At 50.4% G+C, this 142245-nt stretch overlaps 3 protein-coding genes across 5 annotated transcripts; 1 reads left to right on the top strand and 2 right to left on the bottom strand.

Moving 5' to 3' along the window:
- Positions 1-23867: 23867 nt before the first annotated feature.
- On the bottom strand, positions 23868-32518 carry IRAK1 (interleukin 1 receptor associated kinase 1). 2 transcript variants are annotated; one of them, XM_032620386.1, is made up of 14 exons: positions 32296-32518; positions 32045-32212; positions 31771-31902; positions 31548-31651; positions 31211-31396; positions 30996-31060; positions 30674-30788; positions 29893-30011; positions 29205-29412; positions 28800-28865; positions 27371-27607; positions 26425-26860; positions 25781-25924; positions 23868-25392 (listed from the first exon to the last, which is right to left on the bottom strand). In XM_032620386.1, the coding sequence occupies exons 1-14, from the start codon at positions 32429-32431 to the stop codon at positions 25331-25333; spliced, it is 2178 nt and encodes a 725-aa protein (XP_032476277.1). In that variant the 5' UTR covers positions 32432-32518; the 3' UTR covers positions 23868-25330. The 2 variants fall into 2 exon arrangements, with proteins under 2 accessions (XP_032476277.1, XP_032476276.1); XM_032620385.1 differs by having other exon boundaries at positions 30996-31396.
- Positions 32519-35076: 2558 nt separating this feature from the next.
- Positions 35077-95642, bottom strand: MECP2 (methyl-CpG binding protein 2). 2 transcript variants are annotated; one of them, XM_032619272.1, is made up of 4 exons: positions 95509-95642; positions 90216-90339; positions 46060-46410; positions 35077-44803 (listed from the first exon to the last, which is right to left on the bottom strand). In XM_032619272.1, exons 2-4 carry the CDS (start codon positions 90239-90241, stop codon positions 43720-43722), a joined length of 1461 nt encoding a protein of 486 aa, XP_032475163.1. In that variant the 5' UTR covers positions 90242-90339; positions 95509-95642; the 3' UTR covers positions 35077-43719. The 2 variants fall into 2 exon arrangements, with proteins under 2 accessions (XP_032475163.1, XP_032475162.1); XM_032619271.1 differs by lacking the exon at positions 90216-90339 and having other exon boundaries at positions 95509-95637.
- Positions 95643-125573: 29931 nt separating this feature from the next.
- OPN1LW (opsin 1, long wave sensitive) lies at positions 125574-136479 on the top strand. The gene is made up of 6 exons (XM_032619988.1): positions 125574-125752; positions 128628-128924; positions 131283-131451; positions 132476-132641; positions 133891-134130; positions 136258-136479. The coding sequence occupies exons 1-6, from the start codon at positions 125641-125643 to the stop codon at positions 136366-136368; spliced, it is 1095 nt and encodes a 364-aa protein (XP_032475879.1). The 5' UTR covers positions 125574-125640; the 3' UTR covers positions 136369-136479.
- The last annotated feature ends 5766 nt before the right edge of the window (positions 136480-142245 follow it).

Genomic DNA, 142245 nt, shown 5'->3' on the forward strand with positions numbered 1-142245 from the left:
GTGACTGCCAAGCTGACAGCAGGTCAAATGGAAGTCACGTCACCTCAGATCCTCTGTGGAACAACACCCACAAATGTCAAAAGGTGAATCCTCAAGCCGGGTCTTCCCTCAGAGCCAGGGTATAGCTTAGATGTCCTCAGCAGCTAGGGTTACTGAAGTGTCAAGTGTCTGTCACCCACGGAGAAACCTGGGTCCTTAGGAACCATGATCCCCTGATGGCATCCCAGCATAGGGCCATGGAGTTGGCATCTCTCAACCCCCTGGGTGGGGGGTACACTGAGGCCCAAGAGACGCTGAGCATTCTGCCTTTGGGTTGCCCGCTTGTTAACGTGTTCTTTAGACCCCTGTTTCATCCCCCGTCACGGGAAAGGCATCTGGTCTCTGAAGACAAAGGCAAGGGCAGAAGGGAGAGCATGTCCTGTCCCTGCCGAATGGCGTCTCAGGACGGGCAGCCCACAGGCATCTGTTCAGTGTCCCCTGAGGCCCCTCTCCCTGGAGCCTCGAGGGTTGGCATGTGGACCGTTGCCATGACTACCAAGGTGCTTTTGAAACCGGGTACCTGGGCAGGATGTTCTGTTCTGGGCACACCTCCAGTGGGTGGCGGGTCTCAACCAGGCTGTTGCCTGAAGAATCCTGTCGGTGATCATTGCCTCTGCCCCTCCCCTGAGGACTGGGGCCCGCGGCGGGGCCTGCCGGCTTTGAAGAGCACGGCCAGCATTTGCTTCGGGAAGCAGCTTTGTTCCACTACAGTTAGCTCGAAGGCTTTATGTGTCCTAGAAGAGGAAAAAGGCTATGGGCATCTCCTCGAAGAGGCCAGAGAGAGGGAGGGGAAAGACATGATTTCTCGGGTGGCTCAGTTAGAGACGGAGGTGGCAGTGTGGAGGAATGGGGGAGGACCAGGGTCTGATGTGGGGTGGGCTCTGATTCCCCCCTGCTTGGCAGAGTGGATCCCCTGAGAATTGGGGCTTTGCATAGCCTCGTTCATTCCATGCCTTTGGGCCGCAAGCACTCATAACTTATTTTGTTGTTTTTATTTTATTTTATTTTTACCAATACCTATTTAATAAATAACCCTGGGAACCTCCTGGGTTTCATTCCACTCGTGTGTCAGGCTGGGTCCCCACAGGAAACAGATGTCACGCTGAGATCAGGGTGATTCAGGACTGTTTCATGAAGAACTACGAACACCACTGTGCCACGGGGAGGGAGGAAAGGGGGGAACCGCAGGGGGTCTTTCCCACTCTGGGGCCTGGGGAGACCCTGGGTGGGGTGGACTCCACACAAAGGAGAGACTCGTGTGGAAGGGACACCTCGGATGCGGCGGAAACCTCCGGAAGCCCAAGGTTTTAGTACCGGTGCGTCCCCAATGTGTCATGAGATGTGCTTATACTAAAAAAGTGTTCATTGTTTATCTGAAATTCAGGTTTCACTGCGTGTTCTGTCGTTATTTGCTAAATCAGACGACCCTATATTGAACCCATCCAACCAAAGCCAGAGGCCTGGAACCTTCTCTCTCTGCCCCCTGTTTTTGATCAGCGTTTCTCGAAGTGTGGCCAGCCTTAGCCACGCAGCTTCCTGCGTCCCCTGCAGCCCTGGTGAGTCCTGGCTTCCGGGGCCGGGGCCTCAGCCAGCCTCAGCCCTGCCCCAGGCCGCGAGGGCGCCCGCGATGTCTGAGGTGCCAGAGGACGGAGGCTGGCGGCCGGGCCCCCTCTGGGCTCTGCTCTTTCCTCTGCAACTTGCCCCCGGAAAGCAGAGAAGCCAATGGTTACAAGACGGGCCCTCCCCCTGCGTCTGGCCTAACGGCTTAGAGGCTCCGAAGCTGGGAGGGATCTCAGAAACCATCTGCGCAGCGCCCTCCTTTCGCAGAAACTGAAACTATACATGTGCAACTTTGCTGAAGGTTTCAACACTGAGCATCCGAAAGGCAGGCGGCGGCCTCCAGGCCCTTCTGCTGTGATGCCCCACCTCTCCCGGGAAGCGTACAGGCTCACGGTGGGGACGACGAGCCACCTGAGAGCGCCATCAGGGTTGCGGTGGCCCCAGCATGGGACACACACCCCTGCACCTGTCTTTCCCGCTCACGGTGCTGGGCCCAGATGCCGCCCCCGGCCCCGCGCTGCCACAGTGGCGTCTATACCGGCCACCCTCACCCCAACATCCTGTACCTGCCCCTTCGCCCCAGAGCTCGCCTTCCTCTGGGTCAGGATCAGGGGCACCCGGGTTGCCTTTCCCACTGACATTATGGTTCAGTTTCTAACGGCGATGAGAGAGGCTGGGCAAGGCGTCAGGGGGCTTTTCCATTTTGTGCCAATCTGATGGGGGCAAAGCAAGACCTCGTTGTGACTTTAACTCGTGCCCCTCCACACACACGCACGCACACTTGTGCACAACTGGTGCTTGTGCCCCTGTCTGTTGGAAGTTAGGATTTATTCTTCTGTAGGTTGTTGGTTTATATCCTTTCCTCATTATTGGACTTTTCTTCCAAAAGTTTGCAGGGGCTTGTTTTACATTATAAACATTAACCATTCATCTGTCATACAGATGATACGTACGTTTTGTTAATCTCATTTGTCTTTTGCCTTTGTGGGCATCTTAAAGGAACGTGGTTGAAGGTTTCCCCAGTCATGGATGTCTAAACGTCTGTCTTTTTCTTTGTAGCTTTTGGGTGTCTTGTCTATACATCAGGTAGCTTTGTCGAATCTTAACATCTCCTATAGCTGCTTCAGGTAGTTTTCATTATAAAAAGTTAATTATAAAATTATTGAGACTAATACTCATAAAATAGTTGCAAGTTACATTCAGAAACAAAGCAGCGCAGCTGTCATCACTGTTAACAGGACAGTTCACCAAACCGTACTTGCCGGAGCCCTTCACGGTCACGTTCCATGGCGGAGAGGAAATGCCCAAACCCCGTGGAGCATGTTTCATCGCAGCCTGGGGAACAAAGGAGATTTTGTTTCTCGGCACTTAAAATTGGGCACGTCCCACAGGTAAACATTTCCCTCTCACCTCCGAAAGCCTCCATGAGTAGAAATCTTTGGGTAAATATAAACTAGGCAATTTCTGTTCCCGAGCGAGTCCCCAAATAGCTATGAAATTGGAGAGCGCCTCTTCCCCTTCTAAGTGGGTCTTGCTTTTCCGGTGTTTTCAGCTGCCAGGTGCCCCTGGAGCCCTGGCTGCCTCTCTGCTAAGCGCTGAATTCTGGGGCCTGGCGCCCGCAGGCCAGAAAAGCTCCTTGCAGCCCGCGCCCTGCTAGCCCAGCAGGCCCTTCTAACCGTTTTCGTGTGTTTCTAGTCTTTTCTTCCGTTTCCTGCCTTTCACTTGGATCTTCAGAACCGCTGACTTGTGGTTTTACTTCTGCCTCTCCTTTCTCATGCAGCCTAACAGATCACACAGGGGCCTGACCCTACTCTCCTGCCCCAGAGGAAACCACCGTCCGGAGTTGGGTGGAGTCCACTCCCCAACACGTTCCGAGCCCTTTCCCACAGGGGAGCCGTCTCGCACGTGCTGTAACCTTCCCTAGGTGCACCACGTGGCCCTGATCCGTCTCCCACCGGCTTCGGAACGGGAACTGTGGGTGTTTTTCCCCAGGTCTCCTGGCTGCCCATCAGGGTACTTCCTCCTTTGGTGCTGCTGTCCGGGCCTCTCTGCCTACATGTGAGCACGTCGCCCAGCAGAGTTCCCGTTGCTCCGTGACCTCACCAGCACGTGGTACTGGGAGAGGAGTTACTGTCTGCTGCTCTCCTTATGGTTTGCCTTTCCCGGCTTAAAATTGAGGTAGCCTGGAAAAATCAAACACAGGATCCAGCAATTCCACTTCTGGGTATCTCCCCAACAGAAGAGAAAGCAGAAAAACAGAAATATAGATCAATGGAACAGGATAGGAAGCCCAGAGATAAACCCACGCACCTATGCTCAACGAATCTATGACAAGGGAGACAAGGATATACAATGGAGAAAAGACAGCCTCTTCAATAAGTGGTGCTGGGAAAACTGGACAGCTACATGTAAAAGGATGAAATTAGAACACTCCCTAACACCATACACAAAAATCAACTCCAAATGGATTAAAGACCTAAATGTAAGACCGGACACTATCAAACTCTCAGAGGAAAACATAGGCAGAACACTCTTATGACATAAATCACAGCAAGATCCTTTTTGACCCACCTCCTAGAGAAATGGAAATAAAAAGAAAAATAAACAAATGGGACCTAATGAAATTTAAAAGCTTTCGCAAAGCAAAGGAAACTACAAACAAGATGAAAAGACAACCCTCAGAACGGGAGAAAATATTTGCAAACGAATCAACGGACAAAGGATTCATCTCCAAAATATATAAACAGCTCACGCAGCTCCGTATTAAAAAAACAAACAACCGAATCCAAAAATGGGCAGAAGACGTAAATAGACATTTCTCCAAAGAAGACATACAGGTGGCCAAGAAGCACATGAAAAGCTGCTCAGCATCACTAATTATTAGAGAAATGCAAATCAAAACTACAATGAGGTATCACCTCACACCAGTCAGAATGGACGTCATCAGAAAATCTAGAAACAACAAATGCTGGAGAGGGTGTGGAGAAAAGGGAACCCTCTTGCACTCTTGGTGGGAATGTGAATTGATACAGCCACTGTGGAGAACAGTATGGAGTTTCCTCAAAAAGCTAAAAATAGAACTACCATATGACCCAGCAATCCCACTACTGGGCATATACCCAGAGAAAACCAGAATTCCAAAAGACACATGCACCCCAGTGTTCATTGCAGCACTGTTTACAATAGCCAGGTCGTGGAAGCAACCTAAATGCCCATCGACAGACAAATGGATAAAGAAGATGTGGCACATATATACAATGGAATATTACTCAGCCATAAAAAGGAACAAAATTGGGTCATCTGTAGAGACGTGGATGAATCTAGAGACTGTCATACAGAGTGAAGTAAGTCAGAAAGAGAAAAACAAATATCGTGTATCAACGCATATATGTGGAACCTAGAAAAATGGTACAGATGAACCGGTTTGCAGGGCAGAAATAGAGACACAGATGTAGAGCACAAACGTATGGACACCAAGGGGGGAAAGCAGCGGGGGGGGGGTGGTGTGATGAATTGGGCGATTGGGATTGACATATGTACACTGATATGTATAAAATGGATAACTAATAAGAACCTGCCGTATAAAAAACATAAAATAAAATTCAAAAAAAAAGAAAAAGGAAGGGAAAGCAGGGTCTTGAAGAGATACTTGTACACCTGTGTTCACAGCAGCGTTATTCACAATAAATAAAACATGAAAGCAACCCAAGTGTCCATCAGTGGATGAATGGACAAACAAGATGTGGTCCCTCCAACCAGTGGAATGTTATTCAGCCTTAAAAAGGAAGGTCGCTCCGACACCTGCTGCAACATGGCTGGACCTACAAGGCATCATGGTCAGGGAAATCAGCCAGACACAGAGGACGGATACTGTAGGACTCCACTTGTACGAGCTGCTTAGAGCCGTCGGGTTCCTAGGGACAGAAAGTAGGATGGGGGGGCACGGGCTGGGGGAGGGGGAGGAAGGGCACGGGCTGGGGGAGGGGGAGGGGGGCTAGTGTCTAATGGGGACAGGGTTTCCCTTGGGGAAGATGAACAGTTCTAGAGATGGATGGTGGGGATGGCTGCACACCAACCTGAATGTACTTAATGCCGCCCAGCTGGGCGCTGAAAAATGGTTAACGTGGTAAACTTGATGTTATCTGCATTTAACTACACTTTAAAAATCGACATTGATCTCTGCAGTTCACTAGCTGAGACACCTTGAATACGTTTTGTCAGCCCTCTGTGCCTCAGTTTCCCCTCTCATACGGCATGGCTGGTTGTGAGTACTGGTCGAGGTGACCCATAAAAGCAGTTCAGGACAAAGTGTCTGCTCAGAACCAGCTGTGGGTCCTGGCCGCTCTCCCCAGCCCGGAGCTGCATCTCTTGGGCTGCACTGTAGATGAGGAAACACGAATCATACTGGGAGTAGCTAATGGTTACTGAGGGCTTACTGTCGAGGAAAGTAAGTTTAGAGAAGTTGAATAACCTTCAAGTTTGTGGAGGTAGGAAGTGGCCAAGGTGGAGTTGGCCCTGGGGCTTCAGAATTCCCTCTCTGCTCTCGGCTGCTACGTTGTTATTTGTAAATAGAGTCCTTGCCACCATGGCTTGGGAGCCAAATTTCATTTTGAAAATACGTTTAAAAACTGAGGGATTTCCCTGGTGGTCCAGTGAGTAAGACTCTGCGCTCCCAATGCAGGGAGCCTGGGTTCGATCCCTGGTCGGGGAGCTAGATCCCGCATGCATGCCGCAACTAAACGATCTCGCATGCCGCAGCTAAGACTCGTTGCAGGCTAAATAAATAAATAAAACAAACAAATACATAAATAAATAATTGAGCTAGGACTCCCATACCATACAATTCACGTTTCTAAAGTGTACGTTCGGGCTTCCCCGGTGGCGCAGCGGTTGAGAGACCGCCTGCCGATGCGGGGGACGCGGGTTCCTGCCCCGGTCCGGGAGGGTCCCACGTGCCGCGGAGCGGCCGGGCCCGTGAGCCATGGCCGCTGAGCCTGCGCGTCCGGAGCCTGTGCTCCGCAACGGGAGAGGCCACAGCGGTGAGAGGCCCGCGTACCGCAAAATAAATAAATAAATAGAAAACTAAAGCGTACGTTCCGGTGTTGTTTAGTATACTCTGTGCGACCATCACCGCGAATTCCAGAACACCGTTGTCAGCCCAGAAGTAACCGCAGGCCCGCTAGCAGTCTTCCCACGCTGCCACTCAGTCCCTGGCAGCCACTCAGCTGCTTGCCGCCACTCTGGCTTTGCCTCTTCCGGGCCTTTCGTATAAACGGACTGATACACCATGTGGCCTTTTGCGTCACGTTCCCGAGGTTCGTCCGTGTTGCAGCATCTATCAGTACTGCGTTCCCTCTGACGGCCATGTAGTCCTCCACGGTGCGGTTAGACCACCTTTCGCTTATCCAGTCATCAGGTGGACATTCGGGTTGTTTGTACCTTTGGCTCTTATGAGTAATGCTGCTCTGCACATTTGTGCCTAAGTTTCTGTGCGGACAGGGTGTTTTCCTTTCTCTTGGGTCGGTAGCTGGGAGTGGCCATGCTGGGACGGGGGCTGATTCCACGCGGTCCGGGAGCGGCCGGACCGTTCCCACCGCAGCACACAAAGCTTGTTACTGATTTTTGATTATGAGCATCCTCGTGGGTGTGACGTGGGATCTCATTATGCTTTGAACATATATTCTTAATTTTCAAAACCCTCTCATCGGCACTGCACGGGCACACGCACCTGGCTGTGTCATGGGGCGACTCAGCTTCCCCAGAGAGCGCCCTGCCCTTGCCGGGCAGCCATTCGGAAACGTTTTCCATTTGAAACTATTTGTCCTTGCCACTCAGATGGGCTTTCTTTCCAGACTGTTCTTTATAGTGTACAACCCAAACAGGTGGTGGAGCTGAGCCTGTGACACCCACAAGGAGCTGAGCCAGCCCCACTAGCGGGGCTTCTGGGGTGGCTGACACAACAAACAACAGATGTCACCTCTGAGAGGACTTCAGATCGGGGAACTGTCAGAGATTACAGAGATCGTCACGCTGCATCAAAACCACAACCTCCAGGCATATGCTGTTTACTAGACACTCACCTAAAACATATGTCTGCGGAAAGATCACACGTGAAAGAAGGAGAAAAAAGATATACTCGGCACCTCCTAACCAAGAGGGAGCTGGCATGGTTATATTAATATCAGACAAAACAAGAACATGTTAGGAATAATGTTAAAATAGCTTCAAAATATATAAAGCGAAAATTGACAGAACTCCAGGGAGAAATAGACAAATCTAGCACCGTAGAGGGAGGTTTCCATGGGCTTTCCTCGAAGGTATTTAGGTCAAGCAGACAACAGTTCTGTGAAGATTCAGAAAACGTGAAGGAGCGAGTGACTAAGGGCACCCTGACTGCCCCCGTGGCCGCAAGTGGTGTCTGAAGATGAGGGCAAGTTGGAAGCTTGGTGTCAGACCACTGTATTTGAAGACAGTGTGATTAGGTTAGAAGTCGGTGCACGCATGTGCACACACACGGACAGGCACACAATTGCCACACGTTGCGAAGTTAAAAAAAAAGTGACGAGAATTTTAAAATCCTTAGAACTACAGTAATAAAAAGAACGAAATAATAAAAGTGGTGGGTGATAACTGAAAATGTTATTTAAAGTAAAATTTACAGCTTTAGGGGCTCACATATCCGCATTATTTTTATTGACCCAAAACATATTAAGTGTAATCACTTGGACTTTCCATACACACAGCGGAGGCGCCATCAAACCAAACCCCAAACTAAATGTTACTGTGACCTCTATCACCCCCGATTGGTTTTGCACGTTCTAGAAGTTCATATAAATGGAAGCTTACAGCGTGTGACATTCATACACATATCAGCACACTGATTCCTTTTTATTACCGAGTAGTGGTGGGCGATGTGGATATCCGACAGCTCTGTCGATCTGTTAGCCTGTTGATGGGCATTTAGCTGGGGGTTCATATAAAGAAAGCTGCTGTGGACACGCAGGTACAAGCCTTTGTATGGACGTGCTCATTCATTTCTTCTTGGTACACACCTAGAGCGGAATGGCTTCCTGAGGGTAGGTGAAGTTCAAGTTCATAAGAACCCGGCCAGCGGTCATCTGAAGTGGCTGGCCCACTTTGCACCGCGGCTGGCTCCACTCCCTTGACGACACTTGGTGTGACCAGTCTTTTTGGTGTTAGTCATCCCGGTGTGTGTGCACAGCCCTGTCACTGCGGTTTTCTCTTGCGTTTCCCCGCGACCGACGAGGCTGTGCAGGAGGCGGGGGCGGGGCTGTTGGAGGAGGGGGGAGGGCGGGGGAGTGGGCAGGGCCCCGCAGTGGGGAGCTGGGGCCCCCGCAGGGCCAGCTCCTCATTCCTGAACCGCTAGACCCCGAGGCCAGCTGCCTTCTGGTTCCGAGCTGTGGCCTCGCCTCGCCCAGCTTCTCTGCGGCTTGGCAGCTGGGAGGCGGGGAAACCCACGTCGCCGACCTTGACCCCACAAAGTAAAGACAAGCTTCCAAGTGTGTTTAATGAAACCGAAGGAACCTTCTCCCAGAAGCTCAAGAGCAGCACACAGGCAGACTCCCTGCGGCTCCCTGTCCGGGCTCCGCTCCGGAGGTCCAGGCCGGTGTCTGGTGCCCAGTGGGCGCTTCTGGCCTGAGTAACTGTATGATCTGGTTTCCAGACTTGACAAAGATAACACACACACACACACACACACAGAGCACATTTCAAAAATTAAAAATTAGCTCAGACAATCCAAAAGCAGATTAAGAAATGAATATACCACAACCAAGTGGAGTTCATTCCAAGAGTGCAGAGATGATCCAGTCAGGAATGATGTTACTATAATTAGTAACATTAATACGTCCAAGGAGGAAAACACGACATCAATAGTTGTCAAAAGGTATTTGAAGCAATCCCACTTGTGGGTATCCACCCAAAAGAATTGAAAGCAGGCATTGGGACAGATATTTGTACACCACTCTTCACAGCAGCATTACAACAGCCAGAAGGTGGAAGCAACCTGACTGTCCATCAACTGATGAATGGACAAAGCGTGGTAGAGACACACAGTGGAATGTCATTCGGCCTTAAAAAGGAAGGAAATTCTGATGCATGTTTCAACATATGGACAAACCTTGAAAACACTGTGCTGAGTGACATAAAACAAGACACAATTGGACGGAGTGTATGATTCCATTCTATCAGGTGCCTAGAATAGCACCCAGCTCGTAGAGACAGAAAGTAGGATGGTGGGTGTCAGGGCCTGAGGGATGGGAGGGGGAACTATTGTTTAACGGGGACAGAGTTTCAGTTGGGAAGATGGAAGGAGTTCTGCGGATGGATGGTGGTGATGGCTGCACACCGCTGAACTCGCAGTTAAAAGTGGTCAAGATGGTAAATTTTATACATATTTTTACCACAATAAAAAAATGAAGGGAGGGCCTCCCTGGCGGCGCAGCGGTTGGGAGTCCGCCTGCCGATGCAGGGGACGCGGGTTCGTGCCCCGGTCCGGGGGGATCCCACGTGCCGCGGAGCGGCTGGGCCCGTGAGCCGTGGCCGCTGAGCCTGCGCGTCCGGAGCCTGTGCTCTGCAACGGGAGAGGCGGCGGCGGTGAGGGGCCCGCGTACCGCAAGAAAGAAAGAGAAAAAAAAGGGGAAAAGGTATTTGGTAAAATTCAATTCACTTAATAAGAGAGGAATTGGAATAGATGACATTCCAGTTCACTACGGCTGCGCAGCAGACTACCCCAAAACGGTGGCTTAAGGGACTTCTCTGGCGGTCCAGTGGTTACGATCCCTGGTTGGGGAACTAGGATCCCACATGCCACGCGGTGCGGCCCAAAATGAAAAAGCAAAACAAAACAAAAAAACGGTGGCTTGAAACAATGCCAAGTGTCCATTTTGCTGGTGGATCTGCAGCGTGGGCAGGGCTCATCTCTGCTCTATGTGGTGTCGGCCGGGGCCAGCCCACCAAGAGCAAGTGGGTGCTGGATGGCAGCTGGGCGCTCAGCTGGGGTGACAGAGGCACTGATTCCTTTGCACACATGACCTCCGCGTCACCTTCCTCACCGCTCGACACCTGGTTCCAAGGGTGCTGAGCCACTCGAGAGACGGACCTAGCCTTGGATGTCACTAGTCCCTTCTGCCAGACTCCATGCTCAAGGGGACTCTACTTCTTGATGGGGGGGTGGAAACGTTCTGGAAGAACAAGTGGGATGGGAAGTATTACTCCACCCAATTTTGGACAGTGAAATCCGTAAACAGATGCTAGTCGCTTCAGAAGCTGACGTATATGTCTCTCAAGCCAAAAGGCCACGCTATGCTTCGTGGTGAAAGACGACATCCCACGATCGATCAGCATTATTATTTCACATTGGAAAAGATACAAGGGATATGTGTTGGAAACGACAAAGTTCTCATTATTTGTAAATAAGATGATTGTACAACTGAAAGGTCCAAGATAATCAACTGAAAAAAGAATTCTAAAACATAAGGAAACGCAGTCAGTTGGCTGGTTAGAAAATTAACACCGCACCGAAAAAGGGGCGGGTTTCTACGAAAAAAGAAGTTAGGAAACGTTGCGGGGTATCCCGTTCCATCCCCATTTCCTAAAGCCACACCAAGAACGAGAAAACTTGACAGTCTCGAGTCTCCTTTGCTGGGGGTCACTGCTCCTTTCGGCAACCGGGCCCCGCATCACTCAGGGAGGTGTGTTTCTGGTCCGGGCTAATGAGATGGCACGTGAGGCAGGCCTCGCCAGCCCGGATTCTGGCGTTCTGTGCTGGTTCTGATCTGAGACCGGGCATGGTTTTCTCTTTGGGCTTGTCTGGTTTTAGGATCGGGCTTCATGCCTTTAATCAGCCTTCACAGGTAGTCTCAACTCCTTGGAAGCATATGCATGAAAATGGTTTTATTTTTACCGGCAATTGCCCCCTCCATTGGGCTGCAGTAAATCCCCCTTAAGAAATGGGAGGCCGAGTCCGTCACTTTTCATTGTAGTCAGTCTCATTCTGGGTCTTAAATCCAACGGTGTTCACTTCCAAACATCCCCCTTGTACCCGATTCAAATCCCTCCCCTGCCCAGGAGTCCGTCCGCCTCGGGCTCGCCTTCTCCCTCGCCTCTCAACCCTGCCCACCCCACGGCTCTTGCTGCTGGGGGGGGGGGGGGTCCCTCAGCAGGACATCCTTGTGGGTAGAAGTCAGCGAGACAGCCCACTTGAAACGCACCATCTCCTCACTATGCCGGACGGTGGCGGGGCAGGCCGCCCTGGCTCACCCGGGTCCCCCAGCACCAGGAGCTCCGCCACTTCCAGATGAGATGGGGATGACTCGAGCACCTCTGGTCTCCAGGGTTGGTTCTCTGGGGGCACACCCCTCCCTGGGCTTTGCAGAGGGCAAGCCGCCCATGCGTTCCCCTCCCATACTACGGCACCGCCACCGGTGGCCCTCGTTGCCTGGTCGTGGGAGGGCCGTTTGTGCTGGAAGGTGCCTCTCAGCCAGCCCCAGGGAGAGGTGGCTTCCCCCACCACCAGGGCAGCTTCTGACCCGCTCAGGTGAGAACTGAAACCACGATCGCCCAGCCCTTAGCTCCTGGTGCCTGTACTACGCCCGGAAATTCTTGTCTAGGACACGGAAGTTGCAAATAACTCTACCGCTGATTTCGGGAGCTTCCTCAAAAGCCATTTATCCAAACATTAGCTTATTCAACCGGCCCTCATCAGGGCAACAGCCTCCAGCCACGAACCACAGCAGGCTCGGCGGGGCTTTTCAGAGGGCCCTTTATTCTTCCAGTTACCTTCAAAGCCTTCCTGAGCTGGGTTTGCTCCATCGCAATCAGACCCCCTGGTTGAAAGACCTGCCTTACACCAGGCTGGAAAAACCTAATTAGAAACACCTCACCCTTGACCTCGCCCCTCCAAGAAGCCTCTAAGGCTCCGTCAAGGTCGTGGTCTCTCTTACTGCAGGCTGCAATGACCTTGGCCTTTTTTGACCAACAAGTCATCTTGGTGGCCTCCCAGGGGAGCGAGTGGGGGCCGACAGTGGCCGAGGGGGGTCTTACTTGTGAAATCTGACACCAGTACCCTCTCCTAGTCCTGTGTTAAGCCGCACTGGGAAAAAACAGGCCACCCTGTCCCCACGACGAACAATTCTGGGACTGGGCATCCTTTCCCATTGCCTTGTCAAACGGGGAACGGAGCAGAGTACACCAGCGTCTGGCTTCAGGACGGACTTGCCCTAGGAAGGTAAGACTGTAACCCAACCCCGGGTGGAGCCCCGCCCCTAGGCTGTGTCCACCAATCCAAAGCCCCGTCCCCAGGTTCCCACCTGGAAATCACTGCACGGCTCCAAGGCCCTGAGCCTTTTCTCTAGGTTCCTCTGATCACAGGCTTTTCTGGTGGTCATTTTGGGGAGTCTGCCCCCTCGGTCACCTCTAGTGGCTCTGGCGGCTGCACACAGGTAGCAAGGGACCACGCACACATCCTCAGCATAGGCGGCGTTAGGTTCCCAGGTTAATTAGCCGAAGATGCAGAATGGTCCGAAGCCAGATGGCCACACGGGGTATGGGGAGGGGGTGCAGACGCGGCCTCAGCCCCCAACAGGCCTCAGCCGGGGAGGGTCCCCGAGTCTCATTTCTGCTTACACTCGGGGATCCCTGGGCTTGTCCCACCGCGGGAATGCCTCTGTGAAAGGTGAGAACAATTTGCTGAACACGGGCCCTTTTCATATGATTCCGTATCATATGTGATTTTTGTTGTACTCAGTTTTTCTACTTTTTGAGACAATTTTGGAGATTTTTATTTTTCGAAGAAAATCATTCATTTAATCTAGAATTTCAAATGTACCGCCAGCATAGGGACTTCCCTTCCCTGGTGGTCCAGTGGGTAAGACTCTGCGCTCCCAATGCAGGGGGCCCAGGTTCGATCCTTGCTTGGGGAACTGGATTCAACAAGCCGCAACTAAGAGTCCTCATGCTGTAGCTAAAGATCCCATATGCCGCAACGAAGAGCCCGTGTGCCGCCACTGAGACCCAGTGCAGCCAAAATAAATAAATGTTAAAAAAAATAAGCTATTATTCCAAATGTACTGGCATAAGGTTACATTTGGTATTTAGTATTTTAAAAGATTTAAATTTCCTCCTTAACCCACGAGTAGTATTCCACTGTATACATATACCGCATCTTTTTTTATCCGTTCGTCTGTCGGACACTTAGGTAGCTTCCTTATCTTGCCCATCGCAAATGACGCTGCTGTGAACATTGGGCTGTACGAAACTTTTCAAATTAGTGTTTTCGTTTTCTCTGGATATGTACCCAGGAATGGAATTGCTGGATCACATGGTAGCTCTATTTTTAGTTTTTAGAGAAACCTCCATACTGTTTTCCGTAGTGGCTGTACGAATTTACATTCCCACCAACAGTGCACGAGGGTTCCCTTTTCTCCACACCCTTGCCAACATTTGTTATTTGTGGTCTTTTTGATGATGGCCATTCTGACAGGTGAAGATTAGTACATTTTTGAATGGAAAGTACCAGGAACAAAGTTAAAGACACATCACAAATGAGGATAGAATACTTGTAACGCATATGATCTCGATTATGGAAAGAACTCTCCGTACCAATGAGAAAAAGACCCGTAGCCCAGTGGAATCTAACCATGAATATGACTAGATAGCTCACGTGAGAAGAAATTCAAAAGGCCAATGCAGGCAAACCAGTGAAGAACGTCCAACCTCACTTATACTCAAACGAAAATAAAAAGCAAGATATGCCTTCTCACCGATTAGATTTGCAAAGGTGGGGAGTTCCCTGGGGGTCCAGTGGGTAAGACTCCATACTCCCAGTGCAGGGGGCCCAGGTTCGATCCCTGGCTGGGGAACTAGATCCCACACACATGCCGCAACTAAGAAGCCCACATGCTGCAACTAAGAGTCCGCATACAGCAACGAAGATCCCGCACGCGGCAGGGAAGATCCCACGTGCCGCAACTAAGACCCGGCACTGGCTAAATAAATAAATAAACATTAAAAAACCCAAAAAGATTGCAAAGGTAAAACTTTTGCCAATACCTGGTGCTTTGGAAGCCAGGTGGGCTACATGTACCAAAGCGACCTAGCCATCCAGCTCCTGAGGGCCTCACCTAAAAAATACCCTTGCCTAAAAAAGTACCCTTGCCTAAGTGTGTAAAAATACACATGCGAGGATGCAGGATTGTTTATGGTGGCAAAAGCACAAACAGAAGAAAGAACTAGAAACAACCTGACTCTCCGCAGAGGACCACTTACGTCACTTGATAGTACATCCAGACAGTGTGCGCAACAGGGCACAGCCTTTGGGGGCCCAGCTGGGTGCAGGGGGGCGAGCGTGGTCTGGGTCTCAGGATGTGGACCACTGAGGCTTGCGCGGCTGCCCTCTGCTCTCGGGGGGGAGATGCAGGCGGGGAAAGTGGGAAGGGGTTTGTCTTCCTTTGTACACTACACTCATGTACTGCTTGGGATTCTTCATAAAAAGCAGGTATTTTTAAAAGGCAGTGTTCTGGCTAGGAAAAAATGACCACGTGGTGGCCAGGAATGGGACTCCTGATCCCAGGTTGGCTTTGCTCCCAGCCTGCTCACTGGTTGCCTTAGAAACAGGCTAAGAGAGGGGGAGCCAGTTATCTTGGGGAGCCATTAAGGCAGTGACTCAGCGGAAAACCCAACCCAGGAGGGAGGTCTCCATTCACTGTGCCTGCTGACTTTCTCTTCTAGAAAAACAACAGCGAGGGAGTATTTCTGATGTCACATTTGCAACCTGGTGAGATGATAAAAAATGAAGGTGATAGGACAAGTCGACCGTCTCTTCTAATTTGTCACTAGCTGAGCGGTGTCTCTCTGCTCTCCTGTCCCTAGGAGACCACGGGTCCCCTGCCCTCTGCCAGCCTGGACGCTCCCGCTGACGGTGCAAAGAGAGCTTCCTTTCGCAAGTGTTTACTCCAGGTTGCCACAGCAACTGATGGCCCGTAGAGCACAAGCAAACCAAAAAAACCACCCAGCATTAGTGGTGGAACTTAGTACGGCTCGTACCTTCAACGGAGAGAAAAGTGAAGGGACGCAGGTTTGCTTGGACTTCGCTCTGGCTTGCCTGGGCACAGACCTGTCTTGACTGACAGCACAGTTTAACCTCTGAGTTTTGTGAAGAGACCCGACTGGTAGGAGAGAAGGCTGGAGGGCCAGGCAGGGGCAGGGTCCCCGCAGCAGGACGCGGGACGCTGCAGCCAGCCGTGACAGAGCTGACGGCGGTTTGGCCAAGGCAGGGCTATGGAGATGGAACGAGGCAGAAGGGAGAAATCTACAGTGTGGAAGGAGATAAGACGTGCTGGTGACTTCTTCTGATTCTGGCCACGACTGATAGAGTATATCAGACCAACTGTCACTGCAACAGAGAAGCTGGACAAAATGTATATTTTTAAAGAACCATTTGACGGCACCAGAGAACAAGCGGGCAGCAAAGGCCTGACTTGAGGGGCTGCAGTCCTTGAGATGAGGGTGCATGCGAGAGTCACCCTGGCTGGTTCTCAAGCAGCAGAGGAAAGAGGACAGAAGCAACATATTTGAAGAGATGGTGGCCGGGAATTTTCCAAAAGTGACAGAAAGACACCAAACCCCAGGTTCAAGGAGGTTACAAACATTAAGCAACACAGACGCCAAGAAAATCACAGCTAGGCACGAAGCACGTCACAAAGTCAGACCGTTGAACATCCAGGACAGAGAAGAAGTACCGAAAGCACCTGGAGGGAAAGAACACATCGACTGCGGAGGCACTGTGGTAAGACTGATGATGGCTTTTCAACGGAAACAATGAAGGGTGATGGGATAATATAGTTAAAAGTGCTGAAAGAGAAAAACTGCCAACCTGGAGTTCTATACCGAGCAAAATAGCCTTTAAAGGTGAAGGCAAAATAGATACATTTCGGGCAAACGTTGGGGCAACTCAACGCCAGCCTACCTGTCCTGTAAGAAGTATTGCAGGTGGTTCTTCAGGCTGAAGGAAAACGACCCTGCCCGTGAAAGGACGTTAAACGTCATTAGTCACTAAGGAAGTAGAAACCCAAACTTCAATGCACTTCACACCTACTAGAGCGGCCGTCACTGAAAGGACAGACGATCACGTGGCGCTGCTGACGACGTGGACAAATTAGAGCCCCCACAGGTTGCCGGTGTGGCTGTAAAATGGGGCAGCAAAATGTTACACATACGTTACCGTATCACCTAGCAACTCCGCTCCCAGAGAAATGAAACACAGCCACGGGAAAACTTATACGCAAACGTTCATAGCGGCACTCTTCATAGCAGCCCCGAAGTGGAAACAACCCACATTTCCATCTATGGAAGAATGGATAAACAAAGTGTGGTCTCGGGACTTTGCTGGTGGCGCAGTGGTTAAGAATCCGCCTGCCAGTGCAGGGGACACGGGTTCGAGCCCTGGTCCGGGAAGAGCCCACAGCCCGCGCGCCACAACTGCTGAGCCTGCGCTCTAGAGCCCGCGAACCACAACTACTGAAGCCCGCGCGCCTAGAGCCCGTGCTCCGCAACAAGAGAAGCCACCGCAACGAGAAGCCCGTGCACCGCAACGAAGAGTAGCCCCCGCTCGCCGCAACTAGAGAACGCCCGCGCGCTGCAACAATGACCCAATGCGGCCAAAAATAAATAAAAGAAATAAATTTATAAAAAAATTTTAAAAATGAAGTGTTATTCCAAAGGTACTGAGGTCTAGGCCATGGGATCCATAGAGGGGTTTTGGTGGTTTGCAGTAGTCAAGGTCATAAAACATCTGAGGATGGGTCATGCTCGTTAATGCCTCCTATGGTGATGTTATCCTCCGATTATTTTCTTGACCTTATTTTCGGTCAAGAGATGAAATCATCTGAGAAAGAAAGCAAGGGAGGGAAGGAGGGATCCAGGGTGGAAGACCAGAGCTGCGGGAAGGCATGCAGAGTGTTAGAAGGGGACTCTACGAGGTAAACACAGCATTAGTCAAACCACGCCGACGTGAAGACAGCAGCACCAGGGCAAGGGGGACCCAAGAAGGATGACACAAGTGACACTGAAAGAAGGTGAGAAAGGAAAAAGGAAGGAACAAAGAGCAGATGGGACAACACGGCCATCTCAGGAGGGAGAATGGGGCGTCACTGGTTAGTGGGCACAGGGTTTATGCTGGAGATGATGAAAAAGTTTGGGGGTTTCGCTAGTGGTGATGGTTACGCAACACTGTGAATGTATCCAGCGCAACTGAATCGGATCCAAATGGTTCACACGATAAATACTATGTCGTGTGTATTTTACCACAACAAATACACACACAACCATATGAGCAATTACGTTAAAATGCCAATGAATAAACAATGATTGCCAGGCTGGATTAAATGGAAAACCCCCCCCCCCCCCCCCGACAATATGTTGCTTAAAAGAGTCACGTTGTATTTTGAAGAAACAGCTATACCGAGGTAAAACTGACATAAAATCAACTGCACGTAGTTTAAAGCCTAGTCCTTGAAAGTTCTATCTGTGAAACCGTCACCACAATTGAGAGAATGGCCACATCCGTGACCTCCGAAAGTTTCCTCTCGCTCCTGGTGACCCTTCCCTCCCGCCCAGCCCTAGGCAGCCGCCTATCAGCCTCTGTCAGGAGAGAGAAGTTTGCATTTCCTAGAATTGTATATAAATGGGTTCATCCAGTGTGCGTGATCCTTTCACTCTGTAGTTATTCTGAGTCCAACAGTTTGTTCCTTTTTATTGCTAAGTTTTCTTCTGTTGTGTGAACACACAATTTGTTTATCCCGTCACCTGATGGCCGTTTGGATTGCTCCCACTGTCTGGCTGTTGTGACTAGAGCAGCTGTGAGCACTCGTGAACAGGTTTTCGTGTGGACATAGAATTCGTTTCTCTCAGATCGATGTTGGCGGGGGAAGAGCTGTATCATGGTATACGTGGATGATAACGTTTTAAGACACTGCCACACCATTTTCCAAAGTGGCTGACCCATTTTACATTCCCACCGGCAGTGGAGGAGAGTTCCAACTGCTCTACAATTTGTATGGAAGTGCAAAGGGCCCAGAAAAACTACGACAATCTGGAAGAACAAACCCGAGGGCTCACCACTCACAGCAATTGACACTTCCTCTAAGGCTGCAGCGATGGAGCTGGGGTGGTGCTGGTAGAGGGACACCAGAGAGCCTGGTGTCATGGAACAGAGGTCACATCTGGCTAGCAGATTGGTGGCAGAGTCCCCACTTTGATTCAGTGGGGAAGGATGGTCTTTTTACTAACTGGTGTGGGACAGACTGGATGTCCATGTGGGAAAAAAGGACAGCCTGAGGCAGAGACAAAAATCAATTTGAGATATAGCGTGGACCTAAATAGGAGATGTAAAGCAATGAAGTGTCTAGAAGTCTAAGGAGAATATCCTCATGGCCCTGAACAGAGCACAGAAAGCAGTAACCCAAACAGAAAAGACCAACATGTTGAACTTCACTAAAATTAAGAACTGTTAATCAAAGACGTCATTAAGAGAGCGAACAGGTGAACTCCAGAGTGGCCAAGACCAATCCTCTGAACGGACACCGAAGCACCGCACATCAGCGAGGACAAGGGCCTCATCCCCCAATGTGCCTTTCCCAGGAGATGACCTCCAGATGGCCAATAAGCCAACGAACTCACGTCCATCGTGAGTCGTCGGGGAAATGCGAACTCAAACCACGAGTCTAACCCCTGTCAGAATGATTCCAGTGAAAACGTGCTGAGAACACCAAGTGCTGGGGAAGGGGGCAAACTGGCACAGCCACTCGGGAAAACGTCTGTTAGGAACCTGCTAAAACCGACCGCGCGCATCCCGCGTGACCCAGAAGTCCTGCCCCGAGTACTATGCTTGGGCTACTCTGCTCCCGCGTCACTCTAGCTGAACCGAAACAACGTTTCCCAGAGTCCCGCTCGCCGTGTGGTCCCAGGTCAGCGTTGGCCGCAGGAGAAATCTGCATGGGATCTGGCAGCTGGGGGGCAGCAAGCCCCAGCAGCACCTCCCACGGGTCCAAATTCCAGGCCAGCTGCGCGCGTGACTTTGTGCTGTGGGGTGCCTGCTTGTCTGTAGGCCACCTGCATCGCCAGCACTTGGATACAGCGAGAAAGACGCAGGCTCCATTTGGGTTTGCTCTCCCACGAACGGCTGTCTCTCCCTTCCAGAGGCCAGGGCTGCTGACCTGAGGCCCAGCGCCAGAGGCAGAAGCCACAGCCTCATGGAGATTTGCAGGGTCTAACCGTATCTGTAACGATTCTTCTCTTACCAATAGTCGCTCTGCCTCTCGGCCTAAACCCTAACGGATGTAACATCCAAGAGGAAGGGGGGCATCCGTAACCAAGACATGCAGGAAAATGTCCAGGGAAGCTTTATTTATACCAGCACCAAACTGAAAACAACCCAGACGTCCGTGAAGGGGAGAAGGGACGAAACGCGGTCTGTTTCTACAACAGAACACCCCTCGGGCGTGAAAGCCCGTCAGCTACTGCTGCTCGCAATAGCACGGCTGCATCTCAAAACTACGGGCCGAGTGAAAGGAGCTGGGCACGAAAGGGCCCGTGCTACACGGTTCCGTTTACGCGAGGTTCAAGAACACAGCAGACTCGTCTACGTGTTTGAAGCCAGTCTAGCGCTCCTCTCGCAAGAGGGACCTTTGCAGGGTGACGGAAATGCCCTTGGGCTGCTTTTCAACCCGTCCATGAATCTTGACGCTCCTCCCATCAAAAGGTGGACTGTAATTCCTTTCCCCTCAAGGGTGCAGCAGAAAGCAGACCATGAAAGGTGACACAGCCTCCAGCAGGCTGTCTCAAGAGGTTCGGTCTTAGAAGCCAGCCCCGCGCTGGAAAGAAGCCACATGGCCACAAGGGAGAGGTATGTGTAGGTGTCCTAGTCCCAGCAGGGTCCCTGGCTAACCACCAGACACGCGTGGGAGCCTCCGGATGGTCCCAGCAACCAGCCTTCTGGTCACTCCGGCTGACACTGAGTTGTCCCATCGGAGCCCCGCCCAGGTTGCAAGTTCACAGGCAAAGTTCATGTCATCGTTTTAGCCCCTCAGCTTCGAGGTGGTTTGGAACAACAGATAACTGGTACCGACTTAGATCTCAGCAGTGGCTGGCACCTGGCTGTTTACAGCTATACAAAGTCAGTGAGCTGATGAAAGCAGATCCAGGAGGGAGGAGGAGAGGGATCCTGCAGGAGAAAGATGGGGTGATCTCAGGATTGAAGAATTCCTCAGAAAAGAGGGGAAAGTTCTGCTTCTGGCCAGAATAGCCCTCTCGGCGTGAACAACTAGGAAACCAGTCAAAGTATTTGAAACAACTATTTTCAGATATCGGCCAACAGGCAGCGCGCGACTGTGATCAGGAGGAAGACAAATGTGGACACGGCTCCGAGCAGCCTGCATCTCTGCCTGGAGGTACTTTCCAGAATATGGTGCAGGAAGAGGGGGCTCCCGAGCAGAACCAGTGGCCTCAGTTATCAGAGCTAACAAACCAACCAACAGCAGAGAAAAAACAGAACGCCAGAAATATCTGATTAATCCAAAGAAACCAGGGATAGAGGAGAAAAGGAACAAAGAACAGATGGGACAAATAGAAAATAAATAGCAAGATGATAGACTTAAACCTAACCATCACGTGTGAATGGATTAAACAGACCAATTAAAAGGCAGAGATTATGAGAGGGGTTAAAAAAGTAAGACTGAGGGACTTCCCTGGTGGCGCAGTGGTTAAGAATCTGCTTGCCTATGCAGGGGACACGGGTTCAAGCCCTGGTCCGGGAAGATCCCACATGCTGCGGAGCAACTAGGCCCGTGTGCCACAACTACTGAGCCTGTGCTCTGGAGCCCGCGAGCCACAACTACTGAGCCCGCGTGCTACAGCTACTGAAGCCCGTGCGCCTAGAGTCGGTGCTCTGCAACAAGAGAAGCCACCGCAAGGAGAAGCCCACGCACCGCAAAGTAGAGTGGCCCCCGCTCGCCACAACTAGAGAAAGCCTGCGTGCAGCAACAAAGACCCAACACAACCCAAAACAAACAAATAAATAAAATTGATTCTAAAAAAAAAAAAAAGTAAGACTGAAAAAGAAACAAACAGACAAAAAACAAAACAAAACAAAAAGTCACACCAAACCATATGTGTCTATAACTGCACTTTAAATACAAAGACACAGGGAGGTTAAAAGAACAGAACCGAAAAAGTTATACCACGGAACAAATTAGGCATAAGGAAGTTGGGAGTAGCCACTCATATTCATACCAGATAAAGCAGGCGTCAAAAGAAAGAACATTATCGGAGATAAACAGGGGCATTAAATGATGATAAAAGGGCCAATTTATCAAGAACACAACAATCCTAAATGTGTATGCACCCAATGATAGCTTCAAAATACATGCAGCAAAATCTGACAGAACTGAAAGGAGAAAGGCAAATTCACAATTACAGCTGGAGACTGCAGGCCTTTTCTCTCAGTCCGCCAGACACTCGAACACTGTCTACCGCCTTGACCTAACTGACGTTTACAGAACACTCCACCCAACTGCGGAATATATACCCTTTCCAAATACACATGGAACATTCACCAAGCTAAACCATAGATTAAGCCATAAAACAAGTCTCGACAATCGTAGAAGAAATGCAGCTCTATGGAGTAAATTTTCTGAGCACGACAGAATTAAAAACACATAACGAAAAGATGTCTGCAAGATTCTCAAATATCTGGAAACTAAATACACTTCTAAGTAAGATATCGGTTAAAGAAATAATCACAAGGAAAATGAGAAAACATTATAAACTGAACGATAATGAAAAGAGAACTTATCCAAATGAGTAGAACGCAGCTAAAGGTGTCCTCAAAGGGAATTTATAGCTTTAAATGCTTATGTCAGAAAAAGCAAGGTTTAAAATCAGTGATTTAAGGTTATGCTTTAAGAAGCTGAAAAAAGATGAGCAAAATAAGATTTATTACTCCAAAACAAGTAAAAGAAAGGAAATGATAAAGAGTGGAAAATCAAGAAAACAGAAAACGGGCAAACAATGGAGAAAAATCAGTGAAACCAAACTTGCTTCTTTGAAATGATCGATAAAATTGATAAGCCTCTATTCAAGCTGATCAAAAAGAAGGAAAGACAAAAATTACCAATACTGGGGATGAAAGAGGGGCTATTGCTATAGATCCTACAGACATAAAAGGGTAAGGGGGGATTATTAAGTTTATACCAACTGAGACAAAATGGGCAAATTCCTTGAAAGACACAAGTTATGAAAACTGACCCACGAAGAAACAAAATCTGAAGGGCCTCATATCTAATTAAAGAAATTGAACTTATAATGAAAAACCTTCCCACAAAGAAAACTCCAGGTGCAGATGACTTCACTGGTGAATCCATCAAACATTTAAAGAAGTAACACTGGGGACTTCCCTGGTGGCGCGGTGGCTAAGACTCTGAACTCCCAATGCAGGGGGCCCGGATTCGATCTCTGGTCAGGGAACTAGATCCCACATGCATTCCACAACTAAGGAGCCTGCCTGCTGCAACTAAGACTCGGAGCAACCAAATAAATAAATATTGAAGAAAAAAAAAAAAAAAGAAGTAACACGAAGGATACACAAGCCCTTTAAGAACACGGGAGGAGAAGGAGACACTTTCCAACTTATTTTATGAGTCCCTGACACCAAAACCAGATAAAGATATTACCAGACAACTACAGATCAATACCCCTCATGAACACAGATGCAAAAATTCTCAAGAGATATTAGCAAATGGAATTCAGCAATATATAAAAGGATAACACATCATGACCGAGTGCTGTTTTTATCTAAGGAATACAAAGTTGGTTTAATATTGGAAAATCAATTTATGGGGTTTACCACATTGACAAAGTACATCTCTGACAATCCTATAGGTAGCATCATACTTAATGGTGAAAAGCCGACACTTTGCCCCCTAACATTGACAACAAGGCAAGGATGTCCACTTTCACCGCTTCTATTCAACGTTTAACCAGAGGCCCTAGCCAAGTGTTAACAAGGCAAGAAAAATAAATGAGGGAATTCCCTGGCAGTCCAGTGGTTAGGACTCCGCGCTTGCACTGCCATGGGCCCAGGTTCGATCCCCGGTCAGGGAACCACGATCCCGCAAGCTGCGCGGTACAGCCAAATTAATTAATTAACTAATTAATTAGAAAAGAAAAAGAACTGAAAGGCATACAGACGGAAAGGAAGAGGTGAGACTGTCTTTATTTGCAGATGAAACGATTGTGTGCATAAACTATCCCAAGGTATTCACCAAAAAACTAGAGCTAAGGTGTGAGTTAGAACCAAGGCCACAGAATGCAAAGCCAATATACAAAACTCAGTTGTGTTTCTATACACTGTCAATGATCAACTAGAAAACGAAATAAAAATACCATTTACAATAGCGTCAAAATCCATAAAATAGGGAAGACTTAACAACCTGTGAAAGTACTGCTGGGTCGTAGTGTTGGGGATCTGCCGCCAGCATGGTGGCTTAACGGGAATGGGAACAAGAACCTCCAGAGGACCTGGGGGTGGGAGGCTAGGGTCTGGGTTTGGACAGTCAAGAACACCGAGATGAGAAGCACTGGAAGAGCTCAAGGCTTTCAGGGCCACAAAGCCTACAAGTACGGCCAGCGATCAAAGTGTATGTATTTATTACTCCAGGACAACTTGGACTTCACCAGTGCCCAGCTTCGTGGGGCATGTAGTGTGACTCACGGTCGCAGACACAAAATCATTGGAAGCCTGTGCCACAGCCCTGGGCGACTTTCAGAGACGCTCAGCTACACCAACGCTGACTCGCTTCTACAAACGTGAGTCCCATTTTCATTTTCCTTCCTCTCCGTCTTGCTGCCAACCTCCTGCTGTCTTGGGGCTTCTCACTGTCTGGGTAACACAAGGCTTGGGCCTAGCCAAACCTGGGGTAGTGGCCCCTCTGTCACAAGCAGTGCCCAGGCCTGAGGCTGAGCCTGTGGCCTCTGGAGCCCGACCTGGCTCGGTGGCCTGTTAGGCTGGCTCCCGGCTCCCTAGGGAAGCCTGCGGACGCTGGCCTGACGGGAGGCGCTGCTGTACTCGCTGGGGCCTCTCAGAACTCCCGCTTCTAGCTAGTGGACTGAACCACGGGACAGCCACAGCTCACTTTCCCCTTCCCAGCTACAAGCAGCTGGGAGGGCCCCGGCCTCATCGGTTCCCATCATCAGAGTGGCTGCTTTTCCCCAGGGCTTCAGCAAGGTCGGAAAAGAAGGGCTAAAGGCTGCTGCTGTAGGCCTGGGCTGCAGAGGCCCCGCCCAACTCTCAGGGGAGCTGGCGCCCCGCTGGTTCCACTGGACCACTCACCTCTCCTCCTTGGCCTGTGTGGCCAGCAGCCTTCAGACCTGCCCTCCTCCCCGCCACCGGCCCCTCCAACGACATCGGCTTTCCTCTCCCGCGAACGCTGGCCTCAAGGCAGGCTGTTGAGATGTCCCGCCCTACTGACAGCCGGCCGCAGCCGGCCTGGGGGGCCCTGAGCCCTGCCTGTAACAACGCCCCAAGAGCAGCAGGGCCACCACCTGCCCTCCTCCGTGAGGACGGAGCCCCCAAGGCTGCCGAGGGTTCGCGAGCTGTGAGAACTTCCAACCGTGAGAACTTTGACTTCTGGGTTTAGGGATCTGAACAGGCGGCAGTTCAGCTCTGAAACTCATCACTCTCTTCGGGCCCCTGCCTGTCCCGGTGCTCCAGGCCCAAGTCTGCAGAGGGGGGAAGAAACGCCAGTCGGTTAGCAAACAGGGGGAGGCACTCGAGGGCTGGGCTGCGCTTCCCCCTTGCTCCCGGGGTGCTCTCTGGAACGGAACGTAGCTGTGGGGGCTGCCTGTGTTCTGGGAGCACGGGGGCTGCTGGCACCCCCAGGCTAAGGGAAGGTGCGTGTCGTCAGGAGGAGGAGAGCGAGCCGGGACAGGGCTGTACCCAGAATACACGATGTCCCAAAGGAGGCGTGGGGGCCGGCCGGCCTCCTGGCCGCCGTTCGAGGGGGTGACGGGCTCGGGGAGCGGTGGCCCTATCTGGGCCCCAGCAGAACGAAGGCTCCGAGTGGCCCAGAGGCCAGCCGCCCGGCCGCAGAGCACAGTCCTGGGGTACCTGGGAGGGAGCTAGATGACAGCAGCTGCAGGCTGTCTAGGACCCCATCCTCGTACAAGGCCAGCTTCTGCAGCATCTTCCGTCGCGCCGGGTTGATGACAATCTGGGGGGGTAGTGACGACATGGAGCCGCCCAGGAGCGGTCCTGGCGTGGAGAGAGGGCCCACTGAGCCACAGGGGCCGATGGTCCTGGAACTCCCTGCTGACACTTCTGGCCCCATGAGCCTTCCCGGTCCCCAGCCCAGCTCCCTGCCCTTCGGAAGGACAGAGGCCCTCGGCGCTCTGAGAGCGGGGGCCTGGAAGGGGCCGTGCTAGGGCCCTGGCTAGCTGCTGGGCCTGGAGCCGGGTCCCGGACTGGGCCTTCCTTGCCCCCAGCTTTCGGGGAGCAAGGTCCTGGCCTCTCCTCAGCCGGCTGAGGCCGCGGTCTGGGGAGACGAGACGGCACGGGGCCGTCCTCTGTGGGCCTTTCCAAGGCCGGGTGGGGGGCCTCCCCGAGACAGTGGCCTGGAACTTGCTAAGGACACAGGGAGATTAACGGCAGGCCCCACCCAGTTCTCTCCTCCCAGAAGGCCGGGGGTGGGGAAGATGGGGACTGCCACCAAAGGAGGCCGCTGGTCCCTCTTCTGGGCACGTGTCCCCAGGTACCTTCCACAGCTGTGGGCTGGAGCCCCGGGCTGCTCCCCCAGCTCGACTGTCTGGTGGCATCCCCTTGAATACAGTCAGCCTGTCCGAGGGGTGCTGGCGCCCGCACGGCGGCCCCTGGGCCAGGGCTGCCTGGCCGGGCTGGGCCCGGGGGGCAGCTCGGGGTCAGGTGCCAGGAATGCAGGGCAGCAGATAGGCCGGACATGCTCTCGTCGCTCTCCACGGGCTGGTTGGCGCCTTTCGGCAGCCGCTCTGTAGCCTGGGCCAGGGCTCCCGAGGGCGCCGCCAGGGGCTGCCATGGGCTGGCACCGCTCAGGGTACTGCCAGCGGTGGACACGTAGGAGTTCTCCTGAGGGGAAGGGGGACTGCGGCTGGCGGCCTCTGGCTCCAGAGACGGCCCTGCCACTGCCGCCTGCAGCGTCTCCAGCTTCTGGTACACCTGCGAGGAGGGAGAGGGGCTCTCAGGGCAAGTGGTCCTCACAGAAGGTGGTCAAACTGCACAGCGGCTCCGGGTCAGGGATGAAGAAGAGAGTTGTAGCCACCAAAGCTAAGGACTTAGAATGGCTTCTCTCTGTCTTCTAGGAAGCGAACCTCGCTGCCCTGGTGCCCTCGAATGGGGCTTCTTCCTTTTCTCAGAGACAGGTGGGTGATGGGGAGGGGACTCAAAAAGGTAGGTGCAGTGGCGCAGCACAGCCAGAAGGGGGCGCAGTAAAAGCCTCTTGCCTCCCTCTGTGTACCAGGCGGGGTTCAGTGGAGCTCCGGCCACTCCTAGCAGAAGCACAGGCAGGCAAGGCACATTTGGAGACTTCCCCCAGAAAGAGGGCTGCGAGGGGCTGTGTCTGGCTCCCTACACGGCAGTGCCAGGAATGTGGCATTTCCAGCAGGCCACGGTCTCCCACGGGTGGCTGGCATCTCAGCTGCTTCCCTTCCCCCTGCCTCACAGGCCTACCTGGGTCATGGGGGGTCTCCTCTTGGCCCGGCGGTGCAGGCAGCAGCAAGCCAGCTGGCCCAGGGCCAGGCCCAGCTCTGGCGGGCACGGCCCAGGCCTGGGGTCCACGTGCTTCTTGTAGATCTGGGTGGCGATCGGGGCGGCCCAGGCGTCTGCAGCCAGACCTGCTTGGAGTGTGGTCTGGGTGCTTTTCAGGGCCAAACCAGCCTCCTCGGCTTCCTCTTCAACCAGGTCTTTCTGCGGGACACGTAACGTGAGCGTGGTCACCGGGGGCCATGCCTTCTGCTGCGACCCCCAGACCCTCGTCGCTGGTGCCCCAGGCCCCAGGGATCCAGCTACACACACAGCACCCGGGCCCGCTTTCACAGAGCTGACTTCCTGGGAGGGGAGAGGCGCCGACATGCCACTTAACCAATGGAAACTGCGGCAGGGAGGCCCAAGCAAGTGACACTTCAGCAGGGATCTAAAGGGATGAACTAGCCGGAGAGGGCGGAGCCGAGAGGGCTGGGAACAGGACCAGAGGCCACCTTGAGTTCTGAGAGGGGAGGGACTGGCAGGAAAGACTGGGCTTGGGGCGGGGGGGTTGGCCTTTCAGGCAGAGGGAAAGGCTCTTACAAAGGCCCTGGGGCAGGCATCGGGGAGCCGGCCCGAGTCTGGGGGGACAGAGAGAGGGCTGCTGGCGGGCAGGTGAGGGGGCTTCCACAGCCTCCTCACGGTTACGAAAACTCGCTTTGGCTGTGGCACAGAGAACCAGGGGTCAGGCCTGAGGGGTGTGGTGCGCTGCTCCCAGGCGGTGCTGACACCGGGCGGGCGGAGCGGCCCACGTGGAGGAGGTCTCCTGTTTGGCTGCCTGGCTCTGGCACAGACCCACCAAGACCCGGCAACGGACAGAAATAGCCCCAAGCCCGGGGCGGAAGGCCAGGAAACACAGCAGCTTGTAAAGCGTGAAGCACACGCGCCAACCGAGCGCGGACCGAACGCAGACGGGCCTGGCGAGGAGCTGGGCTCCTGGCTCCAGGTCAGGCCCCGGGCAGCTTGGACCTGCTCCACAGCACCCGGGAGGGCTTCTCAGAGGCGGCCGCATTCTCTGCCACAGCCTCTCCCGTCCCCACGCGCCCACCCTGTTCTGTTCTCCACTGTGGCTGGCACCCTCCTCGCCCGCCCCCAGCCCAGGCGGGGTCTGGAAAGGCCCACAGCATCCAAGAGGACAGACAGGTTTCTCCTCGGCAAGGTAAATGAAGCCGTCTGGGGCCCTGCCTATTTTCAAGGATGAGTCAGCAGCGGCAGAGGCTGGCTCCCGTGGGGCACTGTGTTCCAGATCATTCCGCCCTCCAGGTCTATGCCTGTCTGTCGCCCACAGCAGCACCTCCCGGCCTCACTGTCTCCCTCCCGGCCCACCTTCCTCCCTGCCCTGCCTCGGGAGGCTCACCAGATACTTGGTCTGGGCACCGTGCATCCTCACAGCCCTCTGGCCGGCCAGGGTCTCCAGCACCACCTGGAGAGAGGACAGGCTGGAGGGCGAGGCAGGCAGGCCCACTGGGGGGGGGGGGGAGGGGTGCACAGTGGATGGGGAGGCCCTGTCCAAAGAGGGGCTGCTGGGCGTGGACCGGGGCTGACAGGGGCACATCCCTCAGACAGGCACACGAGGACCGACTCTCAGCAGGGACAGAGCCGCAGCCGTGGGACTAAAGCTCTGGCGGTTTGGAGGGCCCACTTGAAACAAAAGAATTCAAAACTACAAACGTGAAACGAGGTGCGGGACCGAGGAAGTGGCCCGCGCCGGGGAGGGCAGGGCCCTGGAGCCGAAGCTTCATCAGAGGGCCCAGCGGCTCACCACGCCGAAACTGAAGGTGTCGGTCTCCACAGCCAGCCTCCCCGTCTTGATGTACTCCTCGGGCAGGTACGCCAGGGTGCCACGCACAGTCCGAGTCTGGGCCACAGTGCTGCTCCGGCTGGGGTTGGCGCCTGCAAACCGGCTGAGACGGGCCAGGCCAAAGTCTCCCAGTTTGGGCATCAGTCTCTCATCCAGAAGGACGTTGGAACTTCGGGAGGGAAGAGAGTGGTGTGGGCCCGGCCTTGGCCCTGGCCCACTCCGTGACCCACCCCCCACCTGCCTGGTCCTGACAAAATCAGACTGCAGACAGTGGCTGGTGCGCCTGAGCGTTCCAGCCACCTGGGGCTCCGAGCGCGTGGCCCCCAGAGCACCCTCACACGGTTCAGCCCCTGTTCATCGGTGGGGCCCGTCGCTGGCCTCTGCTTCCACACCTGTCCCACAGCGGGTACTCAGTGACCCAGAGCCCCCAGCCCTGACATCCCCGACCTGAGTCTCGAGCGGGAGAGGGTAGGCCCACTCTCACGGGGGGCGCTCAGGGCAAGGCTTCTTGGGCCCAGACAGTGGGCCGTGGCGAGCAGGCACCACGGCTCCCTGCCAGCGGAAGGTTTGGGAGCGTGACCCCTTGCCGTAGACTATGTTCCTGCCACTCTGAGAGGCCCCGGGGGGCCTGGCTGTGTCCCCTCCTCACCTCTTGACATCTCCGTGGATGAGGCTGGGGCTGTCTTGATGTAAAAACTGAATTGCCCGGGCCGTGCCCAGAAGGATGTCCAGTCGCTGAGGCCAGGAGAGAGGGGGCCAGGTCTGGGTCTGGAAGGGCAGAAGGAGCAAAGGGGCAGAGGGGAGGCTGCGGGCCACTGTTCTTTGACCCCCGTCCTTCCCTCCACCTGTCACCAAGGGGCCTGGACGAGCAGTTGACTCTCTGGGCCTCAGTTTCCCCTTCTGGAAAACGAGGAGCAAAGTCTCCATGAACTACTTCAGAGGAGGGTGGCGACTAAGCTCCTGCGGTGCTCTCTCTGCACAGCGCACGGGGCTGGGATCATGCCCTGGGGACCCCCCCCCCCAGGCTCTGGCAGTCCTGGCTCTGGCGTGATCAGGATGTCGTCGGAGGCTCTTTCCCCGCCTCCCCGCACACAGCACGCTTATCCTGAGCCCTTCAGCGTGAGGTTAGAGGTGCCCCTGCCCTGCGTTCGGTTAGCCCTTGCGTCTTGTGGGTGCCTCCCTAGATGGGGTCCCGGTGCTGTCTATCGCCTCCTTCCCTCAGGGCAATGCTGACATGACCCTTCCGCTACCCTGCTTGCAAAGGGGAGAAGCCCGAGTCAAGCTACTCCGAGTCCAGAACCCCCTTTCAGAGGCACCACGAGCCAGGCTTCTGGGCATGTGGGCGCAGCAGGGAGGGGCCCCGCTCGCAGAGGCCGAGAGCCCAGGCCCCGTGTCCCGCTCTGCCCGGGTGCCAGCCTAGGTAAGGCTACCTGGACATGGAGGTGGTCTTCCAGGGAGCCGTTGGGCAGGAAGCCATAGACAAGGCAGTAGAAGCCACTCTGAGCACAGTAGCCAGCAAAGTCCACGATGTTTGGGTGACGAAATCTGCTTGGAAAAGTGGGGTCTGAGCACTTTGGCCCCCAGCATCCACCACGCCTTCCATCTGACCATCGTGGGGACAGTCCCTGCCGTTTCCTCAGCTAGCCTGAGCCTGGCAGGCTTTGGGAGACCAAGGGAGCCAGGTGCGTGACACACGGTCCTGGCGGGCCTCTCCCGCTGCCCGCACCAGGAGGGACACCACAGGCGGCTCACCGTGACAGCTGCTCCACTTCGGTCCGAAAGCTCTGCTTCACCGTGGTCCACTCCAGGTCTGCCTCCTGTTTTGGGCCCAGAACAAGCAAGGGGCGGGGGCCTTGGACTGGGAAATCAGAGGGCTGAAGGAGCTGTGTGGGGTAGTGGGGGGAGGACCAGAAAAGTGAGGGTCGGCTAACAGCCTTCCAGAGCCTTTGCCTGGACGCTACACACACCTCCTTTAGCCTCTTCACAGCATATACCGTGTTCCTCATCACAGCCCGGTACACACACCCAAAGCCGCCCTCCCCGATCTTCAGCTCCTCTGAGAAGTCGTGGGTGCCCTGGCAAATCTCTCGGAGGGGCCAGCAGAAAGAGGAGTGGGCCCCCTGCAGGATGGACGCTGGGCTCTCAGGGCTCCGCTGTGGGAAGAGACCCCAGATCAGGCGAGGTCCCGCCTCCTCCCCTCTGCCTAGCCCACCCCTGCTGGGCTGGCTGGGGCTCCCCAGGGTACCAAGGGCTGCCTTCTCATCGCTTGTCTCAAACCTCTGGGTGGAGGCAGGACCCACCTACCTTGATACAGGAAGGGGCTGGCGATGGCAGTGGTGGCTGGAGGGCAGCAGGGCTTGGGACAGGGCCGAGCTCAGGGTCAGAACGAGTCTGGGAGCCTGGAAGAGCTTCATAAAGACACCAGTGAGAGGCAGGCAAAGACCAGTGGCCGGATCTACAGCTGTGGCCAGTGTCAAGGGGCTCCTTTCCTCCGGTTCATCAGGCCAACCCCCGGGAGCCGCCTTACCTGGGGAGAGGAGGGTGGAGGCCGACGAGTGCAACTTCTGGGGGCTGGGGGCCGCGGCCTCAGAAGGTGCAGAGATGCTGTTAGGCCTCGGGGCGGTGGCGCTGGGGGGCAGAAGCGGGGCGGGAGGGTGCCCTGGGAAGCAGAGGAAGGAAAGGGCTGTTAGGCCCAGGCGAAGGGGGGGGGGGGAGGAGCTCCAGGGGAGGCCCTGGGCGGCCCCTCTCCCGAGGTCCTGGGGGTTCTGGAGGTCCCGGGGGCTCCGGGGCCGCGCGCTCACATGCCGTGATGATGTCCCGCGCACGGAGCAGCTGCAGGTGCGTGAGGATGCGCACGAGGTCGGCCACGCGGGCGTTGCGGTTGATCCAGGGCCACAGGACGCTGGCCGTGCGCTGCCCGGAGCGCTCGCATAGCCGCAGCTCGGTCTGGTCGCGTACGATCAGGGCGGCTGCGGGGCGGGGGTGCGTCAGGCCGGGGCGTCCGGCCCCCGCGCGCCCCCCGCCCCGCCCCCGCCGGCCCGCCACCACCCACCGAACTGGCACCAGTCGGCGGGCTCCAGGGCGTCCATCACTTTGTAGAAGCGGCACATGACCCAGGGCGGCACCTCGTACAGGAAGTGCTGGGCGCCGGGGACCGCGGGGTCTCCCGGGCCCGGCCCCCCGGCCATGGCCGCAGCCGCCGCCGCCGCCGCCGCCGGGCCGGGGCCTCTTGGGGCCGCGGCGGGCGCGAGCCTCGGCCGGCCGAGTCCGCGGACACTGACTCACTTCCCCTTTAAGCCGGCCTCGTGCGTCGCCCGGCGGGGCGGAAGGGGCGGTGCCCGGGCCCTCCGCCAGGTCGCCCGCCGCCGCCGCCGCCGTCACGAGCCCCGGCCACACGGGGGCGCCGCGCGCGGTCACTCCCAGCGGAGGCAGCGCCCCTGGGCCCGGCGAGGAGGGCGGGGCGGGGCGGGGCGGGTCGGGCTGCCGGGAGGAGGAGCCGTCTGAGCAGGGCCCAGAGGGCTGGAGGACAGCGGTTCTCGGCCCGGGGGACGACGGGCGCGGCGCAGGCGTTCCAGAAAGGCTAGAAGCGGGCCTTGTGAGAGACGCTGGGAGGTCCTCTTCAGAAGTTTCGGTTTCATGCGGGAGGCTGTGGAGAGTGGTCAAGAGGTCCAGGTGGGACAGGGTCAGATGGTGTCACACGAAGTCTCCCCGGCTGACTCCCCTCAGCTGGCCGTGAGGCTGGGTGCAGGAAGAACGGTCTGGAAGCTCAGAGCATCTCCACCCACCTCCTGGGCCCTGGATCCCATCTTTTCCGCTCCTTCAGGAACCTGCTCCAGCGATTGTTAGGTCTCTGCAGTACCTGCCGTCTTTCCTTCTTCGCTGGCTCCTTCCGACTAGCACATAAAACGTGTTTACATGTCTTAGAAACAGGTTTTCAGCTCTGGCTGTCCCTCCTCTCCTGTCACACGTGAGGACGGCAGGCTCCGGCTGCTCCCACTCTCTTTTCTGAAGCAGGCACCAAGCTCCGTTCCCGGCCTGACGTCTCCCCACCTTCGTCCCACCAGGCTCTGCAGCCGCTGACGTCTCCGGACTCTCTGTTCCCTACCCTGCTGCAGCAGCCACCATTTTCCTGTCACCCCCCTGAACTTCTCTGGAGTCCGTCTCTTCCCCACAGGCCCACTGCCCCCTACTACCTCCTGCCTAGATGAACCTAGATCAAATGGCTTCCCTGCCTCATCTCTGCCTGAGGGGCCTTCCTTAGGGACAAATCACTCCACACCGACTTCCTGCTTAAGACCGTCCCTCGGTTCCCGAAGCCCTCCGATGGGATCCCGGCTTTTCCGCACGGCCTCCACCGTTGTCACGATGTGGCCCCTTCTTGCCCACCTCTGTCTGGCTCTTTGCACACATCAGCAGCCTTAAGCCATCCAGAACTCCTTGGGGTTCCAAGAATGCGCCGGGGCTCCCGCACCCACGAGTTTGCACCTATAGCTCCTTGGCCCTCACGCGAAGGTGGAGCTCAGGCAGCTCCTCAGGTAGAAGCTGGGTTGAGAGCCCCCGGGCCCCTCGGGCGGAGCTGCCCTCAGCCCCTGCTATGCCTGGTATCCCTGGTGCGTCCTTCTTCGGCCTCGGCACTCATCTGCCTCCCCCACCAGATGGGGGAAGACCCCCCCAAAGCAGTAAGGGTGGCTTCCTCTTTTGTCTCTCCAACCGGATGCACGCTTGAAAGGCAGCAGGTCTTCCCCGGCCACCCCCCTTGCCCTCTGGATCCTGACCCCAGAGGGCTACTACCCCCCTCCCCGCCCCCAGGCTGTCCATCCACAGACTTATTTAAGGCTCCTTCCAGAAAACAGGTCCGCCCAAGATGGGCCTCCGTTGCAGCCTCCTCCTAGAAGCTGCAGCCAACGCCGGCCACTCCCAAAGAGGAGGCCAGCCACACCCTGAGCCCCAGTGGCTTCCCACGGGGACAGCCCTTACCGAGAGTACCAAGCCGAGGATGGGAAATTATTGGGCACGCACACACTGAGGGAACAGGGACTTGCTCGGTCCTACTTGCTCACTGCTGGACTGCAGCTCCTGGGACAGCCCTGGCACCCGAGGGATGCTCAGTACGCACACAGGGCGAATTTCAACCCTTCGTTTTAATGTTCCAGGCCAGGACTGTCTAGTGCTCCTCCTAGTAGGTGTGTCCACATGTGCCTGTGATTCTGGACTCTGAGCACCTGTCGTCCGCTCCAGGCCATCGACAGCCTGATGGAGGACAGCTGTGGGGATGCCGCCAGCTCCTGAGCGCCCACAGCCTCACGGGAAGCCAGGGAACACGGGCAGCCGGAGCCAGGTCAGCAGAGGCCATGGGAGGGTCTCAGGCAGGAGGCGCCAAAGGAGTCGGAGCTGGGGGGTGAGGGGGTGGGGGGTTTCCAAAAGCACCTTGGCACATCCAGGACGAGGGGATGGCCCTGCCCTGGCCCTCGGGGAGCCCCGAGAGGGGCCGAAAGCGGCTGGCTTCTGCGTGTTCGGGGACAGCCAGAGTGGGTCAGGAAATGCGCCACCGTGCTGTCCTAGGAGCTGTCTGATAATGAAAGCCCAGACCTGGAGTCACTTTCACAGAGAGATTTATCGAGAATGCTAACAGCACAGGATACAGTACTCCCCAACAAAAGGCGCGGACGCGTCACTTAGAAAGGCATGCTGAGTATTCTTGGCTTTCACACGTATTAAAAAACTTACAAAAATAAAATAAAACTGCGTGCTGCCCATCTTTTCAAATAGTAAAAGAACCTTATGAAAAAATCACTTGATTTTACAACAAAAGACACAAACGGACATTTTTATGTAAATTTATAAGGCAAACTCTTTATATAATAAATAGGTTACAGGGATTCAGTGGGGGGGTGTTTTTGAAACGTATACAGGTACATTCAGACAGGTTTACTGAAATGGTACAAATTTCCTTAATAAATTGCCTTTTGTTTTTAAATATATCAGTGCTTTCAGTCATTTGGCTATACACAAAGAACCTTTTTTTGAACACTACAAAAAAGCAATCAATATTTTTTGTTTTTAAAACGACCTACTTATTTTTCTAAAGTAATTGTCCCAAAACACAAAAACTGAAGGTGAATGCGATAGAGGGCTTCTGGAGACATCTCCAGCCAAGTCTGTCCTGGGCGGCTCCCCACGCCCCACGCACACCTCTCCCGCCCTTGGTCAGGCTTCTGGGCTTCGGGGCTGGAGCCAGCTCCCTCTGCACAGGGCGACCTGTGTCCCTGTGACTCAGGAGGAGGCAGCAACCCTGCCTGGTTCTTCCCGCTCCTAAGCCCCATGCACAAATGGTCACTAGGGTCAGCACTGTCCTTGCCTTTCAGAGAAGGGGCCCCCCCGGGCGCTAAGGGAGCACGCGTCTGTCCCTGTTCCATCAGCCCTAAACAATGGGAGGTAAACGGCTTCTTTGAGGAGGATCGGGTTTTGCCATGAAACAAGAAGGGGGTTTCTCATGTCCAAATTTTGCTGGGGATCGGATGACAGTAAAGGGAGTGCGCCCCCCTCCACCATCATCTTCTCGTCCGGGAAAGCAGGGGAATCGAGAGGTCACGTTAGTGTCGTGCACTGCGGGATGGGGTGGGATGTGATGATGGTGCCCTGAATAGTAATGCCCACCCTGAACAGTAATGCCCTGTCAACATACACCTGACCTGTGGCCACGGTGGAGGTCTCCAGGGAGATGGCCATCCTCTAGCTGAGCCCCGCCCCTCAGGCCCACCCCAGCCTTCTCCCACTGAGGCGAGGTTGGCTCTGCTCACACCCCTCCTGGCTCCCCTTGCAAGAACATCAACCTTGTCTGTCCTTAAAAAATAATAATGATGCTAATAACCTGGCGTGGGGGGGGTGCGCAAAAGAATTCACTGAGTGGAACAAAACCTGGTTTTGCTCTGACTTTGCAAATGGCAGCACGTCAGCTATTCGGTCCGTTGGCTTTAGGCTTAACTTCTTTGGGTGGCTTCTGGCTGATCTGGGCAGGGGTTCTGTCTTTGGATCTCCCCTCCGGGAGAGAAAGGACAGACCCTCTCCTCTCAGTTACCATCCCCTCCCTCCGAATTCTTTTGTTTGTAAAGAAAAGGTGTCTAGAAGCATTTGTCTCTGGAACAATTACTTTAAACATGGTTACAATACAGACTTCAGTTCAAACACAGAAGAGATTTACTTCGCAAAGTTCCTTTCACCCACCAAAAATTACACAAATATAAGCCTCAACACCACAGTTAAGAGGACCAGTAGAGAGAACCTCATGTTTGGAACACAAAAGGAGAAATAAAAACCAAACCAAACCCAAACAGAAAAACCCCAGAGAGACGAGGGGAGCGTGGAGGAGGAGGGGGAGGAGCGCAAACACAGCACACGTTACAGTGTCCGGGTACACGGAGCCCAGCGCGAGGTGAGGGCTCGGCACACACTGAGTAACAGTCCTGGTGATATTTGGTCATGTATTCATCAACTACTGACTCTGGAGCGGCTGTTATTGATTGAAGCAGTGACAACTCAAACGGAAAAGGAGGCCTTGGTAGCAAGGGAAGGAGCAGGCTTCGAGTTCTGCAAGCCTTTTGCACTCCACCGTCCAGCTCCCCAGAAACACTGAACTGGGTGGGCCCTGCTACTTCGGGCGGGCAGGGCTAGAGGTCACCGGGTGAGGCTAACTCGGCGCTGATTTCAGATCTCGGGCAGAAAGCATATGCGCGCAGATAACGCGGACACCCACCTGCGAGGCCGGACAGCGGCGGCGGCGGCCTCCTCCGCCCCCGGCCCCGGGCTGGGTGGGAGAGCAGGCAGGGACCCACCGCTAATACTGAACGAGGGCGGGGGCGAGCCCCCAGGCCGCGCCCGGAAGCTGCCCCCGCCCAGGTCCTCCGAGGGGCCCGAGGGGAGCCTGGCCACCCAAAGGGCCTATGAGTGTTTCTCTTTTGGATTCAGGCCTCAGAAGTAAGTAATGATGCGGGGAGGGAAGCTTTTGGCCCTGGTGATTATAATGCTCTCTGCTTTGGAAGAACAAGTTTCTGGATTTTTTTTTTTTTTGGTGTTTTTAATTACTTAAAAAATGATCAAAAAGAACTGTTACGGCTAAACTCTCTAGCAGATATTGCTCATTAAGAATTACAAAAGCAAATGCAATTACTCATAGGTTGGAGGAGAAGAGGAAGGGACATTTCTGGAGTCTTCGCTACCTCCTGGAGGGGACCCACTGAACCTCACGTGTGGTTCTGGGGTCCCTGGTGTTCTACCTGGTACGGCTCACACTTTCAGAGACAAGACACGGCCTTCTGCCTCCCCTCCAGCCCCCAGACTCGGCAGAGCGGGGGCCCTGCCGGTGGGGAGGCCTGCTGAGCCGGCTCTCCACATACCATCACTCGGACTGGGTCGCTGGAAGGCGTGGGGGGACCAGGCCACCCCCGTGGACTCCAGCTGCCCCACCCAGAGATCGAAGGGGACCAGGCAGTGCCATTCCGGGCTTTGCCAGAGCCAGGGAGCACTCTTGCACCCACCCACTGAAATGAGCCGTCCCGCAGTGGCACCCCGGAGCCTCTCTCACAAGCTCGGGAGAAACAGTGCAAAACCCGGTGCTGCCCGGAGCCTCCTTCACTCGGCACTGGGAAGCCCTTGAAAGAAGCGAGGAAAGACCACAGATCTGCTTGGACCGAAGTGACCAGCAGACAGATTTGTCGGTTTTTTTTTGTTTTTTGTTTTTGGTTTTTTTTTTTGTTTGTTTTTGTTTTTGTTTTTTGTGTTTTTTTTGTTTTTGTTTTTAAAATTTTCCCTTGTCCTATGCTATGGTTATCAGAAATATTGTAATTAAGCAACAGGTATAATTTTAACAGGTCCTTTTTTGTGTGTGGAGCCACAAGCAAAATGAGTTTATAACTGTGCGATATACAGATATATATATATAAAAATTCAACTGCTCTGTGTGTCTAGTCGGTGCCTTAAATAAAAGGGACAGAAGAACTTAAAGCAAAACTAAAAGGCGAAACGAAAGCCCAGGATAGAAGAGACCAAGCAGGTCTATGCGTATAGTCTATAAGATACTGGATATAATCAGGGTCACCAGGAAGAACAGCTTTGTCACTTGACACACAAACACTGTGGGGAGAGGAACTACCAGTGGGCAGGGGCCAAAGCTTGTGGCCTTTTGATTTCATTTTCTCTCACTGCTGAGCAGGACCTGAGGAGAGGGAAGATAGAGGGGGACCCAGCACAGCAAGGTAACTTGCAAGTTTCCCAAACATTCTGAAACTCAAAGCTGGAATTCCCTCCGTGAGGGTCCTCGACCCCGCCCTCCCTCTGCCCCGGGGGCGCTTGCGGGTGAGGGGCGAGGGGGCACACCCCTTCACCCAGGCCCCAAGAAGAGCAGAGCCGGGGGCTGTCCTTGGGGGCAGGCCGCACCGCGGGCAGAGGCTGGGGAAGAGACATCACCCTAGTTAGAACTTCTTTTTCCTGACAAATCAGCACTTGGGGTAGGCTCTGCGGAAATCAGAAAGGAGCAAGGAACAGGTGGTGCCGGGTAGCGAGAAGGTCACGGGCCTTCGGATTCACTGGTGAGCGCTCTCCTTCCTTCCCACACCCAGAGCTGGGCTCCTGCAGCTTTGCAACAGGCAGGCCTTCTCCCAGGACCGGGTGGCGGCTGAGCCCTCAGGGACTGCTACCCACGGAGAGACGGGCTCTCCAGTGACACGAGGGCCCTAAGGCTCAGATCCAGCAGTTTCAGGCCGGATTCCCCTTCACCCGCAGCACTTGCCACACATCAGGCCAGGCTCCAAGTACTGTTAGATCAGCGTTTTTGCAAAAGCTTGCTCTTATTCATTCAGACATCGAAATGTAGTTTCCTGCTAAATGTTTTTTAGGTCTTCCTTGTGAATTGTCGACAAGGGGTTTCAGTGTTCACTTTTTTCCCCTTTAACATGGAACTTTAGACCCTGGGGGAGGCAGTATCCTAGAGAATTGTTAACAATTACACTATGTTTTCTGAAGATTGATAGTTTCTAAAAGAGAAAGAAGCAAAAACCGAGACTCAACAAACCCCTCGAGTGGACGGGTTCACGGATGAAGAGAAGTGAGATGGGGCCCTTGCAGAGAGCAGCTAAGAGCCAGAACACGACGTGGCGGGGCCATCGGGCAAGAGAGCAGGGGCTCTACTACTAGGCCTGGTAACGTGGCCGCGCTCCCCCCCCCAACCCGGGGCCACTGGCCGGGACTCAGGGGACTGGCTAGGCCAATGCACACAGGGCTCTAGAGAGAGCTTACTTCCCGAGGTCTGGATGGCCTGGGCCACCCGTGTGGGAAACTCGCATCAGGAAACAATTTGGGGCCACGACCCTGCTAGGGATGGCTGGACAAAGCTAGAGCTGGTATCTGTGACCTCCCCTGGCCCCGTCACCCCAGAGAGCCTGGCAGGAACGCTCCGGAAAGGGGGCACAGAGCTCAGCTGCCAGGCTCCACTTGGGTTCCAGGAGATCCAGGTGGCCACACCTGGTGGATTCACTTCACACTCTCTGTTCCCTTCTGGGCTTGAGCTGCTTATTAAAAGTTACTAAAAATCCAGAGGTCCCGTCAGCTAAGGAAACTCCTTTCCCACTAAACGTGGTGGTTTGTTTCTGGCTAGTACCCTCCTTCACGATGGCCATCACGACGATGACAAGCTAGGCAGAGGGGCAAGCGACCACGTGGGGCTGTTCCAGGTCCCACCGCCACCATTTGTGGCCTCTAGCCTGGAATGCCACTGCTGAACAAGACTGGTGCCGGCACCGGCGTGGGGTCTCAGGGGTAGAAGTCAGGTGCTGGCTGTGGCCGTTCCGGCGTCCCCGGGCCACCACCACGGCTTCCACTTTCCGGGGAGCTGAGGGGATGGGGTCCTTGGCTAGTTTGGCACTGACGGACTAGGGGCCGTGGCATTTCTGAGTGTCTCCTGTGCCTTTCGATACGGGAGTACAGCAGCAGCGGAAGGGAGCTGAACTGGATGGAGCCTGGCTGTGGCCCAGTGTCCCCAGCTCACTGCAGTGTCAAGGGCAGCAACTACACTGGTTAGGACAAGCCCACCAACGGGCAGGGCAGGGCAGGGCTGGGCTGGGCTGGGCCGGGCACGGTGGGAGGAGCTTGAGGACACACAGAATTCCATCAGGAGAGGAGGTAGTCACTAATAACCAGAATGAGGGCCGGGGAGACCGAATGTGACTCTGACCTAGCCCACGGGTGTCTGAAAGCTGTCGGTCAATTCCTGCCTTCTTTACACAGTCCCTAAGAGATGGCCCCCGATCTTCATGGTCTTCAAGTACACACAAAATCGAGGTCACACCCCCAAATTGGGCCAGACACAGCTGGTGAGAATTCCGTGGCTTAGGCCTTCCCTCCAACCTCCTGTCAACCTGACTCCAGGACAGAGGTGGTATGGGAGCTTCGGGGCCCCTGCCCAAAGGTGACTCACTCGTAATGCCTTTATTGGGGGAAGAGGGAACGTGGAAGAAAGGGGGGCGGGGAGAGAAAACCCTAAGGTGCCTCAGGCGCCACCTGCAGCCTTGAAACTCTAAGGGAAGAAGCTGGGGAGTGAGGGAGGCTGCAGGTCGGGCCAGGCCCAAAGAAAATGACACTTGAAACTTTGTGTTCTCGACCGCCAATGCCAGTCAGCCCCAGAATGAACTGTTATGGGTGAAAGGGGGGCAATGGCAGGCCCAGCTCTCTTCTGCCCAGGACCAGATGGTACCAAGCTGATGGGGAGGCCGGCTCTTGATACTGGTCCCAGGAGCCACATTTTACTGGACGAAAAGTGTAATTAATGCCTAAAAACCTGACCGAGCAAAAGAGATGGTGCCCCCACAACAAACGGGCTGGACACCGTGCTCACGTGAATAAGAGTCCTCTGGGGGTTACCAGGAGTGCGAGGCCACTGCAGGGTCAGGAGCCTTTTGTCCTTGGAGGAAGAGGGATCCCGAAGGACTCTCCCCCTACTCCGACGCCCAGCCCTTCCTGGGGAGGAGTCATAAGTGAAGCCCGGAGGGTCGACAGCAGAGCAGGTTTGGTTGTGGGACTTGCTTCTGCAGCATCAAGAAATGGATACAAAAACGCTAGAAAGGCCAGCTACGACTCCACAAACAGAACGGGGCAAACTCCCTTGCTTCTAACCATTCTGGGAGAGACAGACATGTTTTTTTCTTAAGCTACTGATTGGAACTGTCAACTATGGGTCCTGATCACTAAGGACTGGCAAGGAAGTGCTAGACGGTTTCTAAGATGTTTCACTCCTTCATGGTTACACCGCAGTGAGGAAGCCAGGGGACAGTAACTGAAATACACGAGACAACACGCACTTGACAGTTCATGGCAGCAGCTCACATGGGACGTGCTTGTGGGTGTTTCTGGAAGCATTAAGACTGCTGTCTCGTTTGCTACTTTGATAAGGTACTTCTCAGTTGGACAGATTTAGATAAGAGACATCTCTGTAAACACAGAAAAGGATATACCAATATGATGAAGATATGCAGTTAGATAAGGACTTCCTGAACAGAGGGTGAAAGCACGGGATCCTGAATTCAAACTGGTCAATGAACACCCCAAAACAAGCCCAAGCCTCTACGCGCCCACGCCACAGCCCTGGTGCACACGTGGAGATGCGTGAGGTACGAGCGCACCCCGTCTCCCGCAAGCAGAGGCCACACGGGGCCCGCAGAAAAAAACCTGTGCTCTGAGGAGCAGCAGTGGGGCGTCTGCACTTGCTCTGCCTGCCGCCCCGCCCAACCACCCCGCCCCTAGCCGGTCTGGCAGAGGCCAAGGTCAGGGTTGGGCCACTCAATGACACTGGCAGGCCACAGTGGGTCTCTGTGCTGCCCTTGGCTTCGAAATCCATATCCGGCCCAACTTCGCCCTCCCCCACTTCTGCTGAGTGGGAAGGTCGAGAAGGCCTGGGATCCGGGGTCTGGCCAGGGAAGGGGACTCCTAGGAGAGCAAGACCTTGCCACTCCCTCGCCCCTCGGAGGCCGAGGCACACTAGGGCCAGGCGGATTTAGCAGAGCCTGGGGCTTCCTCAGGGCTCAGAATGGGTGGGAGCGGGGCTGGGGCTGACGGCAGGAAGGCCAAGGGGGGTGAGTTCTGGGGCCCTGAGCTGACAGCGTCGGCTCAGGGTACAGCTGGGCACTGCGGCTGCCTAGAACAGAAGGGATGAGGGTGGGGGGAGGGGAAGAAATGAAAGGATGAAATGAAAGAAGGCAGAAATTGAAGGAGAGAAGAGAAGCCAATCAGGAAGTCCTTACAAATTGCAGCAAACACTTAGAGTTTCGGAGCTTCGTGGGAACCCTATGTGCTGAGCCCACTTTAAAACAAGCGCAGGTAGTTGTCAACACCGTCACGTCTGGTGGCCTGAGGGACAAAGTGTCACCAGTCCAAGCCAGTTTGCTCTCAGAGCGTTTGTTTTGAAGTGGGAACATGAAGACTCAATAGTGCAAATAGTTCTAAGCTGTCCCTAGAGGAGTTAGAATTGGAAAGTTTTGGAAGAACATTTCCCCCTCCTTCCCCCTGGCCCCTGCCCCATCTACTAAGGCTCTAACTACCAGTCACAACTGCTCTGAGCGACTAGGAATCCCTTCCGCCTGGCCTGCTGCGCTCGGCGGTCTGGAGCCTGGGCCGGCCTGCCTGGGCCTTGTCCTGCGGCCTTGGCGGCCTCTCTCTAGCGCCACCCGCGGGAGGCCAGCCCTGGGCCATCGTCTCCTCTGGCTAAGGCCAGTCTACACCCAGCGGCTCAAAGGATGACTCCTTCCTAGCCAGGCCAGAACTGGGGCGAACAGGTGCTACTTCCCCGTCCTGTGAAATGTCCTTGTCGATTTTGGATTGGGGCCAGCGTGGGGCCAGGTTTGTGCCACCACAGGTGGGATCACACGGGCTATAGCCACTGGCCATCCGCATCTTCTCTAAAGGATCCACCTGCCTCTCTTGCCTCACACCTCCTTGTCCCGACGTGGGTGGGAGTGGGCGAGGCGGGGGAGCTGGAGGCCGGGCAGGGTGAGGGGAGGAGAGCTGAGACTGGGGCGCCAACGGCACCAAAACCAGGAGTGTCCTCTCAAGTGCTCTCTGCCCCTAACGACCACGTGGGGGGGCTGGGTGGGAGGGAGGTGCAGGCGCACCCTAGGAAGCCTGGGCAACAGCTTGTCTGGTCAGTAGTATCTGCAGCAAGCCTTGTTGAAGGAGCCTAGTTTAGAAAAGTGCAAAGCTACTTCTGGCCCTGGTTAGGTCTTCAACCTGACTGTGCTTGTCGGTAAGAAAAACATCCCCAATGCTCCAACTACTCCCACCCTGAAGCCACGAAACTCTAAGTTTACTGAAAGAAAAAAAAATATTTTTTATTTCAGTTAATCGGGAAGCTTTGTCAGAGCCCTACCCATAAGGAGAAGAGACAACAGCTGCCTTTATTCTTGTTGGTTTGCTTTGCAATCCGCTCTGTGTAAAGTCAGCTAACTCTCTCGGTCACGGGCGTCCGGCTGTCCACAGGCTCCTCTCTGTTTGGCCTTGGCATGGAGGATGAGACAATGTCTTTGCGCTCTCCCTCCCCTCGGTGTTTGTACTTTTCTGTGGCCGCGGCGGCGGTCGTGAGCGCAGGCTGAGTCTTAGCTGGCTCCTTGGGGCAGCCGTCGCTCTCCAGCGAGCCTGCTCTCGGCATCTTCTCCTCTTTGCAGACGCTGCTGCTCAAGTCCTGGGGCTCGGGGGGGCTGGCGGGGGCCTCGGAGCTCTGGGGCTCCGGCGGGGGCGGGGGCGGGGGCGGGAGCAGCGGCGCGGGTGCCTTCGGGGGCTCCACGTGGTGGTGGTGGTGGTGGTGCTCCTTCTTGGGGGGTGAGGAGGCGCTGCCGCTGCGCCCCTTGGGGCTGCTCTCCTTGCTTTTCCGCCCGGGGCTCTTGCAGGTCTTCAGTCCCTTCCCGCTCTTCTCGCCAAGGGTGGACACCAGCAGGGGCTTCACCACCTCCTTCACCTCGATGCTCACCGCCTCCCGGGTCTTGCGCTTCTTGATGGGCAGCACGGTCTCCTGCACAGACCGGATGGAAGACTCCTTCACGGCTTTCTTCTTGGCCTCGGCGGCGGCAGCCGCCACCACACTGCCCGGCTTTCGGCCCCGTTTCTTGGGAATGGCCTGGGGGTCAGCCTCAGCTTTTCGCTTCCGGCCGGGGCGTTTGATAACCATGACTTGGGCCGACGTGGTGGCCCCACCCCCTTCGGCCTTGCTGCCCGGCGAAGCTTGGAAAGGCATCTTGACGAGCAGCTTCCCGGGACTTTTCTCCAGGACCCTTTTCACCTGCACGCCCTCTGATGCTGCTGCCTTGGGTCTCGTGGTGCCGCTCCCTTTGGGGCGTCCCCGGCCTCTGCCAGTTCCTGGAGCTTTGGGAGATTTGGGCTTCTTAGGTGGTTTCTGCTCTCGCCGGGAGGGGCTCCCTCTCCCAGTTACCGTGAAGTCAAAATCATTAGGGTCCAGGGAGGTGTCGCCTACCTTTTCGAAGTATGCAATCAGCTCCACTTTAGAGCGAAAGGCTTTTCCCTGGGGACTGTGGGAACAAACGGAGAGACACAAAGAATAATCAGAAGCTTCCACAGCCATGTCAGAGATGGGGCAGAGGAGAAGGTGGTGGCGAACCCTCTGACAGGAGACATTCTGCAACTGGCATGCCCGACGATACAGCTGAACCAGAGTCACATTTAAGAAAAGCTGAGATGAGCTAAAACTAGGGAGCCGCGGCCTCGGTTACACAGGAAGCAATCGGGTTGCCCAAGGGCCGTGGGCGCCCGCGAGGCCTGCTCTGGTGCCAGAACGGCTTGGTGCTGACTGGATGCCCACGAGCAGCTGCCTGCCACCAAGCTCCTCTGGCCCCCAAAGGGGTCTGGCCTGGGGACCCTGTCTAGCTGTCAGGCTGACCTCGGGTATGCTGCTTAGCCTCTTTTGGAATCAGTTTCCTCATCCGTCAGTAGGATAACGCTTTGCTCACCCTTTTCTGAGTTGCTGGAATTAAATGAGGCTGTCTGAAAGCAGCCTTTGAAAACTGCTAACCTTTCTGGAACCGTCTAAGGGGAAGAACTGAAATGCACACATTCACACTTGTCCTCTGAAGCTCTGGCTTCGAAGTTACTCTGTTTCAACAGGTAACACCCGACGACAGCCCACAGCTGGACAAAGGCCCAAGGGACAGTGGGAGAGGCACACGGAGCCCATCTGGGTCTCTCCCCAGAGGCCCCATCAGAGAGCCCATCTGTCCCAACACGATTCACAGAGCAGACTGAGCCCTGTGAACTCCTGTTTCAGAGAAGTACTGTCCCAGAAAGAAGAGGTTAACAGGTTCTGAGGAGGGCCCCTCAGCTGGGAGATGGCAGCGAGCCCAGGGAGCTCCCTTGCATCCCCAGCCCAGGCCAGTGTGCACGGCAGGACCTTGCGTCCTCACTGCTTCCCAGGCGGCCTCTCCTGGTGCCCTCACTGAGGCCCTGGGTAGGCCCGACTGCTATTCCAGCTCCAGATGAGGCCTTGACGGCAGGTGCGGGAAAGCCACACTCTGCTACCCCGGGCACATCTCATTCAGGGCAGTGACCTACGTACGCGGTCATTCCAAGCACACCTGGTCGCGCCCGCAAGCAGCGGTCACTACTGAAGCCCCTGACCCGAGGTGGGGTTATGCACACACGTTTTCCTGATCAAGGAGCAGCAAAGAGCTACCACGCCAAGGGGTCCCCATCAGTTTTTTAGCACCGGTCCCTGACCCCCCGCCCACCCGGCCCTCCCCGCTCTGTAGAAACAGGAGTCACCCTCACTTACTTGATCAAATACACATCATACTTCCCAGCGGAGCGGCCAGATTTCCTTTGCTTAAGCTTTCGGGTCCAACCTTCAGGCAGAGTGGGGTCGTCGTACATGGGTCCCCGGTCGCGAATGATGGAGCGCCGCTGTTTGGGGGAGGCCGAAGCTTCCGGCACGGCTGGGGCCGAGCCCGACCCTTCCGAGGTCTCTGCTTTACCTGCCTCTGCCGGCTCAGCAGAGCGGTGGGCCGCTGGCTGCAGGGGCTCATGCTTGCCCTCTTTGTCTTCTTTCTTATCCTTCTTCACCTTTTTAAACTTCAAAGGTTTATCCTTCAGGCCCTGGAGATCCTGTTCTTCTGACTTTTCTTCCCTGAAGTATTAAACGAGTATGTAAGTATCACGGAGAACACACTGGTTTGCAGAACAGTGAGCAACAGCAGGCCCCGGGCGCCCCAGCGCGGGCAGGGCCCCGAGAGAGGGGCTGCCCTGCCAGTGCTCGCCCAGATCCAGATGCCCTTCCCCTGCACACATCGCTTTAGAGCCCTTGGGCTGCTGACGGCGATGGCCCACCGCACCCTACCTGCGCCGTGGTCGCCCTGAGTCCCACTCCTAGCATGCCTGCACTGAGAAGGTGGCTTCTCAGTGTTACGAGCTGTGCCAGAGGGCCTCCGTGTATGACGGATGACAGGAGGCCCTCCTCGACTGCCGGAGAGGGACCTACCCACCAAAATGGAGGGGGGCTCCCCGTCACGAAGGCCTGGCTTGGCTGTTACTACAGCTTCTGTGGTTTGGGTTTTCTCAAACGCGTGCTCAGTAAAAACAGCACAGTACAACTTGCTGACGGGAACAGTCCAACAGCACCCCTTGGGCGGTGGCGCAGAGCACAGTGCTGCGGAAAAACACGCAGATTCGGAGCCAGCCAACCTGAGCTCAAATGCTGACTTTGCCATTTCCAAACGCGACCTGAGCAAGTGAGCTCAGCATCCCGTGCCCCGGTCTCCTCATCTCAACAATGGGTCAACACCCCAGAGGAAGAAGAGTCACAAAGGCATTGTATAAACACTGGCGGATGTGGGTAACCAGACACTGATGCCCAGGGTTCTGGCGTGAGAAGAGGAGCAATCCCAGGTCGGGGAGCCTTTATCACCAGACGCTCCTGACGACACAGGGCCTTGGCCTTGGCCGAGGGGATGGAAGAGCAGAGAGAATGGAAAGGTGCAGAAGAACGCGCTCCTCATTCCAGGGCGGGCACCTCCTCATTCCTTCGTGCCAACAGAACAGCTCCTTCCCTATGCTTCCGTCCCACCCGGCAGGGTCCCCTCCTTGTGTACTTCGGCAATGGTCACTGTGAGGCCCCGGGATCAGGGTCTGGCCATGATGCCCTCATGGCCAGGCCAAGAGGGCAAGAACACTACCCGGGCCAGGGAGGCTTGGAAAGAAGAATCGTGGGCTCGGAATCAGGCACCTGAGAAGCCCGCAGTTAGCAGCTCATCTCATCCGGGAAAAGAGCCAGACTCCTCTGTCCTTCAGATCTCAGTCCCAGAGCTGCCTGGGCCCACGCGGCTCACGTCGGCCCACCCCAAGTGACTTCCCTTCTTGGCCAAACCGCGGAGACCGCAACAAAGGCACCATGGCGTGCCCTGGCAACCAGACTCCAATGACGTGGCTAAGTCACCAATGGCGAGTTCGCACCAGGAACACTCGGGTCAGGCATATGGGGAGACAGGGTGTGGGGAGGGCGCGCCCCGACCTCCTCCCTATCCTGGCTCCGCCTCCAGAAGTTTGGGGCCCCGAGTGTGAGCTCTAGCACACAGCTGACTTTCTAATTCTCCAGGCTTAGCTCCTTGATGGGAGATGAGGAAGAGCCATGGGCAGCTCCATGCAGCCCACAGCCCACTGTCACCACGGGAACCTGGGCAGTCGCGAGCCAGAGGAAAACACTGCACTGATGGCAAAGGCTGGCTTCTTGAGAGCCCTCATCTGCACTCCCCCGATAATTTAACTATGGTGAAGTTGAGCACAAACCACACGCCCCAGGAATGCCTCTTAGGTACAAGCAAGGGTGCCGATGCCATCTAGGGCCAGCCCTTCTAGAAACCTACCCTGAAGAGACACCCACAGAAATGCAAAACAACAGATGCCCGATGTTACTGGCGACAACATTCTTTTCACCGGCTCAAGACTGTGGCCAAGCCAGACAGCCGCCGCCAGAGACCCGCTGGGCAGACGCCGACGTGCGCACCACGGAGAGCCGGGCGGCCCGAACCGTGAGTGAGGGACCCCCAGGACCTCCTGTGAGGGGAACACCGTACACTGTAGGCAGCCCTCTGGGGGAGAAAAGAAGGGGACTTTAGGAAGCAGATGGCAAAAACGAAGGGAATCAGTCCTGGCACGGGGTAGGCAGGACCAAGGCGAGGACAGGAGCGAGGCGAGACCTCGCCGGGTGTGTCAAACCAGAATTTCAATTTCTGAATCATGTAAAAGTTTACATAACCAAAACCAAAATGAAAACAAAAGGGAACAGAAGGGAACATGCCTAGCATCCACGGAGGGGAACCAGGCTAGCCTGGGGAAAAGTGGGGGCTCCAGTTCTGGGGTGGCCTGTGGGGTGGAAAGGCAGGGCAGCGCACAGGGGAAGCCATTCTGCTGGGTGTGGAGTGGAGGCAAAAATGATGGAAACAGGTAATCCAAATGAGTTTACCCTCGGCCCAGCCACCTGCTCAGTGCCAGGGTGACCTGAGGAAGGGGGCCAGGCTGGGGTACTAGGCGAGTACTCGAGGCCCCCCACCAGGAGGATTATAGGGTTTGCTGAAACACACTTTTTCAAAGAAACCAAACAGGGACTTCCCTGGTGGTCCAGTGGCTAAGACTCTGTGCTCCCAATGCATGGGACCAGGGTTCGATCCCTGGTCAGGGAACTAAGATCCCACATGCAAGCCGCAACTAAAAGATCCCGCATGCCGCAACTAAAGATCCCCAATGCCGCAACTAAAAAGATCCCACACACCACAACTAAAAAGCCTGCGTGACGCAATGAAGATCCCACGTGCTGCAACTAAGACCTGGCTCAGCCAAATAAATAAATAAATATTAAAAAACAAAGAAGAAACCAAACAGCCCTCCAGACCGCATATCTCTGCATGCATGTGCACGCACACACACACCTGCTGAGAGGACCGTGAGAACTGAGCACCTAGTTCTTAAGTTCACACATTTTAGAGTTGGGGGTATTCACCTGTTCAACTCTTCAGTGTCATAGGTGAAAAGAAAAGCAAGTACAACCAGACACGGGAACCTGCCTGAGGTCATGCCTGAGTTGACACGTGTTCATCGACTGCCCTTGCCCTGAGCCAGCCTCTGCTAGGGGCTGGGAGGCCAGGGTAGAACCAGCATCATTCTCTGGTCTTCTAGAGCTCCCAATTTCGGGGGCGGGGGTGAGGGGAGGCAACAAAGAAGGAGCGATCCTCTCCTCTGTTCCAGGCACGGAGGAAGCCCAGACACAGCTGGGTGTTTAGGGCTGAGGAGGAGTGCTTATCCCAGTCCCAGGCCAACAAGGAGTGCTTGGGGCAAGCCAGACCAGGTGGGCCCGGGCGGCACTATCAACAGCCCTACCCTGTCACCACTGTGACGCCCCTCCCTGGAGGGAGAAGCGAGTCGGGATAAGCATTCTGTGTAACAGTGGCTCTGGGCCAGCCCTCGCTCTCGTCTTCCGATAGGCCTCCCCTGCTCCGCGCACAGTGCATTTGGAATGTGCCACCCCGCCGCTCAACCCCCCAGACAGCGTGCGTCCTCCTTCCTGTCGTCCCCCTGCTCGGTGCACAGGGGCAGCGCTTAATAACTCCGCCAAGGGATGGTCACAACGCACATGTCATGCTGCCTCCGCTTCCTCTGACGGCCCCGTTCCCCTGCCCATCAGCTTCAAGTAGCATGGGCTGGTTTAGCACGCAAAGCAGTAGGCTTGTGTCAGTGAGTACATGATGACTTTGGACGCCTGGGCCCTGGGGGGTCGGGGTTGGCAGGAGATGACGCTGGAGTGGTCACCGAGGGCCCAGAAAGGCAGACGGTGACGTCTACAGTGACGGAGAGGGAGGGGTCACGGAGGACGGTCATGCTGGGACGACAGGTCCCAGGCTTCCACAGATCAGCTCCCAGCCAACGAGGCGGACGGGTCTGCAGAGACTCCTCTTGCTGAAACTACTAAAAATGCCGGACCGAACATCTTCTAGAAGATATTACAGAGGACAGTGTTTAAAACGTCTTACCTGTACTCACAAGCTGGCCAGAAAGTAAGGAATATGCAGGCTAAAGAGGCAGGGAAGGAAGGGAGGGGTCCTGTTGGCGGAGGAGGCCGGCAGAAGAGCCAGGGAGAAGGAAGAGGCCACGAGGAAACGCCTGGGAGAGTCCAAAGAGAGGGGCATCCTACACGTTGGCGGGCCTGGACTCTTCAAAATGGGCTGCGGCGTGAGGAGCAAAAGGAGACCGAAGAGACGGGACAACGAGGAGCGACTGGCTCCCTGGTCCGAAGGCGCTACAACGGCAGCAGTGGGGGGTTTGGGGAATGTGAATATGGTTGCACGTGAGCTTGATGCTGAAGCCCCCGAGTGCACGAACTGCCCCGGATGAATGCTCTGAGGAGAGCCATCCTTCAGGGCTCAGGAGCGCGATGGAGCGACTGTCAGCGGCGGCAGGGGCAACGGGCAGCGTGTCCACAAAGGGGCAGACGACAGCAACATAACCGGAAACTGCTGCTGGACAGGAATACTTTAGAGCCGTTTCGGTCAAGCTTCCTAACAATTAAAGAGAACGCCTTCACGTTACATGAATACATTAAGTCAAAAGGCTGAAAACCTCGCAGAAGCGCCTTCTTGCAGTGGCTCAAAGAACTGCAATGCTTTCGACAGCGTTACGCTCTGTATGGTGAAGCCGTGAGTGTGAATGAAGGTGTCGAGGTACTTCCTCGTGTTAAAAAAAAAAAAATCACTGCCAAAGGCAGCCTTGCCTAGGACCTGACTTCTAATATCGATGGAACAACTAATCTGTGCACTGTGCGGGGGAAATGCAGGTATCACATTGAAGCAGAAGGCCTTCACAAATCTTAAATATCTACGAAGACTGAGAGAAGGCTCTTGTGTGAAAAAAACATCATTTGGTAATTTTGTTGCTAAAACGAAAACATGAGATCAAATCCTTCCTTTGATCTAGCAAAGGAAAATGAGAGTTGCCGGAATCTCGATTTCAGGCCACATCACTGTATCCCGAGGGGTCCTGTGCATTCCAGGGGTGCAATCAGCCAACAGCTGACATGTGCAGCTGACCAGACAACGGCAGCTGAGGTGTGACTACTCAATCTCCAGGGCTTCCATATTAAAAAAGAAAAGAAAGGCCACGAAGCCAGGTGAAAGCCACAGCTAAAAGGTGTTCTTCACTTGAATCTGAATCCTGCCCCCTCCAGAGCGAGCTCTAGGAAACCTCCAGAGCGCCAGCAATATCCTGACCTTTCCCAATTTCAGTCATGTTTGCATCAGGCCAATCTCAGGAGATGGAGTGTCTCAGCACCTTTCATTCCCAGTCATCCACCCCATGGAGCTACATAAGGAGCCCAAGTACCACAACAAAGCCACGAACCGGAAGGACAGGGTGGCGGCCACTTCCCCAGGTCAATGGTCAGGAACCAGAGGAGAGAAATGGCCTCCTGGCAGTGGCTGCTTCCATGCTCCAGTATGAGCTGCAGAATCTCAGAATCAAGGGGGCTTCTCTGCACGAATCAATAAACGTAGCAGCGCTTTGAGACGCCAGCTTTGGCCCCTTTAAAGATCTGAGAGAAATCAAACTGGCACTGGAAGAGGGTCTCAGTGGTCTCTGGGGAGCAAAAAAGGGGATGGGGTTCAGCTCAAAGGCTTCAATGGTGGAACCTGAAGTTTAGCGGACCCGCTCTGAATTCAGTGTATTTTTTAACACCTCACTTTTTAGAAGATGCAAGAAACTGTCTATGTTTTGAAAAGCTAAATGAAACACAGTTCTTGCCACCCAAAGGTAGAGCCCTCCCCGAATGAAGGCAGTGAGCGCCACACGGTAAGTCTCACCTTGACAGCGTGAGTCTACCACACACAGGAGAGAAGTAAGTTTGAAAAAACACTGCCACCGTGGAGAACAGTCAGGCAGTTCCTCAAAAAGTTAAACGTGGAGTTCCCATGTGACCCAGTGATTCCCCTCCTAGGTATGGACCCCAGAGAGTTGAAAACAGGGACTCGAACAGATACTTGGATGCTGATGTTCATAACAGCACAGTTCACAGTAGCCAAAAGTTAGAACCAACCAACCCAAGTGTCCAGGTACACATAAATGCAGAAACAAAATGTGGTCTGGGGCTTCCCTGGTGGAGCAGTGGTTAAGAATCCGCCTGCAAATGCAGGGGACACAGGTTCAAGCCCTGGTCCGGGATGACCCCACATGCCGCGGAGCAACTAAGCCCGTGCACCACAACTACTGAGCCTGTGCTCTACAGCCTGTGAGCCGCAACTACTGAGCCCGCGCGCCTAGAGCCTGTGCTCCGCAACAAGAGAAGCCACTGCAATGAGAAGCCCACGCACCGCAACAAAGGGTAGCCCCCGCTCGCCACAGCTAGAGAAAGCCTGCACTCAGCAACAAAGATCCAACGCAGCCAAAAATAAATAAAAATAAATTTATTTTTAAAATGTGGAATAAAAATATAATGGAATGTTATTCAGCTTTAAAAAAGAAGGAAACTCGGGAATTCCCTGGTGGTCCAGTGGTTAGGACTTCATGCTCTCACTGCCGAGGGCCCAGGTTCGATCCCTGGGCCCTCGGGGAACTTAAGAGCCCACAAGTCCCGTGGTGGGGCCAAAAAAAAAAAGAAGGAAACTCTGACACCTGCTATAGCATGGATGGACCTTGAATTGAAGATGTTATGCTAAGTGAAGTAAGCCACACACAGAAAGACAAACACTGTATGACTCCATTTATATGAAATGTCCAGAATAGGCAAATCCAGAGATCGAAAGTAGATTATTCACTGCCAGGGTCCGGGGGTAGTGGGTAATAGGGAATGACTCCTAATGGGTACAGGGATTTTTTTGGGGGGGCGGGGGGTGTAATGAAAATGTTCTGGAACTAGATAGAGGTGATGGTTGCACAACACTATGAGTGTATAAATGCCAGTGTACACTTTAATGGGTGAATTTCACAGTATATGAATTATATCTCAATTTTTATAAGAACCCACTAAAATGACAGCTGACTCCACCCATTACCCTAAATCATAAAGGCAGGTTTTACAACGCTCAGGCAAGTAGCTCTGCTGTCCATGTGAGAGAAATTGGCGAATGTGGGGACCTACGGTGACACATGCTAGACTGGACCACGCTGACCTGAATGCCATCTCTGAAACCCAGGACACGGTAACCACGACAGTCAGAAAGGAATCTAGTCCAAGAAGTTTAATGACTAGGCATTTAGCCAAGTTGAAGGTTGTTGGCTAAATATTCTGAGGGTGTTTGATCTTTTTTTTTATGTGGTAAAATGCATGACATAAAGTTTACCATTAGCAGTACTTAGTACATTCACAACGTTGTACAACCATCACCACTATCTAGTTCCAGAACATTCTGTCACCCCCCCGGAGGAAATCTTATACCCACTAAACAGGTACTTCCCCAGCCCCCCTTACTCCCAAGCCCCTGGCAACCACTAATCTCTCTTCTGTCTCTATGGATCTGCCCGTTTGGACCTTTCATATAAATGGAATCATATAACATATGGCTTTTCGTGATAGGCTCCTTTCACTCAGCATGTTTTCAAGGTTCTTCCACATTGTAGCATGTATCAGAACTTCTTCCCTTTCTATGGCTGAATAACATTCCACTGTATAGACACACCACACTTTGTTTATCCATTCATCTGTTGATGGACATCTGGGATGCTTCTACTTTTTAGCTGCTGTGAATATCTGAGTACAAGTTTTTTGCACGGGTGTATGTTTTCAATTCTCTTGGGTCTATACCTAGAGTGGAATCACTGGGTCACATGGGTACTCCATGCTTGACTTTTTGAGGAAGCTCCAGACTGTTTTCCACGTGGCTTCCTTTGGGGGTGATGAAAATGTTCTGAAACTAGACAGGAGTAAAGTGGGGTGGCAGAAACTGCTTCCACTCTGGAATGCCTAGCAGGGAGGGGCAAGCTTTGAACAGAAGTCATCACGACAAGGACACTGGGAGCGGGGTGGAGGTGTTTCATGTCACCTACTCAGTCATTCGGTAGCTGACAATCTAGGTAGTAGGCCCGAGCTGTGCTGGGGCCAAGGCTGCTCCGGTAACAAGGCACACTTTCTACCTGCATCCGTTTCTCCTCTTTCTCCTGGTACAAACAATCTTCTAAAGCATACAGTCAATAATGGAATCATAGCGATTTTGCTGAGTGCTGTGAAAGGGGAGAGAGCGGGAGCCGGGGGAGTGCTCCGGAAGGCGATGCGGGGCCGCTGTGGGTGGGGGAAGGATCAGGCCCGGCGTGAGAGGCTGGTACAGTCGTGGAGCATGACTAAAGCCAAGCTGGGTGGCTTCACCACCAACTGTCCCCATGCAGGCCACTGCAGAGGGGGCTGGCCAAATGAGTTAAGAATGGGAGAAAACCAAGAAGCCAGTCATTATGACTGACATTTTTGTGATTTCATCTCTTCCCCTGGACAGCCTGTGTCGTCAGCATTTGCTCCCCGGCCTCCACATCTAGCTACGTCTCTTCCATCGTGTCTCCTCCACGCCGCAGGGTGCTCACGGCAACCCTCCTCACAAACGGGGCAAAGCTGGCCTCCAGTGCCCTCACGACAAATATCCAGCTTTCAGGTCCCCACAGCCAGTCCGCACGGGCGCTCAGGTCACGCCTGCCTCTTTGGTCCCCAGCAATAGATTCCCACAGCTCCTTCCTGCTGCAGTTTTCTGTCATTACTGTTTTCCTCTCACTTGAGGTGATGCCCTTGTTTTCATTGCTGTGCCTCTCACTAGTGTACGTCACCCCGCAGCTGCATGCCTGACAGATTTGCTTCCCGATGATGACATAGGAGCCACTGAAATGACCAACAATAGAAAAAAGGGGAAATGTGTCTGTCAGAGCTGGCAAACAAGAGGGTGCCACCAATGGCTGAGGCACCGTGAGCGATGCCAAGGAGGGACCTGCCAGGGGGGTCGGTGGTGACAGGATGCCCCCCCACCAACAGAGGCCGAGGAAATCTTCAAGGTCACAACGGTGGGACCCAGAAGCCAGGCTGGCTGAAGTGCGGTTTGCCGGTGGCAGACGGAAGGGCCTAGAGGCCGACACGGCAAGGCCAGCAACAGGCTGAGGGGTTTCCCTGGGCACTGCTGGGAGCAGGCAGGGCCAGAGAAGGGCAGTGGGCAGCAGTGGGCAAGCAGTAGGGACTAATCTCTATCCCGTAAACAACTCTGGGGACCGGCTAAAAAGTAACTAACATGGGGCTTCCCTGGTGGCGCAGTGATTGAGAGTCTGCCTGCCGATGCAGGGGACACGGGTTCGTGCCCCGGTCTGGGAGGGTCCCACATACCGCGGAGTGGCTGGGCCCGTGAGCCGTGGCCGCTGAGCCTGCGCTTCCGGGGCCTGTGCTCCGCAACGGGAGAGGCCACGACAGTGAGAGGCCCGCGTACCGCAAAAAAAAAAAAAAAAAAAAAAAAGTAACTAACATGCCTGGTGACAAGACAAATATCAACCAGTCAGCGGCTTCCTTGTGTACAAATACTAACTGGGTAGAAAATACAATGGGAACATGACTACCAGCTCTCCAGCGGAGACTGACCTAGAATCAGTGCCTGTGAACAGCCAGAGAAAAACACGGAGGGGTGGCAGGGCCGTGACGTGCTTCTTGTGACCACTGCATCCTCCCGCCACACAACAGAATCAATTCCACACGGATTAGACGGTTAGGTTCAAACGGCGGGTTACAACGTCCCACAGAACTGCTCTCTCCCAGTGCCTAATAAAATGAGAAACACACAGACGTGGGGAGGAGGAGTGTGAAGGACAGAATTCAGCAAACGAAGGAAAGGGACATAAAATCGAACGCAGTACATTTCAAAACCTGGCAGCCGAAGAAAGGATTCCAGAGAACAAAGCAGCAGCAAGACTGAGCTCCTGCCCCACCCCTGGAAGCCGTGCTGGGGAGCCCACAACACCCCGAAACCTCTCCTCACTGAGCTGGAAAGAAGCAACTGGGTAGGAGTCTGTAACTTTTTCCTTTTAGGCCCAGGAACTACAGAAGCTGCAACCGGGAGGTGCAGGAGAAACAGGTAAAGCACCCAGCGAGCCAGGCCAGGGGACCACTGGGAACCTGGGGTGGCCCCTTCCCATATCCCTTATAGGAATGGCATACATGTCCTTCAAGTGGCTAGACTGAACCCTGGCGTAAGACAATTAACACAATTCCTAGGCTAGAGAGAAGACTCCAGATGCTGCCGAAGAGTCCCCCTGACTGCAGCTCCCCCACGTGTACAGCTCGTCTCTGCCCACAAGAGAACGAGCTCATGACAGTCCAGAGGGGAAAGCAGTGAGAGAGGATGCCAGAAGACGGGGAAGAGAGAGCCAGAACTCCCCTGCTGCACCAAAGCAAACAGAACGACTGGATGGAGCCGTCTAAGCCCGAGCCAAGTTGACAAGAAACAACATGGTAACTCTAGAAACATGGCCAAAAGCGACAAAATAAAAGGGAGGGGGATGGCTCAGGAAAGGCAAAATCCCACCCAGAAGAGAATACACAAAAGGAAGAGAAGGAAATTCCTCACAACTTTATAAGAACATGTTCTCAATAACAGTTCAAAGATGAGAAGATAAAACACAGTAAGATGAAAGGGCAAATTCCCAACCTAGGGAAATAAACTGCAGACCAAAACACATCATTACGGAACTAATAAATACATTTAAAAACAGCCAGAAACAGCATATACGTAGCTGAAAATCAAACTAGACAAACAGTGTATGCAGATGAAAAAGATAAAAGCTAAAGCAATTAGAGTGAAGCTAATAGCACTGGAAGAGAGACAAAGACAATCCAACATAAGGATAATTCGTGTCCCTGTAGTAGGGAACCCAAAATGGCACATAGATGCCATCAAAGATATATTATAAGAGGACTAACCTGAAGCGAAGTGAGCTGCATCTGCAGCCTGAGAGAACACACCACGTTCCCAGGAAAATGTGATAAACAAACAAACACCACTCACCAGTGAGAGGGACTGTGGTTAACCTCCTCAATTTCAAGGATAAAGAATTCTTCAAGCGCCCCAAGGGATCAGGTAAAGAGGGGCCCAGGCGTTAAGGACTAAGGACCAGCAAGAGCCAAGGACCCGACCCCAGGAACAGTCTGGCACGTTCCAGGAAAAGCAGGAATGGCGGGCTGGAGCCAGGTGAGCAAGGTGCAGAAAATGAGGCAGGCCTGGCTACATAATATGCCGGGCCTAGTATAAAATGAAATTGCAGGGCCTCTTACTCAAAAATGGAGAATTGTGACATGGCCGCAGTAGAGCAGTAAACCAAGTGTGGCTCTTCTAAGCCCTGGGCATTATACAGGCTGCATGTCCAGGAAGCCGGCCCTGCTTCCAGGAAATAGACTTCAGATTTTATTTTGTGAGGGATGAGAAAAACCCTCAAGAGGGTTTTTCTCAGGGGAGTGACATGATCAGATGAAGAGTCTGAAAAAGTTCACTCTTAATGGAAAATACAGTGTGAAGGGGGGGACGAGGGGGCAGGCAGACGCAAGGTGCTGCGGGGTGGGCTCACGGTTTGGGGTACTGAACGTTTATTAGGGATTGACACTCGTGAACGGAAGGGAGAGGAAGCAGATCTGGGCAGGGGATGAAGCTGAATTGCAACGCAGGCTCAAGAAAGCTCCAGGCCACCTTGGGCAGTGATGGCAGGGCAGTGGTTTGATACCCCCTGCCTCATCCAGCCACCTGGGCACTGCCCTGGAATTGGTGTGACCGAGTGAGGAAGTGCTCACAGCTGAGGCCAAGGCCAATGCCAAGCCCAAAGGAGCCAGCAGCTGGAGGCTGCCTGCGGACTGCACTTCTGGCTGGGGATCCACACAGTGGCCTCCTTGCCTGCTGTGTGGGGCTACTGCAGAGTCTAAGCAGACGATGCGGTGGCTGCTCTAGGTGCCATCAGTGGAGGGCATGTGTGTGCTGGGGGCAGGGGGAGCGCAGGAGATCAAGGATTCTGACTTCCGTATTTTATGTTTTCGATGTTGAGGCATTTCGCCTTCTACAGGTCTAGGCTGGAGACAGAGATCTGGTAGTCACTGGTGCAGAGGTCTGAAGAGCCAGGTGAACAGGTGAGGGCACCTCAGATGTTTGTGTGTGGACAACTTTCCTCCCGTTATCTGGAGTTGTGACAAGGAGAAAGAGTCAGCAAAGGAGACAGACAAAGAGCAGTGAGGTATTAGAAAGACGATCAGGTGTATCTGTCCAGATTATTGGTGGCAAGCAACAGAGACCAACTCTAGCTGACTTACACAGACAAGGACTTGATTAAACAGCGACTGGAAGATGGAAGGTGGTGGTGATGTCTGCACAGTATAAATGTACTTCATATCATGGAACTGTACACTTAAAAACGGTTGAAATGGTAAATTTTTTCATGTGTATTTTACCCCAATAACAAAAATTGGGGGGAATAAAAGGCTATTAGGTGGCCAGAGGGTTGGAGAAACAGGTTTGAATCTCGTTAGCCAAGAACAATATTCCAAACCCTGCTGCCAGCACTGCCTCTGCCACCCTGCAGGGGGCAGCAGTGGCCGCCAACACAGCAGCCACTGCGGGAGCTGGCCCTGCTCCCTTGGAGAGGGTGGGTCTGACGTGAGAGCCCGAGGCGTAGGGCCATACCCCCTTGGAGGGCTTAGGCCATTTTCTTCCGTAAAGGGCCAGATAGTAAGCGTTTTTTCCTGCTTTGTAGGCCTCACCGTCTCTGTCACACTCACTCAACTTGCCAGTGAAGCGGGAAGGTAGCTTCAGGCAATGCATAAAGGAAGGAGTGGGGTTGGACTGCAATAAAACTTTATTTACAAAAACAGGCAGTGGGCCAGACTTGGCCTTGGCATGTAGTTTACCATCCACTGTACCAGCTGAAAGGGAAATTATGAAAAGAAGCGTATGGCATTTTCAGCGACTACAGTCAGAGGTCACCTGGTCTCTCAGCAAACTCATAGGATGGGGTAAGAGTTCCCTCAAACAAAGAAGGGGGCTCAGATGTGAAAGTGGCCAAAGAAAATAAAACCGACTAAGCCAGTGATGCTGCGCCAGGAGAGGGTGCTGGTGAGGGTCCCCGAAGAGACACAGGAAGGGGATTCCAGGAGGGAACAAGCCTGTCAAGAGGAGGAATCACCACTGGCCTGGGTAACGCAAACATCCATTAGGGCCGAAGCAGAAGTGGGAGGTGAGGAGGGGGAATACTGAGTAGCCAAGTCTTGAAAAGCTTGGCCAAAGAGGGCACAGAGAACTGGGCAGGAGCTGAGGAGGGAGCGCTTGGTAAAGATGGGAAATTCGAAAACACGTTTGGATAGTGATGGGTGTGATTCACGAGAGGAGGGAAAATTGACAGATTCCTGGGGAGCTAGGAAAACAGGAAGTCTCTGTCACCAGTGGAGCTGTCTGTTAAGAGCTCCAGGGGTGGAGCAGTTTCCAGTGACGACAAAGTCCAGGCTGTGACCTTGGCAGTAGGTGGCCGAGGTCACTGGAACAGAGGTGATCAAAAGTTGGGGGCCAAGCACTAGGAGGGCCCTCTATGTGCATGCTTAAGCCACCTGTGGGATGGAATGGTCAGGAACAGAGAGACAAAGACTGTGGGCCTGGCACCAAGTCCCCAGTGGAGGGGGGCTGTCCAGGGTGGCAAGCAAGCTCATGACGGGGAGTTGAGGGGCCTGCGCGTCACAGCGTGCTTTTAATCAGGGCGTGGATCATGAACATGGAGGACGCGCTCCTGCTCGGGGTGTGTGGGCTGGGACAGTCAACTGGCCGCCCTCTGGTTGTGAGGTACCTGCAGGGAGCCAGAGCTCAAGAGGAGAGGTCTGACCCAGATGGGGCCTGGGGGCCTAGGAAGGACTCTCTGCAGGAAGGGATACCCGAGGCAAGTCTTCAAGAACCAGGAGGAGGGGGAAATGCAGCATGGGGACCCGGACAAAGGCCAGGAGTATGAGCTCAGTCCTACGTGGCTGAGGGGCACAAGGATGAGAAAAGGAGTGGTAGCGGAAGAGTCGAGAGTCGTGTGAGGGGCCTTGACGCCACTGGAGGACAGGGGCCCCACTCTCACGTTTAAAGCAGGAGAGTGAGATCTGACGCTAGGGACTGCGTGGCAGGGAGAAACGTGGAGGAGAGCTGGAAGGCTTGAATCAGGCCGGTGGCGGGAGGAGGGCAGGAGACCGGCAGGGCTGGTGACACTCGGGTTCCCAGCCTGCGGGACCGGTGCTGCTATCTACCATGACAGAGACTAGAGGACACGGGCTTTGGCTGTTTAGCCTTCTGACCTATCCACCTTCTTTGGTGGGGGGGGTCTGGAGGGTGGTAGGGCAGGCAGTGGGTTGAGGAGAATGGGAGGAAGAAAAAGGGCAAAGCCTTGTAAGTGCCTTGCATGGTAAAACCTGACTAGTGCGAGCCTTTCTCTCACAGAAGTGAAAACAAGTTCTAGTTCCTTCACACTCCTTTTCAGTGCTCTCTGTCGCCACCTAATGGGATGTCAGCTGAAACCCCAAGATTCACCTGTGGGGGACGGGACAGCACCCGGGTGGAGAAGAACCTACTTGGCTAACTTTAGATCTCTGAAAACACCTCTAGGGTCCACGAGACCCCCTTCTGGAAAATTAGAGCTTCCTGGAGCTAACAGAGACAGGTGTGTGTTGGTAACACCTAATTCAACTTCAGATCATTTTCCACAGGCGAGCTTTGACTTGGCTTCTGTGCACTCCCAGGATGCACGATCAAGTCGAGGTGGCTGAGAGAACCACAGCCCTGAAACAAACGGTCCCTTGATGGGACAAAAATTCCAGGGCACTTGAACCTAGCTGAGCTGTTTCTGGTTCTAGTGTTTCACGTGCCACCTGTAGGTTGAGGCGGACTTACTCTGTAAATCTGAGAATGCATAAAAGTCTTCTACTGAAATGTCTTAGCTTGGGGGGTAATTTACAAAGAGCCACACCCCTCGCTGCTAACTGCCTTCCTCCCAGACCTCTGACAGACCTACAAACGTCACTCACCGAACAAGAAGAGTAACGAGTGCCACACCAGAGATGCCAAGGGAAGGCTGTGGTGGGCAAGCAGAGGCAGTCACCGCCCTCAGTGGCTTCACCCTAGCAGGGGGCACATGCGGCAACAGACAACTTCATCGTCACGTGGGAATACCGGGAGAGAAGGCCGCAAAGCCCAGTGTAGCGGGAGGGGATGAAGAGACGAGGGCCAAAGGACATGACCTGGTTTAACTGCCCTTTCTGTCAGTGAAGAGCTGCAAGAAGGAAATCAGTATTTTCAGATGCCACGGAGAGGCTACTAAGATAAATGCTGAGTCTGGTAAGTTCTCACCTGCAGAGCACGGGTAAGGACCAGCCTGCCTTGTGTGGGCTGCTGCGGATTCCATGAGTGGATCCTGATCAGGCAGGCAGACAGCAGCTGGTCCGGAAGCACCGCATGAGTGAGTGAGTGAGTGAGTGAGTGCGTGGGGGGCGGTGGGGGGAGCGGAAGGACTGAGTGGAGAGGTGATCCCAGGAGCTGATCAACGGTGATGTGAGATCACAAACATAAACTCCTCTTTTGGAGAGCTTGGCACAGAGAAGATACGAAGCATCCAGAGGTAAGGGGTAGGGAGCCAACAGAAGGCCAAGACAGAAGATACACTAAATTTGTGATGGAATCTAAGTTAGCTTTAAAAGGATGTTCACTGTTTTTCTTAACATGGGTGTCTTAGCTCGGGCTGCCATAACGAAATAGAACAGACTGAGTAGCTTAAACAACAGAAATTTATTGCTCACAGTTCTGGACGCAGTAAGTCCAAGGTCAAGGTGCCGGCAGATTCCTTGGTGAGGGCCCTCTTCCTGGCTTGCAGACGGCTGCTTTCTCACTGTGTCCTCATATGGCACATGGCAGGGAGTGAGATCTTTGGTGTCTCTTCTTATAAAGACACTGATCCCATTGGGCTCCAGCCTCAAGACCTCATCTAATCCTAATTACCTCCCAAAGGCCCCATCTCCAAACATCCTCACATTTGGGGTTAGGGCATCAACATATGAATTTGCGGGGGGCGGGTGGGGAGACAAACACTTTAGTCCGTAACAACGGGGATGCTTATGTTCTACTGTGAAATGGTAAATGAAAAAGCAGGGTATGGTACTACATATACTGCATGACAACAATTAAAACTCATTCCAAGAGATGGTAGTACAACAGTTTGAATGTATTTAGGGCCACTGAAGTGTACACTTAAAAATGGTTAAGATGGTAAATTTTATGTTATGTGTATCTTACCATGATTAGAAAAACAACTCAATCCAGGAGAAGGCAAGAAAGGAGAAAAAAATAAAGAACAGAAAATGTGGAAAAAATAGAATGCACAAAATAAAATGGTACAGACAAATCTAAATGCACCAGTAATTAAATAGATGTTAACAGATATGACAGAATGGATTTTTTTAAATCCAGCTATTTGCCATTTTCAAGAGCTACATCTAACCCATAAAGACACAGAACGGAGGAAAATTCAAAGCGGCAGCGCTGACCAAAAACACAGGTGGTGCAGTACCATTACTATCAGATGAAGCAACATTCAAGGCAAAAGCACGACTAATTACAAAGAGGATCACTTCATAATGCTAAAGGGTTCGATCCACCAGGAAGACAAAACGGTTTCTAAAACTGAAAACCTGGCCTCAAAGTAAATAATAAAGCCAAAATTAACAAAGCCCCTGGAGAAACTGGAGTTTGTGACACATGCTCCCCAGTAGCGAGGAACTCAAGTAGAGAGAACAACAACAGTAGGAAGAGAGGACACTTTCATAATCCCAGGGATGAGATGAAGGAGACGAGCTTCTTCTGGCTCCTGCGCCCCACCGACAGCCCATGCTCGTCCGGGTGGTCCCGCACTGCTCCACAAGCTGTGAAGCGGATGCCCCACAGATCACAGTCTTGGAGCGTGGTGCCATTCAGCTAGGACCTTATTTTTTATTTATTTATTATTATTATTTTTTGCGGTACGCGGGCCTCTCACTGTTGTGGCCTCTCCCGTTCGGAGCACAGGCTCTGGACGCGCAGGCTCAGTGGCCACGGCTCACGGGCCCAGCCGCTCCGTGGCATGTGGGATCCTCCCGGACCGGGGCACGAACCCGCGTCCCCTGCATCGGCAGGCGGACTCTCAACCACTGCGCCACCAGGGAAACCCTAGCTAGGACCTTATTTTTAAAAATAGTAACTAGGAAAAAAAAACCCCACAAAGCCATGTACTTGGAAATTTAAAAAACACATTTCTAAATAATTTGTGGGTCAAAGAGGAATCACAGAGGAAATTAAAAAAAAACCCTTTGAGCTGACTTTAAGTGGAGATGCGACACACTGAAACTTGCTCGATGTAGCAGAAATCGTTTGAGGATCAGCTTTAAATGCTTATGTTTGAAAAGAAGGTTGAAAACCAATGAGCTAAGTTTAGAATGTAAGAAGTGAGAAAAAGAAAACCAGAGAATGTACTCCAAGAAAGTAGAAGATATAATAATAAAGATAAAATTTTACATAACTTAATGAACTGGAAAGCAGACATACAGTAATACAGGACAATAATGCCCACAAGTTCACTCTTTGAAAGACTAATAAAACCCAAACAATTTTTACCAAGACAGGGAAAAAAGGGAGAAGGAAAAAGTAACAGCACTAGAATGAAAAAGGAGATAAATACGGATGTTGCAAAGGTTTATAAAAAGGTAAGCATGGCTTCTTGCCAGTAAACTTAGTAACACAGATGAAATGGACAAAAATATACCTTAGCCACACTGACCTGAGCAGGTGCAGGGAAATAAAAATAGGTTTCGAAGTGCGTGTATGTGCACAGAACACCTCAAAGACACATACAAGCCCCTGGAGGCAGCTGTTCCCTGCAGAGGGGCCCGGGTGGCAGCAGGGACGCTGAGAGACCAAGCATCACTCTAGAGCTCACACTTCCTGAGTTGTGAACCATGTGCATGGGCCACCTGCTCAATAGCAGATCCAAATGCACCCAGAGACGAGGAAAGGCCTCACCTGACGGTGCGCATAGGCCAGCCCAGAACATGGGGCTCGAACTACGCAGCAGGAGCCAATCCCAACATTCGCTGGCACTAGGTCTTTTCTTTCTATTTGTCCTTTTAATCTTTACAAATTTGGTAGGTCAAAATGCCATATTCTTTGTTTCCATGTGTGTCTCTTTGGTTATCACTGAGGCAGAACTCTTTCCTTATCTTCATTGGCCACCTGTATCTCTTCTTTATTAATTTCCTGTTCATATTCTTTGTTCATTAGTGGTGACTGGTAGTAAGTTAGCAGTAAGAACTGCTGCATTCAAGTCTAGAATAAAAAGGAAATTTAAAAATCTGCCCCAGTGCACTCACAACAGTCACTGTTCCCACTGCCCAGTGGCACGCATTAGCCCTAGGATGATTCGCTGGGTGGTGATCTGCAGCTTAACTATTTTCTCCAAACACTTCAGACTCGCCCAGATCCCAAGAAATCGCACCGCAGCATTCCTCCTTTCAGCAAACAACCTCTGGTTGTCAAGCACCACTGCGCTCTGCTGGAGGCCAGGGCCTGCCGAGTGTGCTGCTCAGAGTGGGCCCCAGGAGCGCTCCCTGTCCCTTCTCATCCCCCGCCCAGCGGGGCCCCCTGAGCTGCTAACAGTACTCCTAGGTTGCTAACCCACTGCCCAGGTGATATACCGTCCACCAAAAACCTCAGGCTAGGATATGTTCCCAATACTTTCACTATCATCGCTTTACATACAATCTCACTGAACGCTCAGCAACACACAAAAGCAACGTTTAAATGAAGGCAACACTGAGGCTCAAGGAGGAAAAAGTGACCTGAAAGCTAGTAGGTGAACAAGCCGGGATTTAATCCTAAAGGAACCTGGCTCAAAAAGCCTATGTTCATCCACTCTACTCAAGATAAAACTGCGAAAGCAAGGTCCTGGCTGCAAGCAACAGAAAACAACTCTAGCTGACCCCAGTCACAAAGGAGTTCCACAGCAGCATGTGGAAATGAAGAGAAGACTAGAAAACTAAGCCCAGAAAAGCAGCTGCATGACTGAAAACGCAGCCAAGGTTGCACTGAAGGGGCCGTGTGCTTAGGACACCCACCCTGGGCAGCACCACCAGCAACTTCAGACATGAGCCACTGACACTGGCTTCCTGCTGCACGTGCCACTACCATGACTTATCGCTCACTGTCTTTCAAGAGCCAAAGTTGGGGAATTCCCTGGCGGTCCAGTAGTTAGGACTACAGGCTTTCATTGCTGAGGGCCCGAGTTCAATTCCCGGTCATGGAACTAAGATCCAAAAAAAAAAAAAAAAAAAAAAAAAAAAGGAGTCAAAGTCCCGGAAGGGAGAATGGGTTTGGCCAAGCCTGGGTCTCATGGCCGCCCCCTAGCTTCTGGAGACCAAGGGGCAGGAACATTGGTCCCCCATGGCAGGCACTACCAGCTGCCCCCCAACACCCAGGTCCTCTGTCTGCCTTCCTAACAGAACCTTGCGCTCAGCACACCTCCCGCCCACTGGCTCTGCACGTGCTCACACATCTGACTTCACTGATGGGACCGAGGAGGAAGAGACTTTAAAAGGCCTCTGTGGGTCTGCTCACTCCTCTTGGGCTCCTGACATCTGCCTAAGAAGAGACCATCTCTGACAGTTGCTTCTCCCTCCTGGGTCCTGGAACGACAGGCTTGAGAACAGATCTGAACCCCACCTTGCAGCTGACTCAGACCCATGAGTAAGAAATAAATGATCGCTATTGTAGCTGCTGTTTGTTCCTCAGAAAAAAAAAAAATGATGGACACGGAGACGGAAATGGAAATTACTGAATGGGACTGGAGGGTGTGCCAGCAAGAGCCCTTTTCCCCTTCCCCCGTGCCCTCCTTCTCTCTCCCTGGAGAGCAAGATGCAACAGCTAGAGCTGCAACTGCCATCTTGGGACCACACGCAGCCTTGAGGATGGAAGTCACCTGCTCAGGGTGATGGGGGAAAAAGACTGAGGGGCCCTGGATCCCAGATACTTACAGCCATGGACAGCCTGCCCCCAGACGTCAGGGCACACGAGAGGACACCACAAGCCTCCAACCCCATCTTTAGGCTTTCTTAAGTAGAAGCTAAGATCCACCTGCTTCAAACCCAAGATCCACAGAGTAGGGGATTCTTTTAACACAAAAAGGTATCAAGGTACTTAGAAGTCAAAAAAAATATTCATGATAAACCATATGTGAAGTTTACTTGATACACAGCTTTTTTCACCAAGTTATCACAATCACTATAACTGAAGCTACTGAAAAACGACATAAATTCTGAGCTTCTTTCTATTTCTGTTGGCTAAAAATGCAGCCTTTGAATTGTGTATAAGTGAATTCAAGAGACAAAAATAAATCCAGATAATTCAGAATGTACTGAGGACCACACATATGCCTTCTATGTGATAAACTCTCAGAATTATTTATTCAAAGAAAACTCATTGCAAAAATATAAAAAGCTTACAGATAAAACAATTAATGACACAACATACCACCCTCCTACAACACCAGATTCCTTTTCTTTCCTTCACAGTAGTGGGTGTCATAACCCAACCAGAACAAAAACAAAACAGTGTTTGATTGAATTGCTGAGACTGAGAAAGTTCAATTAGCCAGAGCCACCAGGCAGGGAAAGGAGTGGCCCAAGCCCGCGGAGTGCGCCGGGAAACCAGGTCCAGGTAGCGGGCACAGGCACACACGTGTGCCTAGAGGCTGCATGGTGAGCCAGAAACGCTGCCCCTTATGGCTTCCAGGAGACCCGGAGGGACACCATCGGTTGCTCATGCCAGGCGCTGTACTATGCAGGGGAAGGCCCCAAGGACTCATGTGGGGTCTCTGCTCCAGAAGCTCATGACCCACTGGGGAAAAGCAACATGCCAGAAATGGTTGTCCCTCCTGGCTACAGGGCCTGCACCAGATGTCTGTAGGGGTCGCTAAGGGCCCAAGGGAGCAGTGGTCAGGCCCCCAGGCCCAGGAGCTGGGGTGGGCAGTAAACACCTCTTCAAAGGCCATTCTCACGAGTACTTTAAGCTGCACGTCTGTTGGCAAAACACAAATACTGTTACACAAATACGAAGCCACAGATGGCAAAGGCACCTGACAGCCTTTGAAATTCATTTCTCCTGTTCTGCAAAGCTGCATTGGGAAATCGTGCTGTTAAATTATACACTCATAAAGGATGTACAGACATATCTCATAGATACTGTGAGTTCAGTTCTAGACCACCACAAAAAAGCAAATATCACAATAAAGTGAGTCACACAAGTTTTTCTGGTTTCCCAGTGCATATAAAAGTTATGTTTACACTAGACTGTAGTCCATTAAGTGTACAACAGCACTATGTCTAAAGAAGTGTACAGACCTTAATTAAAAATACTTTATTGCTAAAAAATGCTAACCATCATCTGAGCCTTCAGCGAGTTGTAACCTTTTTGCAATAGTAACATCAAAGATCACTGATCACAGATCGCCACAACAGATATAATAATAATGAAAAAGCATGAAATATTGCGAGAATTACCAAAATGTAAGAGAGACACAAAGTGAGCAAACGCTGTTGGAAAAACAGCACCAACAGGCTTGCACAACGCATGGTTGCGCAAACCTTCAATTTGTAAAAAATGCACTATCTGTGAAGCACAATAAAACAAGTTATGCCTTTATATTTAAAAAGGGGGGCTTCCCTGGTGGCGCAGTGGTTGAGAGTCCGCCTGCCGATGCAGGGGACGCGGGTTCGTGCCCCGGTCCAGGAAGATCCCACATGCCGCGGAGCGGCTGGGCCCGTGAGCCATGGCCGCTGAGCCTGCGCGTCCGGAGCCTGTGCTCCGCAGCGGGAGAGGCCACAACAGTGAGAGGCCCGCGTACCGCAAAATAAAAAAAAAGCGGGGGGGGAGGTGCTGGGAATTCCCTGGCAGTCCAGTGGTTAGGACTTGGCGCTTTCACTGCCATGGGCCTGGGTTCAATCTCTGGTTGGGGAACTAAGATCCCGCAAGCCACAAGGCGTGACCAAAAAAGAAAAAGGTGGCGGGCGGGGACTAGGGTAGGTGCTATTTAGGCTTTCATCAATTTATGCCATGTTTTTGGATAACTGCAAATCCCCCCAAAGTACCTCAAACTCGAAGTCCACACATCCGCCCTTTGCGGGTACCTTCTGCTCCAGACTGCAGATTTGATTAAACCATAAAGAATATCGCTCCTCTTGGCCACAGAGAAGCTAACGAGTCAACAGCAGAGCAGGCTGCATTCTATTCTGCCCCTCTTAGTATAAGACAAAATCTTAGGGCAAGGTCCCACTGCAGAATTCATCCATCTGTCCACCCAATAAGTATGCATGATTCCAGGCACTGGAGATACAGCAGGGGAGAGGCAAAAACAACCCCTCTGCCCTCCAGGGGCTTAGATTCTGGTGCGAGGAAGAGGGAGAGCGGAGGGGGTGGTAGAGAGCACGTGCGAGCACAAGTAAAACCACCAAGCGAAACAGCATATAGCAGGTGATGACAAGGGCTAGGCGAGGCAGGGGAAAGTGGGAGGGTGGCATCAATCTTCAGGGAAGGCGACACTGGGAAGGTGACACTTGAGCTGACTTGAAGGAGATCAAAAAGGGAGCCGGGCGATTCCTGGGGGAAGAATGTTCCCAACAGAGGGAAGAGCGGGGGTCGAGGCCTGAGGCAGGGGTGTACCTGGAGGGCCCAGGGGGGCTACAGTGGATGAGGGGCAGGAGAGGGGCAGGAGAGGGGATCCCAGATTGGGCCTTGCAGGCCACTGTAAGGACTTTGGCTTTGACTCTGAGTGAGAGGAGAGTCCACATGTTGCAGGACTGAACAGAGACAAGGCCGAGGTCAAGGGCAGAGGGAGGCGGGAGGTCAGAGCAGGATGGAAGAACGGAGCTGGGGAGACCTGCCAGCAGGAACAAGTGGCGCTCGTGGAGCGGGAGGTGGTATGAGAGAGAGCAGCACGGGGCACTAGCACCGGCTTTCTGAGCCGAGGCGCAGGAAGATGGAGCTGCTGTTTACTGGGAAGGGAAGGCCAGGGAAAGGCCAGGCATGAGGGATTGGGAGCTCAGGCTTGAACAGGTACAGTTGGAGAAGCCTGTTGGAAGCTGAGCAGAGAGGTCAAGTCGGTGCTGGGTGCGCGGGTCTGGGCTTCAGGGGGCCCAGTCACCCTGAAGACATGAAGCTGGTAGCCAGCGGCTCACAGGTGGAAGAGAGAGCCTTGATGCCGAGAAAGATCCCCTCGGTAGCGAGGGTAGAGAGAAGTCTGAGCCCAAGGCCCTCCAACAGCGCATGGGGCGCAGAGGCAGACCTGGCACACGCTCAGCCAGGACCTCTCAGGACTCAGGGACACCAAGACACCATCCCAGGTGTCCAAGCCACCTCCGTGAACACGGCGAACAACCCCACCCCATAGAGTTCTGCCCCAGCAGGGACGACAGACAGTTAAGATAAACACAGTCAATCACCTTTTCTATTACAAAGGGACCAAAGCTATGGTTTGGAAAAAACAGGGCAGTCAGGGTAGGCCCAGCTGAGCAGGTGCGCGGCCTCAAGGCAGGGGAAGAGGAAAAGTGACAAGTGGCCCCCAGATTTTAAAACATAAAGGTCATCATCCGTGTCAGCAAAGGACCAGTTGGAAAGGGCCCAAGAGAGCACATGGAGACACAGAAGAAGAGTCCTGCCAATAACGAGAAGCAGAGCAGCTGGAAGGGTGCCGGGATGGAGGCAGCTCCCTTCCAGGTAGGAGAGGCGGCGGCTGGCTGAGGGGATGGGGAGAGGGGCCCAGGAGAGGAGCGGGGAGCGGGGAGCAAGGGCACAGGCTGCCGAGGGGATGCTGGGCCTGGGGACGTCCTCCTCGGATTGCTTCCCTGCTCTCCAGGAACCAGGAAATGAGGTATCAGCTTCGAGATGGTGTCACAGCTGGTGAGGAGGGTGGCAGAAGCCAGGAGAGACCAGGGAATTGCAGTATGACAGGCAGCATGAAGTGCTCCTGAAGTGAGTGGACATGAACTCAAAATGGGAGCAACCGGGGGGCCACATTCAGCCGCGGGGTAGGGCGGCAGAGCAGGTGGGAAGCCGGCGGATGGCTGCATTTTACCAGGGTTGGGGCCCTATCAACTGAGTACGGCAAGGCAACAAAGTGGTGAAGCTGCGGGGTTGGTGCGTCACTGGGAAGGAGGTGAGAGAAGACACAGGGGAGGCAAGGGCCGGAGAAAAGATGGGAACATCAAAGGTGCCTGAGTGCCCATGAGGGGAACGCAGTATTGGAGTTGGTTACAGGGGCAGCGAGCTGAAGGTATGAGGGAAAAGATTAGGGTCAAATTGGCACCAGCACCAGCCAGTGTAAAAGTCTGACTTTGAGAAAGAATAAAGAGATGTGGCTATCCTTCAGAGTATGTGCATCTTTAAAAAGGTGTCTCCAAGAACACAATTTTAAGTACTTCCACTTTTTAACGTTTCATTTCTATGTCTTGTCATAGAACAAGGTACAGAAGTACGAGCACGGACTTAAGGGAACACTTGATTTCAACTACACAAACTTGCCAGTGAATAAAGAGGGTTGTCCTGTTTGAGCTGCCAAACTGTGGCAACCAGACAGCCAGGAGTCATGTGGGTGCCATGTGAACGCTACTTAGGACAAAATGACCATCGTATTAAATCTACCATGAACCCCTTTAGTTAAAACTACTGTGGTTACCCTACACGGAATAGGTCCAAATTGCCTCTGCCCATCTTCTTACAGCCTGGATTCCACCAAAAACAACTGTTCTGTGGGGACTCCTGGCCTTCCCTGGGCCCTTCTATCCTGGAGATGGACAGGTTTCTATAGCGGGTTCAATGGTAACCCCCAAAAGGTATTGCACGTCTTAACCCCTGGACCCTGCAAACGTGACCTTATTTAGAAAACGGGTCTTTGCAGATATAACCAAGTGAAGGATCTCAAGGTGAGATCATTCTGCATTTAGGGTGACAAGACACACACACAAGGGAAGGCCAAGTGAAGATGCGAGCAGAGATTGGAGTGATGTGACCAGAAGCCAAGGAACGTCTAGGATTTCCAGGCAGCCACTAGCCGCTAGAAAAGGCAAGAGAGAATCCTCTGCTAGAGTCTCTGGAGAGAGTGGGACCATGTGGCACCTTGATTTCGGACCTCTGGCCTCCAGCACTGTGCGAGAATGCGTTGCTATGGGTGGAAGCCGCCTGCTCTGGGGTCCTTCATTGCAGCTGTCCCATAAATTCACCAGCTTCTGCTTGAGCTCTAATTCTCACTAGACTCCTGGGCTTTTACACAGGACCCATGCGCCTTCTACACTCCCCGCATTTTTCAAGGAGGAAGTGCCTACCACCCAGGGCCTGCCCTCCCGTGGCCTCTCTCCAAGCAGACTGCTCATCCAGGACCCCAGGTCCTCCGGCTCCTTGTGCAAACGTGCTCTCAAGAGCTCCCCTGAAGCAGACTCTCTGCAACCCCCCCCCCACCACCCCTGACTCCACCCAGCCCATTTCTCTGGTCCTCATCACAACAAAACTTCTCAAAAAGGACTGTCTACACCCAGTCTCCAGTCCATCTGACCTCTGTTCCTCACCACCTCTGATGAAGGTCACGTTACAGCTAGTCCCTTGATTGAAATCCTTCACTAGAGGATGACCAGCTGTATACACGCATTTGCTACCTGGCCCTTCAAGCCTCAAAGAAACGAAGTACAGGTGCATAAAGAGGAAGAAACCTCCAACAGAGACGACAGAAACGATAACAGGAGGGGACTTCTGAACAGATGAGATACGTTTCACAAATTTCTAAATGCTGGAAAGAGGAGTGTGTTGACTAATGGAACAGAGTGAATGCACTACAAGGGAGCTACAAAGGAGATGGGAGCCCCTGTGCCTGACAGAACCCCCAGAAAGGCTCTCAGATCAGAGCAGACCAGACCAGGGGCAAGCAGTGCCCCTCAAACTCTCACGGACACACAAGTCACCTGGGGGGCTGCTGACTATCAGATTCTGATCCAGAAGGTTTGGGGGCAGGACACTTGCAGCAAGCTCCCAAGGAGGGCTGACAGTACCGGGGTTGGTTAGTGGAGCACATGTGGAGTGGCAAGGTGTCACTTCCTTCCACAGGCAAGAAACCAAAGGGTCTTTTCTAAATCAGAGGCTGGAACCTTCCTTTCCTTCCCACAAGGTTCCTGGTGTGGCCGGCAGCAGCCCAGGTGAAGCCCACCTCCGTCTGGCCTCCAAGGGTCCATGGTGTGAGGGAGGACCCCCGTCTGCTTCCCACCAAAGCCAAGTCTGCAGGTCAGCCTGTCCTGCTCTGCCCTAGCCCCCGTAGAACTCCTACTCCAACCCTCCCTAGGGGGAGGGACCCCACAGGAAATGGGTGACTCCACCAGAGCAGGGGTAGGGTGCCAGCTACCAAGGCCTCTTGTCACCAACCCGAACAGCTCTCCAGGGTCAGGGGAAGAGACCCAGCAATATGGAAGAGAGATCAATTTTGTCCCTAGAGAAAACAGATAATATTCTCATATTTTAGAAGATAATTCAGCCATAAAACCAGAACAGAAACATCCACAAACAAAAAAGAAACAGAGGACAGGAGTTCAAAGATTAAAAATGGGTTAGTTACAAATACGAAACAACACTGTGTCATTGATTACAACAGGAAAAGACTGAAAAGTACCCAAATGTCCATCCACAGGGAGCTGCTTGACTGAAGCATGCTTCATCTATACAACGGAGTCTGTGCAGCAGGAACAAAAAGAATGAGGAAGGGAGAGCTCTACGCCGCCATAAACAAGGAGGGTATCGACGCTGATAGGGAGCAATCTCCAGGATAGAGGAAGTGAAAACAAACTAAAAACGAGATGCAGAACAGCATGTCAAGCATGCTTTCTGTGTAAGAAGGATAAATAAGAATACATATATTTACTGGTTTATCTTTTTGCAAGAGGAAACACTAGAAGGATAAGCAAGAAACTAATAACTTCTGAGTATTCTATAGGCTTAGCTTCTTAAAAATAAGAAAAAAATTTTGGCCTTCTTTAAAATTATATAAGTTTCAGGTGTACAGCATTTGACTTCTGTATATATTACAAAGTGATCACCACCACAAGTCTAGTTACCATCTGAGGCTTGGCTTTTTTGTTTTTGTTTTTTTGCGGTACGTGGGCCTCTCACCGTTATGGCCTCTCCGGTTGCGGAGCACAGGCTCCGGACGCGCAGGCTCAGCGGCCACGGCTCACGGGCCCAACCGCTCCGCGGCATGTGGGATCTTCCCGGACCGGGGCACGAACCCGTGTCCCCTGCATCGGCAGGCGGACTCTCAACCACTGCGCCACCAGGGAAGCCCTTGGCTGTTTTTTTTTTTTTCTTTTAAATTCAAGCCTGTTATACTAGATTCAACAGATACCAAATTTCATTTCAATAAATGTAATCAGAATAAATATAACAAAAGAGAATTACAAAACCCATACATGTTGTTTACGTGTACATAAAGTGTGCATATAGGCTATTAATATAAAGAATCATTAAGACAATTATAACTTTTTGTGATTCCACAATCGTAACTAAAGAAAGTTTGGTAAAGTAGCAATTCCCCAATCAGATTAGGCTTGACTTTTGAACCATCAAATACTTTATGTATTCCAAAAATAAAGAGAAAAAAGCAAACCACAAAACTGAACACAAATAAACCTAACTATATCAAATCAGTAATATAACCACACAGAAAAGAATTATTCCAAGTGACATTTTTTCCAACACATTATAAAGAAAAATTTGAAACATACAGAAAAATTGAACAAACTGTACAAAGAACACCCACATACTCATCACCCAGATTCTACCATTGTTGACATGATTCATCCACCCATCAATCCACCTTATTTGTGATGCATTTCAAAGTTCACCAGTACACTTCATCCCCAAACACTTCAGCATGCATATCATTAACAAGAGATGAAAATTCATTTTCATTTTTTTAAGTAAAATTTACATCCAGTGAAATGACAAATCTTAAAGGTATCATGTGATGAGCTCTGTCAAGTGCACGCACCTGTATAAGCCAAACCCCTATCAAGACAGACGATGTTACCATGGCCACAAAAGTTCCCTGGCACCACTTTCCAGGCAGCCCCATCCCACATCCTCAGCAACATTTGGTGTTGTCAGTTTTCAGTTTTGGCCATTCCAGTGGGTGTGTAGTGGTACTTCACTGTGGCTTTAATTTGCATTTCTTTGATGACTAATGTTAGCACTTTTTCGTGGGAATACTGGTCATCATTCAGATGCCTTCCTTTATGAAGTACTTCTAAAATCTTTTCCTGTTTTAAAAATAGATTCTTTTTATTATTGAGTTGTAAGAGTTCTTTATATATTCTGGATATGTCCTTTGTCAGATATATGACTTTCTATTTGCGACTTGTCTCAACTATTTTCTCAGTGACTTGTCTTTTCATTTTCTTAATAGTATCTTTTGAAGAGCAAAAATTTTCAACTTTAATGAAGTCCAATGTACCCATTTTTTCCTTTAATAATTATCGCTTTCTGTATCCTAAGAAACCTTTATCTTCAGATTGTGAAGATATTCTGTTTTTTCCTAATAGCTTTATATTTAGGTCCATAATCCATCTGGAATTTATTTTCATGTATGGTGTGAGGTAGTGTTACAGGTTAAATTGTGCCCTCCTCAAAAAAGATATGTTGAAGTCTTAACCCCCAGTACCTAAGAATGTGATCAGCACCTAAGCATGCGATCTTATTTGGAAATAGGGTCATTGCAGATGTAATTAGTTAAGATGAGGTCATCCTGGAGTAGGGTGGGTACCTAATCCAATATGACTGGTGTCCTTATAAGAAGATAACCATGTGAAGATACAGACACAACACAGAGAACACCACATGATGAGAAGGCAGATGCTGGAGTTACGCAGCTGTAAGTCAAGGAACACCAAAGATTGCCAGCAAATCACCAGAAGCTAGGAAGAGGCAAGGAAGGATTTCCCTACAGGTTTCAGAGGGAGCGTGGGCCTGAGGACACCTTGAGTTTTAAGCCATCCAGTTTGTGGTATTTTGTTATAGCAGCCTTAGGCAACTAATATGGGTAGGGTCAAGGTTCCTTTTTGTCTGGTATGAACAGAACCATTTGCTGAAGAGGCTTTCCTTTCTCACGCTGAATTGCTCTGGTGCCTCTGTTAAAAATCAATCATAGAAGTTTGGTCAATTTCTGGGCTTTCTAGTCTCTTCCACTGAACTATGTGTTTATCCTTATACAAGTACCAGGCAGTCTTGATTATTGTAGCTTTACAGTAAGTCAAAGTCAGGTAGTATAAGTGTTCCAATTTTGCTCTTTTTCAAGATTGCTTTGGATATTCTAGGTACTTCGCATTTCCATATACATTTTAGAATTGTTGTAAAGATTATTTAGTCTTTCGATCCATGGACATGGTATATCTTTCTATTTATTTAGGTCTTTAATTTCTTTCAGCAATGTTTCCAGTTTCAGTGTACAGACCTTGTACGTTTTTCATTAAATTATTCCTAATGGGACTGCATTGTAAATTTCATTTCCAGTTAATTTTTGTAAAATTGACCTTGTATCCTGAGACCTTGCTGAATTCACTTTTTAGTTCTAGTACATCTTTCTCTCTTATGGATTCTTTCAAATTTCTACATTACCTCCCAAAACAGTTTCACTTCCTTTAATATTAATGCTTTTTACCTTTCTTCTTGCCTTACACTGGTTAGAACTTTTCCCTGATTTAAGGGTAACATGTTCAATATTTCATCATTAAATACAATTTATATGTATCTCTTTCTTAAGGCACTTTATCAGATGAGGAAGTTCCCTCTTATTCTTAATCTGCTGAGTTTCTATTATAAATGAGCACTGAATTTTGTCAAATACTTTTTCTATATTTATTGAGTTTATTATATGGTTTTTCTCCTTTATCCTCTTAATGTGGTGAATTACAGACTGGTTTTTAAATGTTACCCCACATTTGCATTCCTGTGATAAGCCTGAGTTGGTTGATATATTATCTTTTTAATATACTGTTAGATTTCGTTTGCTAGTATTTTATTAAGACTTCGACATTTATGCTCATGAGGGATAATGATCTGTAATTTTCTTTTTATGCAATGTCTTTGTAAGATTTAGTATCAGGGTTATGTTAGACTCATAAAACAAACTACAAAGTATTTCTTCTTCCTCCTCTATTTTCTAAAAGCTTATGTTTATGTAAGATTGGTGTTATTTCTTAAATGGTTGATGAAATTCAGCTGTGAAACCAGATGGGCCTAGAGCTTTCTTTGTGGAAAATTTTTTTGATAATGAATTGAATCTTTTTACTAAATGCAGGGCTTTTTTCTATTTCATATTATGTCGATTTTTGTATGTCCTTTTTTTCAAGGAATTTGTCCATTTCACCCAAGTTGTCAATTTAACTTGTTCATAACATTCCCTTATAATCCTTTTAATGTCTGAAGAGGCTTTAGTAATATCCCCTTTTATGCCTGATACTGGCAATTTACGTGCTTTTCTTTTTATCTTCATTAGTCTGGCCAGGGGATTATCAACTTTGTTGATATATTTTGGTTTTGTTAATTTTTTCTACTCTTTGTCTTCTATCTCATAAATTTCTGCTCTTACCTTTGTCACTTCCTTCCCTCCCACTACTTACTTTGGGTTTACTTTGCTCTACTTTGCCTAGCTTAAGATGGAATCTTAGATCACTGATTTTATACTTTTCTTTTCTAATAAATGCATTTAAAGCTATAAATTTCCCTCTAAGTATTCCTTTAGCTGCGCCCTATAACACTAAATATGTTGTATTTTCATTATAATTCATTATTACTTGAAATCTTCTCTAGTTTTTCTTGTGATTTCTTCTTTGACCCATGGGTTATTCAAAAATGTGTGGTTTAATTTTCAAATACTTGGGTTTTTTCCCCTAATCTTTTGTTATGATTTCTTATTTAATCCCATTCTGATCAAAGAACATAACCTGTAGGATCTTAAGCTTCTGAAGTTTATGGAGACTTGTTTTATGGTCCAGCAAATAATACATTGTTGAACTGTATCATGTACACTTGAAAAGAATGTGTGTTCTGCAGTTGTTGAGCGTGTTATTGCATAAATGTGGCTGGTAATACTCAGATCTTCTACATCCTTACTGATTTTTTGGCCTAGTTCTACCAATTATTGAGAGAGGGGTACTAAAATTGTCAAGGACAATTATGGATTTGTCTATTTCTCTCTGTAATTCTGCTAATTTTTCTTCATGTATTTTGCAGCTCTGTAATTAGGCACATACACATTTATGACAGTTAATTTCTTCCTGATGAACTGACCCTTTTATCATTATGAAATGTGTCTTTTAATCTCTCGTAATATCCTTTGTTTTGAAGTCTGCTTTTTTTGATATTAGTATTGCTACTCCAGCTTTCCTACGCTTACTGGTTGCATGGTATATCTTTTTCCATCCTTCTGTTTTTAAGCTAGCTGAGTCTTTATATTAAAACTGTTTATCCTAAAGACAACATATGCTGGGTCTTGCCTTTTAATTCAGCTTACAATCTCTGCCATTTCACTGAAACATTTAGTCCATTTACATTTAATGTGTTATTGATAAGATTGGCTTTTAGGACCACTAATTTGTTCTTTCATTATAAGCATATTTTCTTTTATGTTCTTGAGCACAGTTATAACAGCTTAAAATAGTTACTATGTACAGAAAAAAATTTGCTTATCCCTGCTCTTGAGTAAGGGTCACATTTTTCCGATTTCTTCAAACGTCTAGATATTTTGAGTGATACACTGTCAGACTTTGGATTCTATTATGTTCCAATGAAGAGTACCGATGTTTTATTTTAGCAGGCAGTTAATTTGATAGGACTCAGACTCCAAACTGTCTTCCCTATGGTGGGCAGCAGTTGAAATCAGTTTATTCCTTTGGCCTTAGCTAGAGTTTATATGGAGAATTTGCTGCCCCCCGCCCCCCACCCCAACTGCCCGTGGCTATCTGCTTTCCAGGATTTGTGCCTTCAGTCCTCTGAGTCCTTAACCCTTGAGATTATAGGTCTCTATCCAAGTCTCAGTCTCCCTGCAGCAGCACTGACTAGGACTGCCCTTGGGTAAAAAGCCGTTATAAACAGGAAATTCATCTAATGCAGTTCCTTTCTTCCAAGTATCAACTTCCCTCCAGTTTCTGCCTGCTTTAATCACTCTCTAGTGCCTTTAAATAGTTGTTTTTTATTTTTGTCTTTGCGTTTTTAGCTGTTATCTGCAAGGGAGTGGGGGATACTCCAAGATGAGCTACCTCACTACTACTAGAAGCAAATTCCCCAAGTGACTTTTGAGCACAATAGTCTTGATTTTACATCCTTGGCGAGATACATCCTAATGACAAAAAGAAACAAACCTCGTTCAGGATTTTTATTGTTAGTAGCAATACTGGTATTACAATTTTATAATTATTTTATGTATATTACAAGATAAAGCAAATAAGTAACTGTTAATTAGGAATGAACACTTTTTGTGTAAGAAAGATACACAAGGATAAAATAAAAGTTAAAGACAAACGCTGCAATGTTAAATTTCCATTGTAGATATCATTATGTACTTATGAGTTAAGAAATTTTTTCAAAGTTTTCTAGCTTTGCCCACTGCAAGAGCCTAGATACAATATCACCCCAGTCAGAGTGTGCATATCTAACACCCAAATCTTGGATTCTAAATACCATTTCCCACTAAAAGGATCCAGAGCTCTTGGAACCAGTTCCAGGGTAGGAAAAGCACACATTGGGATGGAATGTCTTGTGCCAGAAAGCAAAACATCACTCAAAGACTAATTAATAAGGATATGCCAAGATGACACAGGCGCCAGCATAAAGGGAATCTCACTGACCAAATTTGGAATAATTTGATCAAAAACGAATAGTGACTTTGGCTGAACTGTAAAACATTTAATAAATAAAACGCCATGAGTCCATACTGACATGAGACAACAGAAAATACAACAGCAAATATTTTGCCACCATTTGAGATGATTACTACACCAACTCCTTACTCTGGAATTTAGTAATCAAAGGCAAAGATTCAGCATTTATACTGATGCAGGGTCATTATATCCCCTTATACAGTGGGGAAGTGCCGTACGGACTAAAGGTGACAGAACAGGAACCACTGTTTACAGTTACAGAGAAAACGTGAATATGAATCTCAACAAGGGAGGTGATATAAGCTAAGCTGTCTTCTTTCATTTCAGGGAGTTAACATAACTCCCCAACGTTGTCAAATCAAAAAAGATGTATAAGCATACAATTTAGTTTTGACGGTAACCATCAAAGAAACTAAAAGTAGAAACTGTTAAAAGCTGGCATCTCTAGGTCATGGAACAGGAAGGAGGAGGGGTAGACTGCTGTTTTCACCATAACCTCCTTTGAGAGAGGTTATGTTGTTATCAAGTGGCTGTAATATTTTGATTAAAAAAAATCAAAATCCAAGCAACCTAACCCTTCAATAGTTTCCTACTGCTCTGACATTAACATCAAAAATCCTGCACCCAAGGCTTCCCTGGTGGCGCAGTGGTTAAGAATCCGCCTGCCAATGCAGGAGACACGGGTTTAAGCCCTGGTCCGGGAAGATCCCACATGCCATGGAGCAACTAAGCCTGTGCGCCACAACTACTGAGCCTGTGCTCTAGAGCCCACAAGCCACACCTACTGAGCCCGCGTGCCTAGAGCCCATGCTCCGCAACAAGAGAAGCCACAGCAGTAAGCCCGCACACCACAAGGAAGGGTAGCCCCCACTTGCTGCAACCAGAGAAGAGCCCGCGTGCAGCAACAAAGACCCAATGCAGCCAAAAATAAATAAATAAATAAATTTTAAAATCCTGCGCTCAGCTCGTCAACCTCTCACCCTGCATCTCTGTCATCCCCCCACCCCTGCTCTGCTCCAGCCACACAGGGCTGCTTAAGTATCTCTCTCTGATGGTTAAGCTCCTGCCAGCCTCAGGGCTTTCGCACATGCTCTTCTCCGTCGGGAAAGCCTTCCTCCACTCTGTGCTTTGACCACGTCTGTTCACCCCTTGGTTCCCCGTTTCAGCACTGCCTCCTTAGGGCAGGCCTCCTTATCCCTCCCAAGGCTCAGCTGTTCCTCCATTACATATGATCACAGTGAACACTCCCCCCAACTTGTCCTTTAGAGCACTTAACCCATTGTAATTACATAATTACTTGTGCATTATTCAAAGTCTGTCTCTCCAGCCAAACTTAAGCTCCGTGAGGAGAGATACCAATCTGTCTCAGTCACCCTACAGCCTGCCTACCACAGTGCCCCAGGTACCGTAGACACCTGACTCCATCGTGGGATGAATGGCTGGATGACAGCCTGATGAACTGCATATCCTTCAGCACAGAGCAGCAAGGAACTCAGTACTTAAACTGAACTGTATTGGTCAGATGAAAAAGTTATGAAATGTGGAACAATTCCATCATTTAGAATTAAGTGTCACTGTAACAAACAGGCCTATGAAACATGTAGTGTTTCTTAATGTTGGTGAGAAAGCTGTTTAATACGTCACCCAAAGTCCCACTGCATCCATCAGTGAAGTGACCTGTGGCAAGGACTGAGGTCTTAGTGGAGATGGTGGGAAGTTGTTGGTTCTGGGGTACATTTTGAATGTAGAGGCCCACAGGACTTGCTGGTGAATTAGAGGAAGGTGAGGAAAAGAAGGGAATCAAGGACAACTCCTGGGATTTTAGATTGGTAACTGGGTGGATGCTGATGTTATTTAATGAGATAGAAACTAGGAAGAGAAGCATATCTGAAGGGGGAAAAAAAAAAGCAAGAGTTCTGTTTGGGACTTGTTACATTTGAGATGTCTATGAGCAACTCCAGGGGAAATACTGAAGAGGCCATCCAATGTGGGGCTCAAGTGAGAGGTTAGAGACGCAAGCTGGAGACACAGGCACAGAGTAGAATGGTCAGCACACAGCCATACCCATCATCTGGAGCAATGACAGCACAGAAACAATGGAAACAACCCTAATTAAATCAAGGTATAGCCATCAATAAAATGTCAGATGGTCATTAAAAATGATGTAAAAACATTATTCAGGGACTTCCCTGGTGGTCCAGTGGTTAAGACTCCGTGCTCCCAATGCAGGGGGCCCAGGTTCAGTCCCTGGTCAGGGAACTAGATCCTGCACGCCTCAACTAAAGATCCCATGTGCCACAACTAAAGATCCCACATGTCACAACTAAGACCCGGTGCAGTCAAATAAATAAATATTATTTTTAAAAAAAGAGTCCTTCTGTAAAAAACAAACGAATATTATCCAGATGTTACCTATCTGTAGACGGCAGATTTATGGGCAATTCTTACTTTTCCTCTCTCTATATTTTCTAAAAAACATTTTTTGTCATGAAACAGATATTACTTTTATAATTAGAAAATACAATTAAGTTACTTTCATTTTAGGGAAAAGTGATGATATTATGTTTTTAGTGACATGGAAAGATATCTACAACATTATCATTGAGGAAAGAAGGCAAGTTACAACAGCACATACTATATGATCCCATTTATCTAAAACAACATATATGCATGCACACAGGTGCATAAGGAAGACTCTAGAAGAATGTTTAAAATAGCAAAGGTAACTTTTAGGCTATTATTTGCCAGTTGTAGTTGCATTACACTTTGCACAGTATCTGGAAAACACTGAATGTGTTCATAAAAAATATTTGCTATAATAATTTGAACTACGTTTTAATGTCATTCTGTCTCTATTGCACCTGCGCTTTAGGGTTTTCCTTGATCTCTTTCCCCAACACAGTGACCACTCAAGTGCTGGCTGTTCTTGTATTTGTAGTTGCACAGTATAATGGACACAACCGGCATTCTTAACCTTTTTATGCCATGGGCCCTTTTGGCCCTCTGAACCACTCTTCAGATGAATGTTTTGAAGTGCATAAAATAAAATGCATAGAAATTAACAACTTACGTCGAGAATTGGTGCTAGAGTAATGTGCTTCTTTAGTAAGCCACTAAACAGCCAAATCTACAGGTGGGTCTGATAACTAAGTCTGAATTGTGATGAACACAAGTGATATTTCAAAATCTCTGTAATTGTAATATGATATGAAAGCATCTTTGATCTCTACTGGTGACAAAATCACAGGTACTCCTAATACTACCATGGTCTGCTGCCTATATTTGTCATTAAATTTTCAGTGAGAGGTTAGTGAAAATAAAGATGGAGTGTTTTTCCCATCCAAGGTTACAGAACCCCTGACTTCTCAACCCTGAGTCAGAACCCTCAGTCTGGAAAGATATACACCGAACAGTAACAGCGGTTTCCTCTGCATGGTGGAATTTCCAGAGTGATTTCCATACGCATTTTCTAAATTTTCTACAAGGATGCTTTACTTATGTAATTAAAAAATAAAGAGCGTAATGAATAGTTTTCGTTTGGTTGTTCATTTTGCTCTGTCTTAAACAACCTGGAAGAGTGGTTAAGAAATTTTATACAGTTGCTTACAAGCTGTATTAACAGTTTCTTACAGTGATACCACTTAAAAAAGACTTTCAACCTTCCCTAACTACTTATTATGATGAATTGAATCATTCCTGTGTTCTTACAAACCTAGAAAAAAATTCACTAGAATTATTTATTCTGGAGTTAAAAGGAACAAAAAGACAAACTGTCACAACTGCAGACATTTGTCTATTTTTTTGCCAAGTGTAATTCCAAAAACAGCTGAAAATATTAGAGCGACTTAGTACTTAATATGGACTAATAGCGTCTGTGTTTACAAAAACACAAACCCCACAAACACACAGAAATTTGTATTTTAAAAATGTATATACAGGGCTTCCCTGGTGGCGCAGTGGTTGAGAGTCCGCCTGCCGATGCAGGGGACGCGGGTTCGTGCCCCGGTCCGGGAGGATCCCACATGCCGCGGAGCGGCTGGGCCCGTGACCCATGGCCGCTGGGCCTGCGCGTCCGGAGCCTGTGCTCCGCAACGGGAGAGGCCGCAGCAGTGAGAGGCCCGCGTACCACAAAAAAAAAAAAAAAATCATTAAAAAAAAAAATGTATATACAAATTTAAAATACAACTTTTCAAGGAAATGTCAAAACTTAAGTACCACTAGAAACCCCAGAAAAATGAAAATGCTTTAGTTTTTTCAAAAATAATTTACATGCTGAAAAGTGCTCAAGTTGGTGTCTTAGCAGCAACGTGAAATGTTGCAAAGGAGATGGCAATGAAGGGAAATGTGCATATCTCAGAAGCCTTCTTTGATTTCTTTCAAATCTAAAAATAAAACCTTCGGACTGCTCTATTAATAAGTCTGGAAAATGGATGCCTTTTTTTGTGGAAAGCTCTCACAAACACAGAAATAAAAATATCTTCTTCTCGGTTAATAGACCCAAAGGATGTAAACATAAACCAGATGTCAATCCTTGTTTCTCCACAATTCCATTCTCCCTCAGGGCTCTGGTGGGACTTTGGTTGTAAAGATGTTTCCACAGCACAAGGAGACATGTTAAATGAATGAAGGTCTGCACAGAGCAACATGGACCAGGCTCAAAAGGCCAAGTATAGCGTGAAAAGAGCGAGCTGCAGAATGTCACATACAGTAGGATACCATCCTGTAAATTTGCAAAACACTTTTGAATGTTATATACTGGCACGTGGAACACAGCATAGAGCACGCGTGGGGAGTATGCCCATCACCTTCGGGGGACAGAGCGGCAAGTGCAACCATAGGCTGGGGTGTCACTGGAGCTGTCCCACTCGAGTTCCGTAAGAGGAGGCTGACGTGAACTGGGCAAACTGCTAACATTTCCGGAGTATGAAGAGAAAGTACCCGAGTCTACCCCCGAGTAGAGTGCAGAGGACAGGGAGTAAGAGGGCCAGGAGGCCTGTGGGAAGGCAGGACCTGAGAAGCAGCAGGGTTGGGATGGCCTGCAGGAGCGCGAGCGCGGAGCAGCAGGTGCCAAGGAGCCCACCGCCCGAGCCCGGGCTCGCGGGGATGACGGCGGCGCCGTCCACAGGGGCTCATCAGGGTGGACCTGGTCCTTGACAAGACAGGAGCGAGCTTGTTCATGCACTGCTTCCTTCACCACGAAAGTCTTGGCAAAAAAATAATAAATAAAAGTCAGAACTAAGCAGTGCGTTTGGTCCCATAGTTGACTCACACGCCAGGCAAGCTGTCTCCCTCCTCGCAGTATCGAGTGTTAGAGTGAAGCCCTGGGGCAGAAGTGGAGGGAAGGAAGGTTCCAGGAAGAGGTCTGGAGCAGGAGCCCCAGGGGCCTGATGGGTAGGCGACCAGCCGACTCAGGGCAGATGGCCTGGAGAGCAGGGGCGGGGTGGGGGGAACAGGCCGGGTGGCCAGAGCGCCTGGCACGGCCTCCGGGGGCTCCGGTGGCTCTCAGAGTGCGGCGGCTCGGAAGGGAAGCTGAGCCTATTTGGCACAGCCGGCGCAGCTGTGTCTGATCTCCCACCAGCACACTCTGCCAGCGCAGCTGCTCCGAGACCCCTGCCTGTCTCATCCCCGCACCCTGAGCCCTCGCGGCCAGCCTGACAGTTCTCTCTTATCCGAGCCTGCAGACGGGCTGCTCTCTCCTCCACACGTACTTTCTCCTGGACTAGCTAATGTTGCCTTATCGTTCAGGTCTTGCGGGGGGGGTCACTTTTCAAAGAAGTCTCTTCCCTGACCCTACCCTAAAGTCTAGGTGGGATCCCCCTAATATTTATATGCACCCTCAGTGGCCACTGTAGCATTTAGCCCCTTGTAAAGTAATGGCCTATTTGCCTGTCTGTCTTCCTTTAGACCACAAGACCACTGAGGCTAGGAACAGTCCCTAGCATCTAGGACAGGAACTGACAAATAACAGATGCTCAATTGGTACAGGGTAAATGAATAAAGTATCGCAATGTAAGAGTACCATGGTCAAAGGCAAGTGAGCAACTGCATATTACACGTTACAATGCGAAAAAGACAGAACGTCCAGCAGCTGCGGCACCCTTCAACCCTGAGTCCCAAGGAGCCACTGCAACTTAGAACAGTACCGAGATAAAAATGCTCCATTTTCTTCAAGATTTCACAAACAAGAACAGGCTGAAGTTCCCCTTGCCAAGTAAAGGGTCCTGTCTCAGCCTCTGCTCACATGAGGTCATGAAATGGAAGCTTCTGAAATTTTGCTTTCTCGTGCTAACTGCTGAAAGCAATTTCTTCCTAGCCTAATAAACAGCTCTCTAATCTCTACAAATTGCAGTGCAGTCATACATTTTTGTGCTTATCTACTCATACGTAGTTTTTTCTCTAAAACTGCAATTGAAAGGCCATCCTTGATTTAGCAATATCTATCAAAGTTTAAAATGCATACATCCTTTGACCCAGCAAGTTCCATCCTTAGGAATTTCTCCTACAGATAAACTTGGCTGTGAGCAAAATGGTATTATGTAAAAAACTATTCAGTACTGCGTTAATGAAATAAAAAACACTGGAAACATAAATATCCAGCAAGAGAAAACCACTTAAAGAAGTGACGGTGCATCCATAATGGACTACTACCCCAACCCTTAAAAAGAGTGACATGGCTCTATAGAAACTGATACCGAACTATCACCAAGATATATTAACTAAAGAGAGCAAACTTTGCAAATACGCACAGTATGTTACTGTTTGGTAAAAAAAACACACACCTTTGTGTGTGTAGACACATACATAAAATATATACGTAAACACATATATAAAAACATATAATAATATGAGGTATCTAGAAGAGTCAATTTCACAGGAGACAGGAAGTAGAAGAGTGATTGCCAGGGGCTGGGGGAGGAAGGAAGAATGGGGAGTTATGGTTTAAAGGGGACCATTTCAGTTTTGCAAGATAAAAAGGGTTCTGGAGATACACAGTGGTGATGGTTGCACAACAATGAGAATGCACTTAATGTCACTCAACTGTACACTTAATAATGGCTAAAACAGTAAATTTTACGTTATGACTATTTTAGCACAATTTAAAAATTACACACACACACACAGATTAATAAGAAACTGGTAATGATGACTGCCTTCAGGGAGAGAAATGGATGTCTGGGGACAGAGTGGCAAGGAGATCTTACACCATGTAACCTTTTGTACCACCTTTTTCATTCCGTACTATATACCTAACTATTCTAAAACATCATTAAAAAAAACCCTCAGCCTTATACAAGAAGCCTTTTCCTTAATCACAAATCATTTATATCATTTCTTTAAGTAAAAAAAAAAAAAATCAGGATTCCACTTCAGTCTTGAGGGTATTTATTAGGTTTAAATGATACAAGTTGCAAAACATTACACTTGTTCCCCTAAGATTATATTCACCAAAATCCTGTCTTTATTTTTAACAGCTATTACAGAAAGCTTCAAAATCATCATAGAAGAAAATTACCATTTTTATCAGTACGCAACTTTTATTCCATCACAACCAAGCCAGCTGAATATAGAACTATTTTAACAGCAAAAAGCCCTCATCATAAATCAAGACACAAATCAGTCTTCAATTACATGAGTTAGAAAACAAACTATGCTTATGTTGCAGTCTACCCTAAAGCTTTAACTTCTATGTCAGAATTTAAAACACACACATGCACACACACACCCTCTGGATTCCTCCTAGTTTATCTAAAACCTACTTTTGTGAAGATCCACTATTTTCTTGAGTCTTCCGGAATGAGCACTGTAGCCATGCAGTTGGCATCATGACTTCTGTAGCCTACCCCGCCACCCCTTGCCTGGTCAAGAAGGTAGTACTTGCAGGGCCCAGCACCGTCCCTGGCTCAAAGCAGGGGCTAAAATATTTGTTGGGTGAATGAATAAATGATTATCTGCTGACAGGCTTGCCATCAAGCCTCACAAAGAAAAAATTCAGAAAGAAAAAAGTAAGAGATGCTTTGTTCACCTGAACTCAGCATATGATACACCAGATGAAGCATATGAAGACCAGATGACTGGTTCACCAAATGGCTATGATACAACTGGCTAGGTGGGCTCTAGACCTCATCCCACCGCAAAGTTAAATACAAAAACAAGTATTTTAAATACCATACCAAAAACACAGGACAACTTACCTATAAGATTCTTTTGCATGTATCAAATATGTATATATGAATATAGCACATCATCAAGTTTTTTAGGAAGAAAGGAAATACAGATGCACATTGTCATGTTTTTAGAGTAGGAAAGGACTTTCTAAGTATAAAAGCAAAAGAAGAAACCATAACAGAAATTTTATATATCAAAAAGACAAGCAGGATCAAAAGATACATGACATGGGCTTCCCTGGTGGCGTAGTGGTTAAGAATCTGCCTGCTAATGCAGGGGATACAGGTTCGAGCCCTGGTCCGGGAAGATCCCACATGCCGCGGAGCAGCTAAGCCCGTGCACCACAACTACTGAGCCTGCGCTCTAGAGCCCACGAGCCACAACTACTGAAGCCTGTGCACCTAGAGCCGGTGCTGCGCAACAAGAGAAGCCACCACAATGAGAAACCCGCACACCGCAACAAAGAGCAGCCCCCGCTCGCCACAACTAGAGGAAAGCCCACGCACAGCAACAAAGTAGGAAAAATATCTGCATGATGACAAAGAATTAATTTCCTTAATACATTAAGAGTCCTTATAAATTGACTTAAAAAGAAATATCCCGAGGGAAGGATAAATGCAGAATATGAACAGGCAATTCACAAAGACCAAATACAAATGGCCAATGACTACTGAACGTTCAACGCCAGTAATAACCCAAGGAGCACAAATTTAAAAGATGGATATCCAATTCTGGGAGGGTATGGGAACTGGCACTTTCTAAGACTGTCGTGGGAAATGGGATAGACATTTTGGAAGGTGACGTGGTAGTACCCACCAGTAACCCCAAGTCTAGGTAGCCATTCTTCAAAAAGACTGGCACATGAGGAAGTTCAATCCAACAGCATCTTAAAAAGTGAACCACTGGGAAAACCAATAGGGGGACAACGCACGACAGTAAACTGGCACCAAACCACGCTGCTATTAAACAGAAATGAGGCAGAGAAACGCATCACATGGATAGATGCAGAATACGTACAATACCATTCTTGTTTTGTCAAAAATACAAAAGGTGCATATTGGTGTAGCCTGAGAAGATGATTCAGAAGGATCTACGTTAAGCTAGTAACAGCAGTTACTCTGGGTAGTGGGTACAGAGAGTAATGGGGAGCTTTCACTTTTTTACTTGATATACTTTAAAATGGTTTGAACTTTCTATAAAAAGCATGTATTATTTTTATAATTTCTTAAAAAGGAAGAGAAAAATAGCAAGATATCAAGCACTTATCTATTAAAAACAGGTTCTGTCCTTTGAGAATTACCTTCTAAGTTCCTTGAAGCTCAAATGGCCGTGTCTTTCCCATTCATAAGTAATAAGAGATATTTTTAAAAACATCTCTTCCTTCCTACATTTCTTAGAAGAAACTGTACAGAGTCACCACTGTCTTCTAAAAAAATCCATTCGTAATCTGAGAAAAAGACTATTAAAACATAAATCACCCCCTTAGGCCTAATATCTATCAGAAGAAACCCATTCACTGCCTATGTTACATTTAGTCCACACAATTTCTGAGACAATGCACAAAGCGCCAGCCACAGAACTCCCACCAGCATAAATACGTGGCGTACAAAGAACGCCCTGTCGGCAGGGCCCAGAGCACAGCCCGCAGCGGTAAACGGGAATGACAATTTGAGTCACAGGATCGGGAGTGAAACCCAACTTGGGACTTGGAGGCAGTGTGATGCTCTTTACTTCCTTCTACACCTTTTATTCTCTGCCACCCAAACTCTGCCCCTCGCACAGCCCCGAAATGGGCGATCTGTTACGGATGTCCACACGGCTTTACACTGAGGCGTCAGAAACCACTAGAGAGATACAGCAAAGTGCTACTTGAGGGTCTCAGCTGGAATCACAATGGCAGCATATGTGTAAACTCACATTTTTTCTTAGGAAAAGAAATGGAAAAATCAAATTAGAACGTTCTGTCTTACCACATGGAATGTTTGAAATCCGGATGTCAAAACATCAAATGTGGAGTGACCCCTACTCTAAAAAAGCTTAAGATATTGAGCCAGACAGTTGAGAAATTAGGGAACCACTCATTTTTACGAAATTAAAGTCCACGCAGTGGCGCCAAAGTAGCCCAAAGCGCAGCTGATAGAGCCTCTGAGTGTCAGACTCAAATGACTTAGCTTCCCAGCTTTTCAAAAGGCATTCATTCTGCTCTAGAGTCTCAAGAGCCAGAAGTGTATCTGGGTGTTCTCTGCAGTCCCCGTGGGAGGAGTGCGGCAAGCACACACCATTAGCCATGGGCTCCGCTGTCTGGCAACAGCTTTCAGGATGTCATCCTTCTAGGGGACCACACACCAGTTCCCACGTCTGAAAATGCATTACCGCCACTCACTAATGTTGACCAGGAAGTCATTTACCCAATACCAAAGCAAACAAAGCACAGTGCTGAAGGCCGCTAGGCGACAGCAGTAGCGGCAAGTGAAGAGCTCAGTCAAAGCGCTCTCAGCTCAGCTGACCTGCTTGAAGGTGAACTGAAGGTGCAGGTCACCAGTTCCGGCTCTAATCTGACACCCGCCCCCAGATCACACTGTGGCTACCAAGTAGCCCTACCCAAACTGACCTTTCAGGGCTCAGGGAAGTGACTTTTTTTTATTATATGGCACAGTTTGGCACAGTTATGTCTTTAGTCTTTGGGGTACTTTTATACTGTCCAAGAGTAGTATAACTTGTTTTATTCCTTTTTTTTTTTTTTAAAAACAGATGGCCAAACCAGGACATATACTAAAAAAAAAAAAAGGAAGGTTACTTACCTGAGCCCTAACATTCCAGCTACCATGGAATCTTGTTGGAGCTGGTCTACAGAAGCAAGATGTATTCTGGGGAGTCACATGTCACATCAAAGCAGGAACTGGTGAGTCTGTATTTTTATGGAGCCTAAAACAAAGAAAATCGTAAGTTGAAAGCCCCCATTGTGCTCCACGACCTTTTTCCCAGGGCTATTTGGGACATTTTGAAGATAAACATACAGACAAAGTACTATGCTATCTCCCGGCTTACCTAGCTAGAAACAAAGAATAAACTACAATTTACTGACATATAACACACGGTACTAAAACAAAAGAAAGACTCATGCGTGTTAGAACCGACACTATCACAGGTCTTGTCACCTCTGAGGGAAATTTTGACACTATAAAACATACCGTTAGTAGCGATCTCTGGTTAGTACTTCTTGCAACATGTCATACAGAAATACTCAGGGAGAGAAGACATGTTCAAGAGAACATGCAACATCAAAATGTCATCCCAAGAAGAACACATGAAATCCAGAGGCAAAGTCTCCCTTCATTTTAAAGCAGCTGAAGTTGCAACAAGCTGCTGTAACATTACATAAAGGGGCTTTAACCGTGAGAGAAAAAAGGCAGCACCAACAGAAACCAAGTGCCCTGGGAGATCCAAAGCTATCCTCAAAAATACACAAGTCTGTTTTAGAGCAATCACTTTTAAGCCTCTCAGATCAGGAAATCGTAATGTTCAACAAACTGGGTTAATAGCTTGATAGTTTCTATTTTGCTTTTGAACACATGTTCAAAAAAGGTCTTTTGTCACTCTATTTTTTTATCAAGATAACCTTCATTTCCTTGTTAAACCTAAACTGCCCCATATTAGCTAATCTCTGATACCTTGCTGGCCCAAGAGTGGCACTTTTATCTTTAGACTAAAAAAAGCCTAGAGGGTATAACTTAGAGACTCTTCACACAAACAATTACTCATGTAATCAAACCCAGAGGAAGGGCAACACCAACCAGGTCTTTTACTGCTGGTCTGTAACTACCAGGATGGTACCTGGAATTATCTGTTGAGGTGCAGTGAGGCCTTATAATTCCCTTAAACGTTCGAGCCATAGAACACTTTGAAATCCCAGAAGTCAAGGTTACAGTATTACTCAGTTAGCCATATAATAAAAATCAAACTGGCACCCTGGCTGGGAGGCCCTGGAAAAGCCACAACTTCTCACAGCTGCATTTTTTTTTTTTTTGGTAAATTGCATTTTTATTTGTAAACTGAGGGAGCTAGACTAAGGTTCCTTCTAGCTCTGAAATTTTAAGATCTCTGATAACTCAAGATTCCATGGAGGAAAAAAAAGAGCCAGCAAATGAGAGCACTTAGGTGAAGACCCAATAAAGCAATGATCTGCAGGTCCATATACATAGTGCCCCCAGCTCTTAGGCACAGAAGCCAACTGAACCCTTCCTAAGGATTGCTCCCAAGAGTCCAGACCTCTGCAGTACTGTAAAACAGCTATGCTAAAGACACATTCATACACCAGCAGAACCAACGCAAGTGTGCCTTGAAGAAGTGAAAAAGGCCAAGGCTTTATTCTGTAATGGAACGGTCACAACCCCCCTTAAACATGGGAGTGGGCATGCCCTGCCAGCCCCCCAATTCCCATTCCCACTCAGTTCCCCCACATACCATACCTACCATCAAAGGGGTGGAACCAGGTATTTAAGCAATGGCATGCAAATCAAGCTTTCAGCAAGAAGAGCTTCCTTGCCAGAAAAAGGCAGAAGAGACCAGGTAAAGGCAGAAGAGCACAACTTTTGTGTCAGTGAGTCCCAGGAAGAGGAACTCATTTACATCCGTCCTACCCGAAATGAGGTAAAGGCACAGCGGTGACAATGGCAGTTTGACTGGAGAGAGCTGGTACAGAAGCACTGAGGACAAGGTCCTTCCATTGGAGCGGCCGTAATGCTCTACCCAAGAAAAAAGGTTGCGTCTGCCGGCCACACGAGGCTGGTCTGCATGCATGTCACCAGAGCAGAGGGTGGTGAGAACAAGCAGGTGTCCTGCCACACTCCCTGGAACCACCAGTCTAGGACCAATGCGCTACTACTTCTGCACTTAAAACACTAGTTACTACAAATGCCAAACATTTTCTGTGCTCCTCTTCTTCTCATACATAACTTGGGCAGGCTGGCCACAAACTGCTCTTAGCCAATTAAAAGCTTTTCACTGGTATTCCCCTTTATAAAAGATTACAGGGCTTCCCTGGTGGTACAGTGGTTAAGAATCCGCCTGCCAATGCAGGGGACACGGGTTTGAGCCCTGGTCCGGGAAGATCCCACATGCCGCGGTGCAACTGGGCCCGTGCGCCACAGCTACTGAGCCTGTGCTCTAGAGCCCACGAGCCACAAATACTGAGCCCGCGCGCCTAGAGCCTGTGCTCCGCAACAAGAGAAGCCACTGCAATGAGAAACCCTTGCACTGCAACCAAGAGTAGCCCCCGCTCGCCGCACCTAGAGAAAGCCCGCGCGCAGCAACGAAGACCCAACACAGTCAAAAATAAATTAATCAATTAAATAGATGTTTTAAAAAAATAAAGAAAAGATTACAGGTTCCAGGAGACATCATTTATAATGTAAATAGTCTGGGCAGGTGTATTAGTGGTGGAAACCGCCCTCGAGTAAGGAACTGACACTTTTCCGTCTGCTCTTCTTTATTCTAGGTTCAAAAAGCGAGCTTCTCATGCCATCTCCACATGGGGGAAGGGGTATTCGGGTGGGGTAAAATCATATTGGACTCATCTAGCCACTTCTTCTGTCAAATTCCACAGCTTGCCCCCCCCCCCCCAAATTCAGCCACACAGAGGCAGGGCAGGCAGGGAAACAATGGCTGTGGCTGGAAATTGCAAACAGAACGCAAAATTGTATTCTAACCCTCCTGAAACATAAGCAGCGCAGCGCAAAAGTTGGAGTACGGTTGGACTGCATCATGCTCTATCAAGTGAAACAAAGACCCGGGACTCTACGTTTAAAGCATTCCAGGCAAATCTGTAACAACAAAAAAAAGAGCATGGTGTGATAGACCAGTACTGGCAAGAAAGCCACAGAAGGTTTCTTCAAGCTGTTAGGACATGATGACTTCAGATGCCACCAATCACTCTGCAGAGAAACTATATTCTGGAAGCTGTCTGTGCAGTTTAAAGGGACAGGGATATGATGGGACAACTAACTGGAGGGGCACCCAAGGAGGCCAATGCACTGCCAATGACGCAAAACAAAGCAGAGCCCTTGTCCTGTCATGTCTCAGGCTTAGACGTACAAACCTTGGCATCTTCGTCAAGTGAGCTTGTGTTATCTGTGTGTGCAGACAGGAATGCACCTCAGTGATCGGCCGGCCACCTGGCTGACATGTCACGAATGGGTATTCTGTGGCAACTTATTCAATCAACTGTACTTCTACTAGACTGACGGTGCCCTTTAAGGTTCTGATACGTCTGGGTAACAAAATAAAAGCAAATGTTTCCTAGGCTCCGTGACTAGGATTTTAAGTAGAAGTCCTAAAAAACCCATAAATAAGCCTATTTCCGTAAATCCCTCGTGGAAATTCCCAAAAGACCAAAAAAAATCCAGATTTTTTTTAAAAAAAATAAAGATCCAGCGTATTTCAAAGGACCCGAGAGGAGAGGTTAATCTCACTGTTAGCTGAAATCACTCAGATGCAGATGAAAATTCCGGCCATGAAACCCGAACTCCTGTACAGGAACTGCCTATTAACAATAAATTTTACTACCAAGGCCCGAATATGCTTCATTTTTGTAATATAACAAAATGCCTAAAACTTGCCAGAGTCCTACAAAGTGTAAGCCACTCAGCCTCCCAGGCCAGTAGGTTCGGTTCCACAATCACCAACCACCCCCTGAATGTGATCCTACCATCTTACAATTTGGGGCACTGATCCCGCACAGCAGAGACACAACGTGTGAATGGCTCTGCAGAGCCTGTTCCTGTTCCTGGAAAAACCAGAAGCACACATCTGCCTGACCATGAGTCAGGAATATGAATTTTGTGGTGGAGCCCATTTCTGCTGTGACCGATCCACACCGAACACACTCACAACAGAAGCAACGGCCACAGAGGTGTATTCCAGAGACAGCTTTTCCCCCTTGGATCCACACTCAGCAATGCCATGAACGGTCTCCTCTGTAAGAGCAATCTTTAGACTCTTCACAATGACCTTAAGTCTTCAGTGCAAAACCACAAAAACATTGCCACGCCACGGATAAGTCACCTGAGTTTCAGTCTGCGTGACTCAGAACCAAACTAAAAAGAAAATAAACTTTCAGGGACCAAATGATAGGAGCCACAGCGATGCGGTGAACTTGCCCCATCTGGTACTGGTGATCTTGAGCAGGGCACGCTCCAGGACTATGGAAGCCCGTCACATACTATGTCCCACTCCACTTATGTAACTGAAGATCGCCGGCGAAGGGGGGGAGGATGGGAGGGCGCTCGTATTCTGAGGCCACGACACCCCCAAAGGCCCTGGGGGCGCGCTCCCACCGAAGAGCCTCAGGTGCTGCCGGACACAGTCCCCTACCCACGGCTCCTGATGGCAACTATAACCGCCTCTTTCTGATGAGCTGTGGGGTCAGGAACACAATGTCTAGTGCCTTTTGTGGGTGGACAATAATTCCCACCTACTTGTTCCTGGTAGATGCGAAAGAAACTCGCTCGCAGTGGGGGCAGAAAGTCATGGAATGGGCGAGAAGGAGGGGGAGGCAAAGCCTGGAGATGGGGGTGAAAGCGCAGGAGCCCTTGTGGCGCACTCTCCCGACGGGAGGCGGACTGCGCACGCGCGCCCGTGGGGGGGCCGAGTAACGGGAGAGGGGGCGCGCGAGGGAGGGAGACGGGAAAGCGCGATCCAGGGAGAGGCCGGGGCCGCGGGCGCGCGACGGCGCCTCGGGCCCGAAGCCCCGCGAAGGGCACGACGCGCGCGCGCAGCCCCGACAGGCGAAACCCCGGCGACAGGGGTGCCCGCGGGGCCGGGGGCCGAGATGCGCGCCGAAGGCGGGAGGGCGGGGGGAACCAGGCGAAGGCAGTCCTGCGAGGCCGCGCCGAGGACGGTCACCCGCAAGTGCGGGTAACGGGCCGAGGGGGGGGGGGGGGCGCCGTCACCCGCGGGAGGGGGAGGGTAGAGAGGAGGGACGCCATCCGCCAGCCGTGTCGCCCGACCCCGCGGGCCCCTCCCGCGCCACGTCCCGCCCCTACCCCCCGCCCCCCAGCAAGGGTCCCCACCCGCGGCCGCGGCGGTCCCACTCACAGTCTCTCCTCCTCGCCTCCTCCTCCTCCTCCGCTCGGCGCGGCAGCGGCGGCGGCGGCCATTTTCCGGACGGCTTTTACCACAGCCCTCTCTCCGAGAGGAGGGAGCGCGCGCGCCGCCGACGCCGAGACCCCGCACGGCCGACGTCGCGCCCCGCCCTCCCGGTCGGCCTGTGCGCTGCTGCACCTGCGCGCCCGCGCCCCGCCCCCGGCGCCGCTGCCAGCCGGCCCGCCATTGGGTGCGGCGGCAGGGGCGGGGCGGAGCCTCGGCGGCGACGCCTCCAATTGGCGGGAGTTCGTGTCCGTTCCGGCAAAGGAAAAAGGGGCGGACGCCCCTTCTAGCTGCCGATTGGCTGCCGACGGCCGTCATTTGGGGAAAAGAGGTGGCTTGGGTGCCGAGGGGCTGGTTTAGTGGGCGGAATTTGAATATTAAGGATTAATGGGATGCTGGGGCAAGTGAAGGCCTAGGCTCGGGACGCCTGTTTGTGCGGCCATCCCGGGCCCTTGACCCGCTGTCCACAAACACACGAAGTACGTTACCATAAGCCTTTCACAGCACCCACGTTTTCTCAACATCACCACCTTCAGTACAAGCAGCAAAGTTGCCTGACATTGTTCCAGCCGAGGGACCTCGCTTTAAGAGGCCTACCCAATGCATTCTTCCATCTGAGCCTGCCTTGTGCCACACTCTCAGAGGGGCAGGGAATAAACTGAACAACAAATCACGGCCTTGGCCTTCTTGAAACTCTGGTGGTGGGGAGAGGGTGCATGCCAAGGCTGCATGAGACCTGTCATTGTTGGATGAGACGGTTTGGTGTGGGTGGGCAGAAGGGGTAGTGGGAGCACAAAGGAAGCAGCACTTAGGTCTGCCTGGAAGACATGATTTGGGACCTAAGATCCGGCAACGCTGGTATGGAAAAATATTTAAGAGTATGAGAAAAGTTTTAGCTAATGGAGTGTTCAGGATAGGACTGTTTGTCAAGGCGACCTTACTCTGATTCCAGCTGTCATCCAATTCATCCAATGCTCTTTGTGCTAGTTCCATGCTTGACAAGGAACCCTCTGACGCTGATGTCACTCCCCAGCCCCCATTCATTTATTAGATCCCTGTTATGTGCCAGGCACTGTTCCAGGCTCTGGATGCACAGTACTGAACAAGACAGCAATCTAACGTTCTCGTGGGGGAAGACTCATAGTAAACATACAAATAAGTATATAATATAATGTCACATAACGATAAGAACTTTGAGATAGATAAAGCAAGGGTGAAGGGGGTGCTATTTAGATATCCACAGGCTTTTGCTCTCATTTTATTCCCCCATATGGTTATCTGAGGAGAGAAGAAGATTCCACACAAGTTCAAAGGCTCTGAGGAGAGACTATGCCTGGTACATTGGGGAGTAACAAGGAAGTTTATGTGGCTACAGGGTGGTAAGGTATGCGGTTGGAGAACTGGGAGCTTATTCTGAGATGAGAAGCCTTTGGAAGATTTTGAACGGGAGCTGACATCATCAGATGTATGTTGCAGGTGCAGTGTGCAGATCTGTGGTGAGACAAAAGGAGCAAGAGCCCAGTCAGGAGACCCTGACAACAATCTAGCAGAGGTGAGAGTGGTTTTTAACTAGGGTGGTAGCAGTGGAGGTTCTGAGAAGTTGTGAAATTCAAGCTATATTTTCAAAATTGAGCAGAAAGGATTGGATGTGGCATACAGAGAAAGAGAAAAAACAAAGAGGGGTCCTGAGTTTTTGGCCTGAGCAACTGAGTGAATGGGTGATTTCACCATGGTGGGGAAAACTGTAGGAAAAGCACATTTTGGGAGGTACGGATCAAGAATTCTGTTTTGGCCATGTTAAGCTTGGGGTGCCTACTAGACCTGCAATGTTGAGACGAGATGTTGAGTAGGTGGTTGAGTCAACAAGTCAACAAGCTCAACATCTAACTCAAGAAACTATAAAAGGAACAGCAAAGTAAACCTGGAGGAAACAGGAGGAAGAAAAATAAGGATGAGCAGAATTTGATTAAACAGAAACAACCGATTGAGAAGACTGAGAACATCAAAAGCTGATGGTTTGAAAAGCTGGAAACAAAAGCCAGCCCTCTTAGATAGAGAAAGAGAAGACACAAGTAAATTATATTATAAATGAAAAGGAAACGTAACCATAGATACAATAGATTATACAATAGATAATAGATAAAACAGATAAATTTTCTAAAAAGGTATTATAAACTACTGTATATCATAGTCGGAAAACATAAGCAAAATGAATAAGTTACTAGAAAAGCACAGCTTACCAGAACTGATTCTAGAAACAGAAAGTCTAGATAGACCCTCTATGACCACAAAGCAATTGACTATGTTTTTTTAAAAATCCACCCCTCCCGCCGAAAAAGCTCAGAGAACTTTACAGATGACATCTACCAAACTTTTAATGATTGGGTAATTCCAATCATAAAAAAGAAAGAAATCTCCCCAAACTTGCTTTGTGAGACTAATATAATTACTATAACAAACCAATGAAAGGAAGACACAGGATATGGAAATAGATGTAAAAATTCTAGACAAATATACTGAACCCAGCAGTATATATTGATATATCCTAACCAAGCTGAGTTTTATTCTAAGAATGCAAAGATGGTTTAAAATTAGAAAATCAAACTTAACAGATTTAAGGGGAACAAGTTATGTGATCATGTCAATAGATGCAGGAAAAGCCTTTGATAAAATTCAACACCTGCTTACGATAAAAAAAAAAAAAAACCAGCAGCAACTCAGAGAACTATGAGTAGAAGGGAATTTCCTTAATCTGATCAAAGGTACCTCTTAAAAAACTTAAAGGAAAGGTCACATTTAATGGTGTTAAGGGGGAACAAAGCAAGAAATAGAACAAGATCTATGGTGCAACATCATTCATGTAAAATAAAACACACATCCTCCACCTCCCATTCTCTTTTAAACCTTATCCTTGGAGTTTCATCGTGAGGAGAAAGACCCATTAATCCCAAATGGATTCCCTTGCTGTTAGGACGCAGGCATACAGATCCAGCCAGTAACAAAAAGCTGGAAAAGTAATGGGAAAAAAAAAGATTCAACTCACTCTACAAAAATTATAAAACAGCTGGGAATAAACTTAATAAAAAATGCCAAAATACTATATTTAAAAACTGTAAAACTTTACTGAAAAACATAAAAGAAGACCTGAAAAAAATAGAAACTACCACAATCCTGGAAAGGAAGAGTTGACATAATAAAGATGTCAATTCTTCATAAATTAATCTGGAAATTCTTTGCCTGAGTCAAAATCTAGGCGAGAAGAGTAGGTGTACAAGACTAGATGTCAAGACATTTTTGAAGGAGAAAACCAATGACGAGGGTCTTGCCAAATTCCTTAGTTTGAATAAACGGAACTTAAGTGATAAAATTTCACTCTGCCATTGAAAAGTAGAAAAATATAGTAGAGTTTAAAGTATTTACTAGTAGAATTTAAAATGGGGCATTTTAAAAAATGGGACTACTATAACAATTTTAAAATGCATCCCCTTGAAAATGGGTCTATAGAAGATAAAAAGAAGAAAAATATAGTATAGATAGCAATTGACAGAAAAGCCACAACCTGAGGGATTTTATCTATATGGCAGACAGAGCCCAAACTTCCGCTCCGTCTAAATCCCTTGAACTGATAGAAAAATATATATATATATATATTTAGAGCAAATCCAAAATGACAACAGAAAATGAGAAGGGTAAAACAGTTCAAAATTTTAGAACTAACATCCCAGATGATACCACAAAACATAAAACACACAAATATGTTTCAAACTCTGTGGAACATTTCCTCAAGTTGCTTATGAATTAGACCTCTCAAAAAAAAATCTCAGTAAATTCCAAAACGTAGAAATCATGCATTTCAGTCTCTGGCAACAATACAATAAAATTAAAACTTAAGAACAAAAGAATGGGCAAAAGTAAAACAAAACAAAAAGTTTTAAAACAGGCTTCAAAATAATTCTTTGGTTAAAGGGGAAACATAAACTGAAATTATAAACTCTTCAGATATGACCGACAATGAGAGCCGTACATATTAAAACCTATGCTGTGTGGCCCAAGTGGTCATCTAGAAAAATTAATAACCATAACTACATTTATTAGAAAAGAAGAAAATATGGGAGAGGGAACAATTGGGAGTTTGGGGTTAGCAGATGAAAACTAGTATATATGTATAGTATGGATAAACAGCAAGGTCCTACTCTATAGCACAGGGAACTATATTCAATATCCTGTGATAAACCAACATAGAAAAGTTTATGAAAAAGAATGTGTATATATATATATATATATATATATACATATGTATGTGTGTATAACTGAGTCACTTTGCCATACAGCAGAAATTAACACAACATTGTAAATCAACTATAATTCAATTTAATAAATAACTTATTAATAAATAAATAATTGTAAATAAAGAAAGAAATATTTGACTAAAAAGAGGAAAATAGATAAGAAATGAATTGATTCTCGCACATCATGCCCACACATACACACACAGGGAATCTTCTTTCTTTACCCTTAGATGCTCACTACAAGAAAAGTATCTAGGAACAGAAAGGAATAGACTCATCAGAGCGAAGAGAATGTGGTGAGGATGGGGGGTTATCCTCAGTTGACACATTTCAACGATTTTTTGGAAAGCAGATGGGAATTAGTTGAATAATAAAGTAAGAAGGAAAAATCCAGCCTAGAATATTTGACAAAGGAACTACAGAGGAGGTGGAGCCAGATATAACACCAGAGAGTAGGCTCAGAATCAGCAGGCACGTGGTGGAAGCAACAGAATTAAATGGGTCTGAACACATGGGGATTAATTGAAGGCCCCAATACAGAATGACTGCATCATTTGAGACTTCCTCTCCTCCACCAGACAGCTGAGCTAGCAGCTGGTTGCAGACCTGCAGGGAAAATACCTGACAGTTCTCTAAAGAAATTAAATGAAATGTCTGTAGAGAACTAGGGCTTCCAGCATGGATGTGGGCAACTCTGTTCCTCAGCTCCCTGTTTTGCACAGAGGAGTCATAGCAGGAGAATTGACCCATTGCCCTAAAGCCGATTAAATCTGCAAAAGCTATCCAGCCCTTCTTTACTAAACCACAAAGCATCATCAGAAATTTGAAGAAAGACTTCAACATGAAAAATAGTCAAGTATAAACTATAGGGGAAAAATGAACTTGGAAGGATCCCAGAAAATGCAGAGGAAAATATAGGAAATTTTAAAATTTTAATTAGCATATTCAGAGAACCAAGAAAAGACTGTATCCACAGAACAAGAACAGAATATTATGTAAAAGGAGTAGAGGACAAGAAATAATTCTTGGAAATTAAATGTGATTATCGAAGTTAAAATTCCAATAGAGATTTTTTTAAATATTTAATTAATTAATTAATTTATTTAGGCCGCTCTGGGTCTTAGTTGCGGCATTCAGGATCTTCACTGCGGCATGTGGACTTCTTAGTTGTGGCATGCAGACTTAGCTGCGGCATGCGTGTGGGATCTAGTTCCCCGACCAAGGATTGAACCTGGGCCCCCTGCATTGGGAGCTCGGAGTCTTACCCACTGGACCACCAGGGAAGTCCCTCCAGTAGAAATATTGAAAGATAAAACTGAAGAAGTCTCCTAGAGAATAGAACAAAGCAACACAGACAAAAAATAGAGAAAATATAAGGACTTTGCAAGAGATCTAGGAAGTTCAGCAAGCAATTAACAATAGTTTTCACAAGATAAAACCAAGAAAAAGGAGTAGGAATCGGACCTCATAATAACACTGGATGATAAAAGATAATAGGGCAACATGGACACATATACACTACCAAACGTAAGGTAGATAGCTAGTGGGAAGCAGCCGCATAGCACAGGGAGATCAGCTCGGTGCTCTGTGACCACCTGGAGGGGTGGGATAGGGAGGGTGGGAGGGAAGGAGACGCGAGAGGGAAGAGATATGGGAACATATGTATATGTATAACTGATTCACTTTGTTATGAAGCAGAAACTAACACACCACTGTAAAGCAATTATACTCCAATAAAGATGTAAAAAAAAAGAAAAAAAAGAAAAGATAATAGGGCAACAATTAAAAAGTGATAATAGGGCAATGCTTTCAAACTTCCAAGAGAAAATGATTTTCAGTTTAGAATTCTACACCAGCCAAGATATCCATCAAGTGTGAAATGAAATAAAAACATTTTAAAATACGCAATACCTAAGAAAATTTACCTCTCAAATATATTTTCTTAGGAAGCTACTTAAGGATGTTCTCCAGCAAAACAAGGGTGTAAGCCAAGAAAAAGGAAGATGTGGGATCCACAAGACAGTGGATCTAATCTAGGAGAGCAGTGACAGGAAATACCAGGGATGCCAACTGGGCAGAAGGCCTGACTGGCAACCTGTCCAGATTGGAATATGAGAATGGCAGGCTCTGGGAGAGAGGAAAAGTTATTTTATTTTATTTTAAAGTATATGTATGTGAACTCAACATATTAGATAGTGTGATTGGGAGTTTGAAGAAAATTAAATATGATGACGGTAATTAGTTCAAGAAAATAAGGAAACCAATTAGAAACAGCAGGGAAAAAAGAACTGTATCAGGAAGTTATGATCAGAATAAGAAGGAAAGTAAAATATAAATCTACCAGTTGATGATGTTTAAGAAAAGAGAATCCACTGGCCCTTGTTGCTAAGAAACTTCTCTTTTCAAACGGGGGTCATCAAATTAGATTTGATGTAATCCTAGTTATGCGTCTTCTTGATCTGGCATTTTAAAATATTTACAGAAACATCATAATGTGAATTTTTGCCTTCGGCTTTTCAACTTTTAGAGTCAACCTGTGCACAAAACATGGAGGCATAGGTTTTGTTACAGGGTGGGACACAGCCCTCTTCCCCTCAGGTGTAGTGAAGGGTTAACTCGGCAGGCCTGGGTGTTCCTGAGGGTGGTCTTGGGGACTCCTGACACACCATTTTTGATATTCACACTGTTACCTTTAGTTCCTTGTTAGCTTGAATAATACACTCAGATCTCTTGTTCCCTTAACTTTCAATAGCCATGTATCTTTGACCACTTGGTATCAGCTACACTTTACTTGTATACTGTCAGAGTTAACATTTACATACCAGCCTGATAAAGATGAAAAGATAATCACTAAGGGGGAGGTAGGAGACTGGAGGAAGTTCGGGAAACAAAAGCACACTGGGGTTTGAAGGTGCCCAAGAAATGATACCCATTTTTTCCTACCTGAGTGTCGTAGAACGTGACAATATGATTCTAAGGTTCATTGGAGTAAATGCACAAGATGGGTAAAGAAAATGTTGACTCGGGGGAAGACTTGCCTTACCAGCTATCCAAACACACAGGGAAATGACATTGAGGGAAATAGTGCAGCTTTCGTGCTGAAAGAGACAAATGATCAACGGGACTGGGCAGAGCCCCAAAGAGACCCAGACCTAGTCAGGGTAGATCCCCTTTCTGCCTCGTCGGTAGAGCTCTGCTTCGATTCTGCATTGGCAGCGCGGAGTCTTAACCACTGGACCCCTGGGGAAGTCCCTCTGCTTAGATTCTGAATCCCACTCTTTTCTTGTGTAAATCAGGAAGAAATCCTGCTGCAAGGAACTGTGGTGGCCCGTGACCTAGTTCCGGCCAATGAGAAGTTCAGGCAAACCCTTCAGGGGCTTCTGGGAGGCCTCAGCCCCTCTGCTCCGCTTGGACTGGGTTGAGCCTGAAGGTGACAACTGAAATGGTGGCGGTAGCTCAGTCAGGCCTCAGAGGTCTCTACGAGAACTTTTTCTGTAGTTACGGGTTCCCCTGCCATAACTACTTTTTCTGTTGCCTTGATCACAAGGTGCTTGTGGCCCTAGGGTGGATTATAGCCACTTCTGTGGGGTTTTGGGAGATTAAAGACTCCATCGGTATGTGTTGTTATTTCCTAGTTTGGGTTTTTAAACTTTGCTTTGTTTTTTGACCTTGCTTAGGTTGGCTATTGTTTTATCTTTTTGTCTTGTTTTTGCGTTCTCAAAAAACCAGTTTTGGGATTGATTTATTAGTTCTCTGATTTCTCTGTGTTCCAACTCAGTACTTTCTGTTCTCATAATTCCTGTTTTTTAGATATTCTGCAATTTTTTTTGGCTTTTTCTTTTTAACCAAAGATGTTTTTTAAGGGTGTTCTAAATTCTATAGGTAGGTTTTTGTTTTCTTTTCTTTTCCGCTTTTGTTGTTAACATTCTATGCCAAGAATGTGTTCTGGATTACTTTCTTTTCTATCTTGGAAATTTCTTCAGGATCCTTTCTGGCTTAATATTTGGTCACTGGTTTGTCTGTCATTCCCCTCTGCCGTAGTACCCAGCAGAGGCACGGATGTGAGGCCAAAAAGGCCTGGGGCAGGTCCATCAGTGAATTCGCTACTTTAAAAGACTAGGAAATTAACACGCGCATCTTCCTTGCCACCTCCCTCCCTCCCTGCCCTCTGCTCCTCCAAACTTTCCGTTTATATGATTACTTTTAGATTTTCTTGTGGTTTCACTTATACCTTTAAATAATATAGTCAAACCTTTACTCCTTGATTGAACAACACTGAGCAATAGCTGTTATCATCAAAAAATAAGGAAGTCAGCCCACTGGAACTTTGTCCTACCTCTTCTCCCTCCAGCCCTGATTGCATTCTCTGAACTATTATTTCTGTAAACTCACGCTTCCAGACGTGTATGTTGTGTTTGGGGACAGCAGCTCCACAGTTCCCAATCTTCATGGATTTCATGCTCACCGTCATTCTTCAGAATGTTTCCTTTCAGACAATCACTCATTTCCAAAATGGGATGATTACCCCTGAACCAGTTACCAAAGATGCCCCCCAGCCTCCCTATACCCTGTGGACCCAGCACTCCAAAAGCCAAGGCGCGCTGGTTTGTCCCTTAGATGTGCCTCCTTCGTAAATTAACGGAAAAAGCAATATTAGTGTCTGACAAAGGAGAATTCAAAGAATATTAAATGGTACCCCAAAAGTATCATTTTACATCAACAAGGAGAGCACTTTACCATAAAGAAGTCACTGTAATGAATCTCTGTGAGCAGCATTTCACTGAAGCACAGAAAGCACAATTTGCTGGAAATACTCAAAGAAGAAATGGGCAGAAATATAACAGTCTTATACTTGGGGCAAAACAAAGAGAAGGCTCTGAGTGGTGTTTCGTATTCTTTTAAAGGGTGATCCATCAGGTGCGACCGCAAGAGGAGACAGAGGAGAGTCTCAGGAAGACAAAGTGCTTTCCCTTCCCGGGTCCTAGAGACAGGATGCTTCCCCTGCAGAGCCACATGGGGAAGCCCCGGGATGGTCAGGAGTCAGAGAACAGGACTGAGGGGAAGCTTTAGGCTAAGGCCTTTATTGGGGTTTCCAAGGGAAAGACTAGGTGGGACAGGGTGAACACTCTCGTGGGCTTTGGGCTAAGCGGGTGTCTCTAGTCGCCTGGCACCTGGCCTTTGGACGATGAAGGTGGAGGAGTATTGCCTCCCAGGCTGTCAGGGCAGATGGAGGAGGCCTGGCACTGGATTGCTCTTCACATCCAAGACATACTCCCGGCTGGGCCCTTTGCTATCTCGAAGAATTGGCTAGCCCTGGGAAGGGCAGTCTCTCCGGAGCCAGAATGTCAAAACGTCATAATATACAGAGACATTTAAAATATTTACAGTACGGTACAGTTGGCCAAAAGTATAATCCATGACATTGGTTTTCTATGTATCAAGCTGTGTATACTACAGGAATACATGTTTTCTGGTTCCAATGGGAAATTTACAAAAAGTGGTCACAGAATATGCTTCAAAGGAAATCGGAAGCAGTTGCTCAAGTGTCCCGGCTCCGAGAAGCCCTCTGCACCACAACACGTGAAATCACAGCTGCACACCTTGTTCTCCACCCGTCCTTGGCACTCAAATGTCAGTTGACCTAACAGAGACATTCTCAAGACACACCTGCATCTCTGTCGCCTTTATTATCAGTGTCAAGAGGAACTAGAACCTTTGTCAGATCATCACTGCAGGGTCCAGGCTCCCCAGAGACAGGAGGCTGCACAGAGTTTCCGAGTTGTGGTCTGGCCTCTGCTTCTCAGGGAGCTCCCTTCTGGAGATGCCAGCGGGCGAGGTCATGAGTGACCACTGGAAAACAGGGCTCCCTGGTCGGGCGTGTGGCAGGGCCGGGATGGAGACCGGGGACCACCTGCGTCTGTCTTTTGCATAACATTTTTTCCAATCCAGGCTGGCTCGTCCTGGATGGAACTCCTCCCCGTCTCTCTCCTCTGCTGGAGCTTGTTTCCCTGTGGCTCTTGATTTCCTCTGTTGTGCTTACCTTCAGTTCCCTGAGAAAAGTAAGCAGGAGAGACACTTGTGAGAACCCAGTGATAGTTTGGCTACTTACAGAATGCTGGGTTGGAAATGATTCTCCTCCAGCGTCTAGAAGAAATTGGCGCATTAGCTCTGGTTTCAGGGGTTGCCCTTCTGAATCCTGACTCTTTCTCCTAAATTCTGGCCCCTCTCTCTGGAAACTTGTTGACTCTTCCCTTCGTCCTCAGTGCTCTAAAGAAAGCATCAGGCTCTGTTTTCCTCCAAGCACTGGGCCTTCTCTCGATCTGGCAGCTCCTGTCCTGCAATTCTGGGCGAGTGACTGGAAGCTCAGTCCCACCTGGACTCCCCAGAGAAGACACTTGTAACACCCTGCCTCGAGGCCCCCATCTGGGTGCAGAGGGAAAGGCTCTCTGCCCTGTCCAGGTAGAATTTCACGGCCCATTGACTCCTTGTTTTGTCCTCTGACTTTCTGGTCGGCTAAGTCAGTTTCCACACACCTACCTGTTTTCTCAGCTCCCGAAACACTGTTGCTGTGGTCTCAGCCTCTGCCCTCCCCTTTCAGAGATTTATGTTGTTTTTTTCTCTCAAAAGTCTCTGGACTGTAGCTTTACTGAAGGGCAGAATTAGATACAGATGTTCAATCTGCTATCTCAACCTGGAATTAAACTCTCTGCATTTTTATGTTCAGAGCGGCTTTATTTGTAATAGTTCCAACTGGAAACAACTCAAATGCCCTTCAGAGTATGAATGGGGACCAGTCTGTGGTCCACCCACGCAAGGGAATACTGCTCAACAACAAAAAAGAAGGAAATATCGAAACATGCAACCACCTGGATGAACCTCGAAGTAATCGTGCCGAGAGAAAGAAGCCGGCAGAAAAAGCGTATATACTGTGAGTCCATTGATAGAAGACTCTAGAAAATGCAAGCTAACATGCAGTGACAGAAAGTAGATCGGAGTTGCCCAGGGGTTGGTCTATGAGGAGTGCTGCGGGGAAAGGATTTACAGGGGGTGCAAGGAACTTTCTGGAGTGATGGCTATGCCCATCATTTTGATTGTGGTGGTTTTTCAGGTGTATATATGTGTCAAAACGTGCCACATTGTACACTTTAAACAATATGCTTTGTCGTATGTAAGTTATACCTCAATAAAGCTGTTTGAAATAAAGCGCATGAAATATACCATACAGTTTAAAGAACAATTCCGAAGCGAACACCTGTGTCACCACTTCTCAGCCGCAGTCCTCCTCCCACAGCCAGCTGGCACTCCTGTCTTCACTTTCGCAATAATCACGTCCTCATTTTTCTTTGGAGTGTTGCCCCCTAAGGAAGCTTCCCCAAACAGGAGTTTCCTTTGGCCTATTTTGGGACTTTATGTGAATGGAGTAACGCAGTATTGGTTCGTTGGTGTCTCTCTTCTTTCACTCACTATTGAGATTTACGTGTATATTCGATACAGCTATACTTAACTGTCACTCCTGTATGATCTTCCAATGTGTGACTATAGCACAGTTTATTTCTCTGTTCTGCTGCTGATGGGCATTTATGTGGTTACCGGTTTTTGCTCATGACAGAGTCAAACATTCTGCTATGAAAGTTCGTCTTGGAGCCTGTGCAATGCCCGAGGGCTCTTGAGACTTCGTGTCCCTTGCCGACTTGGTGCTGTCAGAGTTGGGACTGTTAATTCTTGCCAATCTGGTGCATGTGTCATGGCGTTTTATTGTCGGCTTTCTGTCTTTCTTCCCCTCTGAAGAAGCAGAGGAATCCCAGGAATAGACCCACGTGGCAGGACGGCAGGAGAAGTCGTGGGAAGGTTCCAGGAAACGTGGGCGCTCCACTCCACCTGCCAATTCGCACCCAGGAGCTCCTGACCCTATCGACCCTGCACCCAGCGAGGACCCCCAGTTGGGGCACAGCTGCAGTGGGGGGACTCCTTGACAGTCTCCAGCATACCAGTGAGTTCAAGAAGGTGCTTCTGCTGGGTGACAGCGAGGCCTTTCCTCCGTATGCATATCAGTGGGAGGAGTTTCCTTGGAAAGCTACATTTGCCCACTTCCGGAAGAAATGAACAAGCAAAGATACTGAGGTTCTCAAAGCCCAGAGAACTCCTGTTCTCATTGGTCTCAAAGACTCCCAGGAGGAAGACCTTTGGAAGTGTTAAGCCCGCACCTCTGATGCTGTAAAAGTCCTGGTCCCTCAAGGTCAGGACACAGAAGAAACCACAGGCTGGCTTGGAACACTGGCAGGGTCTGGGCCACGCTCACACCCACAGCTCAGTCCCAAGGGCTGGGCCTCTGAGCAAAAAACCTCAGAGGAAGCTCCTGAGGTTGCTTTCCTGACAAGGACCAGCGAAACGGAAACAGACTCTTCTAAACCATCCACAGTAAGCCGTTTCCATCAGGCAGGCTGGGAGGAAGACAGCTTTACTTACTGTGCTATTCCCTTAAAAGAAAATCCTGTTTCACAATCATTGTCCTATAAGGATGTGATCAGAGCCTGCAGCCGAAACGAAGGGAGAAAGAGATAACGCAGTCAGCTGAAATTGAAATTATAATACAATAGTAGAATTTTGCTTTTCTTTTCTTTTCCTAAATAAATATATACTTTTGGAACTAAATGCGTATCTTTTTCTTAAAGAAGGATCCAGATTGTTTAAACTTCAGAACCCACACAATGTGGACCTGCCCTCCGGTCAGTATACCTATTCAGATATTTAAATAAATTGAAGAAATTGATCTTGTGGGGACAATATCACATCATGGGTTTTTTTCTGTACACAAAGGTCATTTCTAAATGCTCGAAAAGGAAAAGATAAAAATTAATCTATAAAATCATAGAACTTGAGGTTATTATACTCTAATAAGTTTTTTAAAATGTATAAATAACCATACAAAACCAACTAGGCTATTATAGTAAAAGTCTAAGCAGTAGCCCTCTTTCCTCAATACGTTCTTTCGCTCTCTAAAAAAAGTTTTTGGAGGAGAGAAAATGGAAAACTGGATTTTTTTTTTCTGTAATTGTCGCAATATCCTGGTTGCTAAGTTACAGAATAAGGGAAAGGAAACATATATTGCTATCAGGCCAAACGTTAGCAGTTATAAAGAAGCTTCAGGAACCCCTTCCGTATTAAACACTCTCACCAATATGTCAAGGGCCTTAACAACATAAGAGAGGTAAATGGGGCAGTGGCCTGCAAGCCCGACAGGAACGGGAAAGCCAAGAGGAAGGCCCTGAGCCTTGAAGTTTGTCTGCCCCACACACCTCCAGGGCCGAGGCATGGGTGCCAACACTTGGGAGGCTTCTCAAGTCCCCACCAGTCACCGGATTCTAGGGCCATTTAAGCTGGAAACTGGGTGGCCTTGGGTTGCAAAGGCCCCGGTCACTGCATTCATCTCCAAATGACACAACCCTTCATTTTTTGTGATTAAAATTTTTGAACCCCACTTGTCAAGTCGTGACCTTAGTTGTACTCCATTTGATGAAATAAAGCCAAGGTAGTAATCTAAAACTCCAAGTTCCTTCAATATTTCTATGCAAGGTAAACCCTTCAATAAATTATTTTGTTAATTTTCATTTAAAAGATAGCTCTGTCTTCTCCCCGGTTTTATCACGATATAAAACATCATGCAAACACTACATTCGGGTTTTTGCAAGATTTGAGATGTATTTAATATTAACTTTCTACAAGAAACTTTATTGAATGTAACTTCCTAAACTCATGGTAGCTATAGATCAGATATGTTATCACTTCTTCCATTAAATATCTATGGTTATGTAAATGTAAACACGTGAGTTGAACTAAATTGAGTTAAAATAATGCATTTTCTTAAATTAATTAATTAATTATTTTTTGGCTGCGTTGGGTCTTCGTTGCTGCACGCGGGCTTTCTCTAGTTGCGGCGAGCGGGGGCTACTCTTCGTTGCGGTGTGCGGGCTTCTCATTGCGGCGGCTTCTCTTGTTGTGGAGCACGGGCCCTAGGCACGCAGGCTTCAGTAGTTGTAGCACACGGGCTTCAGTAGTTGCGGTGCACGGGCTTAGTTGCTCCATGACATGTGGGATCTTCCTGACCAGGGTTCGAACCCGTGTCCCCTGCATTGGCAGGTGGGTTCTTAACCACTGCACCACCAGGGAAGTCCCATAATTAATGTTTTTGTTTTTAAAATTGATCCTTTTAAATTTCCAACAATAGCAGTAATTATGTAGCTCTACAAAGCTACTCCACTTTGTAAAGTGAGTAATTCTCATTCATCAACTGTGATTGTACTTTTCTTCTATCTCGACCCACTATAATTTCTAAGATTCCCTAATCCATTGACTTTGAGACCTTGGGTGAATAATAAATTGAGGTAATTAGCAAATAATCTTTACCTGGACAATCTCCAAAAGAATTAAAATTCATAGAGACAGAGAATACAGAAGTACATGATCACATTTTTTTTGGCTGTGCAGGGTCTTAGCTGCGGCATGCGGGATCTTCGTTGCCACGTGTGGGATCTTTTCTTTGTGCCATGTGGGATCTAGTTCCCTGATTAAGGATCGAACCTGGGCCCCCTGAATTGGGAGTGTAGAGTCTTAACCACTGGACCACCAGGGAAGTCCCCAGAAGTACATGATCAGTTTTTGCTGATACATTCTTGTCTGTGAAAAAACAAAATTGCTTCTCATAACACTCAAATTCAGAAAATTATGGTAGCATAAGCATTGCTTTGTGCTCTGCCTGGTGGTTTTGGTCGTGTTTGAAAACTTAAAATCTTAACGCTTTAAATAACATTGCCACCTGAACATCTTTCACCGTCACTGTATGTAAGTGTAAATTTGCATAATATACGTAAAGGTGTATTAAGTCAATAAATGTTTTAAAAACTTATGTATAATACGGTAGAGAGGCCCGGACGCTCAGAAGAAAGGGGTCTTTAAGTAATCAGTACCTTTTCAGCACAGGTACGCTACCCAGAGGGTAGAGGTTTTTTTCTGACCCTAGTAGGAACTGACAGCTCAAAATTCCGCTAACACAGGTGCTTCCCTGCTGCCCCTTGGTATGGTTATTTCACAACTGAGGCCAATTGTAGGAAAATAAACAAGCAAACAAAACAAGTAGCAAAGGACCTTCCTTAATGGAGGAGCTAAAATTCTTACCGATTATTGTGTTACTTTCTCCTGTGGGTTGTTATCAAATATTGTGACTCTTGTTACACTGTCAAGGCCACAGGCATTTCTTGTTCTAGGGCATCTCTGCTCTTATCAAGCAGTTGACGACTCTCCTTTCACAATGCTCTTTGGTACTGGTCTTCTCCAAGGTCAGTCCTCAAATTAATGACAGTGCTGACGAGGGTCTTCTCCATGCCACCATCCTTGGTAGATGGCTGCCTAATAACAGCAAGGTTTGCCCCTTTGTCTGGCTTGGGTGACCCGCTGTATAGTACACGTGAATAAGGGGGGGTCGGGAATAACGAGGTATGATCAGAACGCACCACATGTATGTTCCCATTGCCATTTTGTTACTTGTTTCGGATTTGTTTTTGTAGGTCTCTCTTCCCTCTTCTTTTGTTCTCTTGTCTTGTGATTTGATGACTATCTTTAGTGTTATGTTTGGATTCCTTTTTCTTTTTTGTGTGTATATCTATTATAGAATTTTTTTTGCTGCTACTGTGAGGTTTTTGTATAGCACTCTCTCTATATATGTGATTGTTTTAAGTTGCTGATCTCTTAATTTCAAATGTATTTGTACTCTCCTCCTCTCATGATGACTTTTTTTTTAATTAATTAATTTATTTATTTATTTTCAGCTGCATTGGGTCTCTGTTGCTGCACGCAGGCTTTCTCTAGTTGCCGTGAGCAGGGGTTACTCTTGGTTGTGGTGTGTGGGCTTCTCATTGCAGTGGCTTCTCTCGTTGCAGAGCATGGGCTCTAGGCACACAGGCTTCAGTAGTTTTGCCTCTCGGGCTCAGTAGTTGTGGCTCTCGGGCTCTAGAGCGCAGGCTCAGTAGGTGTGGCGCACGGGCTTAGTTGCTCCGCGGCACGTGGGATCTTCCCGGACCAGGGCTCGAACCCGTGTCCCCTGCATTGGCAGGAGGATTCTTAACCACTGCGCCACCAGGGAAGCCCCCATGATGATTGTCTTTGATATCACATTGCACATCTAGTTGTTTTGTGTATCCCTTAACTGTGTATTGTGGATACAGATCATTTTACTACTTTTGTCTTCTAACCTCCCAACTAGCTTTGTGTGTGGATGATTTCCTACTTTTACTGTATGTTTGACTTTACCAGTGAGCTTTTCCATTTCATAATTTTCTTGTTTCTGGTTGTGGTCTTTTCTTTTTCACCTAGAGAGGTTCCTTTAACATCTGCCATAAAGCTGGTTTGGTGGTGCTGAATTCTTTTAGCTTTTGCTTGTCTGTAAAGCTTTTGATTTCTCCATCAAATCTGAACAAGAGCCTGGCAGGGTACAGTATTCTTGGTTGTAGGTTTTTCCCATTCTTCACTTTAACTATATCATTTCACTCCCTTCTGGCCTGCAGAGTTTCTGCTGAAAAATCAGCTGATAGCCTTTTAGGAATTCCCTTGTACGTTATTGGTTTCTTTTCCCTTGCTGCTTTTTAAAAAAATATTTATTTATTTATTTATTTGGTTGCACCGGGTCTTGGTTGTGGCACGTGGGCTCCTTAGTTGCAGCACATGGGCTCCTTAGTTGTGGCATGTGAGCTCTTAGTTGTGGCATGCATGTGGGATCTAGTTCCTTGATCAGGGATCGAACTCAGGCCCTCTGCATTGGGAGCACAGAGTCTTAACCACTGCACCACCAGGGAAGTCCCTCCCTTGCTGCTTTTGTTTTTGTTTTTTTTTTTTTGCTGTACGCCGGCCTCTCATCATTGTGGCCCCTCCCATTGCGGAGCACAGGCTCCGGACGCGCAGGCTCAGCGGCCATGGCTCATGGGCCCAGCCGCTCCACGGCATGTGGGATCTTCCCGGACCGGGGCACGAACCCGTGTTCCCTGCATCGGCAGGCGGACTCTCAACCACTGCGCCACCAGGAAAGCCCCCCCTTGCTGCTTTTAATATTCTCTCTTTATCTTTAATTTTCATCATTTTGATTACAGTGTGTTTTGGTGTGTTCCTTTTTGGGTTAATCCTGTATAGGACTCTCTGTGCTTCCTGGACTTGGGTGACTACTTCCTTTCCCAGTTTAGGGAATTTTTCAACTATAATCTATTCAAATATTTTCTCAGGCCCTTTTCCTCTCTCTTCTTCTTCTGGGACCCCATAATGTGAATATTAGTGTACCTGATGTTCTGCCAGAGGTCTCTTAAACTGTCCTCATTTCTTTTCATTCTCTTTTCTGTTTGGCGGCAGTGATTTCCACTACATTACCTTAAATGTAAATGGACTAAATGCTCCAACCAAAACACATAGACTGGCTGAATGGATACAAAAACAGGAACCATATATATGCTGCCTACAAGAGACTCACTTCAAATCTAGAAACACATACAGACTGAAAATGAGGGAATGGAAGAAGGTATTCTATGCAAATGGAAATCAAAAGAAAGCCAGAGTAGCAATACTTATATCAGACAAAATAGACTTTAAAATAAAGACGGTCACAAGAGACAAAGAAGGACACTACATAATGATTAAGGGATCAATCCAAGAAGAAGATATAACAACTGTAAATATATATGTACTGAACATAGGAGCACCTCAATATATGTCAAATGTTAACAGGCATAAAAGGAGAAATCATCAGTAACACAATAATAGTGGGGGATTTTCGGGCTTCCCTGGGTTAGTTTGGACTTCCCTGGTGGCACAGTGGTTAAGAATCTGCCTGCCAATGCAGGGGACATGAGTTCGATCCCTGGTCCAAGAAAACCCCATATGCCTCAGAGCAACTAAGCCTGTGTGCCACAACTACTGAGCCTGTGCTCTAGAGTCTGCGAGCCACAACTACTGAAGCCCGTGTGCCACAACTACTGAAGCCCGCACACCTAGGGCCCGTGCTCTGCAACAAGAGAAGCCACCGCAATGAGAAGCCTGCTCGCCGCACCTAGAGGAAGCCCGCACACAGCGACAAAGGCCCAACGGAACCATAAATAAATAAATAAATAAATAAGTAAACTTATCTAAAAAAAGGGTTAATTTAAAAACGAATGCAACATAGTTATTAAAAATCGCTCAGTGGGATTATAAAAGCTACCCTGTACATTTATTTAGATGTTATTAATTTAAATATGTTTTGATAAAATGCTCCATGAAAGAAGCTAGACACAAAAGGCTACATATTGCATTATTCCAGTTATATGAAATGTCCAGAACAGGCAAATCCATAGAGACGGAAAGCAGATTGGGAGGTTGCCAAGGGCTGGGGGGAGCAGGGAATGGCGAGTGACTGCTAACGGGCGCAGGGTTTCTGTCTGGGATGAGGAAAGTGTTCTGGAATTAGACAGCAGTGATAGTTGTACAACACTGTGAAGGTACTAAATGCCACTGAATTGTACATTTTAAGATGGTTAATTTATGTTATATGAATTTCACTTCAATAAAAACAGTTAAAATATGTTTTGGCACAATGACTTTTATACCTACTGCAAGATCATATTCCAAGGTTTAAAATGCCCTTGTTTATTAATAGCTTTAGGGATCCACAAAATGGACAGATTGTCAGGCCCAAGGTGGCTGGAAACCCATGGCCCCGCAGTGCTGCTGTCGCCTACCCACATGTTCCCCTATCAGCGACCTCAGTGCCAACTTTTTTTTTTTTTTTTTTGGTACGCGGGCCTCTCCCTGTTGTGGCCTCTCCAGCGGCGGAGCACCGGCTCTGGACGCGCAGGCCCAGCGGCCATGGCTCACGGGCCCAGCCGCTCCGCGGCATGTGGGATCCTCCCGGACCGGGGCACGAACCCGTGTCCCCTGCATCGGCAGGCGGACTCTCAACCACTGCGCCACCGGGGAAGCCTCAGTGCCAACTTTTAACAACGTCTTCCTGTCTCTTGGGTTTTCTCTCAGATGTGGGGGCTGGCAGCACTTCTCACCGATGGGCGGACTGTTTCCACAGATGGCCACTGCAGTGGCTCCCATTCTGCACGTCCTTCTGCAATATGCCTGGGCCACCCCTCCTCCCAACAAGAGGTGGAGTCTATTTCCCCTTCTCTTGACCAGGTCTGGCCCTGCAACTTGCTTTGACTAATCAACTGTGGCAGAAGTGACACTGGGTGACTTCCAGGTCTAAGCAGAAGAGGCTTTGCAGTTTCTGTACTTGCCCTCTTGGAATCCAGTCCCATGGAAAAAAAGCTTGAGCTGTTTTGCTTGAGAGGCCCTGCAGGGAGAAAGACCCTGGAGGATGAGATGCCATATGGAAGAGAATAATAGGACCTAGCCAACAGCCAGCACCGACTGCCAGACACGGGATTGAGGCCGTCTAGAATGTTCCAGCCTCCTCAGCTATGTGCCCAGTTGAATGAAGTCACAAGAGGGACCGCAACCAATAGCAGGTGGAGCAAAGACCCCCCCACCCCCAGAGCTTAGCCAACACATCAACTCATAAGAAGTAACAAACCACTGTGCTTTTAGGGTGGCTGGGTGAAAGCAGCACTGGATAGCAGATACAGAGATCCAGACCAAATCGCAGAATGTATGTAACTCCTGAGAACAGCCTGATCTACCTGAAGAACCCACACCAACCTGTACAGGACGAAGGCTCAAGATTCCTAGGATCAACCCTGACCAGAAGCAGGTGACTTCCTGGGGTGGGCTGCTGGCCAAAGACCAGTGAGCAAGGCATAATTACCAGAAACGTTCAGGGAACAAGTGAAATGGATGAGGGAGAGCCAGCTATCATGATCTGTCCTGGCATTTTGCGGGCATTGTCCTTAGTGTCCCATTTTCTAATAGTCACACAGTGAAACCTTTTCTTCAGGGACTTCCCTCGTGGCGCAGTGGTTAAGAATCCACCTGCCAATGCAGGGGACACGGGTTCGATCCCTGGTCCGGGAAGATCCCACATGCCGCGGAGTGGCTAGACCCGTGCAGCACAACTACTGAAGCCCACATGCCGCAACTACTGAAGCCTGTGCGCCTAGAGCCCGTGCTCCGCAACAAGAGAAGCCACTGAAACGAGAAGCCCGCGCACTGCAACAAAGAGTAGCCCTCGCTCGTCGCAACTAGAGAAAGCCCACGCACAGCAACAAAGGCCCAACGCAACCAAAAGTAAATAAATTAATTTAAAAAAAGAAACCTTTTCTTCTTGCTCTTTCGCTAGCTCTCCATTTAACAGGTTACACCTGTGCAGACTGTACTACACAGCCCACTGACACCAGGGTCACGTTAGATTTTCCTGATGCCACCATGCAAATGGGAAGCACTGCAATGCAGAAAATGCTCCAGGAAACCTGAAGACGATGAGTACAGAGCGAGATGCAGATCCACTGCATCACAGATGGATTCGAAAGCCCACAACTGTCTTTTGATGGAGGAATTTGGGTTGACAGGACATGAACCTTGACTTTTACTCATTCACATTTGTCTTAGCCTTCTGCCCCTGGACACCCCCCCCCCACAAAGTGATGTCCTTCTCACATGCAAAATACATCCATTCCATCCCAACAGCCCTCAAAGTCTTAAGCAGTCCCAGCATTGACTCAAAAGTCTAGAGTCCAAAGTCTCATCTAAATATCATCTAAATCAGTTTTGGGTCAGACTTGCCGTCCAATCCATCCTGAAGCAAAGTCCTCTCCAGCTGTAAACCTGTAAATCAGACAAGTGCCGTGCTTCCAATATACAACAGCGGGACAGGCAGAGGGTGAATGCTCCCATTTCAAAAGGGAGAAATCAGAAAGAAAGTCCCAAGCAAGTGCGAAACATCAAACACAAAGGCTTGAGTATCAGCTTCTTTAACCCGATGCTCTGCCCACCAGACCCAGGGGAACAGGAGTCCTGCCTTCCAGACAACGGGGGCGTCCCTGTCCCCAGGGCTTTGCTGGGCACAGCCCACGCAGCAGGTCTCACGGACTGGAGTTGGGCGCCCGCAGCCCACCCGGGCTCCGGTCACATGCCCGTGGTTCGACCAGTCTTGGGCTCCGGGGGCAGTGCCAGCCCCATGGCTCCACTGGGTGTTGTCCAAGCCGAGGCTCTCTGCCTGGGTCTCACGCCTGCAGCGCCAGGTGCCCTCCATCCTTCAAAACCCAGGTGGAGGGATGAAACCCAGACCTCTTTTCGAAAAAGAGAAGGCAGCGCTGATGATCTCTGAAGAGCCTCCCTTCACTCCTTCCCGTCTCCGTCCCCTTCGGTTCCAGTTGGCAGCTTTCCTGCTGAGGTGGCTGATGAAATCCTCAGCTCACAGCCACGCTAGTCTGCTCATCAGAGGCTCGCTCGGCCACACCCTTAGTGTTCTCTTCCGAACACGCTTTCTCATTTTTTGCAAGACGGACAGGCTGAGAATTTTCCAAACTTTTAAGCTCTGCTTCCCTTCCGATTAATCGTTCCATCCTTAAGTAATTTCTCTGTTCTTCAAGAGAAGCCAAGCCACACCCTGACCACTTTACTTAGGTATTTCCTCAACCAAATAGCCAATTTCATTGCCCACAAATTCTACCTTCTACAAAACACTAGAAGAACACGAACACAATATAGACAAGTTCTTTGCCATTTTACAACAAAGATGGCCTTTCTTCCTCATTTCCACCTACAACCTCATCAGAATGGCCTTTACCATCCACACACCTACCAACGTTCTGCTCGCGACCACTTAGGCTTTCTCTGAGAAGACTGAGGCTCTCCTCTTTACCTTCTGGGTCCACGTCAAACTCGCTTCGAAACTCTTTCAGCCTCTCCTCATGACGGGGTTCCAAAGCTGCTTCCACGTTTTCCCGTACTCGTTACAGCAGCACTCCCGCTCTTCGGTACCAAGTTCCTGTCTTGGTCAGTTCGGGCCACTGTGACAAAATACCAGAGACTGGAGTAGCTTGTAAACCACAAACAGGGATTTCGCACAGGGCTGGGAGCTGGAAGTTGGAGATGAGAGTGTGAGTATGGTCAGATGGGGGCCCCCTTCGGGGTCTCAGACTTCTCGTTGTATCCTCACACGGCAGAAGCGGAGGGAATCTCTCTCAGGCCTCTTTTACGAGGGCACGATCTCATTCACAAGGGTTCCACCCTTATGATTTTATCACTGTTCAGAGGCCTCACCTCCTAATACCAGCACATTGGCCATTTGGATTTCAATATATAAATTTGGGGAGGACACAGACATTCAGGTCATAGCAAGATCATAATACGTTGATAAGTAACCTCGGGTAAATTGAATTTCTAATCACAACCTCACCAGAAATGTCACTTATAAAGGTAAAGCGCATCTTATCGGATTCAGACACCCAGCCTTAGAGAAGAAAGCACGAGTCGACCTTGCAGAAAATGGCCTGGGGGGTCCCCTAACGACGTGGAAGGTCACAGCTTTACAGAGAAGCAAGCAGGTCACTCCCCTAGAGAAAGAGGGGCGCCCTGCAATTGGACCCGATGTGGATGAGCCTCTGTCCTTGGCTCCCTGAATCAAGACAGTAGAAAAACCTTTCTCGAACAATGGAAACAAAGCAGCATATCTCTTGTTGAACTGTGTATGAAAGGCAGGACAGACAAAAGGAACACACACAGTAACAGATAATGTGAATACACACAATAAAAACACGGAGCCCTGAGCTACCTAATACCAGCTACCTAATACCAGTCCCCTCCTCCGTTAAAAAACGGATTCTCCCTAGGCTTCTGTTTGGAATTTCTTCCCTAACCATGGTGGACAATTAGAGGGAGTCATATTGTATATGCGTATCTTGTTGATAATTTAATTGCATATATATTGGGTAAGCTTTTGTCTGATTTCCACTGTTTGTGATAGTGAAAATTTAAAAAATAATAATTAACTGGACCACAAACTGAATTAATGATCTTAATACAAGACTTTCCCCGGTGGCACAGTGGTTAAGAATCCGACTGCCAACGCAGGGCACACGGGTTCGAGCCCTGGTCCGGGAAGATCCCACATGCCGCGGAGCAAGAGCCCTTGCGCCACAACTACTGAGCCTGCCTGCTGCAGCTACTGAAGCCCGTGCGCCTAGAGCCGGTGCTCTGCAACAAGAGAAGCCACCGCAATGAGAAGCTCCTGCTCTCCACAACTAGAGAAAGCCCACACGCAGTGACGAAGACCCAACGCAGCCAAAAATAAAATTTAAAAAAATTTTAAATGATCTTAATACAAAAATGACAATGAAGACAGTGCCAATGTACTGATGCCACTGAATTGTACACTTAGAAACGGTTACGATGGTTAATTTTGTTATGGGTGTTTTACCACAATTTAAAACCTAATTTTTTAAAAAGGATAATGAAGAGATTTCTGGGTTCAGGTAGGAGTAGGGAGCAGCAAAAAAAACGAACTCCCCCACTTCTAAAAGCACAGAAACATAAAAACGCATGAAACTCCCTCCACCCCCAATTCACGTGTTTCGGGGAACCAGAAAGCACAGACAACTGGCAACCAGAAGAATCTGTACGACCAGAAGCCACTAGGGTGTGGCGGGGCAGCAGGGCGGCAGGAAGGGTCCCAGGCGGCCCCAGGACGCACCGGCTGGGATCCAGCCCATCGGGACACGGCCCACTGCCGCGCGGGGACAGCGGTGGGCAGATCTGAGGGGGCTCAGGACCGAGGCGGTGCGGGTGGAGGGATGGAGGAGGCTCAGAGAGCGGCACTGCCGCGCGGCGAGGTCTAGCTGGGCGCGCGGCACGACGAAGCCAGGAGAGGGCGCCCGAGAGCCGGCGCGCGGGCCCAGCGGAGTCCCTTCCCTCCCCCGCCCGCTCAGGGTCCCCGCGCCGAGAGCTGGCGGTTAGGAAAACCCGAGTCGTTTCACTCGCAGCGAAACATTTTGCGCGCCAGCATGGACTCAGAGGCGTGCACACACTCCACTGCCCTCAGAAATTCTGTTCGATGCTCAATGTGTCGCGAGTGTGGCCGGGGGAAGCCCCTCAAGCTGGCTCCCGTGTCCTCTAGCCGGTCCCCTCCCAGCGGAGCCTACCCCGGCTCAGCGCCCCATCGCCGCACGTGCTGCAGTGTGGATCCCCCTCTCACGGGAGGTTCCTACAGACCAGATGGTGCCTCAGGTGTGCAGGGGCGGCTCCCAGAAACCCCAGGCGCTTAAGAAGTGACTGGCCCTGGCCCAATGCAGCTTCAAGCTCAAAGCCAAATGCGTGGTTGGCCTGCTTGGAGTGGACACCAATACTTGCGAAGGGACAACACCGCTGTCATAGACCCACACGTTCCCCTATCAGAGACTTCAGTGCCAACCCTTTAACAACTTCGTGTATTTTTAGTCGCAGGGGCCGATGGGGTACACTGTTGCCAAAGGTGACTTTTGCCATTTTAATTTTGTCCTTCAGGAACATACATTCACCGTGGATGTGATGTCGCTGACAGTGTCATGGGAACTTAAACTCAATCATTTCTAGATGTACAGTTCAGTAGGGTTACACTTTGTGCAGCCAGGCTCCAGAAAGTTTTCATGAGGCAAAACCGAAACTCGGTCTCCATGAAACATTAACTCTACATCTCCCTTACCCCAGCCCCTGGCCCCTACCCCCCTACTTTCTCTGTCCTTCTGTAACTGGCTTTGGAGAATATCTCTCTTTGAAGGCTCTTTCTGTTCCAAAATAGATAGTTTAATTACAGTGGAAATTCTGTACAGTTTAAGACTTGGCTCTGAACTGGATTATAACTATGGATCAGATTGGAAATAAAACACATTTTTCCAAGTAAAAAGAAGAAAAATAACATTTAAAACACAAGGAAGAAGAAACAAAGAAAGAAAAAGCAACAAAACCCAACAGGTTTTTCTAGAGTAAAATTCCATAATATTGCAAACGAACGAAACTGTGTTTCTTCTCAGTGGTGATCGTATGGGGGGGTGCAGGCATGACAACTTTTAGTCCATTCAAATTTCGGATATTTGCAGCAAACGTTTTAAGCTATCACTTGTTAATTCTGATGTTGGGGCAGGAATAAAGACTTCTGGGGATGAGCTGCAAAGACGTGGGAATTACTGATGAAGATGATACAAAAAAGTCACAGTCCGGCCCAAAATTATCTGAAGCCTTGTGGGGAGGAGAAACAGAACAGAGGCAGTCCTTGTGGGCAGCTTTGAAGCTAGGGCTTCAATGTCTTCATAGATACAGAGCCCTTCAGATTTCCTATTTCTTCTCGGGCTCATTTGGTTACTTTGTGTTTCTGTAGGAGCTTGTCCATTTCATCCAAATGTTCACATTGATTTGAATCAGGTGATCAGCACATCCTCTTTGGAATAACTTGGGTTGAGGTGCCGGCCCCTTCTCATTCCTCACATTGGACATTTATGCTTGGATTCCTGACAGTCACACCTTCCCTCCACCAGCCGCACCCCCATCGCCCTGACTTCTGGGCTGCAGACAACTCCATCCCTCTAGCTGCTCAGCTCCCAAGCTATCCCCCAATCCACACCGTTGCCAGGCCTGGGGCCCCTCCCTGCTGGGAGACTTTACCCTCTTTCACCTGGATGCCCAAAGGGCCTGCCACCCGATACGATACCGCTGCTTCCTGCCTGGCCCCCACCACTCTCAGAACAGCAACCAGAGGGAGTTTGTTAGCATCTAAATCACACCGTGTCACTTTGCACTCAAAATCGTAAAATACTCTCCATTTCATTCACGGTGAAAGGTAATGCTGAAAACGGGCTCCGGACACACAGTCTCTGGCCCTCATCCCCTCTCTGACCTTCCCTTTCTTAGTCTCCACTGGCTCACTCTGCTTCAGCTCCCCTGGTCTCCTTACTGTTCCCCTAACACGCCAGGCACGCTCCTGCCCCAGGGCCTTTGCACTACTTTCTGGGCCCTCTCCTGGGATGCCCTCCTCAGTTCTCCGCATGGCTCCCTCCCTCCTTCGAGTCTTTGCTCACATGTCCCTTTCTCGGAGAGGCCCAACAGGCTGCCCTATGAAAACGGGCATCCATTCCCTCTCCGACCTCCACAACCCGTTCTCTTTCTCTCATTCTCCATCCTACTTATCACAGCTTATTTATTGTGTCTAGTGTTCATGTTGTATTCTCCCCGCCCCCAACTAGAATGGCAGCTGCAAGAAGGCAGGGATCTCCATCTGTTTGTTCACCTGGAGCCTAGAACACGGCCTGGCCACCATAGGTGCTTGCTGGGTCGCTGTGGAATGAATCGCTAGAACTTTTCAAGGATGACCTCATTCAAGCTTTCCAGCAAGTAAATGTTATCCCCATCTTCCCGACGAGGACACCCCCCCCCCCCCCGAGATGGTGACTGATGTGCTCAAGGTCACAGAGCGCGGCAGGGGCAGCACTTCGGGAGGCCCGCAGCAGATGGACGGGGTGAAAGCGTGGGCCTGAGGTGAGTGTCTGCAGACTAGACTGAGGAGGACCTCTCGGCCAGTTTGGGGGATCAGCCACCTGGACGGGTGAGGAAAATCTGATGCTTGTCGGTTCTGAGGTGAGCGATCGGGGACTTGGTGGGACCACGACAGAAACGGGGAAACAGCCCACCCCTTGTCTTTGGACTTCATATCTGTGGTGTCTGTTTGCAGATCTCTGAGGAGCTTAAGCTGGGAGAACTTTCCCAACAGAAACCAAAAGGGAAATGAAGTCATATTTGACCACATAAAAATGAAAATTCAGTGTATATAAATCTTTTCCAAACACAAAGTCAAAGGCAATGGATGATCCTTGAAAATACTGTGCTAAGTGAGATAAGCCAGACACAAAGGACGGATACTGTACGACTCCACTTGTACGAGCTGCTTAGAGCCCCGTTGGGTTCCTAGGGACAGAAAGTAGGATGGGGGCGGGGCATGGGCTGGGGGAGGGGTGGGGAGGGCACGGGCTGGGGGAGGGGGAGGGGGGGCTAGTGTCTAATGGGGACAGGGTTTCCCCTGGGGAAGATGAACAGTTCTAGAGATGGATGGTGGGGATGGCTGCACACCAACCTGAATGTACTTAATGCCGCCCAGATGGGCGCTGAAAAAATGGTTAACGTGGTAAACTTGATGTTATGTATATTTTGTTACATTAAAAAAAAAAGGTCAGGGCTTCCCTGGTGGCACAGTGGTTGAGAGTCCGCCTGCCGATGCAGGGGACGTGGGTTCGTGCCCCGGTCCGGGAAGATCCCACATGCCGCGGAGCGGCTGCGCCCGTGAGCCGTGACCGCTGAGCCTGCGCGTCCGGAGCCTGTGCCCCGCAACAGGAGAGGCCACAAGCTCCGCATCAAAAAAAAAAAAAAAAAGGTCAAAGGCAAATGGCCAAAGGATTCCTTGCCCTGTAGCTGTAGCAGCCACTGGCTATTAAAGACAAAGCCCCTGGTCTACTGGCCACAGCCAAGAGCTGAATGAAGGTGACGGTCAGCTCCCAGGGCCCCTAATCAGCACCCCCATGTCGAGTAACTTCGGGGCAGTTGGATTAGAGACAAGGCTGACATCTCATCTTCCAGCCTGGGCAGGGCGCCCCAGCTGGAGCGAGGGCGGGTGACCCAGGGCCGAGTGGAGGGCCTGGCCTCTGCCCAGGGGGCCGCTGCCTGAAGCACGCTAGCCTCCGGGCTGGGCCCTTTCTCCCCCGCCCCCCTCCTATCTCTCCTCACTCACATTTTGGCCCCACTCACTTTTCTTCGTCTCCCTCTCGAGAGCCCCTCCCTTTTCCTCCACGCTTCGCCGGAGTGCAGGACCCGGTGAGCTTTCGCTGGGCCTCGGGAAGCACACGTGTGCGCCCAGGTGCCAGGGGGCTTTCCAGGGCAGTAATCTGCTTTTGGCTAAAACTGGACCTGATCTTCTGTTAGCCCTAATCATCAATTAGCACCCGACTCTGCAGACGGTCCAGGGGAGGGTCCAGGACTCACTGCCATCGCCACCTCCTCCCTTTGCCCTGTCCCCTCGTTCCCCAGGGTCTTGGGGCAGCCCTGCCGCTGAGCTCAGTCATTGGTGCCATGCTGGACAGGGGCAGGCTGGGCAAGCGGTGGGCCAGCTCTGGCTGGAGGGTTCACAAAGGGCTTCCAAAGGGCCCGCGGCAGCCCCGTGAGGGAGGGGGGTAGGCAGGGGCAGGCAGGATGGGTCCTCTCCCTTTAGACAGAAGGTGAACCTGGCCTGAGAGGGAGGGGTCACCCCACTCAAGGCCACCTGGCCAGTCCATGGCAGTGCTGGGAAGCCAGTGCTCAGAAGGGACCAGGTTGAGCAGGTGATCCCAGAGGGGGCCCACCAACGGCTCTCACATTCTCAGGTGTGCTGATTCTTTGACTCTGGTGGCGGGGGGACAGGCAGAGCCCCCGGGGATCCAGGAAGAGGGAAAAGCATGGCCTTGGAAGTCAAAAGAACCTGGGGTTGAGCTCTAGGCATCTGACCTTGTGACATCGAGTGCCATCACACATGCCATGTTCGCTTTGTGAGCCCCTCAAAACCCCTTTCAGTCCTTTTGGTTACGTACCCAGAAGGAGAATTGCTGAAGCACGTGGTAATTCTATTTTTCAATCTTTGGAACTGCCAAACTGTTTTCCACAGTGGCTGCACCATCACCATCTAATTTTAGAATAGTTTCATCACCACCAAAGGCATCCCCATCCCCGTTAGCAGTCACTTTCCATCACCCCCAGCCCAGCCCCTGGCACCACCAGTCTGCTTTCTGTCTCTGTGGGTTTATCTATTCTGGACATTTCACATACACAGAATCATAGCGTGAGGTCTTCTGTGTCTGGCTCCTTGCACCTAGCATCACGTTTTCAAGATTCGCTCATGTTGGAGCATGTGTCAGAATTCCATTCCTTGTTATGGCTGAATAATACTCCATTGCACGGGTGGAGGGCATTTTGCTTATCCGTTCAGCTGTCGACTCACTTTTGACCTTTTGTGAATAGTGCTGCTCTGAGCATTCCTATTCACCTTGTGTGGAAACACGCAAGGCTGCGGAGTTGGGCAATTAGCGGAGCTTTGCTTTTGAAGGCAAGTCTAGAGCGAGGCTGTAGTCACGGGCAGGCCAAGGAAAGCTTGTCAACCCAGGGGAGGGAGAGTTGAGGTGGGGTCTGAGGGCTTCTGGGCACCCTCAGCTGCTTCGGGAGGGCTGTTGGGAGGGCCTGGCTGAGCTCCCTGGTGACGGAACGAGCTGCAGCCCACAGGGAGCAAGGCGGTGGGGTGAGGGAGAAGCGAGATGCACGGCGGAGTCTCTCCCACCCCAGGCCTGTCCATCCCTTCCCGGGGAAGGAGCCCCACTGGCACGACTTGCATCCATCTGGGCCCCCGAGATGGTCTGACCCACAGGGAGGTTCCAGCTCCAGGCCTCAGCCCCGCGACGTCACTCGGGGAGCGGCCGCTGGGAAAGGTGGGTCTGGGCTTCGGGCTGAAAAGCCCGACACTTGTGCCTGCCCGGCCTAGGAGCAGACGCTGGACGGTAGAAGGGAAGAGAGGACAGGGAAACAGCAGCGAGGGCCCACGGCAGCCTCCACAGCCACCCTGGCTCTGAGCCCGGCTCCCAGCAAATCCCTCTGAGCCGCCCTCGTGGGCTCGCCTTAGGAGCCAGGAGGCCCAGGGGTGGGGAAGTAGGAGGTCTAAGTCCCAGGCCCAATTAAGAGATCAGATGGCGAAAGGTTTGGGAGCTTTTAAGGTGAGGAGAGCTGGGCTGGTATAAAGCACCGTGACCGCCGGGCAGCGCCAGGTCCGCAGGCATCGGGGACAGGGTTTTCCAGAGCCATGGCCCAGCAGTGGGGCCCTCAAAGGTTTGCAGGTGGGCAGCCACAGACCAGCTTTGAGGACAGCACCCAGGGGAGCGTCTTCACCTACACCAACAGCAACTCCACCAGAGGTGAGCAAATAGGTGCCGAGGCTGGGTCATGCTGGCTAGAACGGCCCTCCTGGGACACAGGCCCGAGTGGCCTTCTCTCTTAGCCTTTATGATAACATGAATGGGGGGGGGGTCCTCTCTGAACGTAAAAGGACACCGTAATATCGAATACACACTTTCAAACCACACGGGCTTCCCAGACCCTCTGAGAATTCCTGTCCCAGGAAAGTTCACGAACTCTTCCCGTCTGGCCCCAGACTGCTAGTGAGCGCTCAATACACTCATCCCTGAGCTTCCGGGGAGGGAACTGGGCCTGACTCATCTTTGCATCTCCCAAAGCCAAATGGAGGCCACCAGCAGGAGTGACAGGCGGGGTTGGCCCGCAGGAGGGTGAGTGACTTCGAGAGCCTAAGGGGAGAAGAGACCGTGGTGGTGGTGGCCATCTTGTCCCAGTTCACGCCCAGAGCCCTTGGACTCTGGTGGTACATGCTAGGGAAGAGGCTAGCTCGGCTCCTGGGGCAGCTGTTCTGCTCCAAGCTGTCCCAGTAGAGAGGGCTTTGGCCCAAAAGAAAGCCGAAAACTCCATCGAGGCAGCCCGAGTTCTGCCCTGGGCATGCCAGCCCATCAGAGACCTGAGGACTGTACTGACCCTCAGCCCCTGGCCCCCCTCCCCGGGTCCCTTCTTCAAACCAAAGACCTTCCGTTCCTTTAAGAATGTCTCACGTGCTGCAGTTTCCAGAAGCCACACCAGCTCCTTGACAGCCGTGAAGTTCACCTTGACCTGACAGCACCCCAGAATGTCCTCGACGTAGACACAGCAATGCTCTCCCTGGAGGCCCACGGGGCTTCATCGATGCACAAGATTCCTTACTGTAAAATTTTTTCAAAAGTTCAAGTGTCTACCAAAGTAGAGAGGAGAGTATAATGGCCCCCGGGTATCCATCACTTGTCTTATTTCATCTCTAACCCCCTCCACTAACCACTCCTGCCGATTTCTGGAAGCAGATCCAAGACATCACATCATTTCCTCTGTAAATCTTCGGTAGGTACCAGTAAGAAGAAAGGACTCTTTAAAAACACTACCACAAGGTCATACTTCTAGAGGTTCCCCCTCAACCTCCTTGCAATTTATTTGTTGAAGAAAGCGAGTCTGTTGTCCCCAGTTAAGAGATCAGATGGCGAAAGGTTTGGGAGCTTTTAAGGTGAGGAGAGCTGGGCTGGTATAAAGCACCGTGAAGGTCTGCCGGGCAGCCAGGCGGATGTGTCCGGTGTTTGGGCGAGCTGCTGACACTCAATGCCAGGACCCATTAAACCACTGGGGATTTCGAAATGGTGACACTGGGATTCTTCTGACCCTGTCTTCATTTATTAGCTTCACTACTTTGATCAAGAGAAACACGCTCTCACGTGCCATCGGGTTGCCCAGGGATACGGTGTGCGTGGGAAAGGCAGAAGAGATGCTTGAGTCTCCTTCTATTTCGCCCAGTTCCAAATAGTGACTTGGTTCCCCAATGGAGCCCGTTGGGTTTGACCTCTGCGTCTCCTTTCTCTCCCACTAAGAATCGTGTTCTTAAGGGCTGTGGGTAGAGTTGGAATTAGAATATCATTTCGTTACTCATTTGCTTTATCTCAAACACGCTGAAAATGGTCTCAGAATGATGACGCCAACGCTATCGCCAGCAACATCATTACCCAAAGCTTAACCTTTGGACAGGTCTTTTCATCCTTTGGGGACGTGCCACCAGGCTCGAATAGGCAAACTAGCGTCTTTTTGAGTCCCTGCGAGTAGCCCCTCTCTATGTGACCATGCCACCGAGTGCATATGCGGTCAGGTCCATTTGTTTTATTTTTGATTTTTCAGGGATTGCTTTTTAAATTTTAATGTTGTTTTATAATTATGGAATAAAATATTTACAAGGCTCCAAATTAAAATCTAGAAAGCAAGGTATACTGGAAGAAATCTTGCTTCCTGCCAGCCCCCATATCCAATTCCCTCCCGCCCTGTATTTCTCAGGAGACCCTTACCTGGGAGTTGACTGTGATACCCTTTTTGCACTCATTTCTTCACAGAACTAGACCTGAAACTTCCAGGAGAAGGGGGCAGGCCGGTGCACCTGCTTTTGCTTCCCATGTTCGGAGCGCTCCTGTCCCTTCTGTGCCACACACGGCCCTCGTCCCTGTCTGATCCAGACTCTGTGGGTGGTCCAGGAAGGACGGTTGGGCTGCCTTGTTTCGAAACCGTCCCAGCCCCTCACTTGCCTGCACGCCGGAGCGCTCCACACACCTCCTAGTTCCAGATGCTCTGCTCACGCTAACCCATTGGACTTTCTGGGTCAGATGTGCTGGCAACTTGGGGGGTTGCTGTTCTCGGGCCCAGCAGCAGCCCCAGTGCCTTCCCTCTGCTCCCTTTTGCACAGAAACGGGCACTACACAGGTGTCGCGCAGTCAAAGGCCTGTTCCTTGGGAGCCTGTGGTGTCTAGCGTGGTCGCAGATATTGTCGGCAGGTTTCTGGGAGCTCCCTGCGGTAGGGGCGGATGAGGCCCAGGCACAGAAGGGTTCGGGGGAGAGGACCAAGCCAGCCAACCACACTCCAGGAGGCCGACGTGGCACATGGCGGGGCGCAGATCAGACGGGCGCGCGGCACCCGGCAGCGATGATGAGGGGTGCTGCCTTGTTAAGTTCAAGGATGCCCGTGCAGGCATCTGGCAGGCCGTGGCCTCGAGCTTGAGAGACGGGATGGAGGGAAGGTTGTCTGCAGGCGGGCAAAGCTAGAGGGGAAGACCAGTCGCAAAGGTGAGTGCGGCGGGCGGAAGGCAGGAGGGCTGAGGGGAGATTCTGATGGGGTGAGGGGGGTGGCACAGATGCAGTTGTGCCCTCTGTGTCTCCTGCCTCCAGACCCCTTCGACGGCCCCAATTACCACATCGCCCCCAGATGGGTGTACCACCTGACCAGCGTCTGGATGGTCTTCGTGCTCATCGCCTCCATCTTCACGAACGGGCCCGTGCTGGCAGCCACCGTGAAGTTCAAGAAGCTGCGCCACCCTCTGAACTGGATGCTGGTGAACTTGGCCGTCGCTGACCTGGCGGAGACGGTCATTGCCAGCACCATCAGCGTTGTGAACCAGATGTACGGCTACTTTGTGCTGGGCCACCCCTTGTGCATTGTGGAGGGCTTCACTGTCTCCTTGTGTGGTAAGCCAGCCAGGGCCTGGGCACAGCCTCCCGTGCGTAAAGGAAACACTCACGCGGCAAAATCCGCAGGTGTGCCTCTGGGGCGTGTTCGAGGCACATCTCTGAACGGGGACAGACAGATCCACATAATCTCAGAACAGTGTGGGAGGGGAGGCCTCCGAGATATTGAAACTAGATCCTACCAGCCCCATTGCTAATATCTCCGCGGGTTGTGACCCTGTTCACGTCAACTTTGGCCATAAGCACCTGCGCTCCCGGCTCCGTGCTGTAAGGTATCTAGGATGCTGCACACAGGGTCCGAGGCCTGCGGGCCTCCCATCCAGACAGTGAGCACATGGCATCACCAGTAGCCTCAGAGGAGCGTGACTTGGAGGAGGAGGCGGCGACGAGGGAGCCGAATGTCGACTCAGCGGGACAGGAAGGGGCACAGACAGCTGGGCTGGCTGGGTGGCCAGAGCGCGGGTGAGCACACAGCGGGCGGCGATAGGCCTCAGGACGGCACGCTGAGGAGCGGGGAGGAGGGGGCCCCGTGGGGAGACCGGGAGGAGGCTGGCTGACGGCGCGGGGGCTGAACAAGGGAGCGAGGGCTGAGCCAGGGAGAGCAGGGTGTGGGTCTGCACTGGGTGCCCGGCAAGGCCAGGGTGGCGGGGTTTCCTTGCCAAGGGCCCATGAAGAAGAGGAACACAGGCGGGCCTGACAAGGCCAAGGTCGCCTCAGAGGCCCTTGCACCACGTCCCCAGGACAGAACCAAGGGCTGTGGGGTTGCAGCTTGGCGTCCACCCGAGATGACAGGGAGCCCAAGGGCCACAGCACTCACCACGTGCAGCCTGTCTCCAGGCCCCCGGCCATCAAAGCAGTGAAGGCTTGCAGCTGCCTTCCCATTTTTCAAGTTTCCCAGGGCCACCTGGTCACAATGCCTGGGTCCTTAGCTTCCACACCTAACTTGGGTTTGTCTTGTTACCGCCTGAAGTGATCTCCAATTCAGATTCTGAGGAGACGAATGACAGAAAGACACTAGGACTAGAGGGACAGGGGAGCGGGGACCTGGTCAATGACTTGAATTACTAGTGGTGTCAGCTCCACCAAGTTACTTTACCAGGGAAGGTTAGGCAGAGAAAGTCCATCCCAAGTTCCAACACTCCGTGCACCTCGGTAGCTGGTGCCTGGCGCCCCGGGGTGGCTCCTCGCTTACGCCTGTCTTGCCTTTGTAACTGCTCGAGGTCTGCTCTCGGGTCACCAGTTTTGGGGACACAGACACCCTCAGCCCTCTGGGGAAGCCTGTGGACCCCTTCTTAGAAGAACGTTGGCAAATGTGCACAATGAGATCCATAGGATTACAAAGGAAGCCAATGATACTGAAATATAGTTATCAAAGTATTAAACACTAGTGACATACTCCTTCATTAAAAGTATTAGTATTGGGCTTCCCTGGTGGCGCAGTGGTTGAGAGTCCGCCTGCCGATGCAGGGGACGCGGGTTCGTGCCCCGGTCCGGGAGGATCCCACACGCTGCGGAGCGGCTGGGCCCGTGAGCCACGGCTGCTGAGCCTGCGCGTCCGGAGCCTGTGCTCCGCAACGGGAGAGGCCACGGCGGTGAGAGGCCCGCGTACCACACACACAAAAGAAGTATTAGTATTAACGGTATTTTTAGAAGTATTCGTGACGCCATTCTTTATTAAGGCATCAAATAACTGTATCTGGCCAGACAGTCACTGAGATGTCAAAGTAGTAATGAATATAGTCATACTGGGAAATGTCTGCCACCCCTGTAAAGTGAGCAAGTCACGGGCACTGCTAACGCTACCACACTCGCAATGGAAGTAAAGAAGGCCAAGTGTCCAGTAGAGCGTACTGGAAACAAAGACATCATTTTCCCCACCCCAGCTCATGGAGCCCCGGATTCCATCCACAGACCGCTGCATGGTGGGCGGTGCTGAGAGGCCCGGGCTGAGGGGAGGCCTGCCGACCGGCAGGAGGGCACAGCTTTCTGCACACGTCCTGTTTCCTTGCTCCGGGCTGGGACTGCAGTACCTCAGTGTGGCCTCATGTGTGTACGTGGCCGTCAGGAGTTGCGCTGACCGTATCACAAGAAAGGCTGGTGGCCGAGTAAAAGAGAGATGGGAAGCGAGGTGGGCCATGAGGCCAAATCAGAGCAGGCAAGGGGAGGCGGGCGCAGGCCCAGTGGGGAAGGAGCCGGGAAAGCAGGGGTTAGAGAAAGAAACTGACCAAGAGACCCGCTGCTTCCCGGACCGGAAAACACTTTTTGGAGAATTAGCTTTTGCAGGTAGGTGGGGGGTGTCCTCTTGATCTTGAAAAGCGTTGACTCAAAGCCCTCCTCTGTCTGCTTCTCCCCCTGCAGGGATCACCGGTCTCTGGTCCTTGGCCATCATTTCCTGGGAGAGGTGGATGGTGGTCTGCAAGCCCTTTGGCAACGTGAGATTTGATGCCAAGTTGGCCATTGCGGGCATTGCCTTCTCCTGGATCTGGGCTGCTGTGTGGACAGCTCCACCCATCTTTGGTTGGAGCAGGTAAGGGTGCCAGGGTGCCAGGAAGGTGATTCGTTTGGAGCAGAGCAGGGAGGGTCAAACTCGTGATTCCCTTTGTGACCTTGGGGCAAACCATTTCCAGTCCCTGGGCCTTTGTGGCTCCACGAGTAAACCGAGGGTGGACCTGACTCTCGCTGAGACCCCTTGGAGCGCGCACTGTCTGTGAACGCGTGACTCTGCCTGGCTGCAACGTGGAAATGGGCCCTGTGGTCCCCAAGCCTCTGGAAAAGTCTGTTTCTCCCAAACAGGAGCAGCTCATGAGAACACATAGAGAAACGCTGCCGGCTGAGGCCACAGGCACGTTTGGATTCCAGAGCCCTCTTGCCTACTCTGCCCCAGGCCTCTTTCTTGCACCTGCCGAGGGGCCCCCTTTCCGAGGCTCCTTGGGTCGTAGGTACACCTGGGCTGTCGGTTACAGTGTCCTCTCCAGGTGGATCCTTTGGGGGAAGTCCCGCATTTCCAAGGAAACGGCTCAGGTGTTTGAGGGGGCTGGACGGGACAAGGCCGTTGCATTTGTATCTTGCACTGCAGGCTGGTGAACAAGTTCTGTGGTGCCTGGAGAGGGTGTGGTCTTTCTTTGGGAAGCTGCCATCAGTGCGAGGAACCAGGCCCTGTCTGTCCCCTCCTCATGCTCCCGTGCCCACAGTGGCTGCGACTGTTGAACACGTGCTCGTTGAATCCTCAGGCACCCTCTTGTCTTAACACCTGTGAACCCCTGAGTAAAAAAAGAAGGGAACGTGAGACCAGAGACGGACAAGGCTTTCCTAAGATCCTTCTGAAGGGCTTCCTTTGGGGGTGATGAAAACGTTCTGGAGCTACAGACAGAGGTGGCGGTTGCAGAACGTTGCGAACGCACTAAATGCCTCCGAATTGTTCACTTCATGTAACGTGAATTTCACCTCAATGAAAAAGCCCAGCAACCTTACCCAAGTCAGTGGTGTGCTGGGGCGGGCAGGGGCTCGGGTCCCTGCCCACCTCAGGACGGGCTGCCGGCCCTTCTCCCCAGGTACTGGCCCCACGGCCTGAAGACGTCGTGCGGCCCGGACGTGTTCAGCGGCAGCTCTTACCCTGGGGTGCAGTCTTACATGATCGCGCTCATGATCACCTGCTGCTTCATCCCGCTCAGCGTTATCGTGCTCTGCTACCTGCAAGTGTGGCTGGCCGTCCGAGCGGTGAGCCCCACACCCCCCCCAGCTTCACCCCTGCAGGCAGGCTCATGAACGCCAGGGAGGTCTAGGCTGGCACAGAGGACCGCCCAGTCCGCTCTGCAGCCCCGGAACCAGATATCTGGAATTGCCAGAATCTGCCAACGCCTTCGAGGTGGCAGGCGCAGCCCCGGCTCCCTCGGCCTCGCCCCTACAGGGTGGGAAGGGACTGCCCGCCTCCTCGTGGAGGGACCCAATAAGGGACCACAGCTGCATTTCCTCCTGATCCCGGGGGTGGAAAGCCAGCCTCTGCCACGGAGTGGAGCACAGCCGGCCAGATCCAGAAGCTAAACTTGCCAGTCAAGGGGTGTTTTGCAAAGGCGGCTACCGGAGCGCTCGCGTCCCGTTCACGTGCCATCTGCCCCCCAGACCTGTACTCCCCCCTCCCCCCGGGAAGGTGATCCCCTGGCGTGGGAAATCAGAGCGAAGCAGGAGAATGAGATCAGGGTCCCGAGCACCGTGCGTACGTTGTCCCTTTGTCAATCAGCTTACCTACAATCAGCCATCTGTCCCTGTTGGGCTCCTGCCTGGCACAGGGAATAAGAGGCCTCTGGGGCGGCACCTTTCCTCTACGAAGCGGCTTGTGCCCACAATCGGATCAGCATGTGCTTATGAGCTCTTTGTGGAGTGGAGGCCACGGGCTGGAGCTAAGCTCCCCCGACCTCACTGCCTTCAGTGTGTGACCTGTTCCCTCCTCGCTCCCCTCACCGCGTTGGCGGTCAGGGATCGGAAGCTACTTAGCCGACTCCCACAGGTATCCGCACACAGCTGGGTCCGAGTGAGCTCTGGGCTGCGCAGCCCAGGCTCCAGAACGCGCTCCAGCCCTCAGTCACCCCTCGTCCCCATTCAGCTGTCTGCCGCCGGTCCCTGCCCGCAGCAGGTGGCGGCCGCCCCTGTGTCTTCTCCCGCCCGGCCCCTCAGACCTGACCATGGGAGGGGACACTCTGGTAAGGGACCAGGTGAGGCACAGCCTCCTTACCTCCTTCACAGACTCCTAACAGGAAGCAAGCTGTGCCACCTCCAAGCCTGGAAGAGCTCCCACAAGGCTGGCCCCGCTCAGGTGGCCCGGGTACTGCACAGCTGGGCCCATCTGCTTCTCCCCGCTACCCTCCCTGACTAGCTACCCAAGCAGCAGCAACATGGAATCCCCTGGGGTACGGAGCCCTGAGGGGTCCTCCCGCTCAATGTCCCCGGGGCCACTCTCTGTCCCCCCCAGGTGGCGAAGCAGCAGAAAGAATCCGAATCCACCCGGAAGGCGGAGAAGGAGGTAACCCGCATGGTGATGGTGATGATCTTTGCGTACTGCCTCTGCTGGGGGCCCTACACATTCTTTGCATGCTTCGCCGCTGCCCACCCTGGCTACGCCTTCCACCCTCTGGTGGCCGCCCTGCCATCCTACTTCGCCAAAAGTGCCACCATCTACAACCCCATTATCTACGTCTTTATGAACCGGCAGGTAAGGCACGCAGTGGACAGAGCAAACCGGAAATGGACCCCGGAAGAGCCCGGGGATGGCCCCCACCTGGAAGCGTGTCTGTGGGAAGACTGACAATGACCCCCAGGACAATAACCGGGGAAGGCTGAGCATGCGACCCAGCCCCAGCCAGCCCTCCCTCTGGATCCCTTTATGATCTGGGCCTGAGGGTGGGCATTTCCTCCAGTGCACTGAGTGCTGTGTGCCCCTCCCCTCTGCTGGCCTAGGATTGCCAGATCGTGTCTCTGTGTCCCCTAGGCATGCCCTTCTTGATTTCACAGACACCACTCTTCTCTTGAACTGACTCTTTCCATCTTCAAACGCTGACAGTGACCAGGACACAAGGAGGCCCTTCTTGCCTGGACTGATCTTTGGCTGCCGTGACTTCATGGGTTAGTTCAGGCAGGACACGCTGTGGTCCTGCTAGATGGCAGCCCACGAGTCCTAGGCCTCTTAGTAGGTTACGGGTGATTCAGGCTTATCATCTTCCAAGTGCAATTGCCTGATTCGTCCTTGAATCCATCGTATCCACTTCACTGAGGTGCAGCTGTGATGTGACTTGAGGATGACTAGCAAGGTCTGTGGGTCGGAAATACCACCCCCTCAGGGGCATCCCATCTCACCATGGTAACGTTTAAGTATCAAGTAGGACCGGCACCACAAAGGAGTCCCCGGGACTCCACTGTTGGCACCTCAACACCCAGAGCATAGCTCTACGCCTGACCACTGTTTCCTGTCTTTCACATGGGTCTCTTTTTAGGTCTGGCTTTTAGTCGTGGAATCCTAGGCCATCTTGCCAAGTATTGTCTTCACTTGAGCCTTTCCATTCTCTCCTTCTGGAACTCCCCCTCCTCTACAATCATCTGAACTTCCAGACTCTCCAGACTTTCGAACTTTGCTTTCACCCTTTCCACACTGTTATCCCTTCCTGTTGCATTCAAGAGAGAATGTTCTGGAATTGAGCTCCACAAAGACGTGGAATTTTGCTCTTTTTGGTTTGCTGCTGATGCCCCGAGGACACAGTCTAGTACAGAGTGGGTGCCCAGTATGTAGATTATATCTCCTATCGTCACTGAGTTAAGAACAATGCTTTGAGGATACAAAGCAGAGGCGTTTGCTGTATATTTCGGGCCTCTTCTCGACTACGTCCAGCTACTCCAACATCAAAACTCTTAAAAAGACCCATAATTGCTGAAATCAATAACAAGAATGGGGCTCACCTGCCAGCTCTTCAGCTGAGTCAGTTCTGCTGTCCAGCCCAATGTTATTGATTTCAGCAATTATGGGTTTTTTTTAAAAGAGTTTTGACATTGGAGTAGCTGGACGTAGTCGAGAAGAGGCCCGAAATATACAGCAGATGCCTCTGCTTTGTATCCTCAAAGCATTGTTCTTAACTCAGTGACGACAGGAGATACAATCTGAGAAGTGAATACAGCCCACATGCCTTTAGGGGTGGAGCAGTAAAGAGCAGGGCGCTCCCGATGCCAGAAGACTCTCTTGGCTGAAGAGATGATCGTTCTGGTGGCAAGAGATCTGAGATCAAGGTGTGGGCAGTGTTGGTTGTTTCTTAGAAAGAGTCTGTTCCAGGCCCCTCTCCTAGGTCCTGACAGGTACCCGTAACCTCCGGTGTTCCTTGGCTTGTAGACGAGTCTCCCCAATCTCTGCCTTTACCTTCCCTCTGGGTCTGATTCCAAATTCCCTTGTTTTCATGAGGACACCAGTCATTGGATTAGTGCCCACCCTACTCCAGCACGACCTCATGATAATATACATCTTAATCACATCTGCAGAGACTATTTCCAAATAAGGTCACAGTCACAGGCTCCAGGGGTCAGGACTTGAACATATCTCTGGGGGAGCACAATTGGGCCCACAACAGTCACCGTCAACTGCTAAATCAGATGACTTAGATAATCGAATACTCAGGAATAGACCATTCCCACGTGCAAGGAGTACCTGGAGGCTTCCCCCACTCCCCCTGTAGATTGTGAGCGTGTAAGCCATCAAGGTGACACTGAACAAACGCTTTCCTCGGAGTGCCCCAGCATTACATTTAGCGTAGCATGTTGGCCCTGCCTGCTCTGCTCAGTAACACTTTCTGTCCTGCAGTTTCGAAACTGCATCTTGCAGCTTTTTGGGAAGAAGGTGGATGATAGCTCTGAACTCTCCAGCGTTTCCAAAACAGAGGCCTCATCTGTCTCTTCGGTGTCACCTGCCTGAGTCGCCTGTCTCCCACTGGAAGACGTAACCGGTCCCACCCTCCGGGGCTTTGGCCACCCCGCCCCTGCCCCTTTTCTCCATCCCTGTGAAATAAATGTAGTTTCTCTTTGCCAAAAGCAACCGAGTCATAGAGGCTGCCACTGCAGTTTTGGGGCACTCGAGCCTCTGAGCGCTGGGTCACTGGGTCGTGAGAGAGCACGTAGGGGAGAGAGGGGCACAGCACCGTACTTTGGAGTTGCTCATCTTTTCTAAGCCTCGTGTCTACAGACGGGATAAAAGGATCGCAAGAAAGGCGAGCGCGAGGCGGGCGGGCGTCCATGTACCTCTCATTGGGCTGCTGGTGATGGAACAAGAAAGGGAGAGCCGAGAAGCAGCTGCCTGGGGAGGCGGGAGAAGCTAGCGAAGCCAGGCCCTTTAAGGCCCCTCTGGTAGAGGCTTGGAATCCCCGGAACACAGTCTCCATCTGGAGGGGACCCGGGCCTGCCAGTCTGCGGCGGGGACGGCACACTGCTTCTGCCAGGCCAGGGCACCCAGCCCGATGAGCAGGAGTGCGGTGCCCGTGCGCAGGCGCGAGCTCAGCAGCGGCACTGGGCAGGCGCACGCGCTGGAGACCAGGACCCGGAGGACGGTGGCCAGTGTGAGCAGCGGGCGCGCCCAGCGGCACAGGCAGCCCCGGGGCCGGATACGCACGCTCTCTGTCACCTCCAGTTGGGTCACCTGCTGCAGAGCCTCCAACTTGGCTACACGGCTCTTGAACGTGTCCATAACCTCCTGCAGGAGGAAGAGAGTGACGCTGTCACGCCAACCTCCCGTCCCCCGGGGGTACTGGAGCCTCAGTGTGCGAGTTTCCAGATCGGCTAAGCCGGAGCCGGAGCCGGGGAAAGGGCGGCATGAACGGGAACACGGGATGCTGTGGGGCACAGCTTGAGGACCTGCCTCTTCCCTCGGTTCAGGGGTGTCAGAGCGGATTCACTCATCTTCTGCTTCTCTCGTCCCCACGGCCTTCTCACTGGCCGCTTCTCACAAGGTCCCCCTGTGAGGTTCTCACCCGTATCTCCTTGGCTCTCTCGTAGGACAGATAGGCCATTCTCTCCTCGGTGCAGGCCAGATTCTGGTTGAGGTGGTAAATGTTGTCCAGGTGCCCCTGTAGGTGCTCATTCACCTGTCCTTCCAGCTGCACTTGTCTTGGGAGCAAAAGAGAAAGTAACACTCCCTGAGCGCCCGGCCCCAAGCTTGTTCTGGGGCTGAGCGGTCCTCCCTCAGGACTAGACTTGGGTTCAGAATCCACCTTCCTCCTCCTCCTCCAGGGCTGCCTCAGAACACCCCAGGTGCACGTCAGCCACACACCCACACCGATATTCATGTATCTTTTATATATAGTCACTCTTTTGTAACGGCTTTACAAAAATAGCAATAAACTAGAAGTTGCACAAATCGAGATCTAAACTGTCCGTGAGTGCTGTTAAATTCCATACAGAGTCCCACACCAGTGTTCGGTATGCAGTAGTTCTTCCATAAAAGTCTGTTGATCATAGTGATGGAGCAGTCACAAAAGACCACATATTGTATGATTCCTTTTATAAGAAATGTCCAGAATAGGCCAATCCACAAAGACAGAAATAAATCTGTGGTTTCTGGGGGCTGGACGGGGTAGGAGGTGGGGATTGACTGCTAGTGGGGATGGAATTTCTTTTGGAAGCGATGACAATGTTCTGGACTGAGACTGCTCTGTGAATATTTTGCTAAAAACCCTGAACTTTACACTTTAAGTGGCTGAATTGTATGGGATGTGAATTGTAGCTCAATAAAGCTGTTTAAAACAAAAACCAAAATCGGACTGTGGTAACGACTGTACAACTCAGTAAATTTACTAAAGATCATTGAAACAGTTAAAATGGTGCATTTTATGGCACGTAAATTATATCTCAGTAGACCTGTTAAAAAAAAAACACAGATAAAACATCACTACCTGTTGTTTATGGCCACATGTGTAAGTAGCAAAAGTCTAAAAACATGCCTGGAAAAGCTAAGCGCCTAGTGAGGATAGCGAGGTGGGCAGAAAGGGGGAAGGGGAATGTGAGAGTTTCAGGCGAATCACCTTTTAAACTTTTATTTCTTAAAAAAAATTTTGAAGCAAATATATTAAGACTTGAGAAAGCTGGGGGCAGTCATATAACCTTCATCATGTTCTTCTCTGTTTTTCCCTGGGTTTGGAATATTTCCAAACAGCAGCTCCTAGGTCTTTAGGGAAGAGCCAAGGAAGGCCTGACCTGAGCCAGGGGTGGTGAGGCTGGAGAATGGCTGGGGCCCGGGGCCCTGCAGAGAAGCACAGGCACCGACAGGGAACGGGAGGTGAGCGGGTCAACTAGGTCCTACTTCAGGGACTTGAATGGCGCCACGTGGAGATGGCCCCCAGGCAGCTGAGAATCTGAACGTGCATTTGCTGGAGCCAATTAATTAAGAGCCAGTTCGTGATGGTATTTCAAGGACTATTCCATCAGTGTCTGCTTTGTTCCCTGTTGAGAAGAGATTGGTCTGACAATGTGGCTGAGGCTACCACCCACAAAGACAGGGAGATGGTGGGGTGTCCAGCCCGAAAGCAGATTCCCCATGGCTGTCCTTCCATTTACATGAAGGATGGAGCTGCAAGGACATTTAAGATACTAACCACGTCCAAGTGTAAATTCATGAATATATTCTTCACAAGTACGAAGTCAACACGTAGATTCTTCATTAATATATATTTATAAGAATGTATGACTATACTCTTTTTAAAAATTTTATGATTTTTTAAAAATTTATTTATTATTTATTTCGCTGTGTCGGGGCTTAGTTGTGGCACACGGGATCTTTGTTGCGGCATGCGGGCTTCTCTCTAGCTGTGGCGCGTGGGCTCCAGGGCTCCAGAGCACGTGGGCTCTGTAGTTTGCAGCACACAGTCTCTCTAGTTGAGGCGCACGAGCTCAGTAGTTGCGGCCCACGGGCTTAGTTGCTACGCGGCATGTGGGATCTTAGTTTCCCGACCAGGGCTCGAACCTGCGTCCCCTGCATTGAAAGGCAGATTCTCAACCACTGGACCACCAGGGAAGTCCCATGACTATACTCTTTTTTTTTTTTTTGCAGTAGGCAGGCCTCTCACTGATGTGGCCTCTCCCGTTGCGGAGCACAGGCTCCGGACGCGCAGGCTCAGCGGCCATGGCTCACAGGCCCACCCGCTCCACGGCATGTGGGATCTTCCCGGACCGGGGCACGAACCTGCGTCCCCTGCATCGGCAGGCGGACTCCCAACCACTGCGCCACCAGGGAAGCCCCCATGACTATACTCTTAAACACATTCTTGAAGGGATTCCTAAATAAGAAGATGTTAATTTATAAGACTATTCCCTCCATCTCCCCTTCTCTCCAGCGCCCAGCCTCCTCGCCCTCTGCAAGGCAGCAGTACCATCCTGGCTTGTGACACGGCTGACTCTCCTCTCTTGTCCCTCCCTTGGTCAAGGACTCCTCTCTGTCCATCTCCTACAGCCGTGGAGGCAAATGCACCACTGTGGAAAATGCTCTTACAAAGACAAAATCATGGTCAGTCAACCAAAATGCCCCCCAAATCTTCCAAAGCTGTTAAGGCCACCCTCTCCAATACAAGTGGTCTCAAACATTGTTGTTGCAGGAGAGTATATTCTTGTTCACATCTGAGGATGGGCTTTGACAAACTGAGCTAGAACCTAACAGCCTGAAACTTGGAGGAGAAGTCTGAGGTGGAGAAAGAGGTACGAGGGGTGAGGCAGCACGGGTCAGATGGGGTAACATGGCAGGGACAGAGCAGTTCCTCCTGAGCACGTGTGCTATCACACGCATCCTTAGAAGATGGAACAGGCACGTGAAGACCGAGCAGAGGGAGAGGAGAAGATGCTGCCCTTGAAGACTGGAGTGACAAGGCCACAGGCTAAGGAAGCCAGCAGCCCCTAGAAGCTGCAAGAGGCCAGGAACAGATTGTCCCCTAGAGCTTCCACAGGGATACAGCCCTGCTGACACACTTTGCCCAAGGAAAACTGATTTCAGACTGCTCAACTCCAGAACCATGAGAGAATAAATTTCTGTTGTTTACAGCCACCAAGTTTGGCATACCTTGTTAGGACAGCCAGACGAAATCCCTCCAGGGTGCTACTGGCACCTAGTGTGTAGAGACCAGGGACACTGCTAAATATCCTGCAATGCACAGGACGGCCTCCTACAACAGAGAATCATCTGGTCAAAAATGTCAGTGGTGTTCAGGTTGAGAAAATCTGGGCTATGCTGACACAATCTGGAGCTTAGGGTCACCAAGTGACACCTGAATTTAAGGGGCTAAAGTTTCAAAGACTGACCATACCAAGTGTTGGCAAGAGCGTGGAGCAACCAGAACTCTCACACACTCCTGGTGGGAACATAAAATGGTACAACAATGTTGGAAAACAGCTTCTTTAAAAGTTGACCAGGGCTTCCCTGGTGGCGCAGTGGTTGAAAGTCTGCCTGCCGATGCAGGGCACATGGGTTCGTGCCCCAGTCCGGGAGGATCCCACGTGCTGAGGAGCAACTAAGCCCACGCACCACAACTACTGAGCCTGCACTCTAGAGCCCGCGAGCCACAACTACTGAGCCTTTGTGCCGGAACTACTGAAACCCGTGTGCCTAGATCCTGTGCTCTGCAATAAGAGAAGCCACCACAGTGAGAAGCCCATGCACCACAATGAAGAGTAGCCCCTGCTTGCCACAACTAGAGAAAGCCCATGTGTAGCAAATGAAGACCCAACACAGCCAAAAATAAATAAATAAAATTTTAAAAATTAAAAAAAAAGTTGACTATACATCTACCCTATTATCCAACAATTCCACATATGAAAGCATATGTTCACAAAAAGATGTGTAGAACAATGTTCATAGCAGCTCTATTCATAACAGCCCCAACTGGCAGCAGACGAATGGGTAATGCACTGCATTCACAGCACAGAGCACTGCTGAGCAAGAAGGAATGAATTGTTTCTGTGTGCAACATGGATGAATCTCAAAATCATTACACTGGGTTGAAGAAGTAAGACACAAAGGCCTATATAACATATGCTTCCATTCACATGAAATGTCCCAGTATAGACAAATCCAGAGAGACAGAAAACAGATTGCTGGTTACCAGGGGCTGAGGGAAGGCGAATGGGGAGTGGCGGGGTCTCCTTCTAGAGTGATGAAAATGTTCTGGAACTAGATAGGGTGGTGGTTGCACAACACTGTGAATGCACTAAATGCCACTGTAGACTTTAAAATGAATAGTTTTATGTTTTGTGAATTTTGTCTCAATTGAAAAATTCAAAAGCCCTCTTGAAAGCAAACAGATATAACATGTAAGAAGTGTCACAGAACTTTTCATTTTGAAACCTCAGTTTGTGACACACCAGAGAAGACATGGCAATTGCAGGGGCCTGGGTAGTGACCACACATTTGTGGACACTGGGTGACACTTCATTGAGCTGAAACTCTGTTTCCCTGTCTGTAAAGTGGGCGTTGAACGCTACAGGTGATCAATGCTACACGCTCCCTGTTGTCACTGTTACTACATTAAGTCTTCTTCAGCCCATTCTCCATTTCTCCTGGTAAATCCAAGTCGTACAGACCTGCTCTTTTGTTTCTAGTGTATATTAATCAGGGTAGGCTAACTGCTGTAGCCAACGACCAGAAAATGTCTGTGGCTAAAGACGATGAAAGCTTATTTCACACTCCCACCACAGTCCAATGCTGCTGGTGGTGGTGATGTGTGAGGAGGGTGGTGGCTTAGAAGTGCACGCTTGCAGAATTCATGCAGAGTCTTGCAGGGAGGGAGGTCTCTCTGCTCCCCTGCATGGCTGGCAGCTT

This window comes from Phocoena sinus, chromosome X (genome assembly GCF_008692025.1).
Source record: "Phocoena sinus isolate mPhoSin1 chromosome X, mPhoSin1.pri, whole genome shotgun sequence".
In the NCBI taxonomy this organism is placed as follows: Eukaryota; Metazoa; Chordata; class Mammalia; order Artiodactyla; family Phocoenidae; genus Phocoena; species Phocoena sinus.

Bases quoted from the DNA above. Each gene is read 5' to 3' on its own strand.
- MECP2 (XM_032619271.1), bottom strand. From the start codon at position 95,570: ATGGCCGCCGCCGCCGCTGCCGCGCCGAGCGGAGGAGGAGGAGGAGGC. The intron at 46,411-95,508 runs GTGAGTGGGACC...TTAATACTTCAG, and splicing joins GGAGGCGAGGAGGAGAGACT to GGAAGAAAAGTCAGAAGAAC. The intron at 44,804-46,059 runs GTAAGTGAGGGT...TTGTTCCCACAG, and splicing joins TATGATGTGTATTTGATCAA to TCCCCAGGGAAAAGCCTTTC.
- IRAK1 (XM_032620385.1), bottom strand. From the start codon at position 32,431: ATGGCCGGGGGGCCGGGCCCGGGAGACCCCGCGGTCCCCGGCGCCCAG. The intron at 31,652-31,770 runs GTAAGGCGGCTC...GTCTTTATGAAG, and splicing joins CTCCACCCTCCTCTCCCCAG to CTCTTCCAGGCTCCCAGACT. The intron at 25,393-25,780 runs GTACCCCAGGAC...CCCCCTCTGCAG, and splicing joins GTCATCTAGCTCCCTCCCAG to ACTTGGGCCTGGAGCACCGG.
- OPN1LW (XM_032619988.1), top strand. From the start codon at position 125,641: ATGGCCCAGCAGTGGGGCCCTCAAAGGTTTGCAGGTGGGCAGCCACAG. The intron at 128,925-131,282 runs GTAAGCCAGCCA...CTCCCCCTGCAG, and splicing joins CTTCACTGTCTCCTTGTGTG to GGATCACCGGTCTCTGGTCC. The intron at 134,131-136,257 runs GTAAGGCACGCA...TCTGTCCTGCAG, and splicing joins ACGTCTTTATGAACCGGCAG to TTTCGAAACTGCATCTTGCA.